The sequence below is a fragment of the Oncorhynchus masou genome, chromosome 22 (assembly GCF_036934945.1).
Source record: "Oncorhynchus masou masou isolate Uvic2021 chromosome 22, UVic_Omas_1.1, whole genome shotgun sequence".
Classification (NCBI taxonomy): Eukaryota; Metazoa; Chordata; class Actinopteri; order Salmoniformes; family Salmonidae; genus Oncorhynchus; species Oncorhynchus masou.
Genome location: NC_088233.1, coordinates 29,287,019 through 29,410,480, shown reverse-complemented (window position 1 = coordinate 29,410,480; position 123,462 = coordinate 29,287,019). Strand labels below are relative to the sequence as shown.

Sequence of the window (123,462 nt, the reverse complement as noted above, 5' to 3'; positions counted from 1 at the left end):
GAGCTCCCCATCCAACCTGACAGAACATGAGAGGATCTGCAGAGAAGAATGGGAGAAACTCCCCAAACACAGGTGTGCCAAGCTTGCAGCGTCATACCCAAGACTCAAGGTTGTAAACGCTGCCAAAGGTGTTTCAACAAAGTGCTGAGTAAATACTTATGTAAATGTGATATTTCCAGTTTTTACCATTTTAGAATAAGGCTGTAACGTAAAACAAAATGTGGAAAAAGTCAGAGTCTGAATACTTTCCGACTGAGCTGTAGATTTATTGCACCCGTAACTGAGATTTTTTCCCAGTTTATAATATTTAGGGGAAGAGATGGGCAACAGGTGGCCCGCAGGACCCGCGAAAAAATGTACCAAAAAAATAGTAGAATACAGATGGTGCAACTTTGAAATTTGGTTGTGCATCAGAATTATTTATATTGCTATGTCAGTCACTGACAGTGAGTTAGCAATCTAGCCAGCTATGTAAACTTGTAGTGATCATGGTCAAATTACTGACCAGTGGGCCCCCATTCATTTTGTTATTCACTCTCATTCAGATACAGTATCATATTAAAAACAGCAAACAATTCTATCCACCTGTAATGCGTCTGTGTGTAGTTGGTGTAGATGAGTCAGTTGCGGGACAGCAGATAAGAGTAATGTATGCAATTTACTCAACAAATATACAATACACGTCAATAAATCCAAGGCCTCACATAACAGACCGCAATACAAGAAACAATCACTCACAAACAAACATGGGGGAACAGAGGGTTAAATAATGAACAAGTCATTGGGGGATTGTAACCAGGTGTGTAAGACAAAGACAAAACAAATGGAAAATGAAAAGTGGATCGGTGATGGCTAGAAGTCCGGTGACGTCGACTGCCGAACGTCGTGACACCACCCTATGGCAAAATGTGTAGAAATGCAGGAAATTTCTTTACAACTGCACATTTTTCTCTCCACCCAAATATTGCACTTCGGACCATCATAAGTCTATGGCCTGCTCTGACAGCTTGTGTGAGTATGGATGTGGGTATGCAGACCTGTGAGCCACTGCGGTCCCTCACACTGAGTTCAGAAGTGTTTTGTGGCCCCCACCCCCCATCAAAGTTTCCCGTCCCTGATTTAGGTAGTCTCTGTAATCCATCTTCCCTACCCTGACAGTCATTCTGAATGTAGGTTGCGGGTGATTCAAAATTCCAAGTGATGGATATCCTTACTTTGGCTAGATTCCAATAGGAATTACTCATCACTTTGCAAGCCAGCATAATATGACTTGCAGGCCTGATTTGGCCTGTAAACCAGTAGTTTCAGACCACTATGTTAGGGTATGAATATGGTATGCCCTCAAAGAAAAGCCTTATGATTTACAGTATTTAACATATTGTGGTAAAGTGTTTAATTTTAAAATATCATAAGATAAAAGGGTTCTTGGTGGAACCGTTCATAGAGTGTTCAAGGTAGAACCCTTCAAAGATAAAAGGGCTCTCAGTAGAACCATTCATAGTGGGTTCTAGGAAGAACCGTTAGATAATAAAAGGGTTCTTGGTAGAACCATGTAAAGAGGGTTCTCAGTAGAACCCTGTGCAAAGGGTTCTACCTAGCACCAAAAAGGTTTCCCCTATGGGGACAACCTGAAGAACCTTATAACTTTTTTTTTACGAGTGTACTTTCCAGTTTCAATAAAGGAAAAAATTGCCTTATATTAGTTCTGTATTTGTAATTGTTTTCTTCATGTGCAGTAAACTTGAGTTTCAAAGTCCAATGCCAGAATCATCTATTTTGTTCTGCTCTGACACAATAGTTCTGGCTGTTTTTGTGTTTTGGCACAAAGGGTTCCAAAAGGTTTCTTTGGCTGACCGCATAGGATAACCCATGTTGGTTCCAGGTAGAAAGCAGCCTTTTGGATTCCATGTAGAACCCTCTGTGGAAAGGGTTCATACGTGGAACCCAAAAGGGTTCTACCTGGAACAAAAAGGGTTCTTCAAATAGTTATCCTATGGAACCCTTTTTTCTGAAAGTGTACCACAATGTTGTCTCAACAGCAGACTCAGTGTGTTGTTGATTTTATATGACACTCAGGACTGTGAGCGTCACTCACCAGGGGGTCTCTTACATGGAACATCTATCCCTCCATAAGATGACCTACAGAGCTGAGCTAATTCAGAATTCCAAGAATGCCTCTGACTCATCCTGCCAAGTCTTGCTTTTGGGAATGCCTGGTTTTCCATGTTACTCCAGGCTGGCCACAGCCATTCCAGTAATACACTATCTGTAGGTATTTCCAAGCACGGGGGTGGCAGCATGTTGTGTGTGTGTGTGTGTGTGTGTGTGTGTGTGTGTGTGTGTGTGTGTGTGTGTGTGTGTGTGTGTGTGTGTGTGTGTGTGTGTGTGTGTGTGTGTGTGTGTGTGCGTGCGTGCGCGTGCGTGCGTGTGCGTGTGTGTGTGTGTGTGTGTGTGTGTGTGTGTGTGTGTGTGAGTGTGTGTGTGCGTGCGTGTGTGCGTGCGTGTGTGCGTAACATTACCATTATGCTTTATGCATGAGGACCAGCAGTCCTCCGGTCAGGATAAGAGAGTGTCCCAACCCAAGACTAATCTTCTTCCAGCACACCACTTCTACTCTTGTTCAACTCAATCTGGTCTAAATTGAAGATCATGGTTAGTTTGTTAAGTTGAATCAGTTGTGTTAGAGCTGGGCTGAAGCAAAAGCCTGCACCATCACACCATCTTGCGCTCATGTCCAGCTCAATGCAATCAAGCTTGTGATGTTTTTGATGGTTTCCCTGCAGTGACAGACTGGTTCTCTGCTGAGTCCTTCTCTGAGGAGTTGTAAAACAACAGGAGATGAAGCTGAGCAACACTGGGCAAACACAGACAGTCAATTCCTCATCCCGTTTCCCCATCATGATGGTAGGAAAACTGCCTTGGACATATTCATCACGTCAATAGCTACATCTACGCCAGGGGGTGTTACCCAACCTTGTTTTTATTTTATTGTCCAGCACTGCCTGACACTATCCAGCACACTTACTGGGAATGGAGCGGCACTTCCAGAATCAACAGTAGCAGCAGACAACATTTAGTTCATTTTCCAACATGAAGTTAAACTGTGTGGGCCCGCAGCCCTGGTCAGATGCCCAGAGCTGGAACTCATTCCAGAGAGTTGGTCCCTTCATTTATACTAGCTCCTTTACAGATCTGACAGACTGGATAGGTAGAAACAATAGTGCAAGGGGTATTTGAAGGGGTGCATGAGGCACCATCATAGTGCCAGCCTCTGTTGAAGACCATTGTCCACCTAAGAACTACATCTACATTCATTTCTTCTTTTGAATTGTCTTTGAGATGATCTGTATAATGAAAAGCGCAATATAAAATAAATATATTATTATCATCATGAGACTACATGACTGAGTGAGATAAACATGAATAGATATGTATATATGATTGTTCCAGATATCGTGTCATATATGTTTGTTCCAGTCATGTGATGTAATTTTCAATGTCAAGTTGACATCATCATTGATGTCATTTGACATATAGTTTAGTTGACATGACCTGTCATAGTAGTGGCATGTTAGGATACCTTTAGGGTCAGAGCTTCATGATTACCTACATTGATTGACACACTGATACTTACTTGCATTATGTGAAAATTGGATTATAGTCTGCAAGATTTACATCAAGTGACAGGTGGGTATTTAAATGCGGTGAAGTTAGAAGGTATTGCCTACACAATCCAGTTCTGATTCCTGTTATTTTTCAACAGTGGAATTTACAAAACACTTTTTGGAGTGAGATGCAGCCCAGAGTATGTACTTTCAAGTTGAAGAGAGAAGTTGCTCAAGACTGGATTTTCCATGAATTGTTTTAATTTTTTTTAAACACTTATTTTATTCTTTATGATGGTATCATGTTCCTGGTTAAAATGCAGTCACTGGGTCTCAGTTTATTACCTTTCCCAGAACTATTTGACGTATAAGGTACATGTTTTGAAGATATCCATCACATTTCTTTCATTCTGTCATTATCCCAGCTGGCATGGATTAAACCTGTTAAACTCTGAGAGGTTGTTTTGGATCTGGTATTTCATTTGAAAGCTACAGCACTTGTCTTTTTGAAAAACACACTCAAATCTTGCTGCTGGGAAGGTCATAAGAATCTTGAACAGTGACTCACCATCCAAACCAGATACTGCTGGTTTCAAGTGTTCAATAGATGTAGTGTGATATCTTACCGCAATCTAGTGGAAGATCTGGAAATCAGTTTGGGGATATATTTATATCAATGGATAGGTAGACTTCAGCTTTCTCCTCAGTACCAGTCAAATGTTTGGACACATACTCATTCAAGGGTTTTTCTTTATTTAAAATATTTTCTACATTGTTGAATAACAGTGAAGACATCAAAACTATAATATAACACATGGAAACATGTAGTAACCAAAAAAGCGTTAAACAAATCAAAATATATTTTAGATTTTAGATTCTTCAAAGTAGCCACCCTTTGCACACTCTTGGTATTATCTCAACCAGCTTCATGAGGTAGTCACCTGGAATGCATTTCAACGAACAGGCATGGTTAAAAGTTCATTTGTGGAATTACTTTCCTTCTTAATGTGTTTGAGCCAATCAGTTGTGTTGTGACAAAATAGGGTTGGAATACAGAAGATAGCCCTATTTGGTAAAATACCAAGTCCATATTATGGCAAGAACAGCTCAAATAAGCAAAGACAAAAAACAACATTCCATCATTACTTTAAGACATGAAGGTCAGTCAATACAGAAAGTTTCTTTAAGTTCAGTCTCAAAAACCATCAAGCGCTATGATGAAACTGGCTCTCATGTAGACTGCCACAGGATAGGAAAATCCAGAATTCATTAGAGTTAACTGCATCTCAGATTGCAGCCCAAATAAATGCTTCACAGTGTTCAAGTAACAGACACATCTCAACATCAACTGTTCATAGGCTAATTGCTGCAAAGAAACCACTATTAGAGAACATCAATAAGAAGAAGAGAATTGCTTTGGCCAAAAAACAAAAGCAGTGGACATTAGACCGGAGGAAATCTGTTCTAATCTGATGAGTACAAATTTGAGCTTTTTGGTTCCAACCGCCATGTCTTTGTGAGACGCAGAGTGGGTGAGCGGTGGTAAATAGATAACTACGAATAATATAGATGAGAACTCTCTTGGTAGATAGTGTGGTCTACAGCTTATCATGAGGTATTCTACCTCAGGTGAGCAATAACTCGAGACTTCTTTAATATTAGACATCGTACACCAGCTATTATTGACAAATAGACACATACCCCCGCCCCTCGTCTTACCAGATGTAGCTGCTCTGTCCTGCCGATGCACGGAGAATCCAGCCAGCTTTATATCATCCGTGTCGTTGTTCAGTCACATCTCAGTGAAACGTAAGATTTTAGTTTTTAATGTCCCGTCATTAAATAAAAAATCTTCATCAGGTTCGAGGTGAGTAATCGCTGTTCTGATGTCCAGAAGCTCTTTTTGGTCATAGGAGCCAGTAGCAGCAACATTATGTATGAAAAAACAAGCAAAACAGCACATCCTCTCCGGCGCCATTTGAACTTGGCCTGTAAATTACAACATCGCAATTTCTGTTTTTCACTCCTCCCGGATTCCCACTTTCTGGACCAATAACATTTAGAGTATGTGTGTGAGGTATGTATGTGACGTGTGTCCTAGGTGTGTGTAGAGTTACAGTAAGTATGAGGCCAGGGGACATATTCCTACCCAGATTCCTGTGTGATTTCTGTTTACGCACAGAAAGCAACCCCTCCTCCATCCCTCCTTCCTTCCCCGTCAGTGTCCCGAGAGACACAGCGAAAACAGAGGACTGGAAATGATGGAGATAAGTTCTCCTCTCTCTTTCTCTCTCGCTCTCTCTTTCTCAACTCTCTTTTACTCTCTCTCCCTCTAAACCTACTATTTCCCTCTCTCTCCCTATCTCGAATTCAAATCTCTTTTACTCTCTCTCTCTCAAACCCTCTCTCTATCTTGCTCTCTCTCAACTCTCTTTTACTCTCTCTCTCTTCACTTCCTGTGTTCCAAACACAGAACTGTGTCTAAACAAAAAATTGTCCCCGAAAATTAAATATATATTTATTTCACAGCCTTAACAATTAGAGCAAAATGAATAGGAATAATTGATGTTGTTAAGGGGTGGAGAAGTGTATGTTTGATTGTGCTTGCGTGCATCCGTGCGTATGTGCGTGCGTATATACCTGCGTGCATATGTTTGTGCGTACATTTTGGCATCTCTGGTGAAATGATATCAGAGTGATCACTCCACTTTCTCAGATTGGGATTCTAGACTGTTTCCTCAGACTGGACTGGTTGGACTGCTAGGGCTGTGACCAGAAAGGCTGTGACCAGTAGGGCTGTGGTCATTAGGGCTGTGACCAGGGCTGCTGTAATAGTGTCCCTGGGACCACCAGAGCTGTATGACCAGAGTTATGGTACCATAACAGTGTCCCTCCAGCGGTGCTATAATCAGACCCTCCAGTCATCAGACACTGATCTGCACTGACATGCATCGATGAGATAGGGACCAGCCTAATGGTGACTGACACTCACGTATTGTAGTCACACACACACACACACACACACACACACACACAAGTACGGATATGAGAAAGTGGGCCAGGGAACACACTACTTTTAAAACACGTAAATGTTACATCCACAGAGAGAGGAGACAGAGAACAGGGAAGCAGTGACAACCTGTGACAGATTACCACACAATCAGCAAATACACAACGTATCTGTGTGTATGTGTGTTATGTTTTGAACCTGTAGTCTCCTGCCCTGCTACCCTACCAGGGGACTCTTGGGTAGAGGTGTGTGGGGGGGAGAGGTTTGAGTAAGGGGGATGCAGGCGAGGTGAGGGTGAGTAAGAGATGAGTCAACTGCCCTCAGCTATAAGAGAAGCCCTGATGGAACCTGGGAGTGACACATACACAAACCCTAAGAGGTAAGATACACTCTCCACTCTCCTCTACACTTCCTTTTTCACTCTCTCCATCTTACCTCTATCATTCTCTATAACACTTTCATTCTTCTCTGTCTATTATCCTTTCTCATTTCTCTCTCTGTTGTGTTAGTATGTGCTACTGATATCATATGTATAGATTTGAGCAGGTGATGTGGTTAAACTTTATCTTGTCTGTACTGCATGGTTTGGTTTGATTGTCTTTCATGAAGTGACGTTCCAGTTATTTTCAATAAACGTTTTACTTTAAAAAAAAGTTCCTTTAAACTTTTTAGAGCCTTTGAAAGGAAGCATGTGGAATATTCAGCAAGCCAAGTAGATCAGATAGACCTGATCGACTGATTTCTGTCTGTTTTCAGTAGGATGGGGGTAGTACAGTGAGTCTTATCTGTAGTCTATTTAGCAGAGGGCAGGCTGTTCTCTCCAAGTGGGGATTTCACCGCTGACCCTCTGCCAAATATTGATTTGTCTAAAACAAACATTCATCTCCAACCAAAACATTACATTTAAGTTTAGACTTTAAATATTATCAGATTTATATTATTAAAGTGGATAATTGTATGTGTGCTCCACAACAGACCACAGTAGAACAACCTGCTTATGTATATATTCTCTCTTACAGGAGTGCCCGTGCTGTTCTTTATATAAACACAGAGAAACATCCTAGATGAAAACCTGACTCAGTCCACTTTCCAACAGACACTAGGAGACAAATTCACCATTCTAGACACAAACCTGCACACATATTGACACAGGTACACACGTTCAGGCACATACACCCATTCCTCCAGGCTACAGATATGGACTGCTCCATGGCCCTCCTGTTGTCCTCTCTGTTGGCTCTGTTCAGCGTGGGGGCGGGAGCTTCACTCTCATTGCATGTAGTGAGGACTAAGGTCAAAGACCTTGCTCAAACCATGGTGATTAGGATCAAAAAGGTAATCAACTAATCTATCAATCAGTCATCCAGTCAGTCAATCATTGGTGTACTGATTTATGCAGTCTTTAGCTTGTTGTTGAATTAAACAAAAAAACAGCATGTATAACCTACATTAATCGTATATTAATCACATTTCTCTCTTCCTCCAGCTGGATATATCTCCTAACCTGATCGAGGGCATGGACCCATTTCTCCCTGCGGCTGCAGTAGATCAGCATATAGAAAGCCTGCCTTCCATAGTGGAGACCATGGGATTCTACCAGGACCTACTGCTCGTCCTAGACTGGGCAGACCTCAAACAGCTGGTGGAAGACACCTCCACTATGAGGGGTCTGCTGGAGAACTGGATGATATCACGCTGCCCAGGCCGCCAACAGAAACAGACAGGAGAGGGAGGGCTGTCAGAGGCTCTGAAAGATACTACCAGGAAGTATGGTCTGAGTGTGGGTCCAGTTGCGCTAAACAGACTCAAGGGCTACCTTGGTCGGTTACTACTGAACCTGGATCAGCTGAATTACTGTTACTAATGTTGACAATGACTGAGCAACTGAACTCAGATCAGTTTGTGCCATGCTGAACAACTGTTACTGACAGTGACTGTCACTGAGTAACTGAACTATGATCAACTCGTGATCTGCTGAAATCCTAGAATGAGTTGAAGCAAGACTGGACAGTGGGGTCATGGTGTCTGAAGATTCTCCTAAATGTAGGTCATCCCACTGTCACCATCTCCTGCTAAGTTAAGACATTTTATATTGTATTATTTAGACAAGGACTGTATCTTTATTTATATTTATTTCTATCAAGAAGAGAAAAAATAAGCAGCTTTGTTTTGTAGCATTATACACCCTTCAGTCAGTGGCACAGGGCGAAGTGTTTACTAAGCATTGAATCAGCTGTATTGCAGAATGTACACACACACACACACGTTGAGTAATGCTGCCTGCTCCAGGGAGGACTAGACTGCATGTGTGTAGTGATGTCATCATACTCACAGAGAGGTTTTCCTGAAAGCTAAGACAGCCTCTGCCAGGAAACCAGATGTTTTGATGTTAGAGCAGTGACAGAGAGGGAAGGTGGGGAGAGATCAGTTCTCAATGACATTCCAAGATGGATTCTCAATGACAACGTTACATTGCATTCAGATTGAAATGCACTGTATAGAACACATGATTGTCTATCCTGAAGAGCAGTGAGTCATGTCAGCTCTATTTCATTACAATTATATATACAAGGTTCTGAATATGATTCCTCACTGAACACATCCCAACTCATCCTCTTCTTGACAGTATAAGCACTCATGCCAGCAACATACCATCATACATCCCACTGTTGGCTTGCCAATGAAGCTAAGCAGGGTTGGTCCTGGTGGGTTGCTGGATGAGAGACCAGATGCTGCTGGAAGTGGTGTTGGAGGGCCAGTAGGAGGCACTCTTTCCTCTGATCTGAAAAAAAGGTCCTGGCTAAATTCCCAATCTGTCTGTCTAATATGCCATCTAATCATCCCCAGCTTCTAATTGTCTCATTCCTCTCCCCTATAATTATTCCCCAGGTTGTTGCTGTAAATGAGAATGTGTGCTGAGTCAACTCACCTGGTAAAACAAAATGATTTATACTGTACTATATTTTTGGTAAATTTTATGTAACTATTTAATCTTGGATGATATGCAAAGTCTATTTAATAAAATTGTTTCCTTTTCTATTATTCTGTTTTTATCAGTCTTCCTTCATCAAATGAATGGGGCCCGACATAGGGCCTGACATAGGGCCCGACATAGGGCCTGATCCTACACACTTCTCAGCAGTTGGTATTCAGACTTACCTTATGCAGCTGAGTAAATGGCTTTGCATGCGTGGTTCCCTTGAGTGCGCTGAATACATTTTATTAAACAGCTGAAAACCCTCTCACTTGCTGGCCAACAGATGTTCTCTTGGAGTTTTCATTCAATAGGGTTTTCTTTACATTTATCTAAAGCCATCCATTTCAATGTAGTGTACATTCAATTAGAATTTTCTCGACAAACTCACTGGAACATATGGAGAGTATTATCCAAAATATTAAAGATCAATGAAAGAAATCCATGTCAATACACATTTTTACCTCCTTTTCAGCATCAATTGGTAGATTTAAAAATACTGTGATCTTGTAGATTATTTAGGGTTAAGAAAGTATTTATGAATAATATTTTTTTAAATAGGTTTGGAGAGACCATATGCACAAAATATATTGATGAATGAAAAAACGTATCCTGAAATTTGCCATATTCCATGAAATATTGTAAGGTGAGAAAACTGTACAATATGGTCCTATAAATCTACCCTAATAATCCTCACTAATCATGAAACTGTGATGACAATGGTCCAGTCTAAAGTCTAAAGTGAACTATGCTCCAGGCTCCAGGTTTAAACTGTAACACAACTGTGGGAAGCAGTGCAGTCAACATGGGCCAGCATCCCTGTGGAACGCTTTCGACACCTTGTAGTATAACGATACATTTGGAGACCCAGATGCAGACACAGGAGGCAGATGGTTAGTCTCTGATATTTATTATAATTCAAGGGGCAGGCTAGAGACAGGTCGTGGACAGGCAAAAGATCATAAACCAGGTCAGAGTCCAGGAGGTAGAGTGGCAGGCAGGTTCAAGGTCAGGGCAGGCAGAATGGTCAGGCAGGTGGGCTCAGAGTCAAGGCTTGCAAGGGTCAAAACCCAGAGGACTAGAAAAACGGAGATAAGGAAAAAGCAGGAGCACTGAAAAACCACACTGGTTGACTTGACAAGACAAGATGAACTGGCAAAAGAAAAACAGAGAACACAGGAATAAATACCCAGGGACTAATGGGGAAACAGGTGACACCTGGAGATGTGTGGAGACAATCACAAATCACTGGTGAAACAGATCAGGGCGTGCCCTGACGAATTGAGGCTGTTCTGAGGGCAAAGGGCATGCATATACATATTAGGAAAGTGTTCCTATTGTTTTGTACATTCAGCATATTAGGCAATAATTAAGACTAGGCAAAGTGATTGTGTAATGCAAAAATTAAATTAAAGTATGTCATGATGTTGGCCTGGGGGGTAGGTTATGACAGTCATAAATATTTTTTTACCGTTATAGGCAAGGCAAGTCAGTTAGGAACAAATTCTTATTTTCAATAACTGCCTAGGAACAGTGGGTTAACTGCCTGTTCAGGGGCAGAATGACAGATTTGTACCTTGTCAGCTCATAAAATAGGACTCAATCAGTGGCCCGCCCCTGTGAAGGGACATGAGCTATAAAACTTTTCAAACACTCCCTCCTCTCCCTTCTTATATAAGCCCTTGACGACAATATAACCTCATGTTCTGAGGATGTAGGATGACGATCCTATGTCAGAATGGTTCAGATAATAACTACAGAACGAAGTCAACATCAGCGTGAGCTTTGGTTGCGAATGGTATGAACTTTGAACTCTTATTCACTACAGAAGTGATACCTCCTAGCCGTTGAGTTAGCAACAGCAGATGCAACGAGGGTTAGAAAGGAACAGACAGAGTATCCCGTTTATCACCCAATGACGTTACTACAACGTAACCAATTGCCACCAGAGACATTTTTCAAATGACTCGGGTTGGCAACACGGCCTTCCACCTACCACTAATCTTCCCGAAGGGCAGCTCATAGTAAATATTTATTGCATTTTCCTTTTCCAAATGGGTGGTAATTTAGAATGCATAAGATACTGTATTTACGATAGCACAGCTTTTTCTCTTTGTTCCTCAGTCTTCCCGCTCTTTCACTCAAACCCAGCCCCTTTTATTTTGTGCAACAAGCTGTCATATCTGTTCCGCCCGCTAGGGACGTTTTCCTTTATGACGTAATTTGTAATCAAGTTATGATTTAATTATGTGTATGTGTAATTCTGTGTGATTAGTTAGGTATTTAGTAAATAAATAATTAAACCCAATTTTGTATTGCTGATTCAAATTGTTAGCCAGGGTTCGTGCAGATAACCAAGAATTTACAACTTTCAGATGAGTCTGAATTAAGACGACGATTGATATTGACTGCTATTGATGTAAAAAATTTCTTGGTCTTTAAGAGTTTATTCGGAAGATAACAGCTCTATAATATTCTTTCGTAGTGCCGGACTCTAGTTAATTACATTTACATGATTAGCTCAATCAGGTGATATTAATTACGGAGAAATTATTTCATAGAATAGCATGTCATATCACTTAATCCGGCATTTCCAAAGACACGACAAGTATTACCATTGCCACATTTGATGTACAGTCACATTCACCATTCATTTGCAACTTGGTCAATTAGCGTCATCACTAGATTTCCTTTGCAATACTTCAGACTTTCATGATTACCAGCTGAGACACATTTATGAGTTGATTTTACTCCTGGCTCAGAGTTTGTCTGGGCAATGTCTAACATCATCCTAAAACCTAATCTGAGCTGGGAGTTTTTTTATTCAGATAGGCTACATGTCCTAAATGATTGCACAACTTGTAATACATTAGCCTAATATGATCCACTATTGCTAACTATCCTTAGGAACAACCACACAAACGTGGCAGAGGAAAGAAATCTAAACGAGCAATGTAATGGAATGATGCAAAATGTAAGGAAACTAACACTGAAGTCAGTAACAGTTATAAATGTATGTGGGTATTGTTCAATCCTAAACTTACAACTTGTGCTAAGTTAGGATATTATACTGAATTACATCAACCAGAGTCAGAGTTAACTTCAAGATGTTACTCCATCACTGTCTGTGTAACACACCCCCCCCACTACTTTACTGATGACATCATATATCACATCAATACACGACATCCCCCCTTTACTTGAATATGAACTTCGATGTCATCATGACATAAACAACAACACTCATTCTTTCCCTGTATAACAACCTTTGTGTTACCAATAAATAACTGAAATATGTTCAATATCTTATTATTTCTGTTCTCCTAATGGACTTTCCTTTTTAAGCTTACTTCTAAGCAAAACAAACTTTTATTATCATCTATTTATTTAGATTTTTTTGAAACAAAACATTCTGCACATTTTTCACAACATAACTCAAACATTCAGAGTCTTCGCATTAGTCTTTTGTACTTGTCATTTTTCAGTTTATACTGGTTTTCTTTACCTCTTGCTGTGCAGGGTGATTATTTACAGTGGCGACCCATCATTTAAGGCAGGTGGGGCAGACCCTTTCTTTTGGGGGTTTGCCTGTTTTGCATGTTATTTTGAGATTAATACGTGTCACATATCAGTTTGCAAACAATGCAAAATATACAGTGCCTTGCGAAAGCATTCGGCCCCCTTGAACTTTGCGGCCTTTTGCCACATTTCAGGCTTCAAACATAAAGATATAAAACTGTATTTTTTGTGAAGAATCAACAACAAGTGGGACACAATCATGAAGTGGAACGACATTTATTGGATATTTCAAACTTTAACAAATCAAAAACTGGAAAATTGGGCGTGCAAAATTATTCAGCCCCCTTAAGTTAATACTTGGTAGCGCCACCTTTTGCTGCGATTACAGCTGTAAGTCGCTTGGGGTATGTCTCTATCAGTTTTGCACATCGAGAGACTGAAATTTTTTCCCATTCCTCCTTGCAAAACAGCTCGAGCTCAGTGAGGTTGGATGGAGAGCATTGTTGAACAGCAGTTTTCAGTTCTTTCCACAGATTCTCGATTGGATTCAGGTCTGGCCATTCTAACACCTGGATATGTTTATTTTTGAACCATTCCATTGTAGATTTTGCTTTATGATTTGGATCATTGTCTTGTTGGAAGACAAATCTCCGTCCCAGTCTCAGGTCTTTTGCAGACTCCATCATGTTTTCTTCCAGAATGGTCCTGTATTTGGCTCCATCCATCTTCCCATCAATTTTAACCATCTTCCCTGTCCCTGCTGAAGAAAAGCAGGCCCAAACCATGATGCTGCCACCACCATGTTTGACAGTGGGGATGGTGTGTTCATTGTGATGAGCTGTGTTGCTTTTACGCCAAACATAACGTTTTGCATTGTTGCCAAAAAGTTCAATTTTGGTTTCATCTGACCAGAGCACCTTCTTCCACATGTTTGGTGTGTCTCCCAGGTGGCTTGTGGCAAACTTTAAACAACACTTTTTATGGATATCTTTAAGAAATGGCTTTCTTCTTGCCACTTCCATAAAGGCCAGATTTGTGCAATATAGGACTGATTGTTGTCCTATGGACAGAGTCTCCCACCTCAGCTGTAGATCTCTGCAGTTCATCCAGAGTGATCATGGGACTCTTGGCTGCATCTCTGATCAGTCTTCTCCTTGTATGAGCTGAAAGTTTAGAGGGACGGCCAGGTCTTGGTAGATTTGCAGTGGTCTGATACTCCTTCCATTTCAATATTATCGCTTGCACAGTGCTCCTTGGGATGTTTAAAGCTTGGGAAATCTTTTTGTATCCAAATCCTGCTTTAAACTTCTTCACAACAGTATCTCGGACCTGCCTGGTGTGTTCCTTGTTCTTCATGATGCTCTCTGCGCTTTAACGGACCTCTGAGACTATCACAGTGCAGGTGCATTTATACGTAGACTTGATTACACACAGGTGGATTGTATTTATCATCATTAGTCATTTAGGTCAACATTGGAACATTCAGAGATCCTCGCTGAACTTCTGGAGAGAGTTTGCTGCACTGAAAGTAAAGGGGCTGAATAATTTTGCACGCCCAATTTTTCAGTTTTTGATTTGTTAAAAAAGTTTGAAATATCCAATAAATGTCATACCACTTCATGATTGTGTCCCACTTGTTGTTGATTCTTCACAAAAAAATACAGTTTTATATCTTTATGTTTGAAGCCTGAAATGTGGCAAAAGGTCGCAAAGTTCAAGGGGGCCGAATACTTTCGCAAGGCACTGTATATATATATATATCACTGAGTTAATAAAGCAACATTAAAAAAAAGAGACCGTGTTTGTGAGTAAGGCAGCTCCAAAATGCTTTCTGTGGTGGTGGGGCAAGCCAGCAGAATACACGGAGCGTTGCGCCGTGATTGGCTCAGTTTTCTGTCATTCATGGGGACACTATGTCATACGTCACCGCCAGTAGAGCTCGAAAATTGAAGCCCCTTGGGTCCTGCCATAGAGTTACATTACAAGTGCCCATCCGAGAAGGCTCAATGTTATTGGCCATATATAAAATGCAGTCAAATCACGTTATATCTAGAGTAGCTTTCTTAAATAGCAGTCATCATGTTTTTCTTTGAGTTCCCATTTGTCTTGAAAGCTCCATAAATCCAGAGAATGACAAACTTTGATGACAAAGTTTGATGACAGAATTTGCCCACAAATGACCGTTGTGCCACCTTTCTGTTCAAGTGAGCACAGCACAACAAGGTGTCAAAAAATGTATTGTATGCTGCTGCATAAATGATGTAATATGTATACCAGGGAGATATGTATACCAGGGAGATATGTATACCAGGGAGATATGTATACCAGGGAGATATGTATACCAGGGAGATATGTATACTGAAAGTAATTCTAACTGTCTGTTGTGTAGAAAGCTGTTAGTAGCCCACGTGCCTCAACGTAATCATTTGGTCTATTTTCACCTCTTCATTTCGCCTACTGTTCTGACTAGGTGGTGCACATGTTTTTGTTTTTGAGAAATGTAACCATCAAATATTTTAAGAGCTTTCATTGTCTGCTTATATGCTCCTTTTATATATCCTATGGTTCTGACTTAGTGTACTATATTAGTGTTTTAGTACATATCTCTTGACACAATAATGAAAATAATCATGGCCTCTAAACCTTCAAGCTGCATACTGGACCCTATTCCAACTAAACTACTGAAAGAGCTGCTTCCTGTGCATGGCCCTCCTATGTTGAACATAATAAACGGCTCTCTATCCACCGGATGTGTACCAAACCCACTAAAAGTGGCAGTAATAAAGCCTCTCTTGAAAAAGCCAAACCTTGACCCAGAAAATATAAAAAACTACCGGCCTATATCGAATCTTCCATTCCTCTCAATTTTTTTGACACCTTGTTGTTTCAATTGTTTTGAAAAGGCTGTTGCGCAGCAACTCACTGCCTTCATGAAGACAAACAGTGTATATGAAATGCTTCAGTCTGGTTTTAGACCCCATCATAGCACTGAGACAGCACTTGTGAAGGTGGTAAATGACCTTTTAATGGCCTCAGACCGAGGCTTTGCATCTGTCCTCGTGCTCCTAGACCTTAGTGCTGCTTTTGATACCATCGATCACCACATTCTTTTGGAGAGATTGGAAACCCAAATTGGTCTACACGGACAAGTTCTAGCCTGGTTTAGATCTTATCTGTCGGAAAGATCTCAGTTTGTCTCTGTAGATGGTTTGTCCTCTGACAAATCAACTGTAAATTTCGGTGTTCCTCAAGGTTCCGTTTTAGGACCACTATTGTTTTCACTATATATTTTACCTTGTCATTCGAAAACATAATGTTAACTTTCACTGCTATGCAGATGACACACAGCTGTACATTTCAATGAAACATGGTGAAACCCCAAAATTGCCCTCCCTTGAAGCCTGTGTTTCAGACATAAGGAAGTGGATGGCTTCAAACTTTCTACTTTTAAATTCGGACAAAACAGAGATGCTTGTTCTAGGTTACAAGAAACAAAGAGATCTTCTGTCCTAGCTCGCTCATTAATGTCTTAATCAAATTACAGATTGCCTCTTATCTGCTGGTCATCCCATTATGACATAGTTTTTACATCTCAATTGTCAGTAGAAAACACATTAGTTTCAGCAAGTCAGCCATATTTTCTTAAAAGGCAGTAAATGAGGCAGAATGAACAGTTTCACTGCCAGACAAGGCTCTGCTAATAGTCAGGTGTAGCAGTGGAAAGGTGTTGGGACTGCTGTTGGGACTCTGCAGTTGGGACAACTTTATGTAGGCCCTAACACTTTGTGGGCACCTTTTGTCACCATTATAGTGCAAATAATGTATTGTTTAGTGTTGTGTTGTGTATTGGCTTTGCTGGCACGCATCCCACTTTTTGTTTTTTTGTCCCACCAAGATATGCATGCTAAAATCACCACTGAGTGACAAAGTCTGTTTACTTCTGTGGCAGTTTCATTTGTCTGTGATGCCTGACTGGCTTGGGTGTCTGTGGTCTTTGTGATGATCCCTCACAAATAGTCTCTGGTTTGGACTCTCTGGCATAGTTTTTACATGCTGTATCCCATTTTCCAGACAGAAGTTCTGGAACTGGGATGACATGTACTGTGGGCCACAATCAGATCGATTGTTAATGGTAGACCATGATGACTGAAAATAGTCTCCAGACTATTAATCACCTTTTCTGCAGTAGTAGATTGCATGATATAATATTCATAATATCTGCTGTATTAGTATACAACTACTAGTTTTGAGTGTAGTGGACCCAATCGATCAGTGGCGATGTCCTGCCACGGCCCATCAGGCAGCGCTGTGGGTCTCAGCGGTTCTGGCATATCTGGTCGTGCTACAATCTGACAACCATGGCATGACTTGACTTGTCTCTCTGCAGCCCTGTCCATGCCCGGCCACCATACTTTACTCCTGAGATGTTGTTTTGTGCCTACAGTGCCCCAATGTCCCTGGTGAGCGAAGGCTCGAGACCTCGACTGTGGCAAAACAATGCGTGTTCCCCTTAGGATTAATTGTCCGATTACACACAGTTAATTTGCTATAACACCCACTCTGAATAGAATTTCTCGCCTCTCTTAGCTCTTCATCTGTAGCTGACGCTTCCTCCACTTCCCAAATCAAATGTTATTTGTCAAAGGCGCCAAACACACCACGTTTAGACCTTCCAGTGGAATACTTACTAACAAGCCCTTAACCAACAATGCAGCTTTAAGAAAAATAAGTGTTAAGTAAAAAATAGACAACTACAATTTTTTTTAAACAAATAATTAAAAAGCAGCAGTAAAATAACAATAGCAAGGCTATACACAGGGGGTACCAGTACAGAATCAATGTGCGGGGGCACCGGTTAGTCGAGGTAATATGTACATGTAGGTAGAGTTAAAGTGACTATGCATAGAAAATAAACAGAGAGTAGCAGCATCATAAAAGAGGGGGGTGTAAATAGTCTGGGTAGCCATCTGATTAGCTGTTCAGGAGTCTTATGGATTGGGGGTAGAAGCTGTTTAGAAGCCTTTTGGACCTTGACTTAGCGCTCCGGTACAGCGTGCCGTGCGTTAGCTGAGAGAAAAGGCTATGACTATGGTGGCTGGAGTCTGACAATTTTTAGGGCTTTCCTCTGACACCGCCTGGTGTAGAGGTCCTGTATGGCAGGAAGCTTGGCCCCAGTAATGTACTGGGTCATACACACTGCCCTCTGTTGTGCCTTACAGTCAGAGGCCGAGCAGTTGCCATACCAGGCAGTGACACAACCAGTCAGGATGCTCTCGATGGTGCAGCTGTAGAACTTTTTTAGAATCTGAGGACCCTTGCCAAATCTTTTCAGTCTCCTGAGGGAGAATAGGCTTTGTTGTGCCCTCTTCACGACTGTCTTGGTGTGTTTGCACCTTGATAGTTTGTTGTTGATGTGGACACCAAGGAACTTGAAGCTCTCAACCTGCTCCACTACAGCCCTGTCGATGAGAACGGAGGCGTGCTCGGGCCTCTTCATTGGCAAACTTAATGATGGTGTTGGAGTCGTGCAGTCATGAATGAACAGGGAGTGCAGGAGGGGGCTGAGCACGCACCCCTTGAGGGGCCCCCGTGTTGAAGATCTGGTGTAACTGAGTCAGGTTTGTAGGCCTCCTTGCTTGCACACGCTTTTTCAGTTCGGGCCACAAATTTTCTATAGAACTGAGGTCAGGGCTTTGTGATGGCCACTCCAACACCTTGACTTTGTTATCCTTAAGCCATTTTGCCACAACTTTGGAAGTATGCTTGGGGTCATTGTCCATTTTGAAGACCCATTTGCGACCAAGCTTTAACTTCCTGACTGATGTCTTGAGATGTTGCTTCAATATATCCACATACTTTTCCTTGCTCATGATGCCATCTATTTTGTGAACTGCACCAGTCCCTCCTGCAACAAAGCACCCCCACAACATGATACTGCTACCACTGTGCTTCACAGTTGGGATGTGGTTCTTCGGCTTGCAAGCCTCCCCCTTTTTCTTCCAAACATAATGATGGTCATTGTGGCCAAACAGTCCTATTTTTGTTTCATCAGACCAGAGGACATTTCTCCAAAAAGTACGATCTTTGTCCCCATGACATAATTTTATGGAATTTTCCAAGCTGTTTAAAGGCATAGTCAACTTAGTGTATGTAAACTTCTGACCAACTGGAATTGTGATGTAGTGAATTATAAGTGAAATAATCTGTAAACAATTGTTGGAAAAATTACTTGTCATGCACAATGTAGATGTCCTAACCGACTTGCCAAAACTAGAGTTTGTTAACTTCTTGCGCCGAGCAATCCCGGATCCGGGATCCAATTTATAGCCTCAGGCTCATTAGCATAACGCAACGTTAACTATTCATGAAAATCGCAAATGAAATGAAATAAATATATTTGCTCTCAAGCTTAGACTTTTGTTAACAACACTGTCATCTCAGATTTTCAAAATATGCTTTTCAACCATAGCTAAACAAGCATTTGTGTAAGAGTATTGATAGCTAGCATAGCTATAAGCCTAGAATTCAGCCAGCAACATTTTCACAAAAACAAGAAAATCATTCCAATAAAATCATTTACCTTTGAAGAACTTCGGATGTTTTCAATGAGGAGACTCTCAGTTAGATAGCAAATGTTCAGTTTTTCAAAAAATATTATTTGTGTAGGACAAATCGCTCCGTTTTGTTCACGTTTGGCTATGAAAAAAACCTGTATCCAGTTATAGCCTCAAGCTCATTAGCATAATGTAACATTAACTATTTATGAAAATCGCAAATGAAATTAAATGAATGTGCTAGCTCTCAAGCTTAGCCTTTTGTTAACAACACTGTCATCTCAGATTTTCAAAATATGCTTTTGAACCATAGCAAAACAAGCATTTGTGTAAGAGTATTGATAGCTAGAGTAGCATTTAGCGTAGCATTTAGCGCGCAACATTTGCACAAAAAACAGAAAAGGATTCAAATAAAATAATTTACCTTTGAAGAACTTCGGATGTTTTCAATGAGGAGACTCCCAGTTACATAGCAAATGTTCAGTTTTTCCTGAAAGATTCTTTGTGTAGGAGAAATCGCTCCGTTTTGTACATCACGTTTGGGTACCAAAAGAAACAAAAATTCAGTCATCAAAACGGCGAACTGTTTTCCAGATTAACTCCATAATATCGACTGAAACACGGCAAACGCTGTTTAGAATCAATCCTCAAGGTGTTTTTCACATATCTCTTCATTGATATATCGTTCGTGAATGTCTACTGTCTCCTGTGAATCGCTTGGAAAAAGACGTGCAGTTGAAGATGACGCACCAATTTCGACGGAGGACACCGGGCGGACACCTGGCAAATGTAGTCTCTTATGGTCAATCTTCCAATGATATGCCTACAAATACGTCACAATGCTGCAGACACCTTGGGGAAACGATAAATTGGGCAGGCTCATTCCTTGCACATTCACAGCCATATAAGGAGACAATGAAAAACAGAGCCTCAAAAATCCTGCTCATTTCCTGTTTGAAGTTTCATCTTGGTTTCGCCTGTAGCATCAGTTCTGGGGCACTCACAGACAATATCTTCGCAGTTTTGGAAACGTCAGAGTGTTCTCTTTCCAAAGCTGTCAATTATATGCATAGTTGAGCATCTTTTTGTGACAAAATATTGCGCTTAAAACGGGCACGTTTTTTTATCCAATAATGAAATAGCGCCCCCATAGATTTAACAGGTTAACAAGAAATTTGCGGAGTGGTTGAAAAACAAGTTTTAATGACTCCAACCTAGGTGCATGTAAACTTCCGACTTCAACTGTACTAGATAAAGAATGCACAAGTATTATTTCTCACACAAGGTTTTTGTTGCCGACACAAACTTCCCTTTTTTACATGTTTGGTTGTAGGCCCACCACTTTTAACAACAATTCTGAGGCTGGAGAAGGGAAAGCAAAACATGAGCAATTGATTCTGGAATGTCTCGAGCACAGATGTAGACATAGATCAGGGATGGCAACTCCTGTTCTCTGGTGCCTGATTGGTATCACACTTTCCCCCAGCCCTATAAATAATCACACATGATTAAACTAATTGCATTCTAAACTTTAAGACCATGATTTATTTTTATTTTTTTACCTTTATTTTACTAGGCAAGTCAGTTAAGAACAAATTCTTATTTTCAATGACGGCCTAGTTAACAGTGGGTTAACTGCCTGTTCAGGGGCAGAATGACAGATTTTGTACCTTGTCAGCTCGGGGATTTGAACTTGCAACCTACCGGTTACCGGTCCAATGCTCTAACCACTAGGCTACACTGCCACCCCAAGTTGGTTATTGGAATCAGGTGTGTTAGCTGGGGCTGGGGAAAAAGTGGCACCAATCAGGCTGCCCAATGATTTGTTTAATCGTTGGAAAAGGAGGTTATTAGGCTGCCCAATGATTTGTTTAATCGTTGGACAAGGAGGTTATTAGGCTGCCCAATGATTTGTTTAATCGTTGGACAAGGAGGTTATTAGGCTGCCCAATGATTTGTTTAATCGTTGGACAAGGAGGTTATTAGGCTGCCCAATGATTTGTTTAATCGTTGGACAAGGAGGTTATTAGGCAGTGTGAATGTGTCCAATCATTCAATATAATGTCACGTTACAGTCTCATACACGCAAGACGTGTATATTTTGGGCTAGGTCTAATTTGTTATTCGATAGCTAAATTTTTATTCTTGGCCAGCTAGGCGAAACAATGATGGAACAGACATGGTTAAAAGTACTTATAGATAAAGTCTGTGCGTAATGATCTGATTTTGCACCAATACTCGACAATGGTTGTGCTAGAAACACAGGCTTGCCGGGCATTGATGTCGATTAATTACGGTCATGACAGAAAAAGAGTCATATCTGTTCAAATATATTTTACAGAGTTTAGAGGTCAAGTAATGATGCCCAGTTCAGAAATAACAGTTGACATGAAAAGTTAAAACTAGCTAGTTGTATAATGTATGTTGTACAACAGCTGACTAAAAACGGGCATTCAGATCTAGAACACACGGTAACTATGCCTCTTTACAATTCTATGATGAAACAAAGTTGCCGCTTGTAACCAACGAGTGTCGTGAAAGACATGCACCTGAAACAACACTTTTTGACTTGGCCTAAATATCAGTAAGCCAGGCTATGTAAAGCAAAATAACTAGCTACCTCTCTGCTTGGCTAGCTGGCTAGCTAGCTGCTTAGCTGAACACAGAATTTTAGCGCACTGGTGTTCGAATGGCCAAATGGATCCATTATGTCGCAAGACTGGCTAAAGATATGACATGTCGAATCTTGACTCCAGCAAACAACATGAGACGTTCTAAATCAAGTATTCAAGATACGTAACTTTCAAAATACAGAAATCATCCCTGTATGATGCCTTTTGCTTCACACGGGATGATTTTTGTATTTTGAAAGTTACTTTTGGTCATGTAGTGTATGTATGTGGACACCTGCTCGTCTAACATCTCATTCCACAATCATGGGAATGAATTTGGAGTTGCTCCCCCGCCTTTGCTGCTACAAACAGCCCCCACTCTTCTGGGAAGGCTTTCCACTAGATGTTGGAACATTGCTGCGAGGACTTGCTTCCATTCAAGTTGGGCACTGATGTTGGGCGAAGTACGCTTGGCTCGCAGTCGGTGTTCCAATTCATCCCCGAGGTGTTCAATGGATTGAGATCAGGGCTCTGTGCAGGCCAGTCAAGTCCTTCCACACCGATCTCTACAAACAATTTCTGTATGGACCTTGCTTTGTGCACAGGGGCATTGTCATGCTGAAACAGGAAAGGGCCTTCCTCAAACTGTTGCCACAAAGTTGGAAGCACAGAATTGGTCTCGAACATCATTGTATGCCGTAACGTTAATAAATTTGCCATTCAATGGAACAAATGGACCTAGACCAGAAATTTTACGAACTGACTTGTTGTAAAGGTGCATCCTATGACTGTGCCACATTGAAAGTCACTAAGCTCTTCAGTAAGGCCATTCTAATGCCAGTGTTTGTCTATGGAGATTGCATGGCTGTGTTCTTGATTTTATACACCTGTCAGCAAAGGTGTGGCTGAAATAGTCAAATTAAGGGATGTCCACATACTTTGTATATATAGTGCATCTTAAACTTGATTGCTGATAAGCAAAACATTTTGGGTCTATGTCAACAATGGCCTAATGAAACAAATAGCAAAATATATTTTTTAGGTGTTGTTTTCCTTTAAGTTAAAGAATACAGAGAAAAGTACATAAAAAAAGGAATTACCTTCCATTTACAGGCGCTTAACGTGGGTCGGAATTTCCCCTTGACTAGGCCAGTGCGTGGGTAAGAAGAACAGGGTCAGCAAACATTACCAAATATGCAATCAACATTGTGGGTGTGACAGTGTTTCTACAATCCAACATTTCCCAAACTCTAGAAACTGGTCTGAGGTAGAACATTACCTTGATCAAAGATGAACATTTATTGAACACACCAATACCTTTACACAGAGTACATCAACATGTCCAGAAATGGGAGGCTGGGAGAGGTACATGTACAGTATATCAAACTTTACACATGAACATTGCGTGGGTGTTTCCAAAATGTATCGATACATTAACATTTTCTTATATCACAGATGACCACTTACCATATGAAATATAGAGAAACTAAAACTGTCTCCGTCTTTGCAAGTTCTTTAATAAAAATGCCAGAGATTTACATTTCTCAAATCTCTGATATTCTTTACATTATTCTCACCAATAGTTTACATGAACATAAAGCAAAGTAGAGTAAAACATCAGCATCTGTTCTGAACATGTTTGTCGTACTAAACAAACCCACACATTGTTTTTTTAACACTGCTTCAAACCTCTGTCAGAGTTAATTCAGGAAGTGACTACTCGGACACCCCACGTTTTACCACTGGGATGGCACACCACAAGTTGTGTATAACGTGAGGACACAGACATACACGGACAGTAATATGCAGGACTCTAATTCTACACAGTTCATGGGTGAATGTTACACCAACATTTCAACCATCATAAATCTTTGTTTCAAAATGTAAATGATGTCGAAACCAACATAAGGAAAGGTTTCTTTGATTATGGCAAAAAATGGCATCTCACACATTTAACTGTTGAACCACTTGTTCTTCTTGATGGTTGCAGTCTTGTTGCCGCCCATCAGTTTCCTCTTGTATTGTTCAACCAGATTGTCAAAGCGGTCATCCTCTCGGCTCCTAACCCGCCTCTTGGCCCCTAAGGTGCTCTGGAAAACCAATGAAGACAGTTGAATGTACTACATGATCCTGGGGCCACGACATGCAGACATGGGTAATGTTTGTGTGTGTTTGTGTGCATAGCTGTGTAGGTTTCTCCAGTGACGTTCCTTCCTGTCCTGCTGGAACCGATCCTGGGCTTCTTAGGCTGAGCAGGCTTTCCCTTATCACGCATCCTGCAGGACCAAAATTATACCATGTAGTATGGGTTACAATGTCATAGGTACCGTGTGTGTGTGTGTGTGTGTGTTACCTTATCTTTGGGCCACGGTGAGAAGGTAGGGATAGAACCTTCCTTCGTTTCTTTCCATGAGCTGTGTGTGTGTTATATTCAGGGTTAGGGCAGAAATGTAGAGCGTCATACCTCCATCCTTTCTGCCCTGACTGGATGGTGCCGACTGTGTCTGGGTCGTCGCTGACCACTCCTTGGTTACCATGTTACTCTGGGGTTTAGACACACCCTTCTGAGGTCCAAGCCTGCCTCCTGACTGCGGCTGCATCTTCCCTCTTCCCATAGGGCCATTCCCCTTAAAACACTCCTGGAATCCATGGAGACAGGAAAATGTGTTACTCTTAATCTTAACCATCATCACACACCAACATAAACAGCAGAGAAGACACAACTTGACTTGTGTTGTTGTCGCATTTCTTTAATCTTCAGCTTCCTTCCATCTTCAAGAGAGAACTCAACAATGGGTCTCTGTGGACAGACAACGTAAATCACTCAAGGAAAAAGGCAACAACCTGTGAATACTCTTCTCAATAACACATTCTCATCATTTAGGAAGACCGTCAATATTGATCAGATGCTGTAGGTTGCCAAACCAAATGAGTGTACGTGCAATTCAACATTCTCTTTACATTCCTCAGGAACAATAAACATTGATGACTAGGATGTTTGAGTCCAGACGCAATATTGTTCAGAGATAAAATGAATGCAATTACTGACATCAGCTACTGAGAGCCAAAGACAACATCCTGAAACATAACCTGCCATTCACCCTCTCAAACACAGCTGCACTCTGTCGAGTACAAGGTTAAGGACATGCATACACACACACAGATAGATCAACAAAGACACAGCGCCACACAAACACACCTTGGTGTTGCCGTAGATGTCAGGGTTATTGTTGAGGTGTCGTAGTGTCTTCAGTGCGTGTTCATGATCTTGGAGCTGAACAAAGCCGTAACCTAGCGACCGGCCTAATACCTGACCCCACTCTGGCTTCTTATCATACATCACCCTGCACTGGAGAGAGAAAGATAGTGAGAGAGAGGGGGGGCATACAGATAGAGATGGTGAGGAAAAGAAAGGGGGAGAGAAGCAAATAGTAAACAAAGAGTCAATTGCGGAAAGAGGTTGTAAAGAGACAAATTAAAGGCCATTCAACATGGACAGAGCAGCTTCATAGGACAATACAGTGCCTTCAGAAAATATTCACACCCCTTTACTTTTTCCACATTTTCTTGTTACAAAGTGGGATTAAAATGAATTTCATGTCATTTTTTCCATCAACAATCTGCACAAAATACTGAAATGTCAAAGAGGAAGAAAAAGTCTAACATTGGTATGTAAAAAAAAAACAGAAAACCCCAGTAATTAGAAAGGTACCTGAGTTGGTACATGTTAGAATCACCTTTGGCAGCGATTACAGTTGTGAGTCTTTCTGGGTAAGTCTTGGAGAGCTTTCCACACTTGGATTGTGCAATTTTTTCCCATTATTATTTTTTAAATTCTGTAAAATTAGTTGTTGAGTATTGCCAGACATCCATAGATTTTTAAGCAGGTTTAAGTCAAAACTGTAACTCGGCCACTCAGAAACATTCACTGTCTTTTTGGTAAACAAGGCCAGTGTAGATGTTTTAGGTTTTTGTCCTGTTGAAAGGTGAATTAATCTGCCAGTGTCTAGTGGAAAGCAGACTGAACCAGGTTTTCCTCTAGGATTTTGCCTGTGCTTAGCTCCATTCCGTTTATTTTTTATCCTGAAAAACTCCCCAGTCCTTAACGATTACAAATCATACCCATAACATGATTCAGCCACCACTATGCTTGAAAATATGGAAAATGGTACTCAGTAATGTATTGGATTGGATTTTCCCCCAAACACAACACTTTCTATTCAGGACAAAAAAGTTTATTGCTCTGCACTATTACTTTAGTACCTTGTTGTAAACAGGCTGCATGTTTTGGAATATTTTTGTTCTGTCCTGTGTTCCTTCTTTTCACTCTGTTGATTAGGTTAGCATTGTGGAGTCACTACAATGTTGTTGATACATCCTCAGTTTTCTCCTATCACAGGCATTAAACTCTGTTTTAAGTCACCATTGGCCTAATTGTTTTATCCATCTACCAATAGGTGCCCTTCTTGGTGAGGCATTGGAAAATCTCCCTGATCTTTCTGGTTCAATCTGTTTGAAATTCACTGCTCTACTGAGGGACCTTACAGATCATTTTATAGATGTGGGATACAGAGATGAGGTAGTCATTCAAAAATCATCACAGTGAGGCCATGCAACTTATTATGTGACTTGTTAAGCACATGTTTACTCCTGCACTTATTTAGGCTGGCCATAACAAAGGGGTTGAATACTTATTGGCAAGACTTTTCAGCTTTTAATTTTTAATTAATTTGTAAACATTTCTAAAAACATAATTACACTGACATGATGGGTGGGTCAATTTAATACATTTTGAACTCAGGCTGTAAAACAAAAAAATGTGGCACCTGAAAGTGACTGAAGAAAAGGAGGAAGAAGAAACCATTAGAACAAAAAGTTAAGGGGCACTGTAGTGCCCCCTGGTGGTCACTAATAGTTCACCCAGAGCAGGTATTCCAAACCTGGGTTGCAATGCCATTGGGGTATGCCAAATAAAAATGTGATCCATTTTTTTTTTTTTTTTTTTTTTACATGTTTTTTTCCTTCACATTTTCAAACAGACAATATATATTTTCCAACGGGGCTATACATTTGGGTAAGGTTTTTTTCTCGCCTGAGTAGCCTTGTGTCACTGCCCCCCCCCAAAAATGAAACCATCTAGTATTCAGCGAAATAACAACACAATGTCAGATACAGGTAGCCTGGTCAAATAATTAACATCCAATCACATTAACCGTTACCCTCTCGTGGGAATTCCACTAATGGTCCATATGTAGCCAAATGTTGCTTCTGCTCATGTTGGTATCTGTACTGATGGCGCAAAAGCCATGACATGGAGACATAGTGGAGTGGTAACACGCGTGCAAGTAGTTGCTCCCGACGCCACTTGGGTGCACTGCAGCATTCACCGAGAGGCTCTTGCTGCCAAGGGAATGCCTGACAGCTTGAATGACATTTTGAACACTACAGTGAAAATAGTTTACTTTGTTAAAGCAAGGCCCCTGAACTCTCGTGTATTTTCTGCACTATGCTTCTACAACATACAGAAGTACTCTGGTTATCAAGGTGCAAAGTATTGACACTTTTTAAATAATTGAGAGACGAGCTTAATAAAGTTTTCTTTACTAACCATAATTTTCATTTGTCTGACCACTTGCACAATGACAAGTTTTTCACACGACTGACGTATCTGGGTGATGTTTTTCTCGCCTGAATGATCAGAATCTAGGATTACAGGGACTCTCCGCAACTATATTCAATGTGTGGGACAAAATTGAGGCTATAATTAAGAAGTTGGAGCTCTTCCCTGTCTGCTTTAACAAGGACAGCCCCAGTCTTTCCATCATTGTATGATTTTTTGTGTGCAAATGAACTCAAGCTTGCGGACAATGTCAAATGTGTTATAGCGAAGCACCTGAGTGAGTTGGGTGCGCAATTACGCAGGTACTTTCCTGAAACAGATGACACAAACAACTGGATTCGTTATCTCTTTCATGCCCTGCCTCCAGTCTACATACCAATATCTGAACAAGAGACAGGGATGCAAACTGGTGAGGGCCCAAAAAGGTGACAATTTTTTGTTGCACTGAAACATGCTAAAAATCCCTGCTAGGGGGAAATGCAAGTTTTAAATAATTAAGCAACAAAGAATATGATCTACATGATCCGTCTGTGGGTGTAAAATAAAAAGTGGTTAATGTTGCCTAGACTTTACTGCAAATGACACTCAAGTCTTGAGAAAAAAACAATACACTAATATTGCAGTTAGCCATGACAGCCTTTATAATAGAACCATGTGACCACACACACACATCTAAATATTACACTTGGGAAAAAAACTTCTAAAGTAGAAATAGAATGAAACAAACAGGCATTTATTTTTGCTCTATTATAGAGGCCACTATAGTAGACATTGATCTGTGCACAAGGCTACGTGTGCAAAAATAACGTTCACCAAGTAAAAAAATGTAATAATCCCCCCTCACTCACACACTGGTACTGTCAAGTTCAACAAAAGCAATATCGTTGGGCTACACTGAAGGTTACTACACCGTAGAACAGATGTCCACAGGCAGAAAATGTACAATGTGCCAGCAGCAGAGCACCAACCCTTTTGTTGGCACAATTGATCTCTTTCAGGCACAGTACACCTGGAATACCCATTTTTATCCACTGTACTGAAAAAGTGAGAAAGAGGGAAAGTGTGTGGTGTTCCTTTCACCTCTATAGGTTTCTCTGGTTAACTTAGCTAACGGAGAATTCGATCCTGCTAGCAAGATAACATTACTTAAAATGCTAACAATACTTGTTCCACCACACTTTCTCCCTCACCTTAAAACTTCCAAATGCCAGTTGTTTTCGGTTACAGCTCATGAAGTATGCTTCATCACCTTCTCACCCCTGTCTCCGTGGTCAGGCTTCTCACCTACCTCTTCGGTATCGTTCAGGAGTCAAGCTGATATAAATGGAAAACTGCATTTCTACTCTCTGCTGTCTTTCCAGAGCACCCACTGGTGCTGTAATTTGCAATTTGGTTGTCTCTTCTCTCTTTAGTCACCTGCAGTATTCTGCTGTTAAGATTGGAGCCTTGGATACAGCCAGTATTGCTCCAAACGCACATCACTCGTTCACTTACAGCCAGAAGTCTGATCCAAAGCCCCCCTCCCTACCAAACTTCTTGGATACAAGCCAGTATTGTTCCAAACGAGCATCACTCATTCGCTTACAGCCAGTAGTCTGATCTAAAGCCCCCCCCCTCCAAAACCTTTCTCAATCAGATCTACACAAATCACATAGGTCACCTATTTTGGATTCAAAACAGCGAATTTTGCCGAAAGGTGACGAGTTTGCATCCCTGAAGAGAGCCTCATGGACATTGCAACAAGCGGTTCTGCGAAAATGTAATTTAATCAGAAGCCACTGCCAGATTTCTGAATTGTGCTGCGCTCAGAGTATCCTGCCTTGGCAAATCTCACTGTTAAGACACTGATGCCCTTTGCAACCACGTACCTATGTGAAATTGGATACTCGGCACTGACTAGCATGAAAACTAAATTCAGGCACAGACTGTGTGTGGAAAATTACTTAAGACAGACTCTCCAATACAACCCAATATTACAGAGTTATGTGCTTGAAAGGATGCACACCCTTGTAACATGTGGTGAGTTATTCACAATGTGTTATTAACAAATAAGGTTTTATATGTAAGATGGTTAAGAGCAAAATAATTGATTATTATTATATTATTATTTGTGACCTGGTCTTATTAGAGCTCTTTGTCACTTCCCCAGAGCTGGGTTGTGACAAAAACGTACTCATTCTTATGTTTAATAAATGTATCGTATTGTGTGTGTGTGTGTGTGTGTGTGTGGCAGGCTTACAATGATGGCAAAAAACAACATTTGAGAGTGCGCTGACCCTGGTGCTAGAGGGGGGTACCCAGCTGGAGGTTGGAGGTTTGAAAAGGTACGGGACTATAGAAAGTTTGGGAACCACTGACCCAGAGAGATGAGGACCTATTTACAGATTTGACTGGGATGGAAACAGCTATGAAAATGTGCTAGTAGTGTCTTACCTCGGTAATGAGGACCCCCTTGCCAGCTCCAGCAGCTTTCAGACAGAGTCCTAGTTGAGAGTCCGAGTTGTCCTAGTTGTTTGCTGTCTACAGACTTGGGCAGGTTGTGGACACACAAGCGGGTCTTGGATACAAACACATTCAAGTCCCGTAGCTTGGTCCTCAAACTAACACAGAAGGAGAGTGTTAGCCTTCCTCAAAAAAACGCACACTGACGACACAAGACCTCAACAACCATTACCAACCAACACAGTCATGATTCAATGTTAACATGTAGACATCTATTATCTGACTGGCATCATTTCAGGCCATTGTTTAGGTTTGGGCAGGGGACAGAGCTAGAAAGAGAATGAGGTTGTGTTGGAGCCAGGACTATACCTTTAGAGTGTTCAGTGTCTAGGTGTAGGCAGATTTTGATGTACTTCAGTTCTCCATATTGCAGTAACACCTCCTCCAAGCCCTCCTCCTCCATATCAAATGACAGGTTCCTGATAAAGACGGTTTTGCCCTCATTGACGTCTGATGGGAGGGGCTTTCTCTTGGCTGCATGATCGACAGAGAGAGCAAGAGCCAGAGAGAGCGAGAGCCAGAGAGAGCGAGAGCCAGAGAGAGCCAGAGCCAGAGTCAGAGAGAGCCAGAGAGAGCCAGAGCCAGAGAGAGCCAGAGAGAGCCAGGGCCAGAGAGAGCCAGAGAGAGCCAGAGTCAGAGAGAGCCAGAGCCAGAGAGAGCCAGAGCCAGAGTCAGAGCCAGAGAGAGTCAGCGCGAGCCAGAGCCAGAGCCAGAGAGAGCCAGCGCCAGAGCCAGAGAGCTAGAGAGAGCGAGAGAACCAGAGCAGACCAGAGCGAGCCAGAGCCAGAGAGAGCAGAGCAAGCCAGAGACAGACAGAGACAAAGAGAGCCCGAGCCACAGCCAGAGTGAGCCAGAGAGAGCTAGAGTGAGCCAAATAGAGCCAGAGCGAGCCAGAGAGAGCCAGCGCCAGAGCCAGAGAGTGCTAGAGCCAGAGAGAGAGCCAGAGCCAGAGCCAGAGAGAGAGCCAGAGCCAGAGCGAGCCAGAACCAGAGAGAGTCAGAGCCAGAGAGAGTCAGAGCCAGAGAGAGTCAGAGCCAGAGATTCAGAGCCAGAGAGAGCCAGAGCCAGAGAGAGCCAGAGCCAGAGAGAGCCAGAGCCACAGCCAGAGTGAGCCAGAGAGAGCCAGGGTGAGACAGAGAGAGCCAGAGTGAGCCAGAGACAGAGAGAGCCAGAGCCACAGCCAGAGTGAGCCAGAGAGAGCCAGAGACAGAGAGAGCCAGAGCCACAGCCAGAGTGAGCCAGAGAGAGCCAGAGACAGAGAGCGCCAGAGACAGAGAGAGCCAGAGCCACAGCCAGAGTGAGCCAGGGTGAGACAGAGAGAGCCAGAGTGAGCCAGAGACAGAGAGAGCCAGAGCCACAGCCAGAGTGAGCCAGAGAGAGCCAGAGACAGAGAGAGCCAGAGCCACAGCCAGAGTGAGCCAGAGAGAGCCAGAGACAGAGAGAGACAGAGCCACAGCCAGAGAGAGCCAGAGAGAGCCAGAGACAGAGAGAGACAGAGCCACAGCCAGAGTGAGCCAGAGAGAGCCAGAGTGAGCCAGAGAGAGCCAGAGACAGAGAGAGACAGAGCCACAGCCAGCGTGAGCCAGAGAGAGCCAGAGTGAGCCAGAGAGAGCCAGAGACAGAGAGAGCCAGAGCCACAGCCAGAGTGAGCGAGAGAGAGCCGGAGTGAGCCAGAGTGAGCCAGAGAGAGCCAGAGCCACAGCCAGAGTGAGCCAGAGAGAGCCAGAGTGAGCCAGAGTGAGCCAGAGAGAGCCAGAGTGAGCCAGAGTTAGCCAGAGAGAGCCAGAGTGAGCCAGAGTGAGCCAGAGTGAGCCAGAGTGAGCCAGAGTGAGCCAGAGACAGAGAGAGAGACAGAGCCACAGCCAGAGTGAGCCAGAGAGAGACAGAGCCACAGCCAGAGTGAGCCAGAGAGAGACAGAGCCACAGCCAGAGTGAGCCAGAGAGAGCCAAAGACAGAGAGAGCCAGAGCCACAGCCAGAGAGAGCCAGAGAGAGCCAGAGTGTTTGGGGTGCTCAAACAGAGGGCAACCTGGAACATACACACTGATATTTCATCAAGAGAAAAGACAACCGTTTCATACCAGAATCCTCACTGTCATCATCTTCATCGTCGTCTTCATCAGACCCAAGATCCCTTTTGTCGTCATCTGCCTCCTGAGACTCTGCATCGTCATTCTCCTCAACACCCTCCTCCTCTGATGCTGAGCTGACTTGGAGCAAACTCTGTAGAAAGAAGAACTATTAAACACAACACTTCAACAATATCCTGGCTGCAATACTGCAGTCCTCAGAACCAAAGACTGGCCAAAGAAGACCAATTTAGACATAAAATGGGTTGTTTGGATCCTGATTGGTTAACTGCCAGTTAACAGTTCAATTTGAATTATCAATGCAGATTCACTGTCCTACAGCCCAGCCAGGAAATCTATAAACTTAATCTCCCCTGGAAAAAGGTTGACACATTATTAACTCATTCTACTAGGCTAGTAATTGGTTTGTAACAGTTGGGGTTTGTCTAAATCTTGCTGCTTGCTTTTCCGACATGTGCAAAAACATTAGTTATTTTTGGCAATCTCCACCCTTCCATAGGAGAGAATAAACATGACTGGCAATCTCTGAGCCAGACGAATACATTTATCAGGATCATTTTAATGGATATATCAAAAGAACTAGCAATAGAAACAAACATAGAACAAATGTCTGTTGTCATTTCAGGTGCTTGATTTGATTGTGTGTTAGCTTTAGTTGGCTAACTAGCAAAGAAGTAGCAAACCTGCATGGCAACCTTTTTTGCTTGGAATGTTTGGAATAGACAAAGCTTGTTTCGCTCGCTACTTCGGAATCTCAGAACTAACAACTGGCTTTTGCCCGGACTATATCGTTTGGTGGAAGGACGAAATTAAACAAATTTGCTCATTTTCATTTATGAAAACATGTCATTCATCTTTAAAAATATATGTTGGTAACCATTTTCTAAAAAATGAATGATCGTGAATAGCACCCTCCTATGGGCTATTTCCCCTGACCCCCCGAGCTGTGTTGGGTCTTCAAACAGCCCATAGTCGGCAGTTAATCACACGATACTCCCTAGGTTCTCATGCCTTATTTCTTAATTACATCAGGTCAAGGTCTACATCTTTACAGCCCATCTCAAACTGAGGACATGCAGAAATAGAGATAAAAAATACAGCAAAAGCTCATACTTGTTCTTTTCTACTTCTTCCTCCTCCTCTTCAGTCACTTTCAGGTGCCGGTTTCTCTGCTGTGACCTTTTCCACTTTCTTAGCTCCTGGCTGAGTAGCGACAAACTTGTCTTTAGCCACAGCCCAATCAATAGCTACCTGCCTTCCTGTAAAAGACAGAGCAGAGAACGACTTGATTGCAGCAGATGAAGCCACATTAGACTATTGAGATGTGCCTCATCTTTATCAGAGATATTCACAGGGCAGAAAAAGGTCTCACACACTGTTAAGAATGCTATTTTCTTATGAATATTCTCTATTGGAATTTGGCCTCTAGGTACCCTCTCTCAGGCCAGAGGTCACCATAAAGCAGGCCTCAGTAAATGGTATCTGGGCCCCTGAGCAATAACCATAGGTGTCCTTAAATGATTAAGATGTTACAAATGTATAGTCTATTCAACCCCAAGGTCTCCACCTTGATCGGATGTTTTGGCACCGGGGCACAGAAGGGTGAAACAACAAACCGATATGGTAAGAGTATTTAGATCAGCCCTTATAGATTTTGCGCAAACCTCTTAGAGGAACATATGTCTTCACATATACATAGGTCTGTCTCTGTCAATTCAACTTTTAATTAAGAAGTTGTTCCCCTTTTCAATTCCTAAACACACACACCAGGTTAAGGTGTCTCACATTTGATATCCTTTAGGTTTATTGCGTTCAAGGTCTTTCCTGCCTCCAAGACATTCTTAAACTGGAAAAACGCAAAGCCACGCATCTTTCCATCTGATGAAACACACACGGAAAGGTAAACAGAGTGAGGAATAGTCAGACACCAGATAGAAAACATGTTACTGACTCTGTAGTTGTCTTTGCGCAACTAGATCCACAAAGGCTCAACAGTGCTTAGTGGGGTTGGGTGGTGATTCTCTCAAGTTGAAGTCTGTACCTGGTTTAAGGGGGATGTTAGCCTCCAGAACTGTCCCAAACTTGGCAAAGGTCTGCTTCAGATCATCCTCAGAGCACTGTGGGAACACAAGACAAACATTAACAACTAACTGCAGACAAAGCATCCTCGAACAAAGGGGAGGCCAAAGGAAAAGACAGTTTGTCTGTTAGTTATGCAAGGGTTGACTCGTAACCCACAATCCCCGCGGTTATATCAGTGGAGTGGGCAGGTTTAGAGCAATTAAATATTGTGTTGATGAAAGGCGGATGGGTGGCGGGGAGGTTGAATAAAGAGAAAACAATGCATTAAAAATCCACAAATGTACACCGTGAACAAGACAATAGGAACAACTTCCTAATATTGAGTTTCACCCCCTTTTGCCCTCAGAACAGCCTCAATTAATTGGGACATGGACTCTACAAGGTTTCGAAAGCATTCCACAGTGATGCTGGCCCATGTTGACGCCAATGCTTCCCACAGTTGTGTCAAGTTGGCTGGATGTCCTTTGGGTGGTGACCCATTATTGATACACACGGGAAACTGTTGAGTGTGAAAAACCCAGCAGCGTTGCAGTTCTTGACACACTCAAACCAGTGCGGTTGGCACCGACTACCTTACCCCGTTCAAAGGCACTTAAATATTTTGTCTTGCCCATTCACCCTCTGAATGGCACACATACATGTCTCAATTGTCTCAAGGCTTAAACATCCTTCTTTAACCTTTCTCCTCCCTTTCATCTGCAGTGATTGAAATGGATTTGACAAGTGACATCAATAAGGGACCACAGCTTTCACCTGGTCAAATCTGTGTCATGGAAAGAGCAGGTGTTCCTAATGGTTTGTACACTTAGTATAATTATTGTGCAATCATATCTATGAGCTACATTTAGGTTTTTCTTTCATTATTTTTTATCTGCTGTTGGTACGTAGCCTAAGCCTAAACTTCATGGCCTAGCTGTAGCGTGCACCAAATACACACCAATTGTGAAACGCTTTGGGGAACTTGGGCAAAAAAAGTTAATGATGATCCACTGAGGCAACATGGTCAGCTTTTCATTCAATAAGATAAAAGAGAGTTAAAATAAATAGAAGAGAGGGCCAGAACAGTATACTAATGATTGGGAAAGATTAAATTAAGTGGTAAAAAGAAGATTGTGAAATGATTGCAAAGAACTATACAAATTCAACCTCTCACAATGTCTAAAATAATATTAACTCCCTCAGAATTTAGCATTCTTGCAGTAAAATTATACACCAAATGTAATCTTTTTACTCTGGATCAGGAGTGAGGAAATATGATCTCTTTCTTTCAGCATCTAGAGAAAAAAGCAAATTTGTGAAAGGCGTCATCTTCATCAGTATCATAAAATATGAAATCTTATAAAAAAAACATGTTGGGTCATTTTAACAGCTACTAATTTCCTTAAAACCAGTCACTGATGCCACTTGGAAATTTAGTATAGAAAAACATTGCATTTTCTCCCTGGTCCCTAAACATCTTTGCTGCAGGAGAGAAGCAGAGATGAAAGAGGAAAGAGAAAAACTATCAATTATATCAATCTATGACATTCTGATGAGCAAGGGTTTATTTAGTCTTCTAGGGCAACAAGTAATGATAGAAGAGAAGCTGCATGTATCAAATTATAGACAAGTTGACTACGCCTAAAATGTTGGAAACGATAAGCAAAAACATAAGCCTATCTAAAAAAGGCCCGTCAAAAACGAATTCGGCCATCTCTGACTGTGCAGCACATTTTCTATATTTTCGGGTTATAGATAAGTGCAGGCAGTGGCGGTTCTAACTTGTATGGCTCCCTGGGCAACCCCCCCCGCCCCAAAAAATAAATAAATAAATCATTCTGCACTAATTGTAAATTTATTCAGACATTCGGGAAAACTTTTTTTTTTATCATAACATTTTAAACTATAAACATAAAAATATACACAAAAAGACTCAAATATCAAAAAGTATAAACAAAGACGAATAGAAACAAATTGTATATAAATACATATAAAAAAGAGAATCAAATTATTTCACTATTACCCTATTGCTAACAAAAAATAAATACAACAAAATTGCACAAATGCTATATCACACAAATAGAATAACACACTTATAAAGAAGAGAACCTGATTATATTATTGCACTTCAAAAACAAGAAAAACACAAACTAAATTGCATTACTAAATGCATTTGTACCGTACAAAGTTAGAGGTGCACTTTTTGATAGATTCCCCTGCTCCCCCTACCTCGGGCTTCCAGTGGGGAGACCATGAGGTCAACCTACCCCTGCCCCATCTTGTATTTCTGAGTGGGAGACCTTCCCAGGCAGTAGCCTGCCTAGCTCACAAACTAGAATCAGGGTGCCCACTCCTACAGTCAATTGACCTACAGTCCCACACGGTGACATATCATTGAAGTGATGTGCAAATGAGCGATAGGAAATTGATTCCGCAAATGTCACCAGAATATTATTTTGTGCATGCACCCCATGCTGCCCTGGGCGGCTGCCCATGTCGCCTAAATCCAACCCTGGGTGCAGGCCTCAGATTTGAACTTTATCACAGTGTCAGGCAGTTGTGGATGGGTTGTTAGCAGTTGAGGGCAGGTGAAAAGCTGGCCCGCGCATCACTAGTGTGTCTGTGTGTCAAACCTTGAAACTGAGATTCCTGGTGATTAGTCTGGCTTTCCTTCGGTTTTTCTTTAAAGCTCCTTGAGATTTATGGCATTTTTGTGAAACTGGTTCTTTTGGTGCTGTAGCTGTGTAGAAGACAAGACCACACATGTTTGATCCTCTAACTTCCCCATGAGAAATGGAAGGTAGGCATCTAGCTAAGTAACAGCTAAGCATCCACATAGGTCTTTTATACCCGTTGGTCCCTTTTTCTTGTCATTTAGTTTCTTCTTGGCCATCGACACGTTGATCTTCTGTCCATCATAGTCTTTCACCTCTCTAACCACGGGCTGTGCATCCTCCTACATGGAGTAGGTGACGTACCCAAACCCCCAAAATTTGTCTTCACCTGTAGGGACCATGTGTCAGAGTTGTCTTTTCACACATATTCTTTAATACTATTACAAAGCAGGACATGGTCTGAATGACATTGAGATCAGCACAATTTTACAAAGATGACAAATGTCATGTAACTAGTAGCTGTTTCACCTTTTCCCTTGACAATAAAACAGTGCTTCACAGGTCCAATCTCAGAGAATATCTCCTCCAAGCGGTAGTGAGATGAATCTACTGGCAGACTCCGGACGAGAATTGTTAGGGCTGACATTGTTTAAGGAAGTTTCCTTTAAAATGATTCATAAATATTATCCTGCCAACCACTATATGAAGAAGTTTAAGGAAAACATCAACTCAAATTACTCCTTTTGTAATGACCACCCAGAAACAGTGCTGCTTCTTTTTTGGCATTGTATTCATGTAAGAAAACTTTAGACATCAGTAGATTTATAATTGAACACATTTATGAAGATTGTACACTATTGTGGAGAGATGTACTGCTTGGATTCTTTACATACAATAGAGATAAGCTGAAACATTATGTAATTAATTTCATTTTTCTTTTGGCCAAATTTCATGTACACAAATGTAAATTTACAAACAAAAACACATTTTCTTACCCTACAAAAGAAATTGAACTGTATTTTAAGACAGTTAAATACTCTACTAACAAAAAAGCTGTTAGAATTGTAAGTGTATGTATGTCCCTTAAGGTCCTTGTGTAATTGTAATGTGATATTGTACCCCCTAGCTCGAATGTCCATTGTATGTAGTCTATATGTACTTGTGTTACCTCATGTACTTTCTGTATTGATTTGTTGTTAATCAAAAAAACATGTATTTTTTAACTTTGAGAAAGATCCGGCAAGCGATGCGTTTTCCCGGGAACTGCTCACATGAGCCTGTTAGGCATAGTAACAGAGTTGTGGGAGAGAAGCAGCATCCAAAACTTTTATTTGTGATGCAGATCGGCGCGACGGTTAGTAAAATCAAATCACATTTTATTGGTCACATACAAATGGTTAGCAGATGTTAATGCGAGTGTAGCGAAATGCTTGTGCTTCTAGTACAGACAGTGCAGTAGTATCTAACAATTATCTAACAATTCCCCAACAAATACAGTTGAAGTCAGAAGTTTTCATCCACTTAGGTTGGAGTATTTAAAACTCGTTTTTCAACCACTACACAAATTTCTTGTTAATCTATAGTTTTGGCAAGTCGGTTAGGACATCTACTTTGTGCATGACAAGTATTTTTTCCAACAATTGTTTACATACAGATTATTTCACTGTAGGTCAGAAGTTTACATACACTAAGTTGACAGTGCCTTTAAACACATTAGAAAATTCCCAAAAATTATGTCATGGCTTTAGAAGCTTCTGATGGGCTAATTGACATCATTTGAGTCAATTGAAGGTATACCTGTGGATGTATTTCAAGGCCTACCTTCAAACTCAGTGCCTCTTTGCTTGACATCATGGGATCAATAGTACACAAGTTTAAACATCATGGGATCACACAGCCGTCATACTGCTCAGGAAGGAGACGCGTTCTGTCTCCTAGAGATGAACATGCTTTGGTGCGAAAAGTGCAAATCAATCCCAAAACAACAGCAAAGGACTTTGTGAAGATGCTTGAGGAAACAGGTACAAAAGTAACTATATCCACAGTAAAACGAGTCCTATATCGACATAACCTGAAAGGCCGCTCAGCAAGGAAGAAGCCACTGCTCCAAAACTGCCAAAAAAGCCAGACTACGGTTTGCAACTGCACATGGGGACAAATATCGTACTTTTTGGAGAAATGTGCCCTGGTCTGATGAAACAAAAATAGAACCAGGACCATAATGACCATCGTTATGTTTGGAGGAAAAATGGGGAAGCAAGCAAAGAACACCATCCCAACCGTGAAGCACCGGGGTGGCAGCATCATGTTGTGTGGGTGCTTTGCTGCAGGAGGGACTGGTGCTCTTCACCAAATAGATGGCATCATGAGGATGGAAGATTTATGTGGATATATTGAAGCAACATAAGCAATGAAGATAAAGCTTGGTCGCAAATGGGTCTTCCAAATGGACAATGACCCCAAGCATACTTCCAAAGTTGTGGCAAAATGGCTTAAGGACAACAAAGTCAAGGTATTGGAGTGGCCATTACAAAGCTCTGACCTCAATCCTATAGGAAATTTGTGGGCAGAACTGAAAAAGCTTGAACAAGCAAGGAGGCCTACCAACCCGACTCAGTTACACCAGCTCTGTAGGAGGAATGGGCCAGCGGTCCCAGATTTGATGCACCTGTACTGACCTCGCCTTCTGGATGGTAGTGGTGTAAACAGGCAGTGGCTCGGGTGGTTGTTGTCTTTGATCTTTTTGGCCTTTCTCTGACATCGGGTTCTGTCGGTGTCAAAGAGGGCAGGTAGTTTTTCCCCAGTGATACGTTGTGCAGACCGCACTACCCTCTGGAGAGCCTTATGGTTGAGGGCGGTGCAGTTGCCGTACCAGGCTGTGATATAGCCTGACAGGATGCTCTCGATTGTGCATCTGTAAAAGTTTGTGAGGGTTTTGGGTAACAAGCCAAATTTTTTCAGCCTCCTGAGGTTGAAAAGGCGCTGTTGTGCCTTCTTCACCACACTGTGTGGGTGGACCATTTCAGTTTGTCTGTGATGTGTACACTGAGGAACTTAACTTTCCACGTTCTCTACTGCTGTCCCTCCGATGTGGATAGGAGGATGCTCCCTGTTTCCTGAAGTCCACGATCATCTCCTTTGTTTTGTTGACATTGAATGAGAGGTTGTTTTCCTGACACCACACTCCGACGGTCCTCACCTCCTCCCTGTAGGCCGTCTCGTCGTTATTGGTAATCAAGCCTACCACTGTAGTGTCGTCTGCAAACTTGATGATTGAGTTGGAGGCGTGCATGGCCACGCAGTCGTGGGTGAACAGGGAGTACAGGAGGGGGCTAAGCATGCACCATTGTGGATGCCCAGTGTTGAGGGTCAGCGAAGTGGGGGGGGCGGCCTGGGGGCGGCCCATCAGAAAGTCCAGGACCCAATTGCACATGGTGGGTTGAGACTAGATGTCGACCGATTATGATTTTTCAACGTCGATACCGATTATTGGAGGACCAAAAAGGCCGATACCGATTAATCAGCCAATTTAAATGTTTAAAAAACGTATTTGTAATAATGACAATTACAACAATACTGAATGAACACTTATTTTAACTTAATATAATACATCAATAAAATCAATTTAGCCGCAAGTAGATAATGAAACATGTTCAATTTGGTTTAAATAATGCAAAAACAAAGTGTTGGAGAAGAAAGTAAAAGTGCAATATGTGCTATGTAAGAAAGCTAATGTTTCAGTTCCTCACTCAGAACATGAGAACATATGAAAGCTGGTGGTTCCTTTTAACATGAGTCTTCAATATTCCCAGGTAAGAAGTTTAGGTTGTAGTTATTATAGACTATTTCCCTCTATACCATTTGTATTTCATTAACCTTTGACTATTGGATGTTCTTATAGCACTTTAGTATTGCCAGTGTAACAGTATAGCTTCCGTCCCTCTCCTCGCTCTTCCCTGGGCTCGAACCAGCAACACAACGACAACAGCCACCACATCGAAGCAGGGTTACCCATGCAGAGCAAGGGAAACAACCACCCCAAGGCTCAGAGCGAGTGAAGTTTGAAACGCTATTAGCACGCACTAACTAGCCAGCCATTTGACTTCGGTCACACCAGCCTCATCTCGGGAGTTGATAGGTTTGAAGTCATAAACAGCGCAATGATTGATGCACAACGAAGAGCTACTGGCAAAATGCACGAAAGTGCTGTTTGAATGAATGTTTACTCGCCTGCTTCTGCCTACCACCGCTCAGTCAGATACTTAGATACTTGTATACTTGTATGCCCAGTCAGATTATATTTAACACAGGACACGCTAGATATTATCTAGTAATATCATCAACCATTTTTTTTCACCTTTATTTAACCAGGTAGGCAAGTTGAGAACAAGTTCTCATTTACAATTGCGACCTGGCCAAGATAAAGCAAAGCATTTCGACACATACAACGACACAGAGTTACACATGGAGTAAAACAAACATACAGTCAATAATACAGTATAAGCAAGTCTATATACGATGTGAGCAAATGAGGTGAGATAAGGGAGGTAAAGGCAAAAAAAGACCATGGTGGCAAAGTAAATACAATATAGCAAGTAAAACACTGGAATGGTAGATTTGCAATGGAAGAATGTGCAAAGTAGAAATAAAAATAATGGGGTGCAAAGGAGCAAAATAAATTAATTAATTAAATACAGTAGGGAAAGAGGTAGTTGTTTGGGCTAAATTATAGGTGGGCTATGTACAGGTGCAGTAATCTGTGAGCTGCTCTGACAGTTGGTGCTTAAAGCTAGTGAGGGAGATAAGTGTTTCCACTTTCAGAGATTTTTGTAGTTCGTTCCAGCCATTGGCAGCAGAGAACTGGAAGGAGAGGCGGCCAAAGAAAGAATTGGTTTTGGGGGTGACTAGGGAGATATACCTGCTGGAGCGTGTGCTACAGGTGGGAGATGATATGGTGACCAGCGAGCTGAGATAAGGGGGGACTTTACCTAGCAGGGTCTTGTTGGTGACAAAACGGATTGCACTGATAGACTGCATCCAATTTGTTGAGTAGGGTATTGGAGGCTATTTTGTAAATTACATCGCCAAAGTCGAGGATTGGTAGGATGGTCAGTTTTACAAGGGTATGTTTGGCAGCATGAGTGAAGGATGCTTTGTTGCGAAAAAGGAAGCCAATTCTAGATTTAACTTTGGATTGGAGATGTTTGATATGGGTCTGGAAGGAGAGTTTACAGTCTAACCAGACACCTAAGTATTTGTAGTTGTCCACATATTCTAAGTCAGAGCTGTCCAGAGTAGTGATGTTGAACAGGCGGGTAGGTGCAGGTAGCGATCGGTTAAAGAGCATGCATTTAGTTTTACTTGTATTTAAGAGCAATTGGAGGCCACGGAAGGAGAGTTGTATGGCATTGAAGCATGCCTGGAGGGTTGTTAACTTCTTCGATATAGGGGGCGCTCTTTTAATTTTTGGATAAAAAAACGTTCACGTTTTAAGCAAGATATTTTGTCACGAAAAGATGATGCATATAATTGACAGCTTTGGAAAGAAAACACTCTGACGTTTCCAAAACTGCAAAGATATTGTCTGTGAGTGCCACAGAACTAATGCTACAGGCGAAAACAAGATGAAATGTGATATATGAAGTGTCCCAGATTTTGAATGCGCTGTGTTCCAATGTCTCCTAATATGGCTGTGAATGTGCCAGGAATGAGCCTACACTTTATGTCGTTTCCCCAAGGTGTCTGCAGCATTGTGATGTATTTGTAGGCATATCATTGGAAGATTGACCATAAGAGACTACATTTAACAGGTGTCCGCTTGGTGTCCTCCGTCAAAATTATTGCGCAATCTCCAGCTGCGTGCATTTTTCCATTTGGTTCAGAGGAGAAAGGCAACTACCACAAATTATTTATCATCGAATAGATATGTGAAAAACACCTTGAGGATTGATTCTAAACAACGTTTGCCATGTTTCTGTCAATATTATGGAGTTAATTTGGAAAAAAGTTTGGCGTTGTAATGACTGAATTTTCGGGGGGTTTTCTTAGCCAGACGTGATGAACAAAACGGAGCGATTTCTCCTCCACAAATAATCTTTTTGGAAAAACTGAACATTTGCTATCTAACTGAGAGTCTCCTCATTGAAAACATCTGAAGTTCTTCAAAGGTAAATGATTTTATTTGAATGCTTTTCTTGTTTTTGTGAAAATGTTGCCTGCTGAATGCTAGGCTTAATGCTATGCTAGCTATCAATACTCTTACACAAATGCTTGTGTAGCTATGGTTGAAAAGCATATTTTGAAAATCTGAGATGACAGTGTTGTTAGCAAAAGGCTAAGCTTGTGAGCCAATATATTTATTTCATTTCATTTGCAATTTTCATGAATAGTTAACGTTGCGTTATGCGAATGAGCTTGAGGCTATGATTACGCTCCCGGATACGGGATTGCTCGACGCAAGAAGTTAACACAGTGTCCAAAGAAGGGCCAGAAGTATACAGAATGGTGTTGTCTGCGTAGAGGTGGATCAGAGACTCACCAGCAGCAAGAGCAACCTCATTGATGTATACAGAGAAGAGAGTCGGTCCAAGAATTGAACCCTATGGCACCCCCATAGAGACTGTCAGAGGTCGGGACAGCAGACCCTCCGATTTGACACACTGAACTCTATCAGAGAAGTAGTTGGTGAACCAGGCGAGGCAATCATTTGAGAAACCAAGGCTGTCGAGTCTGCCGATGAGGATGTGGTGATTGACAGAGTCGAAAGCCTTGGCCAGATCAATGAATACGGCTGCACAGTAATGTTTCTTATCGATGTCGGTTAAGATATCGTTTAGGACCTTGAGCGTGGCTGAGGTGCACCCATGACCAGCTCTGAAACCAGATTGCATAGCAGAGAAGGTATGGTGAGATTCGAAATGGTCGGTAATCTGTTTGTTGACTTGGTTTTCGATGTAATAACCATGTGTAGTTAACCAAATGCTAGCTAGCAACTTACCTTGGCTTACTGCATTGGCGTAACAGGCAGTCTCCTTGTGGAGTGCAACGAGAGGGAGGCAGGTCATTATTGCGTTGGACTAGTTAACTTTAAGGTTGCAAATTTGGGTCCCCCGAGCTGACAAGGTGAAAATCTAGGGATCCCATCTGGGCCAGCAGCCTTGCGAGGCTTAACACGTTTTAATGTTTTACTCACTTCCGCCACAAAGAGAGGGAGGGTGCAGTCCTTATTAGTACATCCTGTTTGAGTTTCTGCCTATAAGATGGACGGTAGGAGCAAGATGGCGTCGTGGTCGGATTTGTCGAAGGGAGGGCTTTGTATGCATCGGGGAAGTTAGAGTAACAGTGGTTGAGTGTATTGCCCCTGCGTGTGGTGAAATTAATATGCTGATGGAATTTAGGTAGCCTTGTTCTCAAATTTGCTTTGTTAAAATCCCCAGCTACAATAAATGTAGCTCAGGATATATGGTTTCCAGTTTACATAGAGTCCAGTGATGTTCCTTGAGGGCCATCTTGGTGTCTGCTTGAGGGGGAATGTACACAGCTGTGACTATAACTGACATAACTTGTTATGGCTGCAATCCCAATACCGGGATCGATATGACAACTACCAGTGAAAACAGAGGGCGCCAAATTCAAACCACAGAAATCTGATAATTACAAATCCTAAAACATACATGTGTCTAATATCATTTTAATAGTAATCTTGTTGTTAATACCACCAAAGTGTCCGATCTCAAATAGGCTTTTCAGCGAAAGCATTACAAAAAATGATGTTGGGTCGCCACCAAACCACAATAAGCACAGCCATTTTCCAGCGAAATATAGCATTCACAAAAAACAGAAATAAAGATAAAATGAATCACTAACCTTGAATTATCTTCATCAGATGACACTCATAGGACTTCATGTTACACAATGCATACATGTTTTGTTTGATAAAATTCATATTTATATCAAGAAATCTGAGTTTACATTGGCTATTTAGATTCACTAGTTCCAAAAACATCAAGTGATTTTGCATAGCCACATCGTTTCAACAGAAATACTCATCATAAATATGGATGATAATACAAGTTATACACATGGAATTATAGATATACCTCTCCTTAATGCAACCGCTGTGTCAGATGTCAAAAAAAGTTTACGGAAAAAGCAACACATGAAATAAACTGAGACGGCATTCAGAACAGAAGCCAAATTAGCCGCCATGTTGGAGTCAACAGAAACCAGAAAATACATGACAAATGTTTCCTTACCTTTGATGAACTTCATCAGAATGCAGTCCTAGGAATCGCAGATCCACAATAAATGCTTGATTTGTTCGAAAATGTCCATTATTTATGTCCAATTAGCTACTTTGGTTAGCGCGTTTGGTAAACAATTCCAAAGACACAAAGCGCGTCCACTATAATGTGACGAAATGTCCAAAAGTTCCGTAACAGTCAGTAGAAACATGTCAAACGATGTACTGAATCAATCTTTAGAATGTTGTTTACATATATCTTGAATAAGGTTCCAACCGGAGAACTAGAATGACTTCAAATGAGTGGTGGAATGCAGGTGCTTACCCTGTGAACGTGCATAGTGAATGCATGGTCAACTCGTGGCAGTGGTGACTATTTCCTGTGTCATTCGACCCCCCTTCACATTAGAGTCATCAGACAAAGTTCTATTGACTGTTGACATCTAGTGGAAGGCGTAGGAAGTGAAAACTCATCCATATCTCGCTGAGAGCTTGGTTGAAGATCTGCCACCCCCAGAAAAAAACAGGAAGTGGAATTTCTCAGGTTTTTGCCTATTATATAAGTTCTGTTATACTCACAGACATAATTCAAACAGTTCTAGAAACTTCAGAGTGTTTTCTATCCAATACTAATAATAATATGCATATATTAGCAACTGAGAGTGAGAAGCTGGCCGTTTATAATGGGCACCTTTTCATCCAAGCTACTCAATACTGCCCCTGCAGCCATACAAAGTTAAATGGCCGGCATTTGATTGTAAGGAATTCTAGGTCAGGTGAGCAGAAGGACTTGAGTTCCTGTATGTTGTTATGATTACACCATGAGTCGTTAATCATCAAGCATACACCCCCGCCCTTCCTCTTCCCAGAGAGGTGTTTATCTCTGTCGGAGTGATGCATGGAGAAGCCAGGTGGCTGATTCAGTTGAAGTAATAATGCCCTTGAAGTCGGTGTTTGGAGGATATATATGTATTTGAGTGGACTGTGATTGAAGTAGTATGTTTTTATATTTTTCTTTTATTACAAAAACAAAAACACACTTCTTCAATCACTTCAATCACAGTCCACTCCAAAATAGAAATATATATCCTAAATCCTATATATCCTCCATATATCCTTCGGGTGGCAGGGTAGCCTAGTGGTTAGAGTGTTGGACTAGTAACCGGAAGGTTGCAAGTTAAAACCCCCGAGCTGACAAGGAACAAATCTGTTGTTCTGCCACTGAACAGGCAGTTAACCCACTGTTCCTGGGCCGTCATTGAAAATAATAATTTTTTCTTAACTGACTTGCCTGGTTAAATAAAAATAAATAAATAAAAACACTGGCTTTGAGGGAATTATCACTTTTATATAACGAATTACCAACATATTTAAATAATGTTTGAAATTTTCATTAACGTTATTTTTATGAATTTATTCATACTATTTCATTCTTCCACAAGATAAAGTCCAGACACAAATCTAGGGTTGCTACCCAAGCCGGCTGGTTGTTCCTTCTATCAGTTTGGTTGCCAGAGACACGACCCAGTCATTCAGTTTTATCTTGCTTGTTAGCCAACTATGGCTAATTTAGTCACGTCAAACACTGCAGCCAGAACAACAGTAGCGGCATTTGCATAAGCTGTTTTTTAGTGACATTTATTTGGACACATCCATAACAATGAGCTAATGAGGCGCAATTTCGCCTGGCATAGAAAATGTCCTCTCGTTGTTCTGAGGAGATAGCCAACAACACATCTAACACAATCTTTTCAAACTGAAGCTGGAAAGACTGAAAACTAGCTGCACTTAGTTTAGTTTGACCTTTTTTCTATTGAAATTACTTTGCATATATCCATAAAAATGATGCCAGCTGATTCATGATTTCGACCAGCTGAGAAACACTGCCTCCCGACATGTTCATTACTATGGGACAGCAGGAGATTTGAATATTGAAACAATGATACAAATGTCAGAGAGACATACAGCAAGTTTCATACAGTTAAACTAAATGTCTAAAATAAATGTGAGATAATGTCTAGATACGTTTTATAGTGGAGATCAAGTTTATAAAGTGCCTGATGAGACAGTGGATTGCGCAGTCAGATGGAATAGAGTAAATAGGCATTTTAACATCATAGATTTAGCTGGTCGTAACTTGTGGAATAGACACTGTCTGGAATGCGGTTTTAACCAATCAGCATTCAGGATTAAACAGTTAGATATGGCATCGACACCAGCAAGTCTTCTTATTCTGCATGGTAGTGGTGAGCCAACCAACTAGTCTGTGCATTACTGCAACTGTGCGTGTATCATGCAAAGCTACTAGGGCAGTGGTTCCCAACTCTGGTCCTGGAGTACCTTCTTCTTCGATGGGGTTTAGCGGCGATTGGAATCCAATGTCAATGGTGCATTACCCGTCATCAACTGGACTGGGTATTGAATAAGAAACAACAACAACAAACATTCCAGGAAAGGGGGAAAAACATAATACAAAACAAGTCAACTAAAAAACATTAAAATAATTCAGAAGTATTATGTTTAAACAATCACAGTCCACTCCAAAATACACAGTCTCAAGGGCCTGTGATGGGGCTACATTCACCTACAGGATTTCCTGCACCTCCTCGGCTGTGAAATCACAAAAGACCCAAAAAACGTTCAGCGGCATTCAATGATTCCAATTTTCTTAGACTTCTTCCCCACTTGTGCTGTACAGTTTATGACCATTGCAATAAATGATACAAAGTCCACCTTTTTAACATGTAGCATTTCACTATCCCTCGGTTGATGAGAAACCTTCACTGGTCTTGGTGGCTCTACTACTGTTGCTTCTTCCCCGCTACCCGTTCCTTCCAAATTTTCTCACCACCTCCAGATAGGACACTACTTACCCTTGCCACCTCATTCTCCTTCACCCTAACAGGGCACTGCAAGAATTCAGGCGCATGTTCACATCCACAGTTGCAGCATTTCCCTTCATCTGGCATACAATATTCTTTCCTTCTGCACACACTTGACAAAATATTTTACAGGTATGACACTGAAGGTGCTTGTGCACAGAAGCTCTTACAGGTTATCTCATGAAACGGAACTTTATATGAGAAGGGAGAGACTTCATCAAAAAACAGTAGCATGGATGAAGTGAACTTATTTTCTCCATCTACTGTTACCATGTAGGTCAATTGACGTGCACCAACCACTCCATCGATTCTTCAGTTAAATCCTCTGCCTTTATTTATTGCACCGCCCCAGACATAACCCCCTTTAAAATCCATGCAGGAAACATTCCACTCCATATCTTTTTTAGTCTTAACACACGCTTCTTCTGCTCCGCAGACACACAAAAAAACACTTGTGACTCTCACCGACTCCACACTTTCTTGCAACACATTCCAGATTTTCCTGATGACGTTTAAACAGATTTCCCAAGTAGCATTCATCCAAAACCCTGACTCCAACTAAAAACGAGTCTAGTGTTTTCTATTTTCCCAACATATCTTTACTTATCATTTCCCTTTTTCTCACTTTCTGTACTATTAGCTTCACCAGACTCACTAGCAGTTTCAAACAAAACCTCAGTTTCCGCCATCTTCTGTCCATGGAACTTTACCGCCACCTACTGCACGGAAAGCCCGTCTCGGTCCTTGAGTAACCCAAACAGTACACATTTTTATTGTAGCACCTGACAAGCACACCTGATTCGACTTGTCAATTCATCTTAACCATTAATGTGTTGAATCAGGTATGTTTGTCCAAAGCTGTCAACGGTCTTTACAATTAACAAAAAAAAAATTAAATCAACGCGCTAGCGCGTGCACACACTCGTGGAAAGACGTGCCCACCTATGGAAATCAAAGACCATCCAACTGGTTAGTTCTGCCGCCGACCCCATTTTGCACCATCTCTCCAAAAAAACACGTTTCCGCCAACCAGAGTCCAACAAAATTCAACATTTCTGTTCTTTTAGTCATGCTTTCCAAAAATAACATGTATGACAATAGCTCTAATACAAGTGTTCACGGTGGACCTACAGTACTGGCCGATCATGAACATAAAGGTTTGAACATTTAAAAAAATGACAGAATTGGCTAAATCTTGGGGGAAAAACATGTAAAGATCTTGTCCATTGTCATCTTTTCAGTTTAAATCTAGTTTAATTATTAGAAAAATCAACTAATGGTAACATCGACAAATTCATCTCAATGAATTACTTATCTAATTGAAGTAAAATGGCACATCTGTTGGAAAAGAGTTGCAGTATGTCTTAACAAAATAATCATTTTTAAAGAACGGCGAAGACAATCAGAACTTCCCTGCAATGTACACAGGAGAATACAAACAGGGATAACAACAGAGTATTTATTATATACCCATAGATTTAGGAGGTCCTAGAGCAGGGGTATTCAACCTGGGGTTCGAGGTAATGCAGGAGGACGGTGATTTAAAAAAATATATATAAAAACAAGTGGATTTTTATATGAATATCGCTAGCAACAACAATACATGTTTTTGAATTACATACCTACAGTAGAAAAGAGGAGACTATCTTCTAAAGGCTTCAAATCCTAATATTAAGCAAATTACACTCACTGGAGTATCATAGGCTTCAAAAAAGCACCCGCGAATAGCCTACCAGTGAAGCAGGTGCTGCTGGTAAGCTTTCTTGACTTGGGTATACATTTTTGTCAACACATTGCTAACCTTTGTTTAACCAGCTAAACAGCTGCTCTTAGCAAAAATGTGTTTTTGTTACCATTCTAGCTAATAGGCTATGTTAGAGATTCACACACCTTCACAGGTCAAAATAATGGAAAAATAAATTAAAATCTACCAAATCTATTCATTTTAAAATGTTTAACTTCTCCTTGCCATTATCATTCACCTGATGATAACACAAGATGTCATTTTTTATTTTTTTGCTAATATATGGGGGTCCTTGGGTCACCAGTTTCCTTGGGCAAGAAAAGGTCCTGTTCTAGTGTTCCTCATTTGATTGTCAAACTGCTACTTGATTGGTTAATATAGAACGGTGGGTAAGACGGACGCAAAATATAAATTCTGTTTCTATATAAACAGGAGATTGATTAATCATGTCTGGAAAATGTATCATAAACCGTTTCCATTCAGTTGTTATGCGAGTAAAGTCATACTCTATTCAAATTATGACAGCTGTGATGGAAACTATTTTATAAATGCCAACAGATAATTTGTTTGTTCGACATGGTGGGATCTTTTTGTGTTGGTAAAAATAATCAAGGGAAAGGGGATCCCTAGTCAGTTGTACAACTGAATGCCTTCAACTGAAATGAGTCATCCGCATTTAAAATTATGCAAGAAATGGCGGTGGAAAGTCCTTTATGCGTAAATATGTGTATAATATTATAATATATAATAACCATCATATGGAAGTAAACTTGGAGTCACGCGATGATATGGTGTGTGGTCCTCCCACTACGACTCGGGAAACCATGCGGTTTATTAGGCTACTGATGAAATATGTTAAACTTCACATGGAGGTGAAAGTTCACTGTGAGCTTGATGCTCCTTTCCAATACATATCATATTCTGGTGACATGATCGATGCTTAACTGTCTTTTTTCATGACAAATAAAAATTCTCGCTCTTATCCGTAATATTCATCATGTAGACCACATGTCAAACTCATTCCATGGAGGGCCGAATATTGGCGAGTTTTTTCTCCTCCCTTGTACAGTACTTGATTGATAAATTAAGGTCACTGATCAGTAAGGAACCACTCACCTGGTAGTCTAGGACTTAATTGAAAGGGAAGAAAAAACCAGTAGACATTAGGCCCTGCATGGAATGAGTTTGACGCCCCTGATGTAGACCCGTCACAGCATCTTCGAGATGTTGAGCACACGTGCCAAGACGCACTTTTTATATTTCATTCAGTTTGTGACAAAACTAAAATCGGTAGAATTGAAAATGCGATGGAAATATATTTAACCTTTTAATTATATATTTTTATTCAGTACATGAAAACTTAAGAGAAAAGGTCCATTTTGGGAAAACACCACTGGTGAGAAAATATGCGGATTCTAGAGTATTCACATTTCCATCCAATTGGCTACAGATTGAAATTTAGATAGTGAAACAAAGTAATCTTGCATCGGTCTGATAATAGTCAGGCTAAACTATGGGATTTGTCAAGTAAGGCGAAAACAAGTTGATAACTGCTTGATAAGGAACAATAGAGTATTTTAAATCATTGTCATCAAACTGTGTCTGGGTTTTCGATCCTCCCTTGTACAGATATGATTGTCACTGAGGAACTCTCCTCACCTGGTTGTCTAGGTCTTAATTGAAAATAAATTTTTAAAAACAGCAGACAGTAGGCCCTCCATGGAATGTGCTTGACACCCCTGTTCTAAATGATCTTCAAAACAAGTCTGTATGCACAGGGAAATATGTGAATCAACTGTAAATTTCAGTGTTCCTCAAGGTTCCATTTTAGGACCACTATTGTTTTCACAATATATTTTACCTCTTGGGGATGTCATTCGAAAACATAATGTTAACTTTCACTGCTATGCGGATGACACACAGCTGTACATTTCAATGAAACATGGTGAAGCCACAAAATTGCCCTCGCTAGAAGCATGTGTTTCAGACATAAGGAAGTGGATGGCTGCAAACTTTCTACTTTTAAACTCGGACAAAACAGAGATGCTTGTTCTAGGTCCCAAGAAACAAAGAGATCTTCTGTTGAATCTGACAATTAATCTTAATGATTGTACAGTCGTCTCAAATAAAACTGTGAAGGACCTCGGCGTTACTCTGGACCCTGATCTCTCTTTTGAAGAACATATCAAGACCATTTCAAGGACAGCTTTTTTCCATCTACGTAACATTGCAAAAATCTGAAACTTTCTGTCCAAAAATGATGCAGAAAAATTAATCCATGCTTTTGTCACTTCTAGGTTAGACTACTGCAATGCTCTACTTTCCGGCTACCCGGATAAAGCACTAAATAAACTTCAGTTAGTGCTAAATACGGCTGCTAGAATCCTGACTAGAACCAAAAAATAGCCTCCCTACACTGGCTTCCTGTCAAGGCAAGGGCTGATTTCAAGGTTTTACTGCTAACCTACAAAGCATTACATGGGCTTGCTCCTACCTATCTCCCTGATATGGTCCTGCCGTACATACCTACACGTACGCAACGGTCACAAGACGCAGGCCTCCTAATTGTCCCTAGAATTTCTAAGCAAACAGCTGGAGACAGGGCTTTCTCCTATAGAGCTCAATTTTTATGGAATGGTCTGCCTACCCATGTAAGAGACGCAAACTCGGTCTCAACCTTTAAGTCTTTACTGAAGACTCATCTCTTCAGTGGGTCATATGATTGAGTGTAGTCTGGCACAGGAGTGGGAAGGTGAACGGAAAGGCTCTGGAGCAACGAACCGCCCTTGCTGTCTCTGCCTGGCCGGTTCCCCTCTTTCCACTGGGATTCTCTGCCTCTAACCCTATTACAGGGGCTGAGTCACTGGCTTACTGGGGCTCTTTCATACCGTCCCTAGGAGGGGTGCGTCACTTGAGTGGGTTGAGTCACTGATGTGATCTTCCTGTCTGGGTTGGCGCCCCTCCTTGGGTTGTGCCGTGGCGGAGATTTTTGTGGGCTATACTCGGCTTTGACTCAGGATGGTAAGTTGGTGGTTGAAGTTATCTCTCTAGTGGTGTGGGGGCTGTGCTTTGGCAAAGTGGGTGGGGTTATATCCTTCCTGTTTGGCCCTGTCCAGGGGTGTCCTCGGATGGGGCCACAGTGTCTCCTGACCCCTCCTGTCTCAGCCTCCAGAATTTATGCTGCAGTAGTTTATGTGTCGGGGGGCTAGGGCCAGTTTGTTATATCTGGAGTACTTCTCCTGTCCTATTCGGTGTCCTGTGTGAATTTAAGTGTGCTCTCTCTAATTCTCTCTTTCTCTCTTTCTTTCTCTCTCTCGGAGGACATGAGCCCTAGGACCATGACTCAGGACTACCTGACATGATGACTCCTTGCTGTCCCCAGTCCACCTGGCGATGCTGCTGCTCCAGTTTCAACTGTTCTGCCTTATTATTATTGGACCATGCTGGTCATTTATGAACATTTGAACATCTTGGCCATGTTCTGTTATAATCTCCCGGCACAGCCAGAAGAAGACTGGCCACCCCACATAGCCTGTTTCCTCTCTAGGTTTCTTCCTAGGTTTTGGCCTTTCTAGGGAGTTTTTCCTAACCACCATGCTTCTACGCCTGCATTGCTTGCTGTTTGGGGTTTTAGGCTGGGTTTCTGTACAGCACTTTGAGATATCAGCTGATGTACGATTTGATTTGTGTAAAGATACATTCTCTGAGAACCACCAGTGTAAGCAAATTGCATATCAGTCATTACGTTTTTTCGCCTTCTGCCTATTTGCTCTTCTGTCTCAGCATTCATGTTGCTTTTGTTACTAAGTGGTAGTGTTTGCAGTATTATACTGGATATTAAAGTTTACACAAGGATGTGTTCTTAAGGCTTTATAAGGCTGGTTATCATAAGAGAAAATAGGTCAGTCACCCAATAAATAGGTCATTGTTAGTACAATTATGGCATGTTCAGCTTAGAGACTGTCTGCCCATTTGTGTTTGAATCTCTTAGCAAACTGGAGGGGCTCGCTCACTGGGTTGTGTTTGAGAAATTCCTCTTCATTAGTTACATAACCAACAATACCACTCTGTGTGCATATCTTTTACAAGACAAACTTGACATAAATCCATTGAACAATTTTAATAAGATGACATAGATGAGTTAACACAAGTTATGTAGTGTTTAAACGTCATAATAAAAAAGTAATTTAGCACACTTTGCACTGTCCACCTCAATTTCAAACGTTATGAGCACAGCCAAACAGCAGAGGTGATGATTCGACTTCCGCTTTACTTTCCTACTGCAGTGCACCGGTGGCACACTTGCCAGAGTAAATTGATATAGTACAAAAGTAAACAAGTATAATTGTTTTTTATTTCCAAGTTCTCCAACGTTAGCTAGACCTACTAGGCTAGTTCTGTTGTGATAACGTCAGTTGTGTCACGTCAGCGTTAAGGGCCAACCACCAAGCCCATAACTATAGGCTACATATCCATAAAACGTTTGTGAGCATCCACCCTAGAGAAAAGATGATTGTTTTTCATTCTGCAGTCCTACATGTCAATCAACTGATCAATGCAGCACAGACACTGGTTCAAACCATTCATGGGGTCTCTAACGCACAGACACAACCATTCAATGCAGGGTATGTTCATTGTCATAGTGAAAACTGCAAATAATGCATCGGTGCAACAAATGTTATAATAACCGGACAAAAGTTAGCTCACCAATGTACTTTGTCTCAACAATCCACAGGTACTGCAGGATTGTGTTCCAACTAGGCACCACACCTGACCAACTAAGCTAATTGATCAGTTCAATGATTGCCTAAATTCAATATACAGTGCCTTGCGAAAGTATTCGGCCCCCTTGAACTTTGCGACCTTTTGCCACCTTTCAGGCTTCAAACATAAAGATATAAAAATGTATTTTTTTGTGAAGAATCAACAACAAGTGGGACACAATCACGAAGTGGAACGACATTTATTGGATATTTCAAACTTTTTTAACAAATCAAAAACTGAAAAATTGGGCGTGCAAAATTATTTAGCCCCCTTAAGTTAATACGTTGTAGCGCCACCTTTTGCTGCGATTACAGCTGTAAGTCGCTTGGGGTATGTCTCTATCAGTTTTGCACATCGAGAGACTGAAATTTTTTCTCATTCCTCCTTGCAAAACAGCTCGAGCTCAGTGAGGTTGGATGGAGAGCATTTGTGAACAGCAGTTTTCAGTTCTTTCCACAGATTCTCGATTGGATTCAGGTCTGGACTTTGACTTGGCCATTCTAACACCTGGATATGTTTATTTTTGAACCATTCCATTGTAGATTTTGCTTTATGTTTTGGATCATTGTCTTGTTGGAAGACAAATCTCTGTCCCAGTCTCAGGTCTTTTGCAGACTCCATCAGGGTTTCTTCCAGAATGGTCTTGTATTTGGCTCCATCCATCTTCCCATCAATTTTAACCATCTTCCCTGTCCCTGCTGAAGAAAAGCAGGCCCAAACCATGATGCTGCGACCACCATGTTTGACAGTGGGGATGGTGTGTTCAGTGTGATGAGCTGTGTTGCTTTTATGCCAAACATAACGTTTTGCATTGTTGCCAAAAAGTTCAATTTTGGTTTCATCTGACCAGAGCACCTTCTTCCACATGTTTGGTGTGTCTCCCAGGTGGCTTGTGGCAAACTTTAAACAACACTTTTTATGGATATCTTTAAGAAATGGCTTTCTTCTTGCCACTCTTCCATAAAGGCCAGATTTGTGCAATATACGACTGATTGTTGTCCTATGGAAAGAGTCTCCCACCTCAGCTGTAGATCTCTGCAGTTCATCTAGAGTGATCATGGGCCTTTCATGGGCTGCATCTCTGATCAGTCTTCTCCTTGTATGAGCTGAAAGTTTAGAGGGACAGCCAGGTCTTGGTAGATTTGCAGTGGTCTGATACTCCTTCCATTTCAATATTATCGCTTGCACAGTGCTCCTTGGGATGTTTAAAGCTTGGGAAATCTTTTTGTATCCAAATCCGGCTTTAAACTTCTTCACAACAGTATCTCGGACCTGCCTGGTGTGTTCCTTGTTCTTCATGATGCTCTCTGCGCTTTTAACGGACCTCTGAGACTATCACAGTGCAGGTGCATTTATACGGAGACTTGATTACACACAGGTGGATTGTATTTATCATCATTAGTCATTTAGGTCAACATTGGATCATTCAGAGATCCTCACTGAACTTCTGGAGAGAGTTTGGTGCACTGAAAGTAAAGGGGCTGAATAATTTTGCACGCCCAATTTTTCAGTTTTTGATTTGTTAAAAAAGTTTGAAATATCCAATAAATGTCGTTCCACTTCATGATTGTGTCCCACTTGTTGTTGATTCTTCACAAAAAAATACAGTTTTATATCTTTATGTTTGAAGCCTGAAATGTGGCAAAAGGTCGCAAAGTTCAAGGGCGCCGAATACTTTCGCAAGGCATTGTACCTGGTCTTCCAGATCAGTTAAATCAAAAACATGAAGTGCCTGCAGCACCCAGGACCAGGATTGCCTACTCCTGCTATAGCCGGTTGTGCATATTAGCTAGATATTAGGCCATTCATAGAAAATATTAGTGCTATAAGCTAAAGATTTACCAATCAAAGTACAAGAAAAAAAAAGGTTACCAGATTATGAAATTGAATATCTGTACTGCGCGTTCCTCCAGGCTGCGTGGTTGTCCCCATGGCACGCAAAGCTTGAGTTTAGACAAAATGTGTATACCTGGGCTACAACACAGTGCAATGAGGATTTATTATTGTTACCAAGTGAGTACACAATTCTTGTCCATAGGCTGTAATCTGCAGTGATGTAGACTTATTTGAATAACCTCTCAAATGTCCTGTTTTATTTCATGTCAAAATAACTGCATTGGCCAACAGCCTAGGCCTGATTGTGCAACCATTTGGATCCGTTTGGGTCTTTTCTCAACAGTTTAGAAGTTCCAGAAAGGTACATTAGCAGGCCACTCCTGATGTATTTTGTTAGGATGTAGCCCAGTGTTAAGATTGGCCTATTGGAAAATATGTGCGTCTCCTCCCCACACAATCTTAATGCTGTAGACTACTTTATATTCAGCAAGAGTGTATCTCTCATCCAATAGGCTATTAGTAGTCTAAATACAGTTGAAGTCAGAAGTTTACATCTACTTAGGTTGGAGTCATTAAAACACATTTTTCAACCACTCCACAAATTTCCTGTCAACAAACTATAGTTTTGGCAAGTCGGTTAGGACATCTACTTTGTGCATGACACGTAATTTTTCCAACAATTTTTTACAAACAGATGATTTCACTGTATCATAATTCCAGTGGGTCAGAAGTTTACATACACTAAGTTGCTGTGCCTTTAAACAGCTTGGAAAATTCCAGAAAATGATGTCATGTCTTTGAAGCTTCCGATAGGCTAATTGACACCATTTGAGTCAATTAGAGGTGTACCTGTGGATGTATTTCAAGGCCTACCTTCAAACTCAGTGCCTCCTACCTTCAAACTCAGTGCCTCCTAACTTCAAACTCAGTGCCTTCTACCTTCAAACTCAGTGCCTCCTACCTTCAAACTCAGTGCCTCCTAACTTCAAACTCAGTGCCTCCTTCCTTCAAACTCAGTGCCTCCTACCTTCAAACTCAGTGCCTCCTAACTTCAAACTCAGTGCCTCCTACCTTGAAACTCAGTGCCTCCTACCTTTAAACTCAGTGCCTCCTTCCTTCAAACTCAGTGCCTCCTTCCTTCAAACTCAGTGCCTCCTTCCTTCAAACTCAGTGCCTCCTACCTTCAAACTCAGTGCCTCCTTCCTTCAAACTCAGTGCCTCTTTGCTTCAAACTCAGTGCCTCTTAGACCTCCACAAGTCTGGTTCATCCTTGGGAGCAATTTCCAGATTCCTGAAGGTACCACAATAGTACGCAAGTATAAAACACCATTGGACCATGCTCAAGAAGGAGACGCGTTCTGTCTCCTAGAGATGAACGTGCTTTGGTGAGAAAAGTGCAAATCAATCCCAGAACAACAACGGACCTTGTGAAGATGCTGGAGGAAACGAGTACAAAAGTATCTATATCCACACTGAAACATGTCCTATATCAACATAACCTGAAAGGCCGCTCAGCAAGGAAGAAGCCACTGCTCCAAACCGCCATAAAAAAAAGCCAGAGTACGGTTTGCAACTGCAAATGGGGACAAAGATCGTACTTTTTGGAGAAATGTCCTCTGGTCTGATGAAACAAAAATAGAACTGATTGACCATAATGACCGTCGTTATGTTTGGAGGAAAAAGGGGGAGGCTTGCAAGCGAAGAACACCATCCCAACCGTGGAGCACGGAGGTGCAAGCATCATGTTTTGGGGGTGTTTTGCTGCAGGAGGCACTGGTGCAGTTCACAAAATAGATTGCATCATGAGCAAGGAAAAGTATATGGATATATTGATGCAACATCTCAAGACATCAGTCAGGAAGTTAAAGCTTGGTTGCAAATGGGTCTTCCAAATGGACAATGACCCCAAGCATACTTCCAAAGTTGTGGCAAAATGGCTTAAGGACAACAAAGTCAAGGTATTGGAGTGGCCATCACAAAGCCTGGCCTCAATCCTACAGAACATTTGTGGGCAGAACTGAAAAATCCTGTGTGAGCAAGGAGGCCTCGAAACTTAGTTACACCAGCTCTGTCAGGATGAGTGGGCCAAAATTCACCCAACTTATTGTGGGAAGCTTGTGGAAGGCTACCCGAAACATTTGACCCAAGTTAAACAATTTAAAAGGCAATGCTACCAAATACTAATTGCGCGTGTGTGTGTGTGTGTGTGTGTGTGTGTGTGTGTGTGTGTGTGTGTGTGTGTGTGTGTGTGTGTGTGTGTGTAAACTTCTGACCCACAGGGAATGTGATGAAAGAAATAAAAGCTGAAATAAATCACTACTATTATTCTCACATTTCACATTCTTAAAATAAACTGGTGATCCTAACTGACCCAAGACATGGAATTTTTACTAGGATTAAATGTCAGGAATTGTGAAAAACTGAGTTTAAATGCATTTGGCTGAGGTGTATGTAAACATATGACTTCAACTGTAAGTGTCCAACAAGCTTTTGTAGTCTTGCTTTTCTTGGGACTCCACAAGATTTAAGAGGAACAGGCAGCGGAGAGGCCTGGTGCGTAATTGCGCAACAGAACAAAGACAGACAGGCTTGGGATGTAGACTATAGTCTAAATTAGAAGCATATGCATATTAGCCCATAATTCATAAGCTCAATACTGCAGTGAATATATCCCGTAAATTTACACAAAATATTTATGTTTTATCAGATAACAAAATCATAGGGAGCCTACACTGTGCTCCTGAGGCTGAGCTGAGTGCGCTCCCTCCCAGTCCCCTGGTACCAGCTTGAAAAGCTACCCTATAGTTTCAGCCTTTTAGGGACAAGAAATGTAGCCTACAACAACGTAATGAAGAATGTTATTGTTTTCAAGTGAGTACAAAACTCTAGTCTAGGCTGTAGACTGCAGTGAAAAGCCTGTCATTTGAATAACTGCTCAAAAGCCTGGTGTTTTGAATGCATATTCATTTCAAATTGATTGCATCTGGCCTGCCTGATTGGACAATCATTTGGATACATTGTTTTTTCCCCTCAAATTTTTAGCCTTCAAGGTCCAGGCACATTAGCAGGCCAGCAACATGGGGTATTTTCTCAGGATTTATCAGCTAACAGAAACATGCTAAGGCAGGGATCTCTAGTGGCGAGCATACAAATTATGATAATGCGGAGAAAGTTTGGCTTCAGTGTTTAAAAGCGTTTGAAAATGAAGTGGATACTATTAGAGATTGGTGCTGTTGAGGTATTCAGAGCACTACGTAACCTACGTAATGCAGAGGCTATATCACATGACATTTCTGGTACAATTCCGAAACATCTAAACAATGACTCCTTTTGCAAAAAGTCTACCAAACAAGAGTTAATTTACTGTTTTTCCAAGAATGTAAAACTGTATACAATAAGTCCCCACTATACCTAGAGTACTAAAACGTGGAACTTGTAGGTAAGTGAAGTGCAAACTGTCACGTCCTGCAGTCACATCCTGGTCTTGAGGGGGTCCTGAGTGCTTAGGGGGTAGGGGCTAGAGGCTATTTCTGGACTGGACCACAGCTATGCCCTGTTGTCACTTGGCCTTGCTGGGGGTCCATGCCGAGGGCCTAAGGGGTAGTGGATAGGGTTAGGGATTGTTTCTGGACCGGACCACAGCTGTGTGGGTCCTGCCTAGCATCACATCTTGGCCTTGAGAGGGACCATACCGAGAGTCTTTAGGAAGGTCTCCAAGGTAGACAGGTACTCCTGGGGGTGTCGTCTCAGGTGGCCTGCATGTGTTGACTCCTCCCATTTCCTGTCTGTCACCTCCATCCCTCGTTTTCTCCAGTAGGCGATGATCTCCTCCATGCCCTCCGGGTCGCACAGTGCGTCGTTCTGGCAGAAGAAGACGAGGGCGGGTGCGGTGACAGGGTTATTCCAGAAGACATCAATGCCGTTGTTGAAGTAGTCGACTGTGTGGTGTTTGAAGGCTCTGAAGTAGAGCATACTGGCCCATTTCACCTGGCTCTCCAGCCGGGGGAGCAGGATCTTACCTAGACCTGAGGAGATAATCAATGACAAAATGTAGTGAACAAAAAATATGAAAACGCAACACGTAAAGTGTTGGTCCTACGGTTCCGGAGCTGAAATAAAAGATCACAGAATTTTCCACATGCACAAATAGCTTCTCTCAAATTATGTGCAGACATTTGTTTACATCCCTTTAAGTGAACATTTCTCATTTGCCAAGATAATCCATCCACCTGACAGGTGTGGCATATCAAGAAGCTGATTAAATAGAATGATCGTTTCACAGGTGCACCTTGTGCTGGGGTCAAAAGTCCACTAAAATGTGCAGTTGTCACAACAATGCCATAGATGTCTCAAGTTGAGGGAGTGTGCAATTGGCATGCTGACTCCAGGAATGTCCACCAGGGCTGTTGCCAGATAATTTCATGTTCATTTCTCTACCATAAGCCCTCTCCAACATCATTTTAGGGAATTTGGAAGTACATCCAACTGGCCTCATAACCGCAGACCACGCATAACCACTCCAGCCCAGGACCTCCACAGTTGGTTTCCATACCTGCGGGACAGTCTGAGACCAGCCACCCGGACAGGTGATGAAACTGAGGAGTACTTCTGCCTGTAATAAAGCCCTTTTGTGGGGAAAAACTCATTTGGATTGGCTGGGCCTGGCTCCCAAGAGGGCGGGCCTATACCATCCCAGTCATGTGAAATCCATAGACTTGGGCCTAATGAATTAATTTCAATGATTTTCTTTTATGAACTAACTCAGTAAAATCATTGAAATTGTTGCATTTATATTTTTGTTCAGTATAAATGTCCTGAGGATAAAGGACAACATCATATAACCTCTAACCAGGCTATACTAGACAATGCTAGGCTGTCAGATGTGTTACACCTGGTCGGTATCCGCTCACGGTAACCCCTGTCCCCCAGACTCACCTGTAGCCATCCTCTCCAGTGAGCCCAGCACAAGGCTGTCATAGATGTGGCCTCTGATCCTCTGAGTGAAGCCATAGTACTTCTGTGTGTCACGGGACACATGCACCAACAGCTGGGTGAAGGTGTACCCTCCTATGGAGAAGGCATGCACGAGCAGGGGGCGTGACACAAAGCAGTCACTCTGCAGGAGATCTAGTACCCTCGCCCCGTAGTCCAGGCCCCAGCGAGGCCACAGAAACTGACTCACCTAGGGTAGAGGAGAGGAGATATAAGAGGTATATAAGAGAGAAAGGAGACCATAGAGAGGAGTATTCTAAACAGAATGTTTAAATTGTTACAGATTTTCCACCCATGAACGTTGTCCCTTCCTCACCGCACTCTCCACTATGAGCACGTCAAAGCCTGTACGGAAGTAGATCTCACAGTACTTGGCCACAGCCTGAGGTCGCGACCCCAACCAGGGCAGCATCAGCAGCAGGGGCTTGGTTGGGGCAGAGGTAAGGGCTAGGGATGGAGAGGTACTGGCTGCATCGTTCAGGGCAGACAGAGGGCCAGGGGAGGGTTTAGGTGAGGCTGCGTCATTCAGGTACAAGGTGACGGTCTTGCTGATGCGGTGAACGGTGACCCTACGGGCTTGCATGGTGACAGCAGGGATTCAGAGTGCAGGGTTAGGGAGCCTGGAGGTGGTGCTGTAAGGCAACTGTGGTGAAGGCTTTGGTCTGGAAGGGGAAAAATATTTTGCAGACAGATTTGCTGTTTAAACATGCAACATTACAGATAGGGTTTGGAAGCATAAGGACCTTATCTTTCACATCAGCGAGAAATAATATATATTCAATTGATACAAAACTTTATAGGGTTAGGTTTCCCACACTTCCATATTACAGAGGTTCTTTACAGAAAACAGACGAAAGACCGAGTGGAATAGCTACCTATGCTAATTAGCTATATGCATCTCCGAAAACATGTGTAAACGGAAGACGGACGCCCCAAACGTGTTGTCACTGAAAAATACTGTTGGCTGCAATGGCGTTAAAACAGTGTACTTACATTTGGGCAGTGGTGTAAAAGATGCCTTAATAGAAAATTACTCAAGTACAAGCCACCCAGTAAAATACTACTTGAGTAAAACTCTTAAGTATATTTAAAACCAAATACTTTAAGTATCAAAAAGTCAATGGAATTGCTAAAATCTACATAAGTATCCAAAGTAAAAGTATAAATCATTTCAAGTTCCTTATATTAAGCAAACTAGACGGCAAAATGGAATTTGTTTTAATGACAGATAAAGCATTTGTGTTTAGTGAGTCCGCCTGAGCAGAGGCAGTAGGGATGTTCTCGACAAGTGTGTGAATTAGACCATTTTTCTGTCAAAATGTAATGAGTACTTTTGGGTATCAGGGAAAATGTATGGAGTAAAAAGTACTTGATTTTATTTAGGAATGTAGGTTAGTAAAAGTTGCCAAAAATATTAATAGTAAAGTAAAGATACCCCGAAAATTACTTAGTAGTACTTTATTTTTACACCACTGCATTTGGAAAATTATTTTGATGTGATATGAAAGAGGGATGTGTTTCTAGAACCGTACTGCAATTGAGAATCGATTCATGTTTAAATGGTGCATTTGAATGTTTTGTCTTCTAGAGCCAATTCGCCTAGGAATGTAATGTCCTTGGACTATAAGGAGCAACGTTAGGCTCCTTTATTCCATTATTGGGCTAGTCGTAGCCTACAACATTCTGCCTTCTTCCTACAGTTTTCAGCCAATAGCTCCGCCCACCACTGACTCATGTGAACTACAATCCCGACGCTGTGTTTTAATGTTTAGAAACGTCAATAATCATTGCTTGTAATATGGCTTTCCAAACATATGGCCCTTATCTTTCAGCGAGAAAGAATCCTTCAGATAAAAATATATATATATTGTAATGACCTGACTAGATCATAAAGGAACAATTGTCCAGACAGAGGGTTGAGTTTACGAATTGACGGTTTATTAACCCAACTTTACACAGGCTACTGTTTGGCCGTAGCCCACACCAAATAAACGAAAGATACCCCACAAGCCAACCGTGACCTTCTCTTGTGAAGTCCAGACATAAGAGAGAAAACAAAGGCTAAACCTGGTCTTAACTTCCAATGCTCCATCCCCCTGCCCAACCCCCCTCCACGCCACTCTGCCAACCGCCAGGAAGCCCGGCATCAGAACATTCCAGGCATTCCCGTGATTGGCAGATAGCAGGTTGATTGACATGTCGGACCCCGCGAACACTGGGTACTGGTAAGTACAATACAACCACCTACTAGCCTAACACATAACAAACAGCTGTCTGTGCGGGTCGCTACAATATACAGTGGTACAAAAAAGTATTTAGTCAGCCACCAATTGTGCAAGTTCTCCCACTTAAAAAGATGAGAGAGGCCTGTCATTTTCATCATAGGTACACTTCAACTATGACAGACAAAATGAGGGGGAAAAAAATCCAGAAAATCACATTGTAGGATTTTTAATGAATTTATTTGCAAATTATGGTGGAAAATAAGTATTTGGTCACCTACAAACAAGCAAGATTTCTGGCTCTCACAGATCTGTAACTTCTTCTTTAAGAGGCTCCTCTGTCCTCCCATCGTTACCTGTATTTGTCACTTGTATTTATTTACCTGTATTTGGAGGACAAAGAATGCTGAGTTGCATTCAAAGAACACCATACCTACTGTGAAGCATAGGGGTGGAAACATCATGCGTTGGGGCTGTTTTTCTGCAAAGGGACCAGGACGACTGATCCGTATAAAGGAAAGAATGAATGGGGCCATGTATCGTGAGATTTTGAGTGAAAACCTCCTTCCATCAGCAAGGGCATTGAAGATGAAACGTCGCTGGGTCTTTCAGTATGAAAATGGTCCCAAACACACCGCCCGGGCAATGAAGGAGTGGCTTCGTAAGAAGCATTTCAAGGTCCTGGAGTGGCCTAGCCAGTCTCCAGATCTCAACCCCATAGAAAATCTTTGGAGGGAGTTGAAAGTCCATGTTGCCCAGCAACAGCCCCAAAACATCACTGCTCTAGAGGAGATCTGCATGGAGGAATGGGCCAAAATACCAGCAAGTGTGTGAAAACCTTGTGAAGACTTACAGAAAACGTTTGACCTCTGTCATTGCCAACAAAGGGTATATAACAAAGTATTGAGATAAACTTTTGTTATTGACCAAATACTTGCAAATTAATTCATAAAAAATCCTACAATGTGATTTTCTGGATTTTTTTTCTCATTTTCTCTGTCATAGTTGAAGTGTACCTATGATGAAAATTACAGGCCTCTCTCATCTTTTTAATTTGGAGCACTTGCACAATTGGTGGCTGACTTTTTTTGTCCCACTGTATATACACACTCACTGTACTGTAGCCGTTTTGCACAGATCCATATAGCTATAAGTCCCTCCAAAACTACACTTCTGCTACACTTCCAGAGTTAGCTTACACACAGGTGTTCGCAGCATACTAGATAGCTCATTTTAAAAAAATCGATATATTTTTTCCCCTCACTGATATGAAAGAAACTCCGTATGCATCCAAAACAGTTAGGCAGAGGACGAATGTTACTGTTCAGATTGAGCATCGGGGCTCTTAACAGGCCAATGACTTGTGTCAGTCATTCTCAAAGGGAAATCGTACCTCTGACTTTCTCAAGGATACAGTCATTATGTGCAAACACAACTAAAGGCTAGCTGCACATTTGGTACCTGACAATATCATTGAAAAATGCTGGTAGCTGGCCAAATGAATGAAAATGGGTCGTTCCATATTTTTAAAGGCATGTTAATGGTTCATTTATAACTATTCCCCAGGTCGTTGCTGGAAATGAGAAGGTGTTTTCAGCCAACTTACCTGGTTAAATAACGGGTAAATAAATAAAAATGGTCAATGTGGCCGAGATAAATTCAATAACTAAAAAAAACACTTTAAATTGTATGATCAAGTGGTCAAAACTGGCAAAGCTAACTTAGCTAGTTATCTTACTGTCGTTAGTTATCGGGCTTAGCTGCCTATGTGGCAAAAAGGCTATATAACATACAGTATCATGTATACAGTATTGAAATCAACACGAGGAATGTTACTAGCTAGCTATTATAAGAACTTACCTGTGAAAACGTGTTTTGTGCCAAAGTGCCCCGTCCCGACGTGCCCGAAGTACTCATCAGAAACGGTGGTACACATGTAACAAACCCACACGAAAGGGGCTATTTATATATCTTAGACAACCCGGTGAAATCGTGCCTACATCCGAAAGGCGCTGATTTAAACAACGATGAGCATAACGGCTCTTTTCAGTGAGCCGGCTCGTTCGGCTCAGCTCACCTAAAAGAGACGGCTCTTTTGGCTCCCAAACGGCTCTTTAAAAAAAATATGTTTTGTATTTTTTCAAGTCAGTTTGCGATAGTTTGACTCTGATTGGTGTTAAAACATTTCTAATTAAATGATCAAATGAAATCATACTCTACCTTTACCACAATGTATTTAAAATGCATTGGTTTGTTATGAAAAAGAATGCTATTAAACATGTGCATTTAAAGTACAACTTTTTAATGTGTATAAACAAAGTGCATATAAATCTAAACATTCAAAACTACTACAATTTGAAAAGCATAATAGAATATTGCACATTATCAAAGGAAAATAAATCATTTGCAAAACTGCAGCATCCCACAAATAGAAATAAATGTAAAAAAGAAGGATGCTATTACACATGCACATTTAAAGTATAACTTTTTAATGTAAATAAACAAAGTGCATATACATGTAACAATTCAAAACGAATACAATCTGAACAACATAATAATATCAAAGAACATTGCACCAAAATAAAAAAACAATGTGCAAAACTGCTGCATCCCACTTAAAACATTAAACGTCCCTCTTTTCTCTTTCTTCTTTATTGCCATGTTATAACCAGCAGCACACAGCAATACTGACTATATTTTGCTTTTATGAGAGATTTGCATTCAGAAATGCAAGCTGCCTCACTTTCGAGGGGCTGATGCGGTTTCTTCTCTCAGTAATTGTTTTTCCCGTTTTTGAGAAGACCCTCTCAGAGGGAACGGATGTGGCCACAATGCAGAGTCTCCCTGTCATGACTTTAGTAAGACGTGGGTAGACAGAGGCTTTGTTCTTCCACCATCTCAGAGGATCTGCAGATCTTTGGAGTGACTCCTCCAAATATGATCGGACCTCCATTATGGCATCTGCTAAAGGGATTCCTTCATGCTGCATCCCCAGTTGATCTCTCGTCAAACAGCATCCATTCGTTATTTGAATTAGTTAATTCTAATCATTTAAATCTTTTGATTATTCATATCTTTATTTTTTTATAAATAGATTCGGCTCTTCTGATATGCGAGCCGGCTCTTAGAGCCGAGTCGTTCGCGAACGACCCATCACTACAACGAGCTACATAACCCATTATGCATGCCGTGGTTATATGAGCACTCTAATTTTTATCCAAACAAAGCCCATTGTATTTGCCTTGAATAGTTCAATTAAGCCTGGCTGGCGCGCGACCCACGTGACTACGTGGGTCATCAACACCTTCGAGAGCTGGTGTAATATGGAACGCCAAAATTGATACGCGTCAAATAACACAGCTCTATTATAGAATGTTGTGTGTTCTGTATTGTACGTGTTAACCAAGCGCCACCACTACTATCAGTAGCACAGCCGGTGAAATCGTGCCTACATCAGAATGGGGGCGCTGATGGTTAGCGAATTTAAACAACGAGCTTACATAACCCATTATGCATGCCGTGGTTAAATGTGCACTCTAATTTTTATCCAAACAAAGCTCATTTTATTTGCCTTGTATAGTTCAACTAAACCTGGCTGACACGTGACCACCTTCGAGAGCTGGTGTAATATGGAACGCCAAAAAAGATACACGTCAAATAACACAGCTCTACTAGAGAATGTTGTGTGTTCTGAATTTGTACGTGTAAACCAAGCGCCACACTACTATCAGAAACACTGTCAAAGCTGTACAAAAAATGTACAAATGTACAAAAAACCGGCCACGAACGATGTGTTTGCAATACCGCGTTGGTATTGATTTGATTTGGTAATAACGCATTATTTGTTCGACCGCAACTCCTGGGTTAGCTAGCTAGCTTTAGACTGAAAACAATGACCAGTAGAAACTGCAGTCCTTCTCATTATTCTTGCAATGATGTAGGAATCCTTGTGAGTAAGTATTAGCTTGGTAGCAACTTGATGTTTGCCTATTGAAATTGAACTCCTGTTCATGAAAATAAATAGCTAGCCAGCTACTTATTAACCTCGTTGCCTAAATATAACGTTATAAGCAGCCAGCTAGCTTAATCTGGCTTGTGAGGCTCGCCCAGACCGGGTTGTTTTGTGAGACTAGCCACAATAAGGATTAGGCACAATAGTGTAATTTGCGGATTCCCTTCAAAATACAAGTAAAAGTGATCCAGACGGTTACAATTGGTGGAATCATGACATATTTAGACGAGATCATGTTAAACAAGATTGGAATGTGAAGCAATGAAATGGGTCATCAATCTACTCTGTGACACCCACAGAACACAACTGTGAAGAGTTTACGCAAATATTAGCATTGTAGCTCTTATCGCGGGAACTGTGACTGTGAAAGCACCTCTCCAGTCAGCATATTGTGTGTATTAACATTCATATTGCACTCTACAGCTTTACCTAAAGATTGGGGATCAATGAAATGGGGTATCAGTCTACTCAATACCCAATATATGTTTTCCCAACGTCCTCCTCAGAGTTATCAGACTCCAAAACATCCACGCAGTATTTTTTATTTATTTTTTACTCGGGAATAGTGTTCAATACACATAGGTTGACAATAAATGTGACTCTATTCACAGTTGTTTCAGAGTCCCGCAATAACTACGACACTAATGATCTCTGGGTGTCACTGAGTAGACCGATACCCCATGTCATTGATCCACAATCCATAGGTAAGGCTGTACAGTGAAATATGTATGCCCCCAATGCAATTCTAAAGTATAATACATCCAGTGTGATTTCAACAGATTTTTGCCAAATTAACAAATTATTGTCTTTTGTTGATTTTATATAAAAGCATGATTGGCATGATCTATTCAATTATGGCATATTATTTGTATTCATTTGCGTCACTGTCAAATACATACTTTTATTTTGAAGGCTAACCGCAAAGTCCACTATTGTGGCCAATCCTTATTGTCGCTAGCTTCACATAGATGGGTCTGATCACCATTAATCAAATAAGAACTGTTTTTACAAATTACGGTTATTTTAGATGATGACACCTAGCTAGCTAGCTATTGAAACAGATTATGTCTTGTTGCAATGTTTTCGGGGAAGAACAGTATTGCTGTAACAGTATATGTAACAGTATTGCTTCCATACCTCTCCTCGCCCCTACCTGGGCTCAAACCAGGGGCCATCTGCACACATCAACAACTGTCACCCCTGAAGCATTGTTACCTATCGCTCCACAAAGGTAAAAAGGTACAAATCTGTCGTTCAGCCCTTGAACAAGGCAGTTATCCCACTGTTCCTAGGCCGTCATTGAAAATAAGAATTTGTTCTTAACTGACTTGCCGAGTTAAATAAAGGTTTGAAAAAATACTAAATAAATAAATAAAAAAGCAGCGGGGAAACAACTACTTCAAGGTCTCAGAGTGAGTGACGTCACCGACTGAAAAGCTATAAGTAGCCAGGCATTTCACACCGGTTACACATCCGTGAACGAGCTAGCTTTTTTCATGACTAGCACTGTAGGTGCGTGAGATAACTTTACCAGCATCATAGCATACTTATCGATGAATCGTTGTGACATACGAAATATGAGTGATAGTTATTACACATTGATTACACTATGTAAAACGTTTATGAACGCATTAAATTATTATGTGCTGTGCAGTCATATTCAGATCCTGATTGGTCAAGAAGCTTATTTGACACGTCAGATAGTGTTTTTTGACACGCAAAGACCCAAACGGCGTTCCATAGGTAGAAGGGATCCAGCATTTGTCAAATTAAAGTCAATAATTGACTTTTTTTGTAACATGTTAGGATAATTTATATAGCAGGTTAGGAAAATGAACATAGCAATTTTATGTATAAATTTGCCTCTAAAATATATATAAACAAACCACAAATGTCAACATTTTTGTTTTCTTGGAAAGCTGTGAGCGCTATTATATGACACAATATTAGTACTTGTTGCATTTACAACTTGTCTAAATCCTATCATCAACTGATTTCAGTGGAATGTTGGCATATTGTCAGTGAATTACAAATATTCATGGAATCTCTCAAACTGGCTGGCTAGCAAACATACATTGCAGATAAATTATTCAAATTCATTTTTTTATACAACATCTTATCACATCACTGGCAATCCATGGTTGGCCAACTCCCCGACCAAAATAGCTGACCTTTATCCCATCATAAGAATTCTATGGTCCCTATCTAAACACTAATCCTAACCTTAACTCCTTCACTAAACCCCAAACTTAACCCTTACCTAACCTTTACCTTAACCATTTTAAATTTCAACATCAATGGGGTGATGTCAGAGTTGGAGGTCTCGGGATCCCAAATAGCAAGGACCAATTTGTATTTATTTTTGTATTTTTTATTTAACTAGTCAAGTCAGTTAAGAACAATTTCTTATTTACAATGACAGCCTACCAAAAAGCAAAATGCCTCCTGCGGGGATGGGGGCTGGGTTTAAAAAATATATATAGGACAAAACATACATCACAACAAGAGAGACCTAAGACAACAACATAACATGGCAGCAACACATGACAACACAGCATGGCAGCAACACAACATGGCAGCAGCACATCATGGTAGCAGCACAACATGGTAGTGTGACACACACAAAACGTATGGTCACATTTGTGTTTATGTATTGTTTCTTTGTATTGGGAAAGGATGCTTTTACTGAAATGTCAGTCCTCCCAAGGTTTCGCTAAAGCAAGGCATTTATACAACTGTTGGCCAGTAGATGGCAGTGAAACATGTTCGCTTTGCACTGGGACCATATGTGATTCTGCACCTGTGTGTTCTCATAATTAAGAGAACTGTTGAAAGAGAATCCATGCACTCCTGTTTCATAATTTCTCCTGTAATACAGGACAGTAAAGTGCAAAAATACACTGCAAAAATACACAAAATATACTGAATACCACAATATAGTTTTGTAACTTGCCTGTTGAAGTGAATGTAATGGTTTGAACTACATGGTAATTGTATAACTTCGTACTGGACAGAAAACGAATGCCAAGCGTAAAATGAAATGATAGCGGTACATTCCTTTTATCAACAAAAAGCGAATTGTTAACTCCTGAACATTTTTATTTTTGAAAAAGACACTCCTGACAATATCATAAGGGTTTAGAGAATTTAATGTTGTAGATATGCTAGCTTGTTTCAGTCATTTTCCAATAATTAGCATTAATGTCAGTTGCAATAGTTTGGCCTTTCTATTAGCCCTTCTTACACTGGGTGACTGTATTTTGACCATGGGTATAAAGTAACTTCTAATGAGTTATACCAGTCTTTAAAGACTCATGTTTTAGTCTCCTATGGGGCTTTAGCGGGCAACAGTCAACTACATAATTATAACCTAAACAGGAATTAATGAATTAAAGTTAAGAGTAATTGTGTTTGGGGTATGAATGTAAAGAATTTTAGGATGTGAATTGGATTGGAATTTAATATTTTTTATAAGTGAAGAAGCTCGTCAAAGGTAAGGCATGTTTTATATTTTATTTCTGCGTTTTGTGTTGCGCCTGCAGGGTTGAAATATGCTACTCTCTTTGTTTATTGTTGTGCTATCATCAGATAATAGCTTCTTATGCTTTTGCCAAAAAGCCTTTTTAAAATCTGACATGTTGGCTGGATTCACAACGAGTGTAGCTTTAATTTAGAATCTTACATGTGTGATTTAATGAAAGTTAGATTTTTATATCATGTTATTTGAATTTCCCGCGCTCCATTTCCCCTGGCTTTTGGCCAAGTGGGACGCAATCGTCCCCTATGCATTAAGGAGTTAAGGCAGCTCCAAAATGCACGTGTTTTAGCCTAGCTCAATGCTTTCTGTGGTGGTGAGGCAGCCTGCGGAAGACACGGAGCATAGGGGTTGGTAATGTTCTCCAGTTGAGCCGTGATCAACAGTGTTCTCTCACTCATAGGGACACTACGTCACCACAAAGTCGACAGATAGAGCTCGAAAATTCAAGACTGTTATAGATTAAAAGTGCCCATCCAGGAAGGCTTAAGGTCATTGGCCACAGATAAAATTACATCAAATCACATTATATCTACCGTGGCTTTGATTGGACTGTTCATGTCAAAATCATACTTTCATAATCTTAGCTATCAAGCTAGACAAGCAGTAATCATCATGCATTAAGTCAGCAATCTACTATCAAATCCTTTTCAATCCTTGTCATATGAAGAGAAATTATAGATAAAACATATCGGTGCTCATCGGCCATTGGACATGAACATTACACAACAAGTTGGAAACCACAAATTCAACAATGAGTGCTAAGGCGCCACTGCAACCCCAGGTTCGATCCCAGGCTGTGTCTGTGCCCGGGAGACCCATGAGGCAATGCACAATTGGCCCAGCATCGACCGGGTTAGGGGAAGGTTTGGCCGGCCGCGATGTCCTTGTCTCATCATGCTCTAGCGACTCCTTGTGGCGGGCCGGGTGCCTGCAAGCTGACTTGGTTGTCAGGTCGACAGTGCTTCCTCCGACACAGTGGTGCGGCTGGCTTCCAGGTTAAGCGACCAGTGTGTCAAGAAGCATTGTGGCTTGGCTCTCGACCTTCGCCGAGTCCGTAGGGGAGTTGCAGCGATGAGAGAAGATCGTAACTACCAATTGGATATCATGAAAAAGGTGGTAACACCATGGGCAAAAACATTTGAATCCATTGGCCAATCTGTCAATCCAGCATGACTTCTGCCGCGTTCAAAACAACTGGAAACTCATAACTGGGAAATCTCAGACTTCAGTGAGTGCAAGACAACGGGAAACTTCAAGACAAGTGGGTAAAACTAGCTCCGATTGGGAAAATACTGAGAATTATTTTGAATGGTTATCCAAATCAGAATTCCTAGTTGGGATTTCGGGCTTATTTCTAGATCCCACAAGAAGTACCGCCGCGCAACCTTTCTGTTCAAGTGAACACAGCACAACAATGTGAGTCCAAATATGCCAGGGAGATACAGTGGGGCAAAAAAGTATTTTGTCAGCCACCAATTGTGCAAGTTCTCCCACTTAAAAAGATGAGAGAGGCCTGTAATTTTCATCATAGGTACACTTCAACTATGACAGACAAAATGAGAAAAAAATCCAGAAAATCACATGGTGGAAAATAAGTGTTTGGTCAATAACAAACGTTTATCTCAATACTTTGTTATATAACCTTTGTTGGCAATGACAGAGGTCAAACATTTTCTGTAAGTCTTCACAAGTTTTTCACACACTGTTGCTGGAATTTTGGCCCATTCCTCCATGCAGATCTCCTCTAGAGCAGTGATGTTTTCGGGCTGTTGCTGGGCAACATGGACTTTCAACTCCCTCCAAAGATTTTCTATGGGGTTGAGATCTGGAGACTGGCTAGGCCACTCCAGGACCTTGAAATGCTTCTTACAAAGCCACTCCTTCGTTGCCCGGGTGGTGTGTTTGGGATCATTGTCATGCTGAAAGACCCAGCCACGTTTCATCTTCAATGCCCTTGCTGATGGAAGGAGGTTTTCCACTCAAAATCTCAGGATACATGGCCCCATTCATTTTTTTTCCTTTATACGGATCAGTAGTCCTGGTCCCTTTGCAGAAAAACAGCCCCAAAGCATGATGTTTCCACCCCCATGCTTCACAGTAGGTATGGTGTTCTTTGGATGCAACTCAGCATTCTTTGTCCTCCAAACACGACGAGTTGAGTTTTTACCAAAAAGTTATATTTTGGTTTCATCTGACCATATGACATTCTCCCAATCTTCTTCTGGATCATCCAAATGCTCTCTAGCAAACTTCAGACAGGCCTGGACATGTACTGGCTTAAGCAGGGGGACACGTCTGGCACTGCAGGATTTGAGTCCCTGGCGGCATAGTGTGTTACTGATGGTAGGCTTTGTTACTTTGGTCCCAGCTCTCTGCAGGTCATTCACTAGGTCCCTCCGTGTGGTTCTGGGATTTTTGCTCACCGTTCTTGTGATCATTTTGACCCCACGGGGTGAGATCTTGCGTGGAGCCCAAGATCGAGGGAGATTATCAGTGGTCTTGTATGTCTTCCATTTCCTAATAATTGCTCCCACCGTTGATTTCTTCAAACCAAGCTGCTTACCTATTGCAGATTCAGTCTTCCCAGCCTGGTGCAGGTCTACAATTTTGTTTCTGGTGTCCTTTGACAGCTCTTTGATCTTGGCCATAGTGGAGTTTGGAGTGTGACTGTTTGAGCTTGTGTACAGGTGTCTTTCATACTGATAACAAGTTCAAACAGGTGCCATTAATACAGGTAACGAGTGGGAGGACAGAGGAGCCTCTTAAAGAAGAAGTTACAGGTCTGTGAGAGCTAGAAATCTTGCTTGTTTGTAGGTGACCAAATACTTATTTTCCACCATAATTTGCAAATAAATTAATAAAAAAATCCTACGATGTGATTTTCTGGATTTTTTTTCTCATTTTGTCTGTCATAGTTGAAGTGTACCTATGATAAAAATGACAGGCCTATCTCATCTTTTTAAGTGGGAGAACTTGCACAATTGGTGGCTAACTAAAAAAAATTCCCCACTGTATGTATACTGTAGCCAAGAAAGTAATACTAACTGTATGTTGTATAGTAAGCGGTTAGTAGCCCATGTGTCTCACCCTAATAATTTGGTTATTTCCTCCCTCATAACTTAGCCTACTGTTCTGACTTGATGGTGCACATGTAGCCTATAGGCTGTTTTAGAGAAATGAAATCATTGATTATTGTAAGAACTTTCATTGTTTAAATGCCCTCTTTCTTTATCCTACGTTTCTAGCTTGGTATACAGGGAGATTACTGTAAGAACGGCCCATGTTCGGAATTCTGTCGCTGTACAATTCAAAAGTGCTGAACAAATAGTTTTACGAACTATGTCCGTCTTAGCTCACTCATTAATAATGTCTTAATCAAAATTACGGAATGCCTCTTATCTGCTCGTCGTTCTCTTATGACATAATTTGTACATCTCAATTGTCAGTAGAAACCACATTTGTTTAAGCAAGTCAACCATTAAAGGCAGTAAATGAGGCTGAATGAACTGTTTTGCTGCCAGACAAGGCTCCGCTGATAGACAGGTGTAAGGATTCACTCTATGGTGCTGAAAAGAAAGCTCTGCTGTTGGGACAGCTTTATGTCGGCCCTAACAGTTTTTGGACACCGTTTGGCACCGTTATAGTGCAATGAATGTATTGGTTAGTGTTGTGTAGTGTAGTGGCTTTGCTGACCTGCATCCCCCATTTTTTCTTTTTTTTGTCCCACCAAGATTTACATGTTAAAATCGCCACTGAAGGTTAGACTTTTTGTCCTTTTTACCCATCTTCATTCACTTTGAGCACTTTGCCAACAACTGAGACAAAAAGTGAATGACATCTTCCTCCACTTCTCTGCTTTTCAACTCTGAACTCAGAACCAAAATATATTATACCAATCAAACAATACAGCTGTTTAACTACCCATGTCAAAGACATTTCCTCTAATGGGACAAGGTAGCACGTCCGGTGAACAGGTCAGGGTTCCATAGCCGCAGGCAGAACAGTTAAAACTGGAGCTGCAGCATGACCACGTGGACAGCAAGGAGTCATCAGGCAAGATTGGTTGATCCTGCTGTTCTGATTGGATAGAGCAAAGCTGTCTCCATTCACTTGCTTCATAATTCACCCAAAACTGAAAGTGAGATGAGAAGTTTTTCACACGCAACAATTGTATTTTAAACTCTGACCACAACCACACTCTTAGAAAAAAAGGTACTACTTTATCAGGGACCAAGGTAAGACCCAGATGCAGACCGTGTTGAAGTAACAATGTTTATTACAGCAACATGGGCAAAGGTACATTACGGCAGGCAGGCTCAGGTCAGGCAGAGGTCAGTAATCCAGAGGTGGGGCAAAGGTACAGTACGGCAGGCAGGCTCACTCAGGGGCAGGCAGAGTGGTCAGGCAGGTGGGTACAGGGTCAGGACAACAAGGGTCAAAAACCAGACGATGAGAAAAGAGACTGGGGAAAAGCAGGCGCTGACACAACAATGCTGGTTGGCTTGACAAACACGATGAACTGGCAACAGACAAACAGAACACAGGTATAAATGCACAAGGGATAATGTGGAGGATGGGTGACACTTGGAGAGGGGTGGAGACAATCTCAAAGACAGGTGAAACAGATCAGGGTGTGACATGCTTCATATATAGCACCCTTAAAGATTCTATATATAACCTTTTTGTGTGGTTCTTTGATCAGAACCCCAGGGGTTCTTCTTCACTGAACCAAAATAGGTTCCATATTGGACCCTTGGGTTCCATATAGGGTTCTATATGGAACGAATTTCTGAACCCTAAGAGGTGCCTTAAATGAAGCAAGTATATAACCCTTGTTGGTTCTTTCCAGAAACTTATTTTCTAAGAGTGCACACACCTACTGAACACAATCAGACAATTATTTACAACATAACTACTGAACCACACAACTGCTGACCACAACCACTAACCATAACAACACAACTACAGACCATGAATACTGACCACAACAACTAATCACAACTATTGAACTAAACTCCTGACCACAACCACACAACTACCGAGCCACACAACTCATGACCAAAACTCCACAACTACACAACTACAGACCATAACTCCTGACCGCAACCACACAACTCCTGAACACTACTGCCTGCAACTATTGACCACAACTACAGACAAAAACAATACAACCACTGACCATAATTACTGAACCATACACATACTTAAAACTACTGAACACAACTACTGACCACAGCCAGACAATTATTTACAACATAACTACTGAACCACACAACTACTGACCAGAACCTCACAACTACTGACCACAAAACTACTGGCCACAACAACACCACAGACCACAACTACTAATCACAATTACTGATCACAAAACTACTGTCTACTACTGAACACAACCGCACAACAACAACTAGAGACCAAACATACTGACCACAAATACTGAACACAACTCCTGGCCGCAACCGCAGCTACTGAACCACAACTACTGACTGTAACCACACAACTACTGACCACAACCACACAACTACCGAACCACACAAGTAATGACCAAAACCACACAACTACAACTACTGAACACAACTCCTGACTGCAACCACACAACTACTGACCACAAAACTACTGAACCGTACACATTCTTACCAAAAAGACTGACTACTGACCACAACTACACAACTACTGACCAAGACTACTGCTCATAATACCACAGCTACTGACCTCACAACTCCTGAGCCACACAAATAATGACCACAACTACACAACTACTGACCACACAACTGAACCAAACACGTACATACTTATTAAAACTACTGACCACACCACAACTATAACTAGAGACCATAACTACTTACCACAAATCCTGATCACAACCACAAAACTACTGACCACAACTCCTGACCACAACCCTACTGAAAGACAACTACTAAACCACACAACTACAATTACTGACCACATCCACACAACTACTGAACCACACAACCACTGAACCACAACCAACTAACCACACAGCTACTGAACCACACAACTACAATTATTGACCACATCCACATAACAATTGACCACACCTAACCAACTACTGACCACACAAAAACACAATGAGAGAGCATAACAACTGAGAACAACTCCTGACCAATTGTCATGGAAAAGATTAATGTTGTTTCCAACAACCAATCAGCTACTAAGCTGGCTGCATACTTAGCGTTGAGACTGCCGAAATACCAGTCTCTTTGGCAAATGACAGGAGTGACAAGGAGTGGAATGTTAGCTAAAACAACTGGTACACATATACAGAAATGTCATTCAAACTATAAAAACTATAAAAACTATAAAACATGCAGGTTGCTTGGAATAGGTTGCTTGTACAGTATATAGCCTTTTGATACCACATGCTCTTTGAACTATAACCATTTTAAATCTTCATAAAAGCTCCATAGGTTTGAATGGAAAATATTTGGATCCGCCACTGTTCTTGAACCATTAAAGCTACAAACACCAAACCAACATTGACATGTAACGACGAACTCAACTTAGATTGCTTGTAAAAAAGATTGTAGTTACTTTTGTACTTTTTGAACTATAACTGTTTTATATTTGTATTAAAGCTCCATAGACTAAAGGTAAAACATTTATTTGCCACTGCTCTTGATCTGTTTCAACTACAAACACCAACCCAAATGTGCAGAATGTCTCAACTTAGATGGCATCAACACAGCTTTTTTCTACCATTCATAATTCATGAACTTTAAAGCTTGTTGTATCCCCATTCATTTCAATGGCGGAATGCAGGCTTCAACATTCTAAACTGAAATCACAGCACAAAACTTTAAGATTTATAAGGGCTTGAAGGTTGAACCAATCCATAACTAGTAAAAAGGTTACTGGGTGGTTGGGAGGTTTCAAATGTGGCGTGCTGCCCGTGAGCTACTTCACGGATTTGCTCCATTATCACCTTAAACCCTTGGTCGTGATGTTCCGTCAAGGAACGAAACCCTTCCAAAAGGTCCCGAAATAGCTCCTCATGCCTCCCAATGGTGGCTCCCTGCAGGGAGACAGCGTGACGGAGCGGTCCAAGCTGGGTCTGTCATGGCCAGTTCGTACTATAAGGGCACAAGACGAGACCCAAATACAGACACAGGAGGCAGATGGTCAGGCAGGAGGGCTCAGAGTCAGGACAGACAAGGGTCAAAACCAGGAGCGCGAGAAAAGAAAGACTGGGAAAACAGGAGCTGAGGAACAAAAATGCTGGTTGACTTGACAAACAAGACGAACTGGCACAGAGAGACAGGAAACACAGGGATAAATACACCAGGGAAAATAAACGACACATGGAGGGAGTGGAGACAAGCACAAGGACAGGTGAAACAGATCAGGGCGTGACAAGATTGTTCAAACTAAAGCATTTTGAGAGCATAAACACATTCTATGGCTTATGATGCTCTAGTACACACTATAATATTTCCACACCTACAAACCATCCCAGAATAGGTCACTATACTTTAACTAGCCCGTAGCCTATGAAAACCCTATTACTACTACTACTACTACAACCATTACTACTGCCATCACTACCACTACTACTACTATTTCACAACCATAAATACTTCAAAACTAGCAAGCACCCAAATTTACTTCAGAAAATGACATTTTTCTAGTTCTTTATTACATTTTTATCCTCATACCTTCTCAACATATTGTTTTCGCGTAGTTGAAACAGCAATGTGTTTTAACAGTATTTTATTCATTCATATGGCTGCTACAGTGCTCTTTGCAGCAGAGGGCACAATCCTCGTTATCAGGTATGATCTGAATCGTAGTATCTCTTGTGCATGCAAATGGGTTTCTGCCTTTATGACACACACACACACACACACACACACACACACACACACACACACACACACACACACACACACACACACACACATTTGGACACTGCCCCACTGTTTGGACAAGTCATCCCCTGTCAAACCTGACTCAGCAACCATACAGGCAGACAATGTGTGTGTGTCTGCGTGCGTGTGTGAGCGTACATGGTGTGTAGCTGTGTATGTTGTTTTTGTGTTACCGAGTGTCGGTGATCCTGTGCAAGTCTGTGTGTGTATATCCTCCTGTGTTTAAGTGTGTGTAGGGGGTTTGTATAGCCAGTGTGAGGCATGCCCAATACTGGTTTGCCATGCCCAACGCTGAGATCATGTGTTTGGTCAGTCATTGTTCCACTCCGGACCCCTTTAGTTCTGGCTGGTTGGTGCCTTCCTGTGCGGTCATCACACCGGGTGTCTGTCGACTCTGGTGTGGCTTTCCTAACCCACTACAGCACATTTGGCCACCTGTTGTCGGAAACCGGAAGGATTGTGTTGAGTCTCGGAGCTTTAGCTCAGTGGACTAACAGTTTTAAATGTGGTACAGAACACCCCTGGTTGAATGCCCGGTTAGTATTTTACCCCAGCTAACTATCCAATACTCTGTGACCCTTCACCTCCAGTTTGACCTATTGTGAGCAGGTCCTAGTGACTGTTATTGATCCATCATTGATCAATTGTTGGTCCTCTCTCTGGTTATGGATCAATGATTTTGCTGATCCACAGGGACAGATAATGCTACAACCCTGAGACCAAACTCTTTCTCATTTTACACTGGCCTTTCAGAAAATACACTTGATTTCACATGTGGAAAATCACATGATTTCCCGAGAAATTTCTCATGTGAAATCAAGTGAAAACATGTTTTTGGAACACTTCACATGTGATCGCATCTTCACGTGTAGTTTCATGTTATCACATGTTGCTTTACATGTTGTGACATTAACTTCACATAAGATCACGTGATCACATGAAACCATCTGTGTGTCTGCCCGTCTGTCTGCCTGTCTTATATTTCCCTGGGGTAAGTAAAGGTGGGACAGAGTGCTCTAATGTGTCTGCTACAGCCAGGGATAAATAAGAGCTTTATTTATCATAAACCTGCCTGATTGTCTGACCAACAGACAGGAGGGACAGAGGAGATGTTGATGCTGAAGATGATCCATTCTTCATTGCTCTAAATCCAATTGATATTTGGTCAGTACTAATGTAAGTTCAAGATACTGGAATACTGTATACCAAAGCATGTTTGTTATTGCTCTAACGATGTATGATATTGAATAGACAGAGGCTAGATGTATTGGTTCATGTCCTGTGAATGCACTATTGTAATCAATTATGCTCAGCCATAATCCAAACCCCAGTCAGTCGTATACTAGCAGAGCTGATCTATAATATAGATACAGCAAAATGGCCCATATGTGGAGTCCTAAGCCACTCTGGACAGTCATCGAGTGCAGATTGAAGATTTACACAGATTAACAAGGTACAGTATGTGGATCAGTGTCTATTTTAAAGTATCCAGAGAGGAAATAAATGAGGACAGGAGCCTGGACTTTACCCCGCAGGGAGATAAAGTACTATATCTATCAGAGTCTGATGACATCAACATGTTAAGTAGGAGAGAGATAATGATAATTAAAGACAGAGAGAGAAATGGGTATGTATATAAGACATGAGAGAGAGAGATATGGTGTGATAACAGAAGGAAGATGCCAAACTAACAGCATTACAATACAAAATCACAAGTTGTGCATTCTTAGCTTACAAAGAAGTTCCAAATTCCTTGTGATGTTTGTTCTATAATTTGTGATGTACTGGCTTCACTCTCACACTGACTATTGCTTTTATGTTAATCATGACAGAAGGGTTGGTTTCAACTCCAGCTGCAAATTACATCCAATACACTATATTGATCTGATAGTTAGTTCTATGCACAATACCATCCTCCTGTTAACGATTCGTTCTTACAGGCATATTTATCTGCAGTGTGTGTGTGTGCGCCAACCCTTTTTGTCCCCCACTGGCTCCCATCCCATAATACGACCAGACCGCACTGATGAATTATTTGCCCCAGTGAGGTGTATCCACGGGAACCATGCATTCCTGACACACATCATAGAGAGAGACACACACACACCCTTGAACGAGGGAGGGAGGGATAGAAAGAAGGAGCATACTGAGTGTGTGAGTGATACTGAGAAGAGGAGTGTGCAGAGTGAACCTCTAACTCAGTCTAACACACACACAGACGGAGGGATCTTTACAGCAGCAACGGAAGCAGCAGGAGCATGGTGTGGGACAGAGAGGGACGTTGTCTGGCTGAGCTGGGACCTCTCCCTCTCCTGTCTGTCTGATGGAGAGCAGAGGGACGCAGCACAGTGAGTACTACAGGCTGTGTGTGTGTGTGTGTGTGTGTGTGTGTGTGTGTGTGTGTGTGTGTGTGTGTGTGTGTGTGTGTGTGTGTGTGTGTGTGTGTGTGTGTGTGTGTGTGTGTGTGTGTGTGTGTGTGTGTGTGTGCGTGTTTGTGCATCCAGAATATATAGATTGAGGTAGGGTTTGGGGAGTTGTGAAGGGCTAAGGAAGAGAGACAATGATCAAGAGGAAGAGATTGAAATTGTTGCTGTTGCTGTGTGCACAGCTAGCACACAGCATATATTTCTTAGCACTTGGTGAAGGCGGGGTTGACCTATGGTTATTTTGCATACAACCTTCCCACAATGTTCTGGGAATGGTGCAGGATAGTTGCTTGGCTTTGGAACATTTCTCAGGACATTTAAGGAACTTGACAAAATCACGTTATTTTCTTGGTATTTCATTACTTTAACAGAACATTTTCTAAAAGTTCAAACATGGTAACATTTAATATATATATCTTTTGTCATGTTCTAGGATTGTTCTGCTACTGGTTTGACATTGAGCATTTTCTCAATTAGTTCAGAGAATATGAAGAAACAACGTTCTTCTGTTGGAATTTCAATACTTCAGCAAAACGTTTCCAACAGATTTCCTCATGGTTCTATTTTAAGTAATGTTCAAAAAATGTTTTAACAACGTTGAGAAACAACGTTCTTCAGGTTTCCTTGTGGTTCTATTTAAAGGCATGTTTTCAGAACATTATGAAAACGTTCCATAAAAACGACACGAAAACATTAGTAATGTTCAAATAACTTTTTAATTATTACATTGAAAATCCTATACATTCCGTCTTCTGCATCAACAAAACTCTCTCTATCCTATGTCTTGTTAAGTGTGTTCAGGTGTGTTGGTCGAGCCCACTAATTGGACACACCTGATTTTAATGAGTGCTTGTTTCCTCTGAAATGGGGTCCATTTGAATAGACCAAAATGAACAGTTTTGTATGAGTTTAAAAAAATGCCAGCCTGGTGGAGCAGTGGACTAGTTCCATGGCAAGAGAATAGAAGATCATAGGTTCAAATCGCACTGATGCTGTGCCGCAAATGATTAATTCCTAAGCAAATGAATTTCCATGTGTCCTATCTGTACCTGGAGTTCAAAACTGTTAACCTAAGCTAGCAGTCTTTTCGAAAAATTCAGTGAATGTTTTATGGAAGTTATACAAAAAAAAATCTAAATAACTTCTAATTTCTGTTCTCAGAACAATAACAAAACCTCCCAGGAAAACTTTCAGGAACCCGTAGTAAAATGTTCTCAGAACCTCCCGGCAACCTAAAAATTAACGTTCCCAGAACATGTTTAAAAAACGTTAAGTTTTATCGGTCAGGAAACGTGTGACTTTGTTCCCAGAACCAATGGGAAGCCAAAGACGTAGGTTCCCACAACTTCCAAAGAACCAAATGTGCTAGCTGGGTGTGTAGGAATATATATGGTGACTGCTGTGCTACTTCCTGAGAGCATTGGCAGAGAGAGGCATGGAAAAATCTAACGGGGTATGCGTGTATACATTGAAGGGTATGTTGTTTTCTAGTGGAGGAGAAGAGGGATATATGGCTCCAGTTTTTTGTATTCTGACTTTGAGGTGTGTGTTGTCTGTGTTCTGCAGGTGAGCTGATACTGAGGTGTGTGGGGTCGAGGTGAAAGAGGAGTTCGCTGGGAATCATGTGATTTACCTGCATCATGTGACTTCACAGAGAAGATTATACTATAGGGTCTCCATTATGGCTGTTAAGATGTGTATCTCTCTCTTCCTCTTCCTGCTCCTCCTCTTCCTCTCCCTCACTCCTCCCCTCCATCTGCATGCCTTCCCCCTGGCGACAGAGGCACCACCTCACCCACACACAGACACACAGACAGATGTACAGGTTTCACACAGCCCTTTAGAGGCATACTGGACTCTGGTAGGCCTCAACGCTGGAGCCAGAATGGCCGACTCTCTGGGTTGGTTTCCAGGGCTGAGGGGCCCCATACTGGAACCTGAGGAAACTGAGAAACAGGACTACACAGACGAGTTTCAAGGAACTATTGGTGAATACCATGATTTGCTGGAAAGCCCTGAGCAGTCACCTAAAACTGTCCCCAGACAAACAGGGCTGGAGACATTCAGATTCACAGAGGCAGACAGTGTCACTGCATGGATGGAAATCAAACCCCCAACTGGGACCTTATTTAGGAATGGACTACCAGACAGGATCCAGGATGGAGATCCTGAAAACGAGCTGAACGAGAGCAACACCAGGGAGAAGGCTGGATCCCCACTAACAACTTCACAGGATGGACAGACTCCTCTGATACATCTGTCACTCCCACAGAATGGAGCTAGTATTGGTAGACCAACACCCATCCTTCTCTTTCGCTCTGACTATACAGAGACCCCAGGCTTTAATCCACTCACTAGGCCTACTTTACCAACCTCAGTGACAGCACAGCTAGGCTCCACTACGGACCCGGACCAAGACCAACCCATAGCCTTGGCCACAGACAAAGGGTTGCTATCTCTGGACCAACCAGCCACCCCACACAGAGACATGATGGAAGGAGATATTGTGATGGAGACTGGAGACTTCTCAGAATTGGAGGATGACACAGAAAACCTCACAGATTCAGACACAGGTAAGACAAACTTCTCAAATCCAACCCCCATTCCCGTCTTATAGTTATATGTCCGCTTTTACAATACCCTCAGGATGTTAGTAAGAAAGAATAGGATATTGATCAGAAATAATTGTCCTATTTTTCTATTTTGTGTAACACTGGTGGAGAATTAACTGATTTACTGTGGAAGTGTGACGAGTATCCCCTTATATATTTCCCTTCAGGAAATGTGTATTTTATGTTTCCATATCTCTGTAGCAGTACATAGTAGTTAGTGGTAGTATGTTTTCTGTTGAAGTCAAATCAAATCTTATTGTCACATACACATGGTTAGCAGATGTTAATGCGAGTGTAGCGAAATGCTTGTGCTTCTACTTCCGACAATGCAGTAATAACCAACGCGTAATCTAACCTAACAATTTCACAACAACTACCTTATACACACAAGTGTAAAGGGATGAAGAGTATGTACATAAAGTTATATGAATGAGTGATGATACAGAATGGCATAGGCAAGATGCTGTAGATGGTATCGCGTACAGTATATACATATGAGATGAGTAATGTAGGGTATGTAAACATATAAAAGTGCCATTGTTTAAAGTGGCTAGTTATACATTTATTACATAAAGATGGCCAGATGCAGTAGATGGTATAGAGTCCAGTATATACATATGAGATGGGTAATGTAAGGTATGTAAACATTATATGAAGTGGCATTGTTTAAAGTGGCTAGTGATACATTTATTACATACATTTTTCCAATATTAAAGTGGCTGGAGTTGAGTCAGTATGTTGGCAGCAGCCACTCAATGTTAGTGGTGGCTGTTGAACAGTCTGATGGCCTTGAGATAGAAGCTGTTTTTCAGTGTCTCGGTCCCTGCTTTGATGCACCTGTACTGACCTCGACTTCTGGATGATAGCGGGGTGAACAGGCAGTGGCTCGGGTGGTTGTTGTCCTTGATGATCTTTATGGCCTTCCTGTGACATCGGGTGGTGTAGGTGTCCTGGAGGGCAGGTAGTTTGTCCCCGGTGATGCGTTGTGCAGACCTCACTACCCTCTGGAGAGCCTTACGGTTGTGGGAGGAGCAGTTGCCGTACCAGGCGGTGATACAGCCCGACAGGATGCTCTCGATTGTGCATCTGTAAAAGTTTGTGAGTGCTTTTGGTGACAAGCCAAATTTCTTCAGCCTCCTGAGGTTGAAGAGGCGCTGCTGTGCCTTCTTCACCACGCTGTCTGTGTGGGTGGACCAATTCAGTTTGTCCATGATGTGTATGCCGAGGAACATAAAACTTATTACCCTCTCTACTACTGTCCCATCTATGTGGATAAGGGGGTGCTCCCTCTGCTGTTTCCTGAAGTCCACAATCATCTCCTTTGTTTTGTTGACGTTGAGTGTGAAGTTATTTTCCTGAGACCACACTCCGTCTGCCCTCACCTCCTCCCTGTAGGCCATCTCGTCGTTGTTGGTAATCAAGCCTACCACTGTAGTGTCGTCTGCAAACTTGATGATTGAGTTGGAGGCATGCATGGCCACACAGTCGTGGGTGAACAGGGAGTACAGGAGAGGGCTCAGAACGCACCCTTGTGGGGCCCCAGTGTTGAGGATCAGCGGGATGGAGATGTTGTTACCTAACCTCCCCACCTGGGGGCGGCCCGTCAGGAAGTCCAGTACCCAGTTGCACAGGGCGGGGCCGAGACCCAGGGTCTTGAGCTTGATGACAAGATTGGAGGGTACTATGGTGTTAAATGCTGAGCTGTAGTCGATGAACAGCATTCTCACATATGTAGGTATTCCTCTTGTCCAGATGGGTTAGGGCCGTGTGCAGTGTAGTTACGATTGCGTCGTCTGTGGACCTATTGGGGCGGTAAGCAAATTGGAGTGGGTCTAGGGTGTCAGGTAGGGTGGAGGTGATATGGTCTTTGACTCGTCTCTCAAAGCACTTCATGATGACGGAAGTGAGTGCTACGGGGGCGGTAGTCATTTAGCTCAGTTACCTTAGCTTTCTTGGGAACAGGAACAATGGTGGCCCTCTTGAAGCAAGTGGGAACAGCAGACTAGGATAAGGATTGATTGAATATGTCCGTAAAATGTTACTGCAATTGCGTTATTCCAATATGTTTTCATTAATTGAATTCCCTTAATCTATTTTATGAGAATTTGTAAGATTCTTGTTTGCATAAAATAGACGGAGACCAGACTTTTCAATAATAGGTAACATAATTTATTCTCGGAGCGCGCTGCCACGTTACCACGAGCAACAGTTTATATACAATAACATGACGTCACTTCATTGCTCCTAAAATGAATCTCCTCCTCCAGACCGGGTCAAAGGGAACTTTAAAAGCTCATTCTGAGTTCATTCTGACCCCCTAGCACATACACAGGACAACACAGCTGAATTAACGTTTGACTCTTCACCATTATTGATCACCATTTAGCTGACAGTTCTAATTAACAGAAAACCAAGGAATGCACTCACAGCCTTATCGAAAACACCCCAGAGCTCAGTTTCGTCAGTTCAACCATAGGTTAACTACCTTATCTGTTTACTTAATCCACAACCCATTAATTTCTTCCCAGTTGGAATGGTGTTCATTAACTTTAATTACTCCTTGTCACACAATCCCTCCTTATGAACTCATATTGTTAATCAGATATAATAAAACAGAGAATAAGTTTACTTAGTTACAGTTCCATTTAAAATGATTTGTTCAGTCATTTAATCATAATTTTCCTAACATAAACACACAAGCCAACTGGTCTGCGCATGCTCTGAGGACGCGGCTGGGGATGCCGTTTGGGCCTGCAGCCTTGCGAGGGTTAACATGTTTAAATGTTTTACTCACGTTGGCTGCAGTGAAGGAGAGTCCGCAGGTTTTGGTAGCGGGCCGAGTCAGTGGCACTGTATTGTCCTCAAAGCGAGCAAAGACGTTGTTTAGTCTGTCTGGGAGCAAGACATCCTGGTCAGCCATTGGGCTGGTTTTCTTTTTGTAATCCGTGATTGACTGTAGACCCTGCAACATGCCTCTTGTGTCTGAGCCGTTGAATTGCGACTCTACTTTGTCTCTATACTGACGCTTAGCTTGTTTGATTGCCCTGCGGAGGGAATAGCTACACTGTTTGTATTCAGTCATGTTTCCGGTCTCCTTGCCCTGGTTAAAAGCAGTGGTTCAGTTTCGCGCGAATGCTGCCATCAATCCATGGTTTCTGGTTTGGGAATGTTTTAATAGTTGCTGTGGGTAAGACATCGCCGATGCACTTGCTAATAAACTCGCTCACCGAATCAGCGTATTCGTCAATGTTGTTGTTTGATGCAGTGCGCAACACATCCCAATCCACGTGATCAAAGCAATCTTGAAGCGTGGAATCAGATTGGTCGGACCAGCTTTGAACAGACCTGAGCGAGGGAGCTTCGTGTTTTAGTATCTGTCTATAGGCTGGAAGCAACAAAATGGAGTCGTGGTCAGCTTTTCCAAAAGGAGGGCGAGGATGGCCTTATATGCATCGCGGAAGTTAGAATAACAATGATCCAGGGTTTTACCAGCCCTGGTAGCACAATCGATATGCTGATAGAATTAGGTGAGTCTTGTTTTCAGATTAGCCTTGTTAAAATCCCCAGCTACAATGAATGCAGCCTCGGGATATGTGGTTTCCAGTTTACATAGGGTCAAATAAAGTTCGTTCAGGGCCATTGATGTGTCTGCTTGGGGGAAAATATATGCGGCTGTGATTATGATCAAAGAGAATTCCCTTGGTAGATAATGCTGGTCGACATTTGATTGTAAGGAATTCTAGATCAGGTGAACAGAAAGACTTGAGTTCCTGTATGTTGTTATGATCACACCACGTCTCATTAATCATAAGGCATACGCCCCCGCCCCTCTTCTTACCAGAAAGATGCTTGTTTCTGTTTCTTGTTTCAATGTGTGAAGAAACCAGCTGGCTGTACCAACTTTGATAGCGTTTCTCGAGTGAGCCATGTTTCCGTGAAGCAAAGAACGTTACAGTCTTTGATGTCTCTCTGGAATGCTACCCTTGCTTGGATTTCGTCAACCTTGTTGTCAAGAGACTGGACATTGGCGAGTAGTATGCTCGGGAGCGGTGTGCGATGTGCCCGTCTCCGGAGCCTGACCAGAAGACTGCTTCGTCTGCCCCTTTTACGGCGTCGTTGTTTTGGTTCGCCTGCTGGGATCTGATCCATTGTCCTGGGTGGTGGGCAAAACACAGGATCCGCTTCGGGAAAGTCGTATTCCTGGTCGTAATGATGGTGAGTTGACATTGCTCTTATATCCAGTAGTTCTTCTCGACTGTATGTAATAAAACCTAAGATTACCTGGGGTGCCAATGTAAGAAATAACAGGTAAAAAAACTAAATACTGCATAGTTTCCTAGGAACGCGAAGTGAGGCGGCCTTCTCTGTTGGCGCCGGAAGTAAGTGTGTGTTGGAAAGGAATGGGACTTGTCAGCTCTGTCTTCTCTGTGCCACAGTGTGTGTGTGTGTGTGATATGTATTCTGCCAGAAAATACGGTTGTTTTATATTCACAGGGCAGTTTACTCCACGCCTCCTCATCTCCCACAATCCCCGTTCTCTTCTCCCCTCTCTCAATCGCCCCTTCATCTCCCATTCATCTCTACCACTCCCTCTCTCTCCTCTGTCACAGACACACTATCGCCCTCCCCTGCTGTTCTTCTTGAATTAATTCCATGTGAATAACAGTAAATGAGATGAATGGCAAAACATAGCTGGACTGGTGGTTGTCGGACATCCCAGAGTCGCCTCTTCACTGTTGACGTTGAGACTGGTGTTTTGCGAGTACTATTTATTGAAGCTGCCAGTTGAGGACTTGTGAACTGTCTGTTTCTCAAACTAGACACTCTAATGTACTTGTCCTCTTGCTCAGTTGTGCACCGGGGCTCCCACTCCTCTTTCTATTCTGGTTAGTGCCAGTTTGCGCTGTTTTGTGAAGGGAGTAGTACACAGCATTGTATGAGATCAAATACTTAACTAGTCTAAAGGAGGACAGTTGTATTGCTTCTTTAATCAGAACAACAGTTTTTAGCTGTGCTATCATAATTGCAATAGGGTTTTCTAATGATCAATTAGCCTTTTAAAATGATAAACTTGGATTAGCTAACACAACGTGCCTTTGGAGTGATGGTTGCTGATAATGGTCTGTATACCTATGTAGATATTCCATAATAAATCAGTCGTTTCCAGCTACAATAGTAATTTACAACATTAACAATGTCCACCCTGTATTTCTGATCAATTTGATGTTATTTTAATTTAATGAACAAATAATGTGCTTTTCTTTCAAAAACAAGGACATTTCTAAGTGACCACAAACTTTTGAACTGTAGTATGTGTATATATATATATATATATATATATATATATATATATATATATATATATATATATATATAGTATGTGTATATAGTAGTATGTGTATAGTAGTATGTCTATATATATATATGTATATACATACGCACACACACACACATATATATATTTATGTGTGTGTGTGTGTGTGTGTGTGTGTGTGTGTGTGTGTGTGTGTGTGTGTGTGTGTGTGTGTGTGTGTGTGTGTGTGTGTGTGTGTGTGTGTGTGTGTGTGTGTGTGTGTGTGTGTGTGTGTGTGTGTGTGTGTATATATATATACATTTGAAGTTGGAAGTTTACATACACTTAGCCAAATACATTTAAACTCAGTTTTTCACAATTCCTGACATTTAATCCTATTACAAATTCCCTGTCTTAGGTCAGTTAGGATCACCACTTTATTTTAAGAATGTGAAATGCCAGAATAATAGTAGAGAGAATGATTTATTTTTACTTTTCTTTCTTAAATCACATTCCCAGTGGGTCAGAAGTTTACATACACTCAATTAGTATTTCATAGCATTGCCTTTAAATTGTTTAACTTGGGTCAAACATTTCGGGTAGCCTTCCACAAGCTTCCCACAATAGGTTGGGTGAATTTTGGCCCATCCTCCCGACAGAGCTGGTGTAACTGAGTCAGGTTTGTAGGCCTCCTTGCTCGCACACGCTTTTCAGTTCTGCCCACAAATGTTCTATAGGATTGAGGTCAGGGCTTTGTAATGGCCACTCCAATACCTTGACTTTGTTGTCCTTAAGCCATTTTGCCACGTCTTTGGAAGTATGCTTGGGGTCATTGTACATTTGGAAGACCCATTTGCGACCAAACTTTAACTTCCTGACTGTTGTCTTGAGATGTTGCTTCAATATATCCACATAATTTTCCATCCTCATGATAACATCTATTTTGTGAAGTGCACCAGTCCCTCCTGCAGCAAAGCACCCCCACAACGTGATGCTGCCACCCCCGTGGTTCACAGTTGGGATGGTGTTCTTCGGCTTGCAAGCATCCCCTTTTTTCCTCCAAACATAACGATGGTCATTATGGCCAAACAGTTCTATTTTTGTTTCATCAGACCAGAGGACATTTCTCCAGAAAGTCCGATCTTTGTCCTCATGTGCAGTTGCAACCCGTATTCTGGCTTTTTTATGGTGGTTTTGGAGCAGTGGTTTCTTCCTTGCTGAGCGGCCTTTCAGGTCATGTCGATATAGGACTCGTTTTACTGTGGATATAGATACTTTGTACCGGTTTCCTCCAGCATCTTCACAAGGTCCTTTGCTGTTGTTTTGGGATTGAGTCTCACTTTTCGCACCAACATACGTTAATCTCTAGGAGACAGAACGCGTCTCCTTCCTGAGCGGTATAATGGCTGCGTGGTCCCCTGGTGTTTATACTTGCGTGCTATTGTCTGTACAGATGAACATGATACCTTCAGGCGTTAGGAAATTACTCCCAAGGATGAACCAGACTTGTGGAGGTCAATGTGGAGGTGTACATTTTTTTTTTAGGTCTTGGATTATTTCTTTTGATTTTCCCATGATGTCAAGCAAAGAGGCACTGAGTTTGAAGGTAGGCTTTGAAATACATCCACAGGTACACCTCCAATGGACTCAAATTTAGTTAATTAGCCTATCAGAAGTTTCTAAAGTCATGACAGCTGTTTAAAGGCCCAGTCAACTTCGTGTATGTAAACTTCTATCCCACTAGAATTGTGATACAGTGAATTTTAAGTGAAATATTACTTGTGTCATGCACAAAGTAGATGTCCTAACCGACCTAACCAAAACTATAGTTTGTTAACAAGAAATTTGTGGAGTGGTTAAAAAAACAAGTTTTAATGAGTGTATTTAAGTGTATGTATACTTACAACTTCAACTGTATGTTGGGTATAGTGTGTATATTTGTGTTGTATTGTACAGTGCGCATTTGGAAATGAGACCTAAATCTCAACTTGTCTTCCCTGTTAAAATAAAGATAAAACAAACACATGCACATGTAACAGTTTACCTTCCGTCCCTCTCCTCGCCCCGAACCAGACAAACTCTGCACACATAGACAACAGCCACCCTCGAAGCATCATTACCCATCATGCTACAAAAGCCACGGCCCTTGCAGAGCAAGGGGAACAACTCCTTCAAGGTCTCAGAGCGAGTGACGTCACCGATTGAAACGCTATTAGCTCCCACCACCGCTAACTAGCTAGCCATTTCACATCAGTTACACTCAACCCCCTTTTGACCTCCTCCTTTCCTGCAGCAACCAGTGATCCGGGTGAGCAGCATCAATGTAACAGTTTCACCTTCCGTCACTGTCTGGGCTCGAACCAGAGACCCTCTGCACACATACAACAGTCACCATTGAAGTGTTGCTACCCATCGCGACACAAAAGCTGCAGCCCTTGCAGAGCAAGGGGAACAACTACTTCAAGGTCTCAGAGCGAGTGACGTCACCGATTGAAACACTATTAGCTAACTAGCTAGCCATTTCACATTGGTTGCACACACATGCATGTGAAGAGGAGGGACCAGAGGTCTTGTCGCAGAGCGGCAGGGTAGCCAAGTGATTAGAGCGTTGGACTAGTAACTGGAAGGTTGCAAGTTCAAACCCCTGAGCTGAAAAGGTACAAATCTGTCTTTCTGTTAACACACTTGTTCCTAGGCTGTCATTGAAAATAAGAATTTGTTCTTAACTGACTTGCCTGGGTAAATAAAGGTTTAAAAAAGAAGGGGAAAAAAGAGCTCCTATCCCTGTACTGTATTGCTCTATGAAGAGGCAGTAGGCAGGCACATAGGGAATAGAAGCATCTACATTATTCAGATGGCATGTATTCATAGGGGACAGACATATGGAAAGGGTATGTGCATCTACAATAGTATGTTATAAATTATGTAATGTTAGTGAGTGTGCCAGTTTCTGCAATCTATAAATAGTTCACGAATGAGAACAGCAATGGGGTCAATACTACCTAATCTGCCCAGTCTCTCTTCCCCGCCCCCTGGCTCTCTCTCTCTGACCCAGTTGGAGATTCCCAGTTATGAGCATGTACTTTTGCACTCAGTGATGTTTCACCCTATGAAAGCCCTCAGATAGGGGATAGGGGATAGGGGCAAGGAGTTGATTTTGGCATCAGTTTCAATCATCTTTGTTTCTGTTTTACAGGTGTGTCTCCAGAGAAGGTGTGGCCTAAGGCAGCCACCAATAAGACACCTACCCTCAACTGCAGCCTGGAGACCAAGGCCACACCCTGCAACACAAATCAATCCTGGAGCCCTGTTTACCCTGATGACATCCTCTCAAATAAATCCCAGCACCCCATTCTGTCTCTAACCCCTCCTCTATTCGTGCCTCTGTATTCTGATTGGAACTCAGCTCTGGCCACCTGGGGCTTTGCCTGGGAGGTCCACATCTATGGTCTAGGATCTGTGTTCGCTGCATTAGGTCTGATATCTGTACTCTGCCTGTTAGGCCTGCCCCTGCGCTGCCCCCCTGGAAGCCCCTACTTCACCCTGCTGCATCTGTTCCTCCTGGCCACTGGAGGCACTAGAGCATTCACTCTGCTGTATGATGCTTATAGTCACCAGGACCGCCTGTCTGCTCTGGGCTCTCTCCTACTTTCTGAGCTACCCTTACCCTGCCTCACCTCTGCCTTCTCACTCTCCTTCCTCCTCATCTCCCTCCGCTCTCGCATGCACCTCTCCCTCCCTTTCTCCCTCTCGCTCTCCCTCCCTCTCTCAGCTCTACCCCGGCCCTGTCTCTTGTTCTCCCTTTCCCTGTTGCACTTTGGGGCCTCCCTGGGCTCCATAACTCTCTTCCATGTCTTCCCCAGCCTCCCTGTCCTCCTCCTACTCCCCCAGGGAATGTTCATCCTCCTCTGCCTCCTCCTCCCCTGCTCCTTCCTTCTCTTCTACTGCTTTGTACGACAAGACACCAAGCATGTCCAACGGCTGAGTGATGGTGAAGGAGAGGTAACAGGTTCCCCGGTGTTGGTGGGGCGGCCGTCCCGCTGCCCATTCGCTGAGGCTGGGGAGTGGAGCAGGGCGGCAGGGGCTGGGGTAGGAGGGTCTCTGTGCCTGTTAAGCTGTGGGGGGCTCCAGCTGTATGGGATGTTACATGCAATGGGGTTTGGAGGGGTGAGTGCTGGGGCAGGGTTTCAGCCCTGGCCTTGGTGGGGCTACCAGCTGGGCTGCAGGCTCTGTGAGGTGGGGGTGTGTCTGTCCTTGTCAATCATCGGCACTCATCCCCTCCTCTTCTGTTGCTCCAACTCCTGCCCCTGGACTAAACCCAACTGCAACCCCCGTCCGGGGTCCTGGGTGCAGCTGCCCTGTGCCTCACCCTCAGGAGGGCCTAGCTACCCCCTTCCCCTCTCGCCAGCCATCCCCCCTCCCTGCCCCTGGTCCCTGGGGCAGGAAGAGAAGCTGGTGGTGTGTGATGTCATCAGTAAGCGCCAGTCCGAAGCGTTCCCCCTTTATACACTAATGGACCCCCCCTCAAACGGACTGAACCTGCATCCTAACCTTAACACCCACCCTGGCCAGACCAGAACCTCAAGACACCCCCACCTCCCTGACCCTCCCAGCCCACCATGGATGCCTCAAGCTGGGGTTGCATCCCAGGGCTCTTCCCAGGCTAGTCTAGTTCTGGACACTGACTCCACAATGTACCTGCGCCCCCCTCTCCAATCGACCTGTCCCGGAGCATAGACCAGGCCCTGTACAGTGAAACCCTGTTCCCTCACAGTCTCTTCAGTCATCCCAGGCTACTCCACGCATCCTCCAGCCTCTCCTTGAACTCCCCTGGCTCCCACCTCAGCCAGAGTGCCTCACAACCTGGACACAGCTCAGCCGACAGCTCCCTCTACCGGAGCTCTTCATGTAGAGATGTTGATATGTCTCCTACACGGCCTCCCCAGCCAGGGTGCTTCCTCCCAGGCCACGGTGATCCCATCTCTCCCCCTGAGCGCTGGTGGAGAGGTAGTAACTCCAGCTGCATGTGCCAGGAATCCCTGAGTGGGTCTTCCCAGGGTCTGTTCTCCAGACCGGGGACAGGAGGGGCGCATTCGCATCCCCACTCCACGAGAGGGCAGCTCCCCTCCCAGAGCAGTCTGCCCAGGACGCTCCCCAACCTCTCCCACCACAGACGCTACCGCACCCTCAGCTCCGCCTCACAGGACAGTCAGGGGGAGGGGCGGCTGGCGAGCAGAGAGGACCTGAGTGAAAGCAAGTTGCTGGAACGGGATCTGGCCGTACAAGCGGAGTTCGTCAACGTGTGCCGACAGATCGATGCTCTTAGCGTGTGCAGTGACACTATTGACCTGTAGGTCGATACTACTGGGTTTGAACCATGAGTCATCTACATTTACATTTAAGTCATTTAGCAGACGCTCTTATCCAGAGCGACTTACAAATTGGTGAATTCACCTTCTGACATGCGCCACAAGACACTGTTAGTCTGCAGAGCTAAACCAATATATTTATCTGTTATGTAAGGACATAAGGATATGATGTAAAATGCACAGAGATTATATATTAACCTCTAGAGAGATCTAAGGACTTAACTGATAAGCTAACATTTGTGTTTGAGTGGTTAACATTGAGCTCAATTAGTTTTTTCACTGCTACATCAGACGTGTTTGGAGGCATTACTATTAATTACAGTTTTCTGGGATTCTACATGTAGAAAATAGACATAAATTAGACTTAATTAGAACTAAATAAAGAGATACAGCTCTATTTGATCAGTTATAAGTGTACAGTTATAGAGTTACAATAAGTGCTAAATGAACCAACTTTCTGAACCAACCAATGTGGAGTAGATTAGAACACTAATGTCAGTGTAGTGTTGACGATAGCCATAGACATTTGCAAGATCACTTCAGGCTTTAGTGGTACTTACTGGGGGAGAGTGAACATAGTGTAGCAAATGCTGTCATACCTTACATTATATCTGTTTTTTTATTAAAACATTTGTTCTTATAAAGCATTTATAACTGGTGCCCTACCACAAGCGTATCTGTTTAAGTCGCAACAGCAATATCAACCAGGAGTTGTGTTAGAGTGTCCAAGTGCCAAATGTTGCTATGGAACCAACACCAAATCAATCTGAGAGATCTAACAACGTTTTTCAGACAGGAACTAATCTAACTGAAAACCAGCTCATCCTCTGATATTCACACTGACTTCAAACCTTTTTTCTACAAAGAGTATATGTGTCATACTGTACATACATCATTGAAGGCTGTGTAAAATGTTTTATTTGTAAATACAATGTACATGGAAAACATTTATACTGTATGGCATGTATCATAGACAAGGTATGATAAACAAAACATTACGTTTATGATGTTTGAAAACATAAGTCATTAAGTGTAGTGTATGAACACACAACAGATACACTATAGATAATACTGTAGACCTTTAGGGATTCTCCAACTCTATACATTGTCATGAGCTTCAGACCATATCACATGGAGTTGTTTCAGTTGAACTTACAGTACCTGTCAAAAGATTGGACACACCTACTCATTCAAGGCTTTTTCTTCATTTTGACTGATTTCTACATTGTAGAATAATAGTGACGACATCAAAACTATGAATTAACACATATGGAAACCAAAAAAGTATTAAAGAAATTCAAATATATTTTAGATTCCATCCTTTACCTTGATGACAGCTTTGCACACTCTTGCCACTATCCCAAACAGTTTCACCTGGAATATTTTTACAACAGTCTTGAAGGAGTTCCCACATATGCTGAGCACTTGTTAGCTGCTTTTCCTTCACTCTGCCGTCCAACTCATCCCAAACCATCTCAATTGGATTGAGGTTGGGTGATTTTGGAGGCCAGGTCATTTGATGCAGTACTCCATCACTCTCCATTGACCTCTGTGAAGCATTTATTTGGGCTGAATTTCAGAGGATGGTACCTAAGGAACTTATCCTCCGCAGGCAGAGGTAACGCTGGGTCTTCCTTTCCTGTGGCGGTCCTCATGAGAGCCAGTTTCATCATAGCGCTTGATGTTTTTTTGCGACAGCACTTGAAGAAACTTGAAGTCCCTAAAATTTACCAGATTGACTGACCTTCATGTCTTAATAATTTAAGCTGTTCTTGCCATAATATGGACTTGGTCTTTTACCAAATAGTGCTATCTTCTGTATAACACAACTGATTGGCTCAAACGCATTAAGAAGGAAAGACATTCCACAAATGTACTTTTAACAAGGCACACCTGTTAATTGAAATGCATTCCAGGTTACTACCTCATGAAGCTGGTTGAGTGAATGCCAAGAGTGTGCAAAGCTGTCATCGGAGAAAAGGGTGGCTGACACTTTTTTGGTTATTTCATAGTTATTTCATAGTTTTGATGTCTTCACTGTTATTCTACAATGAAAGAAAAACCCTTGATTGAGTAGGTGTGTACAAACTTTTCACTGGTACTGTAGGTGTTGAAAATTCAACATAGTTTGAAGTTTTTTTCAGTAGTCAGCAGCAATAGTTAAAAATAGAAATAGTAATAGTAATGAATTCAATGTCTGTTCATCTAGCTACCACAGATGTAAATCTGTAGTGTAAGCCTTGAGTGTGGTTTATGTTGCTATTAAACAGCTTAGGCTTGGGATAAGAATTAAAAATGGAGTGAGGAGAAAGGGGTGAAATAAGGAGAAAGAGAAAAGGGAGAAAGGGAGAAAAGGAACGAGTCAGGGAGCAAGCATAACAAAGACCAAATTGTCCTCTGTTGGTGTGGAAAAATATGCTGTCGCAATGTTAGTGATGACGTTATGGGCAGCAACTGATGTAATGATGTCAAGTAATGTCAATCAGCTCATTGATCATGATAGGCCTACACAACATACATACACCAAATAAAGAGATCAGTAGATTAGTCAAATTCTTTATTCTGGTTTATGCAACAGCATGGTACAGCTTGAGTGAATTAAAATCCAGAGATTGAGATCACCAGGATAGAACAAAATAAATAACACTAATAAAACATCTGATCAGCTTTTGTGCAACTTTCAGCACCCAAGGTTCACTTCACAAAGGTTAACACAACAGACAGAGTGGTTCTGTCGTTGCTGGTGGTTGACTAACAACTGATAGTGGTCTACTGTTTTAAACTAGCTGCAGGTCTTCTACAGGAAGAAGATTTATTAAATGGAAGATGGATAAACAACATTTCTTCACTCACTGCCACCAGGTACAGATGTAGAATCTTCATTTGAGCCAGTTTGCTATAGCAGGAAAATAATCCTGCATCAACAGAAATGTTGAATTATTAAGTAGATCACTGGAGGTTGGTGTGGTAATGGCTGGAGCAGAATAGGTGTGGAATGGTATCAAATACATGAAACATGGTTTCCATGTGTTTGATGCCATTCCTCCCCTCAGCAAACTCCACTGATGTGGATTATAATTAAAATGTACATTTTTGAAGGGGTTGATACATTTTTTGTTGGGGCAAATCAAGTCTGACATTTTAAACTGGAAATTACAAACTTTAGAAGCCTTTTTTCAAACTCAAATACACTACAAGCTTGCATTTCCTGCTGTGTAAGAACAGTCTGAGCATCAAAATTGTGATCAAATTAAGATCCTACATCTGCAGTAGCAGTACATGCAGCCTGGTTAACAAGATAATTATAGAAAGACATCCAGGGGTGGTTTCCAGGACACACACTCTACATTGAGCATGATTAAGTCCATGCCTAGGCTTAGTCTGTGTTCAGGAAACCAGCCCTAGGTATATTACACGGTATACAGTATTATATTGTGGCCTACATATATATTCCTTTTCTCAAATCCACTCAAGTACTACAGTATATATTTACAAATACATCATATTATTAACAGTCTACTGATAAACTAAAGACTAGGCCAAAGTCACTGTACAATTATGCTCTCATCAGATAACACATCACAAAACTTTACACAAAGACAAAACAGAATTTGGGTATCTACTTTATATCTGTTTTGTTTGATTCCAAACTGAAGAGAATCCAGTGAGAGCCTGATTATAGCAATATCCACAGTGTAGACCGGTGATGTAGTCAACACACTAAACCTCGAGTCAGAGTCGAGTCCAAAGTCCCTAGTGTTAAAGTCCTTTATACTTGAGTCAAGAGTTCCTTGGTAGTGCTAAAAGCTGTGGTCCAACCATTTAAAAATCTAAATTCTGTTACATTGTTGCACATTGTAAAGATATCTACATAATACAGCACTCTAATATTTGCTGTTGTAGCTACTTTGTTAAATCATGCAACAAAGAGATTTTCTGACAACAAAATCACTACTGATCGAGTCCAAGTCCGAGTCTTCACTGGTCGAGTCCGAGTCATGTCATAAGTCATGAAAATCGTGACTCGAGTCCAAGTCCTGGGACCTTATTTATCAATATTGCGGTACAAATTATTATAAAATAGTACTTACGAAGGGAATTTAGAATGTTTAATAAGCTAAGCGTATGTCGCACGTCACTAATTCACAGGGGAGGCATTTTAACAAAAACATTTTTTATCAAAATGTGTTTTTTGGCAGAAATGCCTTCTGGAATATGTGAACTTTCATGTGCCTAGCTACAAAGCAAACGGAAAAGACATGCTGCCGTGAAGTGTTTATCCATGTACACGGGTAAGAGTCTAGCTACATTTTCAGATATTATACATTTATAAACTTGTCAGAAAGTCACTGGATCACTAGCTAACATTACGTGTATGATCTGTGTGGTAATATTATTAGGTTCTTAGAAATCCATTTGCATTGTTAGTTGTAGCCCAATGTTAGCTAGCTAGCTTTGAACCTAGTTTGTTCGCTTTAGCTACCTGCATATTCATACTCTAGCATTTTATGCATAGTGACAAGCTATGACAATCCATTTGTACTGTAGCTATGGATTGGGAATATAGTTCAGTGTTTAGCCAGGTAGCTACACGTCTAAACAAGACTCCACTTTGCAAGAGAATGATTACTTGACCCATCAAGCTAGCCAGGTGTGTCTGAGGTTGATTATGGCCACTTATTGTATTTCAGGAACATGTGTACATGTATAGACAATAGTGGCCCATACACATAACTAGATGTGGTTGGGGTTGGTTGTAGCATTTCTTTCACATGACCCATCAATGTAGACAAGTGTCTGGGTAAGCATCATCTAATTATGCATTATTTTTATCTGGACACTTTCAAAGTCAGATTAGGATAGAGGCCAAAGAGTAGATAAAGTGGAAATTGTAAAGAGATGGGTGGGGCTAAGGCTTAAGAGGGTGTGAATGATGCGGAATAGGTGTAGACAAAGTGCTCTCCAGTAGGTCTACCATGTACCAAAACATCCAAGGGCCCTTTCCTCAAAAGTGGGGTTACAAGTTTATAAATTTTCAAAGCAGAATTACTTTCCCATTGTTCCTCAACTGCAGTGTATGGCTGATATACCGTTTAGTAGCTCTGAGTCTCTACTTTACTCAAATTTAAAAGTAAAAATATTTGTTTTATGTTGCTACTAGAACCGAATCAAGCCGGTGGGTCACATACGGTCAAAATAATCTCTTTAAAGCCTTGGGGAATACACAAAGCCATACCATGAAATATAACCTACAAAGGGAAAACAAAAAAAGCTACAAAAAATATATAATTTTCCGAGACTGAAATAGAGGTGCCGAGTGTCAGAGATTGAGTACAATCAAAATGTTTTACTTTGCTCACTCAGTTGTGGTTACCTGTACAAATTAAAACATAACTAAAAAGAGAGGACCATTAGGACAATTCAAGTCACATTAGCAATGGCAAATATACTTAAAATGAGTAGCTAGACAACTCACTAATATGCCATCCGTCCTCAACAGCACCCTCCTGTAGGCATATACAGTGCCTTGCAAAAGTATTCATTGGAGTTTTTCCTATTTTGTTGCATTACAACCTGCAATTTAAATGGATATTTATTTGGATTTAATGTAATGGACATACACAAAATAGTTCAAATAGGTGAATAGAATTGGAAAAAATTACTTGTTTAAAAAAATTCAACAACAACAAAAAATACGGAAAAGTGGTGCGTGCCAAAAATTGTGGAGACAAAGTTGTGGAGAACAAAGTTGTGGAGAAGTAAAGATCAGTGTTGGGTTATAAAAAAATATCAGAGACTTTGAACATCCCACGCAGCACTATTAAATCCATTATAAAAAAATCTAAAGAATATGGCACCACAACAAACCTGCCAAGAGAGTGCCGCCCACCAAAAAATACGGACCAGGCAAGGAGGGCATTAATCAGAGGCAACAAAGAGACAAAGAGACAAAGATAACTCTGAAGGAGCTGCAAAGCTCCACAGTGGAGATTGGAGTCTCTGTCCATTGGACCACTTTAAGCAGTACACTCCACAGAGCTGGGCTTTACAGAAGAGTAGCCAGAAAAAAGCTTAAAGAAAAACTAGCAAACACGTTTGGTGTTCGCCAAAAGGTATATGGGAGACTCCACAAACATATGGAAGAAGGTACTCTGGACAGATGAGCCTAAAATTGAGCTTTTTGGCCATCAAGGAAAACGCTATTTCCAGCGCAAACCCAACACCTCTCATCACCTAAGAACTCCATCCCCACAGTGAAGCATGATGGTGGCAGCATCATGCTGTGGGGATGTTTTTCATCGACAGGGAATGGGAAACTGGTCAGAATTGAAGGAATGATGGATGGCACTAAATACTGGGAAATTCTTGAGGCAAACCTGTTTCAGTCTTCCAGAGATTTGAGACTGGGACAGAGGTTCACCTTCCAGCAGGACAATGACCCTAAGCATACTACTAAAGTAACACTCGAATGGTTTAAGGGGAAACATTTACATGTCTTGGAATGGCCTAGTCAAAGCCCAGACCTCAATCCAATTGAGAATCTGTAGTATGACTTAAAGATTGCTGTATACCAGCAGAACCCATCCAACTTGAAGGAGCTGGAGCAGTTATGCCTTGAAGAATGGGCAAAAATCCCAGTGGCCAGATGTGCCAAGCTTATAGAGACATACCCCAAGAGACTTGCAGCTGTAATTGCTGCAAAAGGTGGTTCTACAAAGTATTAACTTTGGGAGGGATAAATAGTTATGCATGCTCAAGTTCTGTTTGTTTCACAATAAAAAAATATTTTGCATCTTCAAAGTGGTAGGCATGTTGTGTAAATCAAATAATAACAACCCCTAAAAAAATCTATTTTAATTCTAGGTTGTAAGGCAACACAATAGGAAAAATGCCAAGGGGGGTGAATACTTTCGCAAGCAACTGTGCCATTGCTGTTCTGCAGAATGAACGAGTTGTGCTTTCCACATGGCCACCTTGCCACCACATTCAACAACTTATTTTGCACATCACTTAACCTATCACCTGCAGATGAGTGGAAGCCTTTTCTGTTCACATGCTGGCTGAGGCTGCATAGTTTAACTCATTTTGGGATGGTTCTTTTATGGCGATGTGGGTGCCATCCATTACTCCGTTCATATTTGGGAACGCTGATGGCAAAGAAACCCCTATTGACTTCAACCTGTTGTGCGATGGTGTATGGACATTTTATGTAACTGGTCGTTTTGCTGATGACTGCATCCAAAACATAGGCTCTTCAAGGGCTGTGAGATGCCGATAGGCAAGCTCACACTGAAAAGTTCCCGTTGGCAAAAACCAGAGGGTGGATAGCACTTGCATGTGCACCGGAATAGCATGTGTGTGTGCCTTTCTAAAGCAGGTCTTAAATAAAAATCCAATAAGATTGGTTTTGGGAAACGATATCTGATGAGCCAATCTGTACTTTCTGCAAAAAAGTCCCACCGATCTCTAAAAACGCACTCTCTGCAAAATGCAGCGTGTGCCGAAAGAGCAAGCTCAGCTAACTCTCGTTTGATTTCCCATCTGTCTTTTATAGTATTTCACCTGCACCTCTAATTTAACAAATGACTGTAGCCTACTTTATATGAATTATTATCATAAACAGATGCTCTGACATGGTCCAATTATACAGTACCAGTCAAAAGTTTGGACACACCTACTCATTCAAGGGTTTTTCTTTATTTTGACTATTTTCTACATTGTTCAATAAGAGTAAAGACATCAAAACTATGAAATAACACATATGGAATCACATAGCAACCCAAAGTGTTAAACAAATCAAAAACATTTTATATTCTCCAAAGTAGCCACCCTTTGCACTGATGACCGCTTTGCACACTCTTGGCATTCTCTCAACCAGCATCACGAGGAATGCTTTTCCAACAGTCTTGAATGAGTTTCCACATATGCTGAGCACTTGTTGGCTGCTTTTCCTTCACTCTGCTGTCCAACTCATCCCAAACCATCTCAATGTGTTTGAGGTTGGTGGTTGTGGAGGCCAGGTCATCTGATGCAGCACTCCATCACTCTCCTTGATCTAATAGCCTTTACACAGCCTGGAGGTGTGTTTGAGTCATTGTCCTGTTGAAAAACAAATGATAGTCCCACTAAGTCCAAACCAGATGGGATTGTGTATCATTGCAGAATGTGGTATCCATATCGGTTAAAAAAAATCAGTGTAACCAGCAAAGCACACCCACACCACATTTACATTACATTTAAGTCATTTAGCCGACGCTCTTATCCAGAGCGACTTACAAATTGGTGAATTCACCTTCTGACATCACCTCCTCCATGCTTCACGGTGGGAACCACACACCTGTTCACCTACAAAAACACAGCGGTTGGAAGCAAAAATCTCACATTTGGATTCATCAGACCAAAGGACAGATTTCCACCAGGCTAATGTGCATTGTTCGTGTTTCTTGGCCCAAGCAATTCTCTTCTTCATATTGGGGTCCTTTAGTAGTGGTTTCTTTGCAGCAATTTGACCATGATGGCCTGATTCATGCAGTTTCCTTTGAACAGTTGATGAACAGTTGATGTTGAGATGTGTCTGTTACTTGAGCTCTGTGAAGCATTGATTTGGGCTGCAATCTGAGTTGCAGTTAACTCTAATGAACTTGTCCTTGTCTCTCCTGCAGAAGTAACTGCAGAAGTAACTGCAGCAGAGGTCTTCCTTTCCTGTGGCGGTCCTCATTAAATCCAATTTCATCATAGTGCTTGATGGTTTTTGCGATTGCCCAATTTTCCGTATTGACAGACCATCATGTCTTAAAGTAATTAAAGGCTGTTTCCCTTTGTTATTTGAGCTGTTCTTGCCCTAATATGTACTTGGTCTTAGACCAAATAGGGCTATCTTCTGTATACCACCCCTACCTTGTCACAACTCAACAGACTGTCTCAAACGCATTAAAGAAAGAAATTACACAAATTAACAAGGCCCACCTGTTAATTGAAATTCATTCCAGGTGACTACCTCATGAAGCTGGTTGAGAGAATGCCAAGAGTGTGCAAAGCTGTCATCAGTGCAAAGGGTGGCTACTTTGAAGAATATAAAATGTATTTTGATTTGTTTAACACTTTTTTGCTTACTACATGATTCCATGTGTTATTTCATAGTTTTGATGTCTTTACTGTTATTCTACAATATAGAAAATTGTACAAATAAAGATTCACAATGGAATACAATTAAATCGAAGAATGATTTAATTATTACTCAACACACAATTTCACACATTTTCAACATACAGAATATTTTCCCCATTCTATGCTTGACAAGCAGTTCCCTTATTCCGCCACTTTGCACTGTGCCTATGCATTGTTATGGCTGTGCATAAATGTATGCACACTCTCAAGCAAAGTTCATAGTGATAAATCTCACACTTTGCATGGAAATGATCCCACACATGGTTTACCCACAGATTTGATAAAATGAGGCCCCCGGACTCTAGTACTACAACACTGGTATAGCCTCCATGTGCAGTCTTAAGGCGCTGTGGTTATCCCTGATGTAAGGCTAGCGCTTACCTTATAGCTTATCCTAGTTTTGGTCCTCTCTACAGTAGAGCCACACAGACAGACCTCTAGGCTATTCCATACAGTAAAAAACACTACTGTACCTCCAAACCAGTGGAGACTGCTGAGGGTAGGACTGCTCATAATAATGACTGGAACAGAGCGAATGGAATCAAACACATGGAAACCATGTTTGATGTATTTGATACCATTCCGCTCCAGCCATTACCAAAATGCCGTCCTCCCCAAACACATCTGAGACCTACGACGATGATCAACCAGAACTGGTTTAAAGAGTTACAGGGTACATAAAACAAGGATTATTATGTTCAAACAGTCTCTCCCAGGACACAGTAGTCACAGTTCTACATTAGCTACGTACATATAAAAAATTGTCAAAGACTCCAGCCACCCTAGTCATAGACTGTTCTCTCTGCTACCACACGGCAAGCGGTACCGGAGTGCCAAGTCTAGGTCCAAGAGGCTTCTAAACAGCTTCTACCCCCAAGCCAGAAGACTCCTGAACATCTAGTCAAATGGCAACCCAGACTATTTGCATTCCCCCCTCCACACAACTGCCACTCTGTTGTCATCTATGCATAGTCACTTTAATTAACTCTACCTACATGTACATACTACCTCAACTAACCGGTGCTCCCGCACATTGACTCTATACCGACACCCCCCTGTATATATTGCTATTTTTAATGCTGCTCTTTAATTACGTGTTACTTTTATCTCTTATCCGTACTTTTTGAAACTGTACTGTTGGTTAGGGGCTCGTATGTAAGCATTTCACTGTAAGGTCTACACCTGTTGTATTTGGCGCATGTGACTCATACAATTTGATTTGATTTATACAGCCCGATGGCTCTGTTCCATAACCCAATACATCTGACCATTGAAGCTAGGTCCCTAGTCCCTGTGGTTTATGTCATAACATCAATTAAGTCATAGGTCAGAGGTGACTCTTTGGTCTCTCAAAAGCATCTTACACAACACAGAGATAGAGTAGGTAGAGGTAGACAAGAGGAGAGGAGTCCAGGGGTCTTCCCTTGTATAGCCAAATGTTATATAATGGTTGAACTGAGTAGTAGCTATGGTTAGGTCAGATGTGGTAACTTGGGTGGAGGTTGAGTAATGGTTGTAGGTAGGTCAGATGTGGTAACATGGGTGGAGGTTGAGTAATGGTTGTAATTAGGTCAGATGTGATAACTTGGGTGGAGGTCGAGTAGTGGTTGTAGGTAGGTCAGATGTGGTAACTTGGGTGGAGGTTGAGTAATGGTTATAGGTAGGTCAGATGTGATAACTTGGGTGGAGGTTGAGTAATGGTTGTAGGTAGGTCGGATGTGGTAACTTGGGTGGAGGTTGAGTAGTGGTTGTAGGTAGGTCACATGTATCCATTGTGCCTGGTGGCTGCTGGTGAGGGTACACTGGGTGCTGCTCGTGAGCTCACTCTCCCTCCTCCCTCAGTATAGCCGCTTCTCATAACTACAGGAAGACAACACACAGAGACAACTGTCAGGAATAAAAGTCAAGCTTAATTGAAACTCATATTACACAACATAAACTACATTGAGGGTTTTAAGAAATTGGTAGGGCTTTAAAAAAAGTAATGACCTTGATTTTTGGGTCTTCCTGAAAACAAAAAGGGACCAACAGAGAAAATTGCAGTAGGAAAAGAGTTAGAGTTGTGAGCACAGGGAGAATGTACTTACATGGCACAAAAGAATATCTATGATGAGAGCATGAGTCAGAGAAAGAGAGAAGACAGACATTGTGATGTTTTGCTTGCTTCAGTGCTACTGTTTAGCTCAGGGGCAGGCAATTCTATCCACAAATGGTCAGAGTAGGTGCAGGATTCTGCTCCAGCTAAAGCTGTGGCACATCCAAAACAATAAATCAACCAATCATAGTTAAAAGTGAATTACTTGCATCTGCTGTTACTGCTTTGGCTGGAGCGAAAGCCTGCACCCACAATGGACCTCGTATGGTATAACTGCCAATCCCCGGTTTAAGTAGCAACTCCTAAACAACATATAGCAAAGGAGATATGGACGCCACTGGTGAGAACAAACACACCCACTCACACACTACCACCCAGGCCAGAGATAAAGATAAAGGACATCGGACACAGAACATGGTACACAACAGGACAGGTTAGTCGATCACAGAGGAGAGTAAGCACAGGATCTACAACGAATACCACAGGACAGGATGTGTAAACGATGCCAGAGCCAGACAGGGGCAGACTTACGAGTGGAGCCCGTGTACTCCCCCCTCAACCTGAGCTGACATGGTCCTCTTCTCAAACTTCAGCTCCCCAGAGTACATCATGGACCTGGAATAATATACAACAATACAATTATATCACAACAATGGAACAGAGAGACACAGATCATATCAAAGTGGAATACAATAACACTATCTAACATCTGTTCAGACTTACCGCAGTATGCAGAGGCTCTTGGCTCCGATGTCTTGGCAGCCATGTTGTATGCCAGCGATGAGGTAGGGGGCAAACTTATGGATAGAACCTTTATCCTGAACTGACCCTGACACACCCTGAGCCACCTTCACCTTGTCCCCCTCACTGTCGAGATAAACACACAATCACAATATCCCTATCACTGCAAATAGACAACACACACACACCTTCTCCTCCTCACACCTCTGGCCTTTACCCTATTACTGGAAATGCACAAGACACACCGTGTCTCTCTCTCTACCTGAAGTAGCGTTTCTGGCTGCTGCTGTTCTTCTCCATTGCGTCCAGGGAGCCCATCCCGCGGTACTTCTTCAGCCGCACGCCATCTGAGAAGAAATACTCCCCCGGGGCCTCTGTGGTTGCCGCGAGCAATGACCCCATCATCACTGAGGGCACAGAGGTCAGAGGTGGAAGGAGGTGAAAGTCAGACCATCGATAGTATGGTGTACATTTTCCTGTTTGTGGGAAAAGGCTAATTATAATGCTCGGTGGGTTCAACACACACACACACACACACACAAATACACACCTGTGGATGCCCCAAGAGCGAGAGCTTTTACCACATGTCCAACGGTCTGGATGCCTCCGTCTGCAATGACGGGCACACCGAAGCGTCTGGCGTACTCTGCCACCTTGTACACTGATGTGCCCTGGGGACGCCCACACGCCATCACTGGCACACAATACAAACATAACACAAAGCAACATGTCAGCAATTTGACAACAAAGAGTTTGTCTTTTTAACTAAACATTTGTACAAACTGTACACTCTCCTCCCTCCTCATTTGCTGTTCCTCCCCAGTCTCTCGTTACCTTCCTGTGTGATGCAGATGGAGCCGCAGCCCATCCCCACCCTCAGAGCGTCCACACCCGCATCGATCAGATTCTTAGCCTGGGCTGCAGTCACCACTACACACACACACACACACAGAAAGAGACAGAGATACAGAGATACACATAGAGAATGTAAATTGGGAATGGGGAAGAAAGAAAGAAAGAAAATGTGTGAGATTAAAATGAAAGAGACATTGCTAGAGAAGGTAGAGGAGACTCACCGTTTCCTCCCACCACCTGTAGTTCAGGGTATTTCTGTTTGATGTAGTTGATCATGTTGATCTGATAGACAGAATTCCCCTGGGAGGAGTCCTACATGGTAAACAGACAGGGGTTAGAGAGGAGCGGAACCCAAAGATAAGACAAGTAACCAAAAATACAATATAAACAACTCAACCTCTTCCCCGGACCCACCAGCACTACCACGTCAACCCCAGCCTGCATCAGCAGGTCCAGTCTGCATTTGTCCTCCTCTCTAGTTCCGATGGCCGCTCCACACAGCAGCTGTTTCCTGGAGTCTTTAGAGGCAAGTGGGTAGTCTCGGTTCTTCTTCAGGTCTGTCCTGGCGATGATGGCAACTAGCTCATCACTGTCATTCACTATGGGCAGTTTACCTGAGAGAGACAGAAGTTCCAAACAAAGATTGATCTTTCGCCATGTCCTCTCTAAAGCGTCACTACAGGAAATGTTGTGTCACTACCATACAGTACCTTTCTTGCTGCGCTGCAGGATGTCGTTGGCCTCTTTCAGTGTGACGCCAGCTGGTGCAACCACTAAATCTTCCCTCTTTGTCATAGCCTGCAAGAATCAGCCATTCATGTAAACCTCACAGGAATAGTATTCAATTATACAAGAAATAGACTCATCCAGTTTACAATGTGTTTTGATAGTATATTGTCAATATTGGACGTGTACAAACAAACATGTCATCCCCACACACCTCTTCCAGGGGTCTGTCATGGTCTTTCTCTGAGAGGAAGTCAATGTCTCGGGAGGTGACGATGCCCACCAGCTTGCTGCCCATCTTGCCCGTCTCGGTGACAGGGATGCCAGAGAAGCCGTGGCGGACCTTGGCTTCGAATACGTCTCCCACTGTGTGGCGAGGACTCATCACCACTGGGTCTGTGATGAAACCCTGCTCAAATTTCTGACCACAAATAAATAAACATCATTCAGCGAATGTACATTTTTATTTATTAAACCAGCAAGTTTAAGTGTATTCATGTACTGTTACATTGTCAAATGACATTGTGACATGAGACTTAATACTGTTGATGTAACGATCTATCAATATACTGTATATCATCATGTTGTCCCACCGCTAGCCACCATCTTACCTTAACCAAGCGGACCTCGTTGGCCTGGAACTCTGGAGTACAGTTATGGTGCATGATCCCGATCCCGCCCATGAGCTATAACAAACAGAGCACTGACCAATCAGGGTTTGCCGAACAATCCAATCAGACTTCAATATGTGTCAACCAGAGTCCATGTATTACAAGACATATTTTATGTTTATGTATGGAAATAGATAAAAACTCATTACCACAATCAAAAATACCACTAGTAAATTAAGTTTTATAACAGATTTGTGGTCTTGTCTTATTGCTGTTGGCTGGCTGAGGAGATGAGGAGTGGCTCTATACTCACAGCCATAGCAATGGCCATGGAGGACTCAGTGACTGTATCCATGGGAGATGAGATGATAGGAGTCTTCAGGGTGATCTTCCTGGTCAGAGCTGAGGTCAGGTCCTAGAAACAGGAAGTAGAGGAGGAAATAGATAATTATCACATTACAGTGATCTGAGAAGAAAAACTTAACCATGTAAATAATGACACCCTGTCACCAAATACCAGTGACTGGAAGGCAAGACCAATCTGAACATGCAATACCTCCTCATTGCCATTAGATGGCAGCATGGACATCAGCTGTCCCTGCTCAGTCCTGTATGTACAGTCATGTACAACAGGAGACATACCCTTCTGCCAGTAGAGAACAAACGAGCTAAAAACACCAGCACCTGTAGCCTACTAAAGCAATTACCCCGGGCATGACTCTGACTCTCAGCCATGAGGGACTGGTGTTGCTATTCTCAGTGTTGTTGTGGAGTGAAGTGGTCTGGCTGGCTATGTTATCAGCCGAGAGTGCGTGTGTGTGTGTGTGTGTGTACACACGTTATTCAACAGAGAGGAACATAAAGCAGCTTCCTGTTCTCCTCAGGGAGGCAGAGAGGACCACATGAGAGGAGTGGCTGCACATACACACAGGGCTATACTGGGCTGTGTATGTATGGGTACGACATCATATGCCAGAAAACAGCAATGGAGTTGACTAAAGCAGTAGCATGGCTATGATACTGTAGCTTCTGTTGTTAATTAGCAAATAAAAGGTTAAGCAAACACACTGGATACTCACCACTTCATCAGAAATAAAGTCTATGAAACCAGGCAGAATCAGGAAATCACTGTAGAGGGGGGAGAGGGACAAAAAACAAATTAACAGAGAGAATATTGTGTGGTCTACGAATACTGACATATCATGTTGTCCTGAAAGGTGGATACACATCATTCTGCCAAACAGTGAGGGAACTGTTGTGTGAACACTTCCCACGCCTTGCGTCCCAGCACCAGTCCCTTGACCCCTGCCCAGCACAGTCACATCCCTAAACCCTCAACCACTTTGCATATCACACACTCTCACACAGAGTGGAAATAGAGCCTTTTTCTAATCCTCCCACTGTACTATGTGAGGATATGATGTTCTCTCTGTGTAAATCTCCATTAGGACTGATAACACAAGCCTAATATACTCATTCTAATTTGAAAATAAAATATTTCTCTTATGTAAGGCTGCATAATGATGATTATTCTACTGGTCTGGTCTCACCATATCAACATAGCAGTCAATGAATGTTTTTACTCTGTCAGTATCACACTAACACTTATAAGGTCTTACTGAACAAAAGTCTAAGTGGGTCTCTGCTGAGAGAGGATTTGTTATGTCTATGATACATTAGTGTGGTCATTAAGATCATACACAAGCCATATCTGTACATATTCAGACATCTATGAAATGTTTAACATTTAGGTGGAGGAGCACATGTCTACTAGTATCAGAACTAGGCCTACTACATATCATACTAATTTGAGTGTCCCGGATGTACTGTATGTTTACTATGCTGATCTATGAGACCAGGCTGAGTCACTCTCTGTCATACACTTTCAATTGGAAACATTTCAAGAATTTCAATCAAAATCATTGGAAATGCTCCTCTCTAAGTCTGGTAGAATGTATAAAAAAAATTGTACTTGTATGTGAGTCCATCCCCGATAGAGAAGAGCTGCTGAGCCGTCAGTCCATCTTCAGGCACGTACCCTGTCCCTCCACTGATCAGGTAGTCGGCCATGCTGGAACACACACACACGCAGTATATATACAGTACATGTGTGTATATATAAACTCAGCAAAAAAAGAAACGTCCTCTCACTGTCAACTGCGTTTATTTTCAGCAAACTTAACATGTAGAAATCTTTGTATGAACATAAGATTCAACAACTGACACATAAATTGAACAAGTTCCACAGACATGTGACAAACAGAAATGGAATAATGTGTCCCTGAACAAAGGAGGGGGGTCAAAATTAATAGTCAGTATCTGGTGTGGCCACCAGCTGCATTAAGTACTGCAGTGCATCTCCTCCTCATGGACTGCACCAGATTTGCCAGTTCTTGCTGTGAGATGTTACCCCACTCTTCCACCAAGGAACCTGCAAGTTTGCAGACATTTCTGGGGGTAATGGCCCTAGCCCTCACCCTCTGATCCAACAGGTCCCAGACATGCTCAATGGGATTGAGATCCGGGCTCTTCGCTTGCCATGGCAGAACACTGACATTCCTGTCTTGCAGGAAATCACGCACAGAACGAGCAGTATGGCTGGTGGCATTGTCATGCTGGAGGGTCATGTCAGGATGAGCCTGCAGGAAGGGTACCACATGAGGGAGGATGTCTTGCCTGTAACGCACAGCGTTGAGATTGCCAGCAATGACAACAAGCTCAGACCGAGGATGCTGTGACACACCGCCCCAGACCATGACGGACCCTCCACCTCCAAATCGATTTTTCTCCAGAGTACAGGCCTCGGTGTAACGCTCATTCCTTCGACGATAAATGATCTGACCATCGCCCCTGATGAGACAAAAGCGTGACTCGTCAGTGAAGAGCACTTTTTGCCAGTCCTGTCTGGTCCAGCGACGGTGGGTTTGTGCCCACAGGCGACGTTGTTGCCGGTGATGTCTGCCTTACAACAGGCCTACAAGCCCTCAATTCAGCCTCTCTCAGCCTATTGCGGACAGTCTGAGCACTGATGCAGGGATTGTGCGTTCCTGGTGTAACTCGGGCAGTTGTTGTTGCCATCCTGTACCTGTCCCGCAGGTGTGATATTCAGATGTACCGAAGCTGTGCAGGTGTTGTTGCACATGGTCTGCCACTGCGAGGACGATCAGCTGTCCATCATGTCTCCCTGTAGCGCTGTCTTTTGCGTCTCGCAGTACGGACATTGCCATTTATTGCCCTGGTCACATCTGCAGTCCTCATGCCTCCTTGCAGCATGCCTAAGGCACATTCACGCAGATGAGCAGGGACCCTGGGCATCTTTCTTTTGGTGTTTTTCAGTAGAGTCAGTAGAAAGGCCTCTTTAGTGTCCTAAGTTTTCATAACTGTGACCTTAATTGCCTACCGTCTGTAAGCTGTTAGTGTCTTAACAATCGTTCCACAGGTGCATGTTCATTCATTATTTATGGTTCATTGAACAAGCATGAGAAACAGTGTTTAAACCCTTTACAATGAAGATCTGTGAAGTTATTTGCATTTTTACGAATTATCTTTGAAAGACAGGGTCCTGAAAAAGGGACGTTTCTTTTTTTGCTGAGTTTATATATCACACACAGTGAATTCGGGAAGTATTCAGACACCTTGACTTTTTCCGTATTTTGTTACCTAAAATTGATTAAATAGTTTTTTTTCACCTCAATCTACACACAATACCCCATAATGACAAAGCAAAAACATTTTTAGAAATGATTGCCCATTTTTTTATTTTATATATAAAATCACATTTACATAAGTATTTACTCAGTACTTTGTTGAAGCACCTTTGGCAGCAATTACAGCCTCGAGTCTTCTTGGGTATGACGTTGCAAGTTTGGCACACCTGTATTTGGGGAGTTTCTCCTATTCTTCTCTGCAGATCCACTCAAGCTCTGTAAATTTGGATGAGGATTGCCGCTGCACAGTTATTTTCAGGTCTCTCCAGATGTTTGATCGGGTTCAAGTCCGGGCTCTGGCTGGGCTACTCAAGGACATTCAGAGACTTGTCCCGAAGCCACTCCTGTGTTGTCTTAGCTGTGTGCTTTGGGTCGTTGACCTGTTGGAAGGTAAACCTTCGTCCCAGTCAGAGGTCCTGCGCAGGTTTTTCACCACTTTGCTCCTTTCATCTTTCCCTCGATACTGACTAGTCTGCCAGTCTGCAACTGACACCTCCATCTGCAACTGGATCCTGAACTTCCTGACGGGCCGCCCCCAGGTGGTGAGGGTAGGTAGCAACACATCTGCCATGCTGATCCTCAACACTGGAGCTCCCCATGGGTGCATGCTCAGTCCCCTCATGTACTCCCTGTTCACCCACGACTGCATGGCCAGGCACGACTCCAACACCTTCATTAAGTTTGCTGACGACGCAACAGAAAAGGCTTCACAACAGTTTTTACCCACAAGCCATAAGACTCCTGAACAGGTAACCAAATGGTTACCCGGACTATTTGCATTGTGGGCCCCGCCCCCCAAACCCTATTTTACACTGCTGCTACTCTCTGTTTATCATATATGCATAGTCACTTTAACTATACATTCATGTACATACTACCTCAATTGGCCCGAACAACCAGTGCTCCCGCACATTGGCTAACCGGGCTATCTGCATTGTGTCCCACCACCCGTCAACGCCTCCTTTGACGCTACTGCTACTCTCTGTTCATCCTATATGCCTAGTCACTTTAACCATACCCACATGTACATACTACCTCAATAAGCCTGACTAACCGGTGTCTGTATATAGCCTTGCTACTGTTATTTTCAAATGTCTTTGTACTGTTGTTCTTTTTCTTCACTTACCTACACACACACACCTTTTTTCGCACTATTGGTTAGAGCCTGTAAGTAAGAATTTCACTGTAAGGTCTACACCTATTATATTCGGCGCAAGTGACAAATAAACTTTGATTTGAAAAACATCACCACCACCATGCTTCACTGTAGGGATGGTGCCAGGCTTCCTTCAGAGGTGACGCTTGGCATTCAGACCAAATAATTCAATCTTGGTTTCATCAGACCAGAGAACCTTGTTTCCCATGGTCTGAGAGTCCTTTAGGTGCCTTTTGGCAAACTCCAAGCGGACTGTCATGTGCCTTTTACTGAGGAGTGGCTTCCGTCTGGCCACTCTACTATAAAGTCCTGATTGGTTGAGTGCTGCAGAGAGGGTTGAGCTTCTGGAAGGTTCTCCCATCTCCACAGAGGACTTCTGGAGCCCTGTCAGAGTGACCATCAGGTCCTTGGTCACCTCCCTGACTAAGGCCCCTCTCTTCCCGATTGCTCAGTTTTGCTGGGCGACCAGCTATATAAAGAGTCTTGGTGGTTCCAAACTTCTTCCATTTAAGAATGATGGAGGTCACTGTGTTCTTGGGGACCATAATTTTTTTGGTACTCCTCCCCAAACAATCAGAAAGGGGATTCATCAGAGAAAATTACTTTACCCCAGTCCTCAGCAGTCCAATCCCTGTACCTTTTGCATAATATCAGTCTGTCCCTGATGTTTTTCCTGGAGAGAAGTGGCTTCTTTGCTGCCCTTCTTGACACCAGGCCATCCTCCAAAAGTCTTCACCTCACTGTGCGTGCAGATGCACTCACACCTACCTGCTGCCATTCCTGAGCAAGCTCTCTACTGGTGGTGCCCCGATCCCGCAGCGGAATCAACTTTAATAGACGGTCCTGGCAGCAATATCCTTGCCTGTGAAGCCCCTTTTGTGTAAAGTAATAACGACGGCATGTGTTTCCTTGCAGGTAACCATGGTTGACAGAGGAAGAACAATGATTCCAAGCACCACCCTCCTTTTGAAGCTTCCAGTCTGTTATTCAAACTCAATCAGCATGACAGAGTGATCTCCAGCCTTGTCCTCGTCAACACTCACTCTTGTGTTAATGAGAGAATCACTGACATGATGTCAGCTGGTCCTTTTGTGGCAGGGCTGAAATGCAGTGGAAATGTTTTGGGGGGATTCAGTTCATTTGCATGGCAAAGAGGGACTTTGCAATTAATTGCAATTCATCTGATCACTCTTCATTCTGGAGTATATGCAAATTGCCATCACACAAACTGAGGCAGCAGACTTTGTGAAAATTTATATTTGTGTCATTCTCAAACCTTTTGGCCACGACTGTACGTAGTTGTCTTTCTACAGCCCCTAATTTTTTTTTTTACCTTCATTTTACTAGGCAAGTCAGTTAAGAACAAATTCTTATTTTCAATGAAGGCCTAGGAACAGTGGGTTAACTGCCTGTTCAGGGGCAGAACGACAGATTTGTACCTTGTCAGCTCCAGGATTCAAACTTGCAACCTTTCAGTTACTAGTCCAACGCTCTAACCACTAGGCTACCCTGCCTCTGAATGGATAGGGGATGACATCAAAACAACACTAATTTACCTTCAGTGTGGTTGTTTACCTTTCAATTAGATAAATAGCTTGGCTCTGTAATCTGGAAATGTTGATGAACCTACAGACTCTATAACCCTGTTAATGGAAAGTCTTTCACTCTGTGTGACGGTCAAGTAGCAGGTAAGAGGCTTTAGTTACGTCACTGTCTCCTGATAGCAGATAACTGGGATTTATAAAGCTCACTGACAACGTCAATGACAACACCTTGACTGGCAGATGGATGTTTGGTAGTTCATTAATGTAGATGAAAGCCAGTAATTCACTAGGCCAGTGGGGTCTGGCACCTGGGACCGAGCTAGGGCCTAGTTGTTGACTGATGGTTAGAGCAATTGGAGTTTAGATGATGACGAATGGTATAGGCGGACTAGTTTTGATTGTTACCTGTGTGTGTGCGCGTGTGTGTCTGGCTCACCTTTCAGGTTCGTATCCGGCTTGGATGCGTGTGGCATTGTATCTCTGTGCGGCCGTCTCGTGCCCGTGGCCGTGAGGGTTGGTGTGCGTGTAGGCTCCACGAGGGTTGGAGTTGGGGTGTGTGTGTTCCCCTTCACGTGGCGGGAGGAGCGGCCTGGCAGGCTCAGTGTCACCAACTATACGGCGGTAGTCGATCTGGTAGGTGTCTTGCTCAAGCTCACCAAACCGGTCATAGCCTTGACCCTCCATCTCTGAGAAATCCAGGGCTAAGGCCTCCACGGTCGTCGTCTCTCACACACAGACCTGACTGACCCCTTTCACACACACACACAGACCTGACCGATCCCTTTCACACACACACACTCATACACACAACCTGACTTACCTCTCACACACATACACAACCAATGCCTCTGACACACTTGAGGCCTCTATCAAGTCTCACATGCACATTCAATGCCTTACAATTACAATTTGTAAGTCGCTCTGGATAAGAGCGTCTGCCAAATGACTTAAATGTAAATGTAAATGTACAATGCCTCATTCACACACACCTGGCATATCACGGACACCTGCACACCCAACGCCACTAGAACAGACTTCCCCAGAGTGTGTTCTTTCTCTAACACACTGCTTACATGAGTGGTCTGTGTCCATTCACTGCCACAGTCGTTATCAGAAATACACAGACACACTGTCTCACAACTGTGTCAATTAAATAGCCCTCCTCTAAATCCTCCTGTCTCTGTCTTTGGGGTGTTCTCCTGTCTCTCTGCAGATACAGTCTATGGGAGATAAGGCCTACAAGTGGGAGCTCTGGTGGTCCTGAGACTGATGTACAGAAAGATGGAGAACTACCTCTCTCTTCGTTAGACAGAAGTAGGGAGGGTGGGTCACGCTGCAGGCTCAGGAGTTCTCTGAGGAGGAAACAGTTGCAGTGAGCTGAAATCCTAGGTCCTGGGTGAGGCTGAGTGAGTGTCCCCTGGATGTCCTCCGGTCAGGCAGGGTGGTGAGTCCCAAAGGGGAGAGGGAGCTGGGAGGGTAGATCAGCCCCCCTAAGGCCTGGAGAGCTTTGGAAGCTGAGCTAGTGGAAATGTGAGAGCAGTTTGTTCCTGAGACTACCAGCCTATTTTTCCTCCTCTCCTGGCTTAGCTCTGTTTGTGACAGTTGTAGACGTCAGTCCTACAAAGAGGATTGGAGGAATTAAAGCAGGAGGGGCAACTGGCTGGAGGGAGAGATGAGAGAGGGAGTGAGAGTTCAGTGATAGAGAAGGGGTGGAGGGAAGGGTTGGGGGTGGAGAGCTGTAAAACACACTTTCCCAGTATCTCCATGGTGAGGGGTGTGTGTTACTAGTCTCAGACTGTATTTTGTAGGCAGGTTACCTAAATGTAACTCTGTGCTCTGCTGAAACCATTGACTGAGGGGAGAGTGACTGGGTTTCTAGGGGCATTTTCAGGAACATCATCTGCAGATGATTAGTGCTTGTGACAGTTGCTGAGGGATTGGACCAGCAAAGCCTATTTAATACTCACTTACAGTCTCTTTCTCTCCCATTCTCTTTCTCTTTCTTTCTCCAGTAGCCTCTCCCCTCTAATCCCATTGACCATATTGAAAAAAAAGTATTCGTATTTTACTCTGTGGATGTAGCCCGATCTGTATTCCACATGTAATACAAACATGCATTTTCTTACATAACACAATGGAACGCCACAAGTACATTTGTTTCCGAACTTCCACCACTTTGTGCCCCGCTGAACTCTTTTTTTAAATTAATATTATTAATGTGCCCCGCTGAACTCGCCCCAAGTGGCATCCGTGATGATGACGTCTAATAAACGTGACAGCCACTGCAGTTGTAAAGACGCGACGAAAATGGCTACGTGTGTAATGCTACGTTGCTTGTCTTCCAACTTTACCTCTGCCATGCCCTTTCTCTACAGCTCGGCACAGCTAACTCCCTCTCGGCTGGTATCCAGGGCATATGTACAACGGACTCTGTTCACTACCACCCGACTCTCATCAGGTACTTGGTTGTGGACCTTGCAACACAGGTGGCTAGCTAACACGCTAACGTTAGCTAGTTCATAACAAGGACGTTCTTGTTTTGCATAGCACGGACATAACGTAGCTAGTTCTTTTTTTCCATAACGTAGCTAGTTAGCTAAGCGTGTAGATTAGAAGTAGACGAATAACTGTTTTTAGGTGTGTCGACTTATGTGTAGCTACTCGAACTAATTGCAATTTTCGCCTGAATTCCACAGCTCTTAAATTCACAGACAAACACGAATGGATACGAGTAGAGGGGGAGGTAGGGACGGTTGGCATCAGCAAATTTGCTCAGGTGGGTTGTTCTCGAGGCATGCTATCACTAGTTCTTAAAGACATGTTTCGGTACCTGAGTGACAAATTATTTAAACCTGCTTTGGGCTGGATGTGTCAATGTGTAGTTCATACATGCAAAATTAGTCTTACCTCAATTAGCCATGAAAGTGACTTTTTTCTTGAATCTGTGCCATGCCATTTTCACTACATACCCTAGCAATTAGAGTTGTAGCCAATGAGCTTCTTCAGCCCCTCGCATTTGAGTGACAACTAACAAAAGGCCTTCTCAGCGATATCCAAGGAGTTTGCAGGGTGGACACAGCAGAGAGGGGGAGCAATGATGTGTTGCACATACGTGACCTAGTATGCAAATTTCGTGGACCTCTTTTGGCTTGTGAGTGCTAATTTCAGAACTACTGGCTAAAAAGTATACACAAGTACCGGACAATCTCTTTAAGAGCCCCATTGGGACCTGTGGTCTTCTTACCAACCCACTGTTAGTACATGTTGGTGCTTCCAACACATCATGAATCATCAGTGTTGTTGGGACTGACAAGTCTCATTTAATTGGTAAAATCTAAATTTGTGCCCTGCAGGAGGCTCTAGGAGATGTGGTGTACTGTGGACTACCAGAGGTTGGCACACAGCTGGCACAGACTGGTAAGCAGCAAATCAAATTAGCAGATGTTAATGCGAGTGTAGCGAAATGCTTGTGCTTCTAGTTCCGACAATACAGTAATAACCAACAAGTAATAACCTAACAATTTCACAACAGCTACCTTATACACACAAGTGTAAAGGGGTGAAGAATATGTACATAAAGATATATGAATGAGTGATGGTACAGAACGGCATAGGCAAGATGCAGTTGGTGGTATAGAGTACAATATATACATATGAGATGAGTAATGTAGGTTATGTAAACATTATATTAAGTGGCATTGTTTAAAGTGGCTAGTGATACATTTTTTACATGTTTGGCAGCAGCCACTCAATGTTAGTGGTGGCTGTTTAACAGTCTGATGGCCTTGAGATAGAAACTGTTTTTCAGTCTCTCTGTCCCTGCTTTGATGCACTTGTACTGACCTCACCTTCTGGATGATAGCGGGGTGACCAGGCAATTGCTCGGGTGGTTGTTGTCCTTCATGATCTTTATGGCCTTCCTGTGACATCGGCTGGTGTATGTCCTGGAGGGCAGGTAGTTTGCCCCCGGTGATGCGTTGTGCAGACCTCACTACCCTCTGGAGAGCCTTACGATTGTGGGCGGAGCAGTTGCCATACCAGGCGGTGATACAGCCCAACAGGATGCTCTCGATTGTGCATCTGTAAAAGTTTAAGTGCTTTTGATGACAAGCCAAATTTCTTCAGCCTCCTGAGGTTGAAGAGGCGCTGCTGCACCTTCTTCACCACGCTGTGTGTGGGTGGACCAATTCAGTTAGTCCGTGATGTGTACGCCGAGGAACTTAACTTTCTACCCTCTCCACTACTGTCCCGTCGATGTGGATAGGGGGGTGCTCCCTCTGCTGTTTCCTGAAGTCCACAATCATCTCCTTTGTTTTGTTGAGTGTGAGGTTATTTTCTTGACTCCACACTCCGAGGGCCCTCACCTTCTCCCTGTAGGCCGTCTCGTCGTTGTTGGTAATCAAGCCTACCACTGTAGTGTCGTCTGCAAACTTGATGATTGGGTTGGAGGCATGCATGGCCACGCAGTCGTGGGTGAACAGGGAGTACAGGAGAGGGCTCAGAACGCACCCTTGTGGGGCCCCAGTGTTGAGGATCAGTGGGGTGGATGTGTTGTTACCTACCCTCACCACCTGGGGGCGGCCCGTCAGGAAGTTCAGTATTCAGTTGCACAGGGCGGGGTCGAGTCCCAGGGTCTCGAGCTTGATGACGAGTTTGGAGGGTACTATGGTGTTAAATGCTGAGCTGTAGCATTCTCACATAGGTATTCCTCTTGTCCAGATGGGTTAGGGCCATGTGCAGTGTGGTTGCGATTGCGTCGTCTGTGGACCTATTGGGGCGATGAGCATATTGGAGTGGGTCTAGGGTGTCAGGTAGGGTGGAGGTGATATGGTCCTTGACTAGTCTCTCAAAGCACTTCATGATGACAGAAGTGAGTGCTACGGGGCGGGGCGCTAGTCGTTTAGCTCAGTTACCTTAGCTTTCTTGGGAACCGGAACAATGGTGGCCCTCTTGAAGCATGTGGGAACAGCAGACTGGGATAAGGATTGATTGAATATGCCTGTAAACACACCAGCCAGCTGTTCTGCGCATGCCCTGAGGCTGGGGATGCCGTCTGGGCCTGCAGCCCTGCGAGGGTTAACACGTTAAAATGTTTTACTCACGTCGGCCGCAGTGAAGGAGAGTCCGCAGGTTTTGGTAGCGGGCCGTGTCAGTGGTCCTCAAAGCGAGCAAAGAAGTTGTTTAGTCTGTCTGGGAGCAAGACATCCTGGTCTGCAACGGGACTGGTTTTCTTTTTGTAATCCGTGATTGACTGTAGACCCTGCCACATACCTCTTGTGTCTGAGCCGTTGAATTGCGACTCTACTTTGTCTTTATACTGACGCTTAGCTTGTTTGATTACCTTGCGGAGGGAATAGCTACACTGTTTGTATTCGGTCATGTTTCCGGTTACCTTGCCCTGGTTAAAAGCGGTGGTTCGCGCTTTCAGTTTTGCCCGAATCATGCCATCAATCCACAGTTTCTGGTGTGGGAATGTTTTAAGTTGCTGTGGGTACGACAGCGCCAATGCACTTGCTAATGAACTTGCTCACCGAATCAGCGTATTCGTCAGTGTTGTTTGACGCAATGCGGAACATATCCCAGTCCACGTGATCGAGGCAATCTTGAAGCGTGGAATCAGCTTGGTCGGACCAGCGTTGAACAGACCAGAGAGCGGGAGCTCATGACCTGGCCTATCGCTGTCCTCTTTTTAGATGAATTTGGAGCATTGGAGAGTGTGAAGGCAGCCAGTGAACTGTACTCTCCTCTAACCGGGGAAGTAACAGAGGTCAACACACTCCTGGCAGACAACCCCGGCCTCGTCAACAAGTCCTGCTACAAAGACGGTGAGCACACACACCCGCCCGCAGACATACAGTGAGCCCCAAAAGTATCCGGACAGTGACACATTTTGTTGCTGTTTTGGCTCTGTACTCCATAACTTTGGATTTGAAGTGATACAATGACTGAGGTTAGAGTGCAGACTGTCCGTTTTAATTTGAGGGTATTTTCATCCATATCGGGTAAACCATTTAGAAATGACAGCATTTGTTAAACGCACAAATATACAAGAAATGTGTGCTTCTCTAGCTTTCTCACTTATTTTTCACAATTCATTCAGAATTATCAGTAATAATGGTAGCATCCACATTAATGTAGAAGTGTTTAGAAACATATATTCTTATTTACAATAAAAGTCACTCCAAAATGACTTATTTACCATTAATTTCTATTGGGCGCAAAATAATCTGAAACGCAACCAAAACAAACAACAAATGCATCCAACAAATGTGTAGAGTCACAAGCTTGATGTAATCATTGCTTGTTGTGAATATGGGACCAAATACTTAACTTTGGACTACTTTAATACACATAGGTGAATTAGTCCCAATACTTTAGTTCCCCTTAAAATGGGGGTGGGGGGGGACTGTACAAAAGGTTAAGTAATTTCCAAACGATCTATCAATATGGATGAAAATACCTTCAAATTAAAGCTGACAAGTCTGTAGTTTAACCTCATAGTAGTTGTATCATTTCAAATCCAAATTGCTGGAGTACAGAGCCAAAACAAAATTGTCACCGTCCCAATACTTTGAGCTCACTGTATATGCATACACTAGTCTAAACGCATTCTTGACACGCACAAACACACATATCATTGATTATTTTAGAAATAATATTCAAACAAGGCCTGTGACTAGGCTCACCTGACTTCTAATCCTTGCTGGGACAGGATGGCTGATGAAGATGACCATTGCTAACCCTAAGGAGCTGGATGCTCTGATGGATGAGAAGGCTTATGAGAGATACATCAGATCCATAGAAGACTAGCATCGCCTAGACGCAACCCTCATCACCCCCTCACCTGCCTAGCAATCCCTACTAGAGAGGAAGTGCACCAGTTGTGCCGGGAGTCAGATGTGACACTACACCGGGAAACCACCAGAAACGCCAGAGAAGTAGCAGAGCTCATCCATATTGACTTGCCAGTGTTATTGTGGTCTGAATGTTAAGTCTTTAGTGTACTGGTAATGACTATGACCTAATGGGGATGTTGGGAGCAAATGTCTTACACATGTGGCATGACGTACTGTACAAGGCTGATGTAGAGTGATACTGTACGAGTCCTGATGCATTCTCTGGCTGAATCTCAAGTCTTATCCTTGATTCCTTGTGTCCTTTCTCCACTTCCTTAAAACAGAGGGTTTCATTATGTTTTGAGGAGTTAAGGACACAAAAGAATTGAGGAAAATGCTTTAAAATTAATCCTCAGTCTTCCACTCAAAGCCTTCCCCAAGCACAGGGGATGAGGAACTTTTGCTGCATTTATAATTGAGAAGTTAATTATACCAGTTGGATGTATTCACATGCTTTTAACTAATTGAGAAATTGGATGATGAGTTTCCCACTAGTAATTATGAGTTGTAGTGGGGTTGAAGTAGATTTTTCCCAGTTGTGTGTGTGGTAAATACCACCTTCCCACTTGGTTATGAATGCAGCATCAAGACTGAACACTACTGGGAAAAATAGTGCAATTCTGAGGACTATCAAATACAGCTGTCTGGATCAGTCCATCTGGTAGGGGAGGGGGAAGGGCTAATAATAAAGCACTTTGGATCTGGAGCAGGCTGGTTTCTACTGTATGTTGTTGTGCGTCTATGCACAGGCACTGAAGATTACATAAAAATAAAACTCTTGACTTGCACTTCCTTGTGTTTACTTAGTGCAAGTCCTGTCCACTTCATCCCCCCTGAGTACTTTTACTGAGATGTCTGTGTAGCCTCTGATACTAGTTTGGAAAGACGGCACTTAAAGATTATTTTTTCATTAATGTTTATATTTGCTTGAATTCCTTAGTACAAATATTGCATATTAACAAAATGACACCTAGTAGCAGCACT

At 42.3% G+C, this 123,462-nt stretch overlaps 4 protein-coding genes and 1 pseudogene across 7 annotated transcripts; 2 read left to right on the top strand and 3 right to left on the bottom strand.

Moving 5' to 3' along the window:
* Positions 1-24,226: 24,226 nt before the first annotated feature.
* On the bottom strand, positions 24,227-37,807 carry LOC135508814 (RNA-binding protein 28-like; annotated as a pseudogene).
* Positions 37,808-58,971: 21,164 nt separating this feature from the next.
* On the bottom strand, positions 58,972-65,826 carry LOC135508698 (uncharacterized). The gene is made up of 4 exons (XM_064928932.1): positions 65,704-65,826; positions 61,938-62,283; positions 61,565-61,811; positions 58,972-60,654 (listed from the first exon to the last, which is right to left on the bottom strand). The coding sequence occupies exons 2-4, from the start codon at positions 62,202-62,204 to the stop codon at positions 60,293-60,295; spliced, it is 876 nt and encodes a 291-aa protein (XP_064785004.1). The 5' UTR covers positions 62,205-62,283; positions 65,704-65,826; the 3' UTR covers positions 58,972-60,292.
* A 17,764-nt stretch (positions 65,827-83,590) lies between these two features.
* On the top strand, positions 83,591-95,983 carry LOC135508813 (proline-rich transmembrane protein 4-like). The gene is given in 3 exon segments (XM_064929026.1): positions 83,591-84,278; positions 92,807-94,318; positions 94,321-95,983. Coding segments are annotated over 3 exon segments (2,844 nt in total). The 3' UTR covers positions 94,965-95,983.
* Positions 95,984-105,899: 9,916 nt separating this feature from the next.
* Positions 105,900-111,246, bottom strand: LOC135508697 (inosine-5'-monophosphate dehydrogenase 1a). Of its 4 annotated transcripts, none has more exons than XM_064928928.1 (14): positions 111,143-111,246; positions 110,255-110,379; positions 109,489-109,590; positions 109,176-109,250; positions 108,779-108,985; positions 108,549-108,636; positions 108,253-108,452; positions 108,060-108,150; positions 107,818-107,913; positions 107,534-107,677; positions 107,246-107,390; positions 106,966-107,109; positions 106,774-106,857; positions 105,900-106,007 (listed from the first exon to the last, which is right to left on the bottom strand). In XM_064928928.1, the coding sequence occupies exons 1-14, from the start codon at positions 111,243-111,245 to the stop codon at positions 105,986-105,988; spliced, it is 1,626 nt and encodes a 541-aa protein (XP_064785000.1). In that variant the 5' UTR covers position 111,246; the 3' UTR covers positions 105,900-105,985. The 4 variants fall into 4 exon arrangements, with proteins under 4 accessions (XP_064785000.1, XP_064785001.1, XP_064785002.1 ...); XM_064928929.1 differs by having other exon boundaries at positions 110,255-110,303; positions 111,148-111,246; XM_064928930.1 differs by having other exon boundaries at positions 109,191-109,250; positions 110,255-110,303; positions 111,148-111,246.
* Positions 111,247-117,864: 6,618 nt separating this feature from the next.
* LOC135509301 (glycine cleavage system H protein, mitochondrial-like) lies at positions 117,865-123,266 on the top strand. Its single transcript, XM_064929838.1, has 5 exons — positions 117,865-118,040; positions 118,279-118,358; positions 118,936-118,999; positions 121,276-121,407; positions 122,295-123,266. Exons 1-5 carry the CDS (start codon positions 117,890-117,892, stop codon positions 122,390-122,392), a joined length of 525 nt encoding a protein of 174 aa, XP_064785910.1. The 5' UTR covers positions 117,865-117,889; the 3' UTR covers positions 122,393-123,266.
* The last annotated feature ends 196 nt before the right edge of the window (positions 123,267-123,462 follow it).

Bases quoted from the DNA above. Each gene is read 5' to 3' on its own strand.
- LOC135508698 (XM_064928932.1), bottom strand. From the start codon at position 62,204: ATGCAAGCCCGTAGGGTCACCGTTCACCGCATCAGCAAGACCGTCACC. The intron at 61,812-61,937 runs GTGAGGAAGGGA...CCTCTACCCTAG, and splicing joins TGCTCATAGTGGAGAGTGCG to GTGAGTCAGTTTCTGTGGCC. The intron at 60,655-61,564 runs GTGAGTCTGGGG...TTATCTCCTCAG, and splicing joins ACTGGAGAGGATGGCTACAG to GTCTAGGTAAGATCCTGCTC.
- LOC135508697 (XM_064928928.1), bottom strand. From the start codon at position 111,245: ATGGCCGACTACCTGATCAGTGGAGGGACAGGGTACGTGCCTGAAGAT. The intron at 108,637-108,778 runs GTGTGTGGGGAT...TGATTCTTGCAG, and splicing joins ATGACAGACCCCTGGAAGAG to GCTATGACAAAGAGGGAAGA. The intron at 108,453-108,548 runs GTACTGTATGGT...TGTCTCTCTCAG, and splicing joins CCTGCAGCGCAGCAAGAAAG to GTAAACTGCCCATAGTGAAT.
- LOC135509301 (XM_064929838.1), top strand. From the start codon at position 117,890: ATGGCTACGTGTGTAATGCTACGTTGCTTGTCTTCCAACTTTACCTCT. The intron at 119,000-121,275 runs GTAAGCAGCAAA...TCCTCTTTTTAG, and splicing joins CACACAGCTGGCACAGACTG to ATGAATTTGGAGCATTGGAG. The intron at 121,408-122,294 runs GTGAGCACACAC...TTGCTGGGACAG, and splicing joins CAAGTCCTGCTACAAAGACG to GATGGCTGATGAAGATGACC.